The 106577-nt window shown below is 49.9% G+C and overlaps 4 protein-coding genes across 29 annotated transcripts; 3 read left to right on the top strand and 1 right to left on the bottom strand.

Moving 5' to 3' along the window:
• Window positions 1-260: 260 nt before the first annotated feature.
• On the top strand, window positions 261-55892 carry Ell (elongation factor for RNA polymerase II). Of its 2 annotated transcripts, none has more exons than XM_075987201.1 (12): window positions 261-425; window positions 30558-30605; window positions 46235-46356; window positions 46462-46625; window positions 48267-48536; window positions 50383-50503; window positions 51615-51702; window positions 52042-52522; window positions 53663-53723; window positions 53832-54003; window positions 54247-54291; window positions 54387-55892. In XM_075987201.1, exons 1-12 carry the CDS (start codon window positions 291-293, stop codon window positions 54501-54503), a joined length of 1824 nt encoding a protein of 607 aa, XP_075843316.1. In that variant the 5' UTR covers window positions 261-290; the 3' UTR covers window positions 54504-55892. The 2 variants fall into 2 exon arrangements, with proteins under 2 accessions (XP_075843316.1, XP_075843315.1); XM_075987200.1 differs by having other exon boundaries at window positions 52021-52522.
• A 1542-nt stretch (window positions 55893-57434) lies between these two features.
• Isyna1 (inositol-3-phosphate synthase 1) lies at window positions 57435-60348 on the top strand. The gene is made up of 11 exons (XM_075987181.1): window positions 57435-57611; window positions 57687-57815; window positions 57890-58051; window positions 58239-58371; window positions 58459-58652; window positions 58809-58958; window positions 59031-59246; window positions 59339-59503; window positions 59575-59688; window positions 59766-59983; window positions 60069-60348. The coding sequence occupies exons 2-11, from the start codon at window positions 57696-57698 to the stop codon at window positions 60271-60273; spliced, it is 1677 nt and encodes a 558-aa protein (XP_075843296.1). The 5' UTR covers window positions 57435-57611; window positions 57687-57695; the 3' UTR covers window positions 60274-60348.
• Window positions 60349-60599: 251 nt separating this feature from the next.
• Ssbp4 (single stranded DNA binding protein 4) lies at window positions 60600-70025 on the bottom strand. Of its 18 annotated transcripts, none has more exons than XM_075987195.1 (17): window positions 69833-70025; window positions 65640-65712; window positions 65479-65540; window positions 65311-65395; window positions 63496-63570; window positions 62930-62989; window positions 62786-62855; window positions 62598-62668; window positions 62444-62514; window positions 62205-62250; window positions 62081-62116; window positions 61945-61996; window positions 61796-61866; window positions 61633-61711; window positions 61314-61342; window positions 61127-61234; window positions 60600-60883 (listed from the first exon to the last, which is right to left on the bottom strand). In XM_075987195.1, exons 1-17 carry the CDS (start codon window positions 69886-69888, stop codon window positions 60854-60856), a joined length of 1074 nt encoding a protein of 357 aa, XP_075843310.1. In that variant the 5' UTR covers window positions 69889-70025; the 3' UTR covers window positions 60600-60853. The 18 variants fall into 18 exon arrangements, 17 of the variants coding, with proteins under 17 accessions (XP_075843310.1, XP_075843307.1, XP_075843308.1 ...); XM_075987192.1 differs by having other exon boundaries at window positions 60719-60883; window positions 61945-61999; window positions 62930-63034; XM_075987193.1 differs by having other exon boundaries at window positions 60719-60883; window positions 62930-63034.
• Window positions 70026-99498: 29473 nt separating this feature from the next.
• Window positions 99499-103601, top strand: Lrrc25 (leucine rich repeat containing 25). 8 transcript variants are annotated; one of them, XM_075987170.1, is made up of 5 exons: window positions 99499-99669; window positions 99883-99994; window positions 100073-100192; window positions 100765-101561; window positions 103009-103601. In XM_075987170.1, the coding sequence occupies exons 4-5, from the start codon at window positions 100774-100776 to the stop codon at window positions 103142-103144; spliced, it is 924 nt and encodes a 307-aa protein (XP_075843285.1). In that variant the 5' UTR covers window positions 99499-99669; window positions 99883-99994; window positions 100073-100192; window positions 100765-100773; the 3' UTR covers window positions 103145-103601. The 8 variants fall into 8 exon arrangements, with proteins under 8 accessions (XP_075843285.1, XP_075843286.1, XP_075843289.1 ...); XM_075987171.1 differs by having other exon boundaries at window positions 99833-99994; XM_075987174.1 differs by lacking the exon at window positions 99883-99994.
• Window positions 103602-106577: the final 2976 nt, after the last annotated feature.

Below are 106577 nucleotides of genomic sequence, written 5' to 3'. Positions count from 1 at the left end.
GGTTATCTCGCTGGCTACTGCTGACAAACAAGTTCGAAACCGCGGGCTGTTTGGGACGCAATCGTCGGGATGCGGAGCCAGCCTCTCCTCGTAAACAGCCCACCCCGCCTCGCGAGACCTCGGGGCGTGGCCTCAGTCTATCCGGTCCAACTGGGCGCCCTTCGGGGGGGGCGTGACCGAGCCGGCTCATGAATAATGTATCGCGGGGGAGGGCGGGCAGGGCAGCGGGGAGGGCGGGCCGGCGTGCGGGCGCAGCGGCCGAGGAGGGGGCGGGGAGTGATGGTTACAAGATGGCGGCGCTGAAGGAGGCTCGGAGCTACGGGCTGTCGTGCGGGCGCGTGAGCGACGGCAGCAGGGTGTCGGTGTTCCACGTGAAGCTCACCGACAGTGCCCTGAAGGCTTTCGAGAGCTACCGGGCTCATCAGGTGAGCGGCGCGGCGTTCTGGCGGGCGGACTGCGCCGTGGGCACAAGGCCGCGTCCACACCTGGCGACACTTGGCCAACCCCAGTGACATCCTTCAGGTTTATTTTCAATCTGCTCTTTCGCTTTTTATAAAGCATGTCCTTCCTATGTAGCTCAGGTTGGCCTTAGACTGACGACCATCCTCCTGCCTCAGCTTCTTCAGCGCTGGGATGACAGGCGTGCCTGGACCCACTCTTAGAAGGGGTAGTTACTGACCCCAGACCCTGTCTCCTCAGGTCACCTTGTGTCGCTGGAGGCTTTTGGACGAGGCCGTTGTGTTTTTTCATAGACTGAGGTGATGTTAGCTAGGCATGGTGGCTTCCTCTGGCTGGGCACTCGGGAGGAGGCAGCAGTTCCACCACATTTGGTCGTTCCCTCTCGTAGTCCACCCGTCATCTGGGAGAATTCGAAGCCTTTTGGTGCTTTCTCCTGGCTTGGGGGTGGGGCGGGGACCCCAGCAGTGTGCCTCCCTCCGTGTCTCACCTGGATGCTCCACCCAGGTCTTGGCACCACCCTGCGTCCACTGGGACAGAAGTTGCAGGTCCCCAGGGCAAGTGGTTTCAGGCTTCATCTTAAAGTGGCTGGGGTGTTGGGTCTGTTTCTGGGACGTGTGTTTGCCTGTGTTGGCGCAGGGGGTGTTGACGCGGACGAGTGAGCAGAGAGTAACTAGGAAGGAATGTGGTTTCCTTCCTGCCCGGGACACGCGCAGCATCATTGGCCAAGCTAGGAATTTCTTCCCCATTCAGCCTTCTGGGGAGCCTACCTCTTCCCACCTGTCTTCCCATTACTTCTTTTGAGCCACTTCCTCCCTGTGTCAGGGTCTCAGTTTCCTCCTTTCTAGAACAGGATCCGATTTCTTTGGGAAAAGATTAGTTCTTCCTTTGTCAGGTTCCACACCTTGGGGCAGAAAGCGCCCCTGCAGGTGAGGAGGAAGAGGTGTTGGGGATTTGGGTGGTAGCCTCTGGTTGACCAGCCCAGCCGCTCTTCCTGGTTGGAGTATTTCCCCTTGGGCCGTTCTGACTAGTACTGGAGGAGCAAGGCTTTTCCCAGAAACAGCTGGACCAGAGTGTGAGTCACCACTGTCAGGTGGACTTGGTACCTGGTGGCAGTGCTGCCAGCCCTTGCCCCGATGCCTCGGCAGCCTTCTCTCCAGCATCACCATCATACTGTTATTTTGAATTTTGGGTGTGCATTACATCCCCTAAGTAAGCTTGATCTTCCTCATGTGAGGGCGCTTATAGAACTAGGCCACATGCATGTGCCCCAAGGAAGCCAGCTGTGTGTGGCCGCAGCTGACAACGAGGGTGCCTCTGCAGTGTGGCTGGCAGCATTCAATTTTGGGGCAGTCTAACCCTGTGTTTATCTGAAAAGCTGACAGGGCATTTAACTGGCAAGGTGACTTTGAAGTTTAATCTCTTGTCAGCATAGGAGCCTCACGCTATCCTAGGTTGGTCTCAAACTCATGACTCTTAAGTGCCAAGACGGCAGACAGGTATCCACCACTGGCCCAGCTTCAGAGATACATTGCTTGTTTAGTTTTCCAAGACAGGGTTTCTCCGTGTAGTCCTGGCTGTCCCGGAGCTCTCTCTGTAGACCAGGCTGGCCTCGAACTCACAGAGATCCATCTGCCTCTGCCTCCCGAGTGCTGGGACTAAAGGTGTGTACCATGTCTGGCCCCTCTGAGCATGAGCATGAGCATGAGCAGGAGGGCAGGTTTGCCATGGTGGGCCTGGGAGGGGCTTGGAGACTCCGGTGACGACGTTCACGGAGCAGTGCCACGCGTGCTCTCCTGCCTGCTTCACCGTTGAGCTGGGCCACCTGTTCTTATTTTTTTCTTAAAGACATGGTCCTCTTCTGTAGTCCAAGCTGGTCGTGAACTCTCCTGCCTAGCTTCCCTACACTGCATTGGCAGGCATGCCCCAGTACAATCCTATATTTTATTTTGAATCTCCAGGAGATTTTTCTTAACTTCATGTGTAGCCAGAGCAGAAGCTTGAGAGGAACTGACTGGCATGGCCGTGTGTGGCCTAGGGAAGGAGCTGGGCATACCTTAGTAGAGGGTTGGAAATGTGTGGTGACCTATGCTGCAACAGGAGGCCATGCCAGTTCAAGGCACAGCCATAGAGATGACCGGAGCCCATCTCACTTGGGGCTTGGGTTTTTTCTCTTCTAATGTTGATAAAAAGAGAAAAGGCATACTGCCTAGGGTCCCGGGGCTGGGTAGGATGAGGAGCTCAAGACCAGCCTGAGCTAAACAACCTAATAAAATGTCCCCGAAACCGAACTGGTGCTGATGTGGCACTTCATCTTTGTGTTTTGGGGTTCAGTGGGTGTGGCATTTAGGAGAGCTAAAAAAATGTGGTCTTCTCATCCTTTCAGGACAGCCCGTTGCTGCTGAGAGGCATGCCCTGACAGCTATGAGATGGGGACCCTGCCTCCATCTATTCCACTCTTGTTCATCCTTGTTGTCTAGGTGGGCTCTGTGGCCACGTGTCCTCACATTGTCCTTGGCACAGAGAGGTCAGGGGAAATTGAGGGTTCAAGCAGAGTCCACGTCCAGAGCCTTGAGTGGCTGTGGGCTAGCAGAGGCCTGACATCTTGCAACTCCAGGTCTTCCTTAGGTCTGCAGAGGTCTGTTCCCACTAGAGTCCCAGCTTCTACCGAGATTCTGCTGTGGCCTCATGTTCCTGGAACTGTCACTTGGCTGTAGGAGGCTACCTTCTGGACCCATCCTGTACTGCCCTCCCAAGAAAGAAACACTCCTGTCAGCATAGGGCTGGCCTTTGGGCCCAGAGGCACTGATGTGCCTCTCATTACACCTGATGGTTTAGAATCCTCAAGAGTTGGCAGAGCTGGGCAAGGGAGATCCACCAGGGTAGATGTAATAAGGAGAGAAGTAGGGCTGTGCTGGTCATGTATGGCCTAGAAGGGCATTGGAGGCCCTGGCTCACTGTGATGCACCGTGGGGAAGACTGAGTATGGGGCAAGAGGAGCCCCAGTTGAGCCTGCATCCTCCTGGTGTGGCTCTGCATCCCTGGGGATTCCCGCCTTTTGGGATTGGACACTGCCCTGACAGTGGGCTGGTGGCTCCCACTTTGTCCAGAGGCTGATGAACCTTGAAGCACATCACCGACCCCCTGTCCCAGGCCTTCTCTCAGTGCTCATGAGTCTCAGGTCAGTCTGCTTGTGCCCTAGAGAGACTTGGTGACTGAGGGATCGTGCCACCTTACTGGCATGTCTGTGTTGTGCCCTGTTTTCAGAGAAAGCTGGAGTGTGACCAGATCACCTTCTCTTGTTCCCTGCTTGTCCTGTGTCATTCATCCCAGTCAGCCCCATCGGGGAGCAGTGTCCAGTCTTCAGGTGAAGTCATGGGTGGTGGCTGTAGACGTAGAATCACCTCTCAAGACCTTTAAGCAGGGAGGTAGCTCAGAAGCCAGGCATCAAGGCCTCAGAAGGGCTGTGGCTCTGCCAGGAAGGGTTGACCATACTGGTGTGGGCATCAGAAGTGTGGTGGCCTCATGCCTTTGGCCTGCTGGGGTGTGGGTTTCCATGTGTGTTGTAGGGTAGGTGCTGGATGGTGCTGAGGCCGAATTCCTCAGAGGACTAGAGAAAGAGGGAAACAGCCTGGCGCTGGAGTCTTTGGGGGTGATGGGTGTGTGCCAACAACTTGACTCCTCCCTGGCCACCGTGACCCTTGGCTTTGCTTCCGGCTGCCTGCCTGTGGCCACGGTGACTGTGTGTAAACAGCAGGCACTCAGAACCAACCCATCTGTTGACTCATCTGCAGGCCAGAGTTCATCACCCTGCAAGCAGTTTTGATAGCGCACCAGGATTGTGACATCCTGGCGGCCTTGAAGGAGGAACTACCCAGCATGGAAAACATGGCTTCTTTTCCCTACTCTGCTAGTCCCTATGCCCAAACCAGACCCACAGGAGACCCCAGGATGGGGCTAATGGGCACACACTGGAGTCCTGCTGATTGACCTGTGTGCTCTGAGTCACATATGTACATGTGTGCAGCTCATGGGAACATGAGGTTTCCATGGTGACCTCACACTAGTGTCTAGCAGGTGGATAGTTTGTCTGTTTTCATTTTTTTTTCTTAGACAGGTGTCATGTAGTACTAGCTGGCCCTCTCTTTGCTTCCCAAGTACTTGGATGACAGGTGTTTGCCACCACACCCATTGTTGTGTCACGGTTCAATAAAAAGAAAAGCTGGTGTCCAAATAGGCCATCCTGAGGAAACTGTCCCACACTTAGTGTCATAGCCCTGTGCTCTAATGACATCCTGCAGGCAGGAGTCTCCCTGGCCAAGGAGCAACCAGGCCCAAGGGTTTGGGGTGGGGGCTGGCATCCAGTGATCCCCAGAGTCCATGTATGTCTGTTGCAGCACACGGGAAGCTGTCACAGAGGGGAGGCCCACAGAAAACAGTGTGACTGTCCCTGAAGCCTGGGGTGCATTCCTGCCTCCCTTCCCCCAATCCCGAGACAGGGCTTTTCTGTGTAGCCCTGGCTGTCCTGCAACTTGATCTGTAGACCAGGCTGGCCTCGAACTCAGAGATCATCTGCCTCTGCCTCCAGAGTGCTGGGATTAAAGGGGTGTGCCACCACTGCCACATACTTTTGGTGGTCAGACATGCATGCGATTTTGTATCTTTCTTCCCTAATCATAGACAGTTTATTGTCCCTTAAACTGAAGCCTGAGTGGTTGGCCCCAATGAGCTGCACTGCAGCACAAGCTTTCCTGGCTGCTCTGTTTTAAATTTTATTTTGTGTGACTGGGTGTTTGTAGGAGGAGGGCCTGCTTGTTTGTTCCAGCCACCTGGCTAACTTAGACCCAAAATAATTACACAGAAACTGTATTAACAAAACACTGCTTGACCCATTAGCTCTAGCTTCTTATTGGCTAACACTTATATTAATTTAACTCATTTCTATTAATCCGTATATCGCCACGTAGCTGTGGCTTACCGGCTAAAGTTCCAATCTGCGTGTGTCTCTGGTGGCTCTATGGAGGCTCTCTGACTCCGCCTTTCTCCTCCCATGCTATAGGCCAAGCCAGTTCTTTATTCATTAACCAATAAAAGCAACATATAGACAGATGGACCTCTCATACCATGTGTTTCTATCTATATAACACTTTCATGCCTGGTGCCAGATGAGGGCATCAGATCTCCTGGAACTGGAGTTTCAGGTGGTTATGGCCACTGTGAGGGTGCTCGAAACTGAACCTGAATCCTCTGCAAGAGCAGCTGGTACTCTCAGCTGCTGAGCCATTTGCCCAGTCCCTCACTTTCTTCCTTGTAGCCTGGGGATAGAATCTAGGCTCTAGAGCATGCTAGGCAGATAGTGACCACTGAATACCCCAGCCTCTTGAGCTCTTCATTTTGATGTCTGCACCTTCCACCGCTGTGTATGCAGCAGGTCTCCCTATTCCTTGGTCAGACATGTATGCTAGATGTGGTGTGTGATCCTGGGGATACTGCTGTGGGAACCTTGAGTAGTGAGTGACTCTGGCTGACGGTGTCCTAGGAAGGTCCATGAAGTCATAGGTCTTGAGGAGGAGGCTCAGTGCTGGGAGCCACTGGTGTGGTCCCCACGAGAGGTACAGTGAGCTGGGAGAGCCAAGCTGGAGGCAGCGAGGCCCAGAGGAGGTTATAGGAAGAAGCTCTTGGGCCTGGGCTGGGACAGTACCCCAGGAGTGGGCCCGAGGACAAGTGCATGAGGCGTGTCTGAGAAGGTGGCTATCTCCCTTAGAGCCAGGCTGGCCCAGAGCTGCCTCCTCCTGGTTCTACCTCCTCGGTGCTAGGGTGACAGGTGTGTCCCATAGTGATCTGCCTTCTCTTTCTCCTTCCCTTCCTTCTTTCCCTTCTCTTCTCTTTTCGTTTTCCTTTTCTCTCTCTATCCCTGTTTCTCTTTGCTACTTTCATTCTTTTTCTTTTTTTGGTTTTTTTTTTGAGACAGGGTTTCTCTGTGGCTTTGGAGCCTGTCCTGGAACTAGCTCTGTAGACCAGGCTGGTCTCGAACTCACAGAGATCCGCCTACCTCTGGCTCCCGAGTGCTGGGATTAAAGGCGTGCGCCACCATCGCCCGGCCATTCTTTTTCTTTTTATGGAGCTGGAACCCAAGGCCTGGATTTCGCGAGTCAGGTACTTATCATGGAATAGAACCCTTGGCCACACGTGTGCAATTACAGAGTTTTTTTATTGTTGCATGTGAATGTGTGCCATGGTTTGTGTGTGTGTAAATCAGAGGACAACTTGTAAGTGTTCTCCTTCCACCACAGAGGTCCGAGGGAGTGAACTCAGGGTGACAGGCACCATTACGTACAGTCTTCTGGTGAGCACCATGTGTGCAGTTTGAAGGCGGTTTGAATGGGTGTGGCATTGTGAAATAGCCTGTCCTCCTGGTTGCCCCAGCCCAGGCCTCAGCACCTCTCACATCTGACTACCACAGGGCCAGTCACCACCAATACCATGTGCTGACCCCGACACCTGATGCTGAGTCCCTTGAAAACCATCACCTGGGCAAGTATGACTGGAAATGCAGAGAAGGTGGCTGGAAGGTCTCATCGATTCCTGGGCCACACCTCTAGTCATGTGTGGCAGCAGACTTTGTAGTAGCCCACCTAGGACTCAGGTGCGGGTGCAGTTCCTGGAGTTCTTCTGGCTGCCTTTTGCATGGAGGACTAAGCTCAGTGTGGGGATGCCACTCTTTTCTCTCTCTCTGTCTCTTTTTGTTGTTTGTTTTTTGAGGCAGGGTTTCTCTGTGTAGCCCTGTCTGTCCTGGAACTCACTCTGTAGACCAGGCTGGCCTTGACCTCAGAGATCTGCCTGCCTCTGCCTCCTGAGTGCTGAGATTAAAGGTGCGTACCACTACTGCCCAGCTGGGAATGCTACTCTTGATAAGTTCTGCTGAATTCTTCCCTAGCCACTATCCTGTGCTTGGAGAGGGTGTGGCAAAGTCCTTTCCCTCTTAAAAAGCTAAGGGACGGTTTCTGGTTATGGTTCCTCAAGGCCACTGTGCCACCCTGGGACCTTGGTGTCTGTGGGGACAGTAGATGGTGCCTGTCTATTAGACATCGCCCTGCTCTTATTACCACTGTGCCCTCTAAAAGCAGGGGCCCAGTGCTGTGCCTTCTGTGCCCATGCCACAGATCATTCAGGTAACAGGATGGTGGACCAGGATAGTGGACCTCCTTGGGTGCCTGCATGGCTCCCTCTGAACAGGCTGCAGGTCATAAGAGATCACCAGAAACTTCCAAGAAACCCTGTGTTGTTTTCACAGTGTGCGCAATCATCTCCTGGGCGTGTGAGATGCTTCAGTATCTACCTCCTGGGCAGCTTGCTGTATGTATTTTTATTTGTTGTGAGAAAGGGACTCTCTACAAAGCCCAAGCTGTCCTTGAACTCATAGAGAACCCCTTACTTTTGCCTCCTGAGTGCTAGACATGTGCTGCCATGCACAGCCCAGATTGTCCTCAAGTTTGCATGTGTTCCTCTCACTCCAGTGCCACTGTGATGTGTAGCACGAATAATAAAAATCCAGAGACAGAAATTGGCGTTCAACCTGAAAACCAGAAAAGCAAAGCAGCCAAGCCACTAGAGAAGTCTTACCTCTACCAAGGCTGGATGATCACAGACTAACAGACTAAACTTCTCCCATTTAATATTCCCACTAGTGCTGGGATTAAAGGCGCAAAACTCGCTAGTACTAGGATTAAAAGTGTGAACCATCACTATCTGGATTTGTTTTCAGCATTGGTCTTGTGTAGCCCAGAGTGGCCTTGAAATCACAGAGATCCATCTGCCTCTCCCAAATCCTGGGATTAAAGGTGTGTGTCCCCGCTGCCTGACCTCTAGTGGCTTAGCTTGCCCTTTTGATCTTTAGGCAAACTATTTATTAAAACATAAATAAAATATCACTATAGTTACAGCTATTCTTGCCATTTTTCCTTTATTTTATCTTGATTTATTTATTTGGGTATTTTTGAGATAGGGTTTCTCTGTATAGCTTTGTTGCCTGTCCTAGAACTCACTCTGTAAACAAGGCTGACCTGAAACTCACAGAGATCCACCTGCCTCTGCCTCCCGAGTGCTGGGATTAAAGGTGTGTGACACCATGGTTAGCTAGATTTATCTTTTCAGTAAGCAAGGGTTATTATGTGTGTGTCACACACATCTACAGGTGCCAGCCGAATGCAGACACTTCGGATCCCCTGGAACTGGAATTAGAGGTAGTTGTAAGCCACCTGCTATTGGTGGTGGGAAGTGAGCCCAGGTCCTCTGCAAGAGTAGCCAGTGCTCTTAACTGCTCTTACACATTTCCTGGGTTTTATTAGAAGTGGTGTGTGTGCATGAGTATGCATGTCCACAGCAATGTGGCAGTCAGGACAACACTGGAATCTCTTCTCCCATCTTCATGTAGATCTAGGAGCAGACTCAGATTGTCAGGCTTGAAGGCAAGTACCTTTACCACAGGAGATTGGCTTGGACTGTTGTTCTGGAGGGCTGAGTGAGAGGAAGAGCCGAGTGGCCTCACTGAGTTAGTGAGGTGGTGTGACCACTGCCTATTGCTGGAAAGACTGTCAAACCATTAATACCCTTGGGATACAAGATGAAGAGGGGAAGAGGGGGCTCAAGCCTCACAGCTCCCCAACCTTACAGCAGCAGGACTCTGATGGGCCACAGGCCCTGGCAGTGTCACCTGCTTGACGGCAGATTCAGCTCTGCCAGTCCCCTTGGCTAGAGGTTGGCAGTGGGCACTGTGAAAAGGAAAGGTGGCCTATGGGGAACTGTGATTTCTCCTGGTTGGAGCAGGCCCAAGGCTGTGAAGCCAGGAGCTTCAGGACTCTGGGGGGTCAGACGAGTGGGGCAGCCTTGGCTCCCAGGCCTGCTTGCCTCCTTTCCTGTGTGTCATCTCTCCCCGTTGCTGGCTGGAGGTGAGTGGGAAGTAGGGAAGGATGAGAGTTTCTGGAGTGGCCTCCATCTGGCGTGTCTCAGTATGCAGGTGCACATGGGTAGCATGACCGCTCTGCCCTGCAAACGCCAGCGCAGGCCTCAGTTCAGGCAGCAGACAGTCCTCACCTGCCCTTCCTAGTGCTGTGCCAAGTTTCAGGCCCAGTAACTCAAGGTCTCCTTGCCTTTCCCCGACAGGTGTCGTCCCCCCCCGCCCCCCCCCCCCATCTGTCTCTGTCTCTTTCATGCCCCCTACTTCTCTCTTACAAGTTTGTTTTTGGTTTTGTTTTTTTGAAGTAGGATCTCTTTTCTATGTAGTCTTGGCTCCCTGGAACTTGCTGCGTAGACCAGGCTGGCCTTGGAACTCAGAGAGATCCACCTGCCTCTGCCTCCTGGGTACTGGATTAAAGGAATGCACCACCAGAGCTGGCTCTCGCTAGTTTATTACCATGGTTTGAGAATGGGCAATACACATGTCGTGACACACATGTGGAACTCAAAGAACTGCTTTGTGAGTTGGGTCTTTTCCTTGCATCTTCATGGATTCCAAGAACTGAACACAGGTCACCAGGCCCCCCCTCCGGTTTTTTATTTTATTTATATTTTTTTTGCGAGACAGCATTTCTCTGTGTAACAGTCCTAGCTGTCCTGAAGCTTGCTTTGTAGACCAGGCTGGTCTCGAACTCACAGAGATCTACCTTCCTCTACTTCCCAAGTGTTGGGATTTAAAGGTGTGCACCACCACTGCCCAGCCCTTCTTTCTGTTTTTTTGTTTTTGTTTTTGTTTTTTAGGTAGGGTTTCTGTGTGTAGCTCAGGCTGCCCCAGAACTTGAGGTCCTTCTGCCACAGTGCTGGGTCACATCTGTGCCACCTCCGCCCCCACTCCTGACTCCTTCCTTCTTTTTCTTAAACAGTGGTTTTTCAAGGAAATTACGCTTCCTGCTATGGACCTCGTGGTCTCCCCACATCCTGGCATGACTTCAGGTCCCAGCAAGGGTCTGAGATGATGGAGGACACTGTCATATCTACAGTCAGTTCCCACCCTTGGGAGAGGACCCCGGGTATCTCCTGTGCTCTGCTTGTCTGCAGACTTGTCCCCGGGATCCTGATGGTCCTCTGACTGCCCTGTTTTTTAGAGGGTCTTTACAGCCTCTGCTGTCACAGCTGTGTGGGGAAACTCCTCCTGTGCTGCCCTTGGCTCAGTGGATGGAGAGGACCCTGACCATGTGATTGTTGCCCTAAACCAAGCCATGATCCAAGGGGTCATGCCACACTGCCCTGTCTTTGTAGATAAGTTTTAACATGACATCATGTATGGGGATAGGCTGTTAAGCTGGGAGTGTTGGCCCTGCCCTCCTCTATAGACCTCATTCCCCAAGCTGTGGTCTCAGGGTTGTACTGACTGGGGAGAGAGTCCCATGGTTCTGGTGTTGTCGTGTTAACAGTAGATACTTGGAGAGAGTGACCATCTACATCACATTGTCTACATGGATGACATCAGCTTCCCCAACATGCTTATAGAGGCGCCTCCACCCCAGGATACTCCACAGATGCTGCAGGACAGTGACACACCTATGCTGCTTGCAGAGGGACCTAGGGAACACCTGGGTATCTGAGCTGGGTCTAACTTCTGTTGTTTAAAAGCAGATGCATTCCCACCCTGGTCCCTGGTGGGCTGGAGCCTTGCAGTCTGGGTAAGGAAGCTTCGTCTCTTGTCTCTTGCCTCATTCTGGGCGCTGACTGCAGTCCCTACGCTTTGCCAGTGGCTGATGACTCCATAGGGGAGGTTTAGTGGTCTACAGGGTGGCTGTCCGGTGGTGGTTCCAGCAGCCTGGACAGCTGGGGTGTGTGTGTGAATGTCTGTGAGAGTTGAACTCCAGGAGTCTCCTGGTGGGTCTGCTTAGGGCTCCTGCTTTTCCATGTGTCCGAAGGTCTCCAGGTGGCCAGCACTTAGGATAGTGTGACTGGTGGAAACCTCCCTGGGAGCTGAGGGCAGGGGCAGGCTGCAGCTAGGAGAGTGTGTTCTTTTCCCGTGGCTCTATTTTTGGAGTTGGCATGAGGCATCCACCACTTGTTCCAGGGAAATGTGCTTGGCTCAGGACATTTGAGATGGGGAAGGGACAGTGGGGGCTTGTGATAGCCTGTCTGAGGATCCCAGCTTCCTTAGGGGAGGAACTGGACTCCTGGTCAAGGGCCCTCATCCCTCCCGCCCCAAATGACAAGGCTTCTCTGTTGGGCTGCCCATGGGTAGGAAGCCAGCTGTCCTGAGCAGACTGGGGCTGTGGTCTGGTCCTCCCTGCTGTCCTCTCCTGCTTTCTCTCTTTGTCACAGCACTTCCCCCAGGGAAGATGCCCTGTTTTCTTTCACCTAGGAAGGTCAGCCTCCATCCCTCCAGAGCAGGGGTCTGCAGAGCCTGATATAGTGGATAGGGCCCTGGCCACAACTGCTGTAGTTCCACGGGGCAGAGGCTGCTCTTGTCTTCATAGGAGGACTGCCCAGGGTTGTGGCTTTGATGACTATCTGTCCTGGGACCCCAAATGTTTCCACCCTCTCTTTTCCTTCCCATTCTCCTCTATTGTGTGAGTACATTGGAAACCTGGCTACCTTATGAGGTGACAGGGATGACCAGTGAGGATGGCTGTGGTCTCCTAGGACAGGGCCTGAAGCTCAGGAGAGCTGCAGGTGTGCCCATCCTCATCACATGTCTCTCCCCAGTTAGAGTGAGGTGGCCTGCAACTGGGAGCCTGAGGGTGCCTGCAGTAGGACTCTGCAGGCCAGGTACTTTATCTAAGGTGTGGCCACACCAGGGCAGCAGCCTGGCATGCACCAATAGAATCTGCCTACCCCCATGCATCTGTGATCCAGATTTGTGAGGTAGGCTAGGCTGAGGGCCAGCGCCAGGTCCCAGTCCTTCAGTTCCCATGCTAGTGTCACCTGTGGACCTTTGATGTCCTAGAAGCTGAAGGGTGGCTTAGTGAACATAGCTCAGTCACTAGGGGACCTTTGCGAGGTGGCAACAGGAGTCCTGTGTGTAGCTCTCCTGGACCTTAGCCCTGATCTGCTCTGTGGGGCTGTCCCTCTGCTGTGCTTGACAGGCAGCCAGGGATAGCCAGGTGCCTTTGCTCTGAAGCCCAGGTCCCTGGTCTCCCTTGGGAGGCAGATGAACACCATGGTTGACTCAGGACCGAGGTGATGAGGGGTGTGTAGCTGGCAAGGCTGCACTGTCTAGACCGGAGGAAGCGTGGCCATCACTTGGTTCAACAGTCCCACTCTCCACAGGAGGTGCTTCTGACCACTGCAGTCCCTGTCTCTACTGTCCTGGAACAACTGTGGCCCTTAGCCACTTGTGGTCAAGCAGGAGGCTAAAATGATGTGGTGTGTGCTAGTGAAGGTGACAAAGGTGTCATAGTACCCATTGGGAATGCCCACAGGCTTGCCCCACTGTCCTTAGGATGGGCGTCTGAATACAGGAAAACCCTATGTTAGGAGGGTGGGGTGTGTGGCTCCTGAGCCAGGTCAGGACTGACTTGTCCTTGGTCCCTGTATTACCTAGATGGCACACTTAACATTTGATGGGAAGTCAGTTCTTAAAATGGGAGGCACAGCTGTCACTCACGTCCTGGGAGAGTCAGTGGCACACCTTTTCTTCCAGCTGGAAGGTAACACACTTTTAATGCTCGTAGAGGCAATCTGTGAGTTCAAGCCAGCCTGGTCTATATAATGAGTTCCAGACCCGACAGGGTTTTATAATGAAAATGCATATGTATGTATATATGAGGGGGGCACACATGCTATAAGCATCTTTTCAGGCCAAAGGACTATGGAGTCACTTGGTTCCCTTCCACCGTTGTGTGGGGTCTGGGGGCTAAACTTAGTTTAGGGTCTGACTTGTGTAGCAAGCACTTTACATACTGAGCTATTTCCTGGACCTCTTTTTTGAGACTCGGTCTTACTTTACAGCCCAGGCTGCTATTTGTGGGATCCTTCTGTCTCAGTCTGTCCTGTGCTGGCATCCTGTGTATGGACCACTAAGCACATACAATGAATGGGCTTCCTTTGGCCTGGGTTAGGGTTTCCCTTTGGGGGCAGGAGAACTTTTTGAGTGGGCAGCAGGTTGCTGTTGTCACCATGGATCTGACCATCTAGACTGTCTCCTCTCTTTCTGGGTGCACCTCCAGGGCTTTCTTTCCTTCACCCCCTGGTTCCTCCTATGCCAGATACTGAATGGAATCTGTCGTAGCTCTGGTTTGCCTCCAGTGGCTTCTGTGCACTCCTCACTCATGCTGAATGCTTATGTTGCTTCCCACTGGTGTCTAGCTGATCATGGCTTGTGCTCCTGGCTCAGGTGACCCCCTTGCACCTGGCTTCTGTTGTGTCAGCTTGATGGGTGGTGGGAGAGCCGCTATTTTGGAAAGCTGGCTCTGTCTGCTCATGCTAGACAAGTGAGCCTCCCTGCCTTGAGTTTGGCTACTTGGTGTGTAGATTGTTAGGACATGCAGAGTTGACAGAGCAGGTGGAGTGTGCCTGCCGCCCTCCCCTGAGCTCTGTGTGCCTCTCAGATGTGCACTGATCTTCGGTCAGTGTCTGCTGCTTTGGGTGACATGAGGTCAGAGCCCAAGTAGCTTCCTTGATGGCCTTGCCCAGCACTTTGCACCTTGCTGGGTGATTTCTAGGTCATGAAACAGTTTTGGGAAAAGCCAGCCCACTCTTTCTTTCTTTGTTGAGGCAGCCAGTGGGCATTTTTAGTTTGCCCAGCACTTCTGGCCCTTGTCCCTTTGGTTACACTGTGACCTTGGCTGGAGAGCAACAGGGTGAGCAGCACATGGAATTTTTTTGTTTTGTTGGATTTTCTTTTCTTTTTTTTTAAATTTATTTTTATTTTATGTGCATTGGTGTTTTGCCTGAATGTATGTCTGTGTAAAGGTTCTAGATCCCCTGGAACTGGAGTTACAGACAGTTGTGAGTTGCTATGTGGGTGCTGGGAATTGAATTCAGGTCCTCTGGAAGAGTATAAACAGTGCTCTTAACCACTGAACCATCTCTCCAGCCCTCTTGGGTTTTTTGTTGTTGTTGTTGCTGCTGCTGTTGTTGTTTTTTTGGGGGGACAAGAGTTCTCTACACAACTTTGACTGTCCTTGAACTCATTATGTAGACTGGCATGCTGGCCTTGAACTCACAGAGATCATCTGCTTCTGCCTTCCAAGTGCTGTCTGTACACATGGGATTCTGAGGCTGCCGGAGGCAAGCCTGTCATCAAAGTCCCATGCCAGGCTGTGGGTTCTCTTCCTCACTTGGGCTATCTACAGGGCTGGCCTAGGTCCCTTTATCAAATTAGGTGTTTTGTTTGAGGATTTTATAGGAACATTCAGTAAAACAAATCAGGAGTTGAAGGGAACTAAGACTGTATGTGTTGTGTATGTGTGTTTTGTGTGTGTGTGTATGTTGGCATATGTATTGTTTTGTGTGCAGCTGGGGCTGTTACACACACTGTTTCCACAAGTGAGTTAGATTTCTACTTCTCTATGACAAAACACAGAGAAGCTGAGTGTGTGTGTGTGTGTGTGTGTGTGTGTGTGTGTGTGTGTGTGTATTTGTTGTTGTTTTGAGACAGGGTTTCTCTTTGTAACAGTCCTGGCTGTCCTGGAACATGAACCTGAGTATCTTATTGAGGTCACACATGTTGGACTAGGACATTCTAAGCTCAGCTACTTCTCGGGCCCATGTGTCGTTCCTACTTGGAAAGGTTGAGTGAGGCAGGGCTTCTGTGTGTGTGAAACTTGTTCTCCTGCAGCCCTTCTGCTGGTCCTGAACACCAGCACAGGGACCTCTTGGTTGCCTCATGCCCAAGGTGGGTAAAGAAACTCTGACCCATTAGAGCTGGTTGAAACCTGTCCTGGTCCTGGTGGGCTCTGCCTTCCCAACAGAGGTCCTTATATCACTCGGTGGTGTACAGTGTGGCGCACAGCTGCTGCTTGCCCAGGTTCTGCACACCCCAGACCTCATCTCTGAGAAACAACATGTAGTGGTTCTACTTGGTCATTCTCGTTGGTAGGAAGTTTGGAGGACACAATGTGTTTATATGGAGAATTAAGGTCTTTATTTATTTAAAAGCAGTCAGATAAAGGCCAGACTTGCCTTGGAGTCTCTGAGGCTACTGAGCCCCTGAGTGCTGAGTGAGGGGTGCAGTCCCTGTGTGTGTGGGAGCCGGAAGCCAGGGCTAGACATGTGCTTGATGAGCACTCTGCCCACCAAACTGCAGCCTCAGCACCCCCAACACATTAGAGCAGTTTTAATCTCACAGCAACATAGAGTGGGCTGTTAAGAGAGGCCTTTCTCTCGCCTCCATGGCACTACAGCAGGGCCCAGTTCACAGTACCGTCCTGTCACAACAAAACACCTTCCGACTTTCTCCTTAGGGCATACAGCCAGCATGCTGGGGAGCCCTAAAGCAGGTCACATGGTAGTAGCAGACAGGAAGCAGGGCTGGCCTGTACCCCTCAGAATCTCCCCTCAGTGACCCACTTCCTCCACCAGACTACTTCCTAAAGCACACCCCACTGAAAATACACACAAGCAACACCATTGGCTTGGGGAAGAGTGTGCCCACACATGAGCCTGTGGGAACCGTTCATGACAAACTGACCCGGGTCTCACAACCCAGATCCCTACAGTTACAAAGGTTTCAACATTGTTTAAAAGTCAGAATCTCTGCTGAGTCTCTGAGGCCCAAAACCAGACTCGGGTGTGTGTGTGGTGTGTGTGTGTGTGTGTGTGTGTGTGTGTGTGTGTGTGTGTGTGTGGTGTGTGTGTGTGCCCTGCCTATTGTTATAGAGGGTCAAGAGTTCAAGGTCACCTTCACCTACACAGTGAGTCTGGCCTGCAGGAGCCTTCTGGGCTTTGAAGACTTGAGCAGCCCATGACCTGTGGCAAGTGGAACCTTTCTTTTGAGCCTGCTCTGCTTTGTGCCTACAGCTTTCCTCGCTGGACATCTATGTGAGTTTGCTTTCTTTTGATTTGATAAAACTGACCAAAAGCCACTTGTAAAGGAAAGGGTTTATTCTAGCTTGTAATTGAAATCTGTTGTCAAGGGAAGTCAGGGCAGGAACTCAAGAAAGGAACAGGAACAAAGGCCTTGGAGGAATGCTGCTTACTGGTTTGCTCAGTCTGCTTTCTTGTACCACCCATGACCACCTGCTGGCATTGCCCACATGAATCATTAATCAAGAACCTGCTATGCCTCCAGACTTGCATACAGGTCAGTCTGATGGAGCTGACTCCTCATATGACATTTCCTTTTCCCAGATCACTATAGCTTTTGTCAAGTTGACAAAAGAAACCTAACCAGCCCAGTGTCCTATGTTCCTGACCATCCTGGCATCCCAGTGTCCCTGAGGCCTCACTTTCCCAGCCCTGTACCTCTCAGGGCCTCCCTGCTACATGCAAAGGGGTTCTTTGCTCTCTCCAGGAGTCTTTAGGTGTGGGGGTTGGCCTGCAAAGCACTTCTCTGTTGTGCTGGAGCCAAGTCCATGTCAACTCTCACTGAGCTCTGAGCAGTCGCAGCCCTGCTATGCTTTGTACAAAGCCCCCTTGTCCACTTTAAACCTGCCCTTTACCTCTCCACACTGCACATGTTCCACTCTCTCTGCTCTCTCCCTGAAGTCTGACTGAGAGCAGGTGAGGAGTGACCTATGCGCTCCTGAAATTTCCTCTTTCCAGTTTATTCTAGTTTGTTTGTTGGCTGAGTGTGGGTCTCACTGTACAGCTCTGACTGGCATGGAACTCACTATGTAGACCAGGCTGGGATTAAAGGCTGAACTGCTGTGCCCAGTTTATTTTGTTAGTTTTAGGTACACTCCTGAAAGCCGGTGTACAGGCAGAATGCAGCCAGGTTCATTGCCAGGACACAGCATGAACAGGCAATGGGAAATGCTCACTAGTTTTCTGGCACTCTGTTCCATGTACTTCCTTCTCTAGCCTTCCTACTGGTTTCTCACTGCAGTCCCACTCCTGGGCCGGCCCCTGCAGGAGTTACTCTTCTCATGGCTGAAGTGGTTTGGTGTGTGGTGGCAGGCACTGTAGTTGCTCACATTGTGACAACATAGAAAACACAGCTCAGGGGCTGGCGAGATGGCTCAGAGGTTAAGAGCACTGACTGCTCTTCCAGAGGTCCTGAGTTCAATTCCCAGCAACCACATGGTGGCTCACAACCATCTGTAATGAGATCTGGTGCCCTCTTCTGGCCTGCAAGTACACATGCAAGCAGAACACTGTATATGTAATAAATAAATAAATATTAAAAAAAAAACAACACAGCTCAGGCTGCGAGTGGGGCTGGGCTAGGGAAAGCCTGCCCCCCAGTTTCCCCGCTTCCCCGGCTAGGCCCCCCTCCTTAGTGACTCTGCTTTGAACACAGTGACACCAGCAGGGACTGGATGTACAAAAACACTGAGCCTGAAGGGACCTATCATGTTCAAACAAGCAAGCCCAAGTACGTTTGTTTCTATGAGATCTGATGAATGCAGAGTGTCGAAGCCACCAGTGCAGCGATGCGGATTTCCCCACCCTGTCCCTTCATTCAGTACTCGCCCATTGGAGCAGCAAGTTGCTTTTGAAGCGGCTCACATACCCAGACTAGTCCTGAACTCTGTTGTGGAGGATGCCATGAGCTCCCGTCTCTACCTCCTCTGAGTGCTGGAGCGACAGCTGTGTGTCTCCAGCTCTGCTTATCCTTTTTTCTTTTTTTAATGTTTATGTAATTTGATGCATATGTGCCCTGAGTTTGTGTCTGTCCACTAGTGCCCTCAGACCTCAGAAGAGGGGCTGGGGCTCCTAGGACTGGAGTTACAGATGGCCTCCAAGTGAATATAGAACCCGAGTCTTCTGCAAGAGCAGTAAATACCCTTAACCACCAAACCACCTCTCCAGCCCCTCGTTTTGGTAATTTTGAGATAGGGTCTTTGAACTCCTTTCCATGTACTGGGGATACTGGGTCAGTGTCATTATGGTCAGCCTACCCTGTTGTATTAGAATACAGTTTACTCATCTGCTCCATGACATGTCCCCCCAAAACCCACATACCCAAGGATATCTGTGCTTTCCACTTTTTGACATATGCCTTTAATCCCAGCACACATGAGGTTTGAGGCCCACCTGGTCAACATTACCCAGCGAGCCTTGTCTCAGAACAGAACAGAGGAAGACACCTTTTATGAGTGTCCACTATCCTGCAGAGGCAGGCACCCACCAGCTCCAAGGAAATTCTCCTGTCTGTGCTTTACCGGACATAGGGGTGCTGGGATTACTGATGTCTTCCATGTCTTCCAGGCTTGAACTCAGCTAGTCAGGCTTTGTAGTTCATGCTTTACCCAATGAGCCATCTCCCTGGCCTGGACTGTGCTTTTGTTTTGTTTGCTTGAGGCAGGGCTAGGGATAACATAGCCAGAGAGCTGCCCGCTAGCTTGCTGTATAGCCAAAGTCTTTGCCTTGAGTTCCTGATCCTTCTACCTCTGCCTCCTGACTGAAGGGACTGTAGGTGTGTGCCACCACAGCTCACATGACGGCTGCCGTGCTTCTGTGTGTGGGCACATGCACTCACAGGCAGTGTAGGGGAGTTGTCAGTGCCTGCTCCAACAGAGTCAGCTAGGGTACCTGGATGGGGGGACTGCCAGCGTACTCTGCACAGCCGTGAGTTTATCTCTGAGCCTGCTTCTGTACAAACATAGACAGTCAGTATCTAACCGCAAGGCCATTCCTGTCCTTGAGCAAGCACTATCTTCCATCTGTGTGCCCTCGGCTGGCATTCACCAGCCTGTGTCTTAGTAGATAATGTGTTCTTTCCCATGGGCTTAACCAGGACTTTGTCAAGGATATTTGGAGCAAGTAGAACAGGCAAGCTAAACTCAAATGACTTTTAAGCCAGAACGGACTCCAGAGGGAAACTGAGTCACTCGTGGGCCACCACAGGGACCTCAAAGTAGCACCTGCCATTTGTCTTAATGGGATGTTACCTGTGGCAGTGGCTGTGCCACATACGCATGGTGGTGCTGAGAGCTCCCTGTCACCACATCCTTGCTGGCTTTCTGCAGTGTCAGTAGCTTTGGCCATTATCTCAGTTATGTAGTGACTTCTCACCATCATGGGCAGAAACTTGGTGTCACAGACTACAGTAAAAGCCACCTCCTGCCTGTTGGCACCTGGTGTGCCCTCATGGGCAAGGGCACGGAGTACTCAGCAAAGCCAGGGAGAGGAGGAAATGTGCTTGGCTGTTGCAGGCCTGGTCTCTGCAGTTTTCACTGTTTTGGGCCCCCTGACGGGTGCTTTTGACTTGCTGAACTGTCTGAGCCTCAGTTCCCTCGAGGATGGAGCCTATGGAGTATTGATGAAGACTGCCTTCCCCTATAGACTTCACTCTGCCTTGCCGTTTGTCCTCACCCTTGGCAGATTCTCTTACTCAGCCTCCCTTGGGGGTCCTGTGACACCCAGGCATCTTCTGTGGTCCCAGGTACCATCCTGGAACTAGTGTTCTCACAAGGCCCTGCCCTCTCTGGCTAACACTGTCAGCATCTCCTTCACAGCCAGAATGACTGAGAAGTGCCCAGTTAGAGGCAGCCAAACCAGAGACTCAGTGCACTGGGCTGCTCCTTTCTGTCTCGGTGCTGGGAAACAGTGGGAAGTGAGCTGCAGTGTGGGCTCAGGCCAATACTGGATTCTGGAGCTTGTGGTCACCTCCTTCTTCAGAGACCCCAGTGTGTCTAGGTGGTGTACCAGAGTCCAGCTGTACCCCAGGGTTGGGAAAGCAAGTAGATGTGTCTGTGCACAGATAGTCTCTATGTGTATGTGCTTGCCTGTGCACCCATGTGTAGAGTGTATGTGGGTGGGAGGGCCTTGGGTGTTCTGGATGGCGGATTTGTGTCTGAGTTGGTTTCTAAAACATTCCTGGGACTGGGAAGACTGTTCTATGAGAACCAGCCAGCAGGTCATAGGACTGTGTCCTCCCTGGCCCAGCTGCTCCTGGTGACTAGGGCTCAGAGGACACCAGGGCTGCATGTGTGATCAATGTCATTGTGTGCCTCTGCTTAGCCACACCTAGGGATCCCCATGCCAGGCTGTTACCTCAGGGATCAAAAATGTTAGGATGGACTTCTGGCACTTGAGCCCACCATACTGTGATAGGGCAAAGTCACCCACAATCTGGGAGTCAGCCAGGTAGGTGGCTGCAAGAAACAATCTAAACAGGGACATGGGCCACCCGGCTGTGTCCCTGTATAGGCGCTTCAGGGCTGCAAGGCCAGGCTTTCCACTGTCCAGACATTTGGGCTGAGGACAGATGTGCTGCAAAGGCTTTCTTCTGAGGAGACTGGGGCCTGGTCGGTGGGGCCAGAATCTGAGATGTGAGGTGGTGGAGGCTTGAGTTACATAGAGGCTTGGGCACACAGGTTGACAGGCATGTATTCTTTCCTCACTTTCCTCGGTAATCTCCTGACCTGAAAGAATTGAGAAACTTCCCGAAAGTGACTATTTCCTGGGATTGTCAACTGGAGAGCTCTGTGCAGAGGAGCCCAGCTGGCTCCATCTCATGCTGATCTTGTTACCTTGAAGATCAGCCCATTTTTGTCTCAAGGCAGATGATAAACAGCTGCCAAGAGAAAACTGAGGGGTCCAGCCTGCAGTCCTCCCAGCCATCCCCATGGGCTGGAGACCCAGGGACAGGTGTCAACAGCATTACCTCATACCCTGCCTTAGCAAAGAACCTGCCTTTTTAAAAAAATATTTATTTATTTATTATGTATATGTTCTGTCTGTGTGTATGCCTGCAGGCCAGAAGAGGGCATCAGATCTCATTACAGATGGTTGTGAGCCATCATGCGGTTGCCAAGAATTGAGCTCAGAACCTTTGGAAGAGCAGGCAATGTTCTTAACCTCTGAGCCATCTCTCCAGCTCCCAAAGAACCTGCCTTTCTTCATTTTTAAGTTGGGCTTGCTTGCCCTAGTTGACTTTGGGTCTGATCATAGCCTGCTTTGTGAGGGGTTCTGGATGCAGCTGCCCGAGCATCTCTGCTCCCTTCCTGAGCTCCCACACCCACTCTGAGCAGACTCTGGCAGCATGACCTGCCACAGTGTGTCTCCTGCATTCAGGCTTCTCCATGGGCCCTTCTGTCAAATCAACTGAGGAACTGGTGTGGGGGTAGGGGCCTGATTGTGCTCCAGTGCTTGACTTCTGGGACATTTTATGTGGCTCTCTGTGCTTGGGTCAGTCATCTTCCTGAAGCAGAATGCTAGTAGGCAGATGCTTGGCATCAGCTTCTGCATAGACTGGCCAGAGATCAGGGTGTGTCACCCTGAGATAGGACACGGTACATGCAACCTGGGATAGTCCCTCTGATACACTTCCTCTCCCGACTGATGTCATTGCTCATGCAGGCTCTGCAGGCCACAGCATGGGTACAGTGAGCAAAGTCCCTTGCAAGGGATAGAGGCAGCACCTGAAGCTGAGCCTGTCAGACAGCACAGACCCATGAGTCTGAGAAGGTGGCTTGTGTGCATTTGTCATGACTTTATTTGACTGAGGAACTCAGTCTCAGGGAATTCTGTGCCTGAGGATCCCAAAGACCTAGGGTGGGTACTAGTACCTGCCATAGGTAGTCTCTTTGAACTCGCTTTTGAGGAGGGGCAGGTGCAGAAGGATGAAGCAAGGTGGGGCCTTGGGTTGGCCCAGGGACCCTAGCTCTCTGGAGATCAGTCTGGGAGGTGTCCTAGGGAGGTCAAGGGTTGTGGTTGAGTGTACAGGCCTGCTGGGAGGTGATATGTTGTTTAGCAAAGTTCTGAAGTTGCATGCAGGTCATGAGTGGGGTTGAGTTGCAACATCCGGGTGAGATCAAATGGTGTGGTGGCCAGGCTGGGGTTGTTTAGGGATAACAGAACTTGCTGTCCTGTGAGGCTGGATCCCCACACCCTCGTTCAATCCATGTCTTCTCTGGCTTGTTCTGTGGTCGAGATTGGGGGTGGACCTTTCAATTAAAGGGGGTGTGAAGTGACTGCTGATTGGTTGTGGTTTCCTCAGAGGGCTCATCGAGGCAGCACAGGAACTGTCCTGAAATCAGGCAGGAGTGGTAGGGCCCTATGAGTGAGACAGGCCAGTATCTGCTCTATGTGCTTAGCAACATTTTTGGAGGCAGATCTAGAAAATGTCCTGGCTATGACATTGTTGGGGTCAGTGGACTGGAAGTGAGGCTGTCTGAGAAAGCTGCTCTGGAGGTGGGCACAACCCCTGCAGGGAGTTTGGGAGATTGTTAGAAAACATGGCTTTTCAGCAGAGTGGTGGTGCATATAGGCAGATCTCTATGAGGACAGCCAGGGCCACATAGTGATACACTGTCTCAAAAAGAAAAAGAATTAAATAGTGACCACAAAATACTGATAAAACATAAATAAAACACAGCTTTTCAAAAAAATAGGAGTTTTTTTTTTTTTTAAAGTAACAGCTGGGGGGCTGGAGAGTTGGCTCAGAGCATTTCCTGCTCTTCCAAAAGTCCTGAGTTCAGTTTCCCAGCAACCACATGGTGGCTCACAACCATCTGTAATGGGGTCTGGTGCCCTCTTCTGGCCTGCAGGCATACACACAGACAGAATATTGTATACTAAATAAATAAATAAACAAATATTAAGAAAATAACAGCTGGGGAGGCCGGGCGTTGGTGGCGCATGCCTTTAATCCCAGCACTCGGGAGGCAGAGGCAGGTGGATCTCTGTGAGTTCGAGACCATCCTGGTCTACAAGAGCTAGTTCCAGGACTGTCTCCAAAGCTGCAGAGAAACCCTTTCTCAAAAAAATAAAGAAAAGAAAAAGAAACAGCTGGGGATGCTGGCACATGCCTGTCATCTCAGGGAGGTAGAGGCAAATGAATCAGGAGTTTGAGACCCTTTAAAATGAAACAAGGCTGGGCGATGGTGGCGCACGCCTTTAATCCCAGCACTCGGGAGGCAGAGGCAGGCGGATCTCTGTGAGTTCGAGACCAGCCTGGTCTACAGAGCTAGTTCCAGGACAGGCTCCAAAGCCACAGAGAAACCCTGTCTCGAAAAACCAAAAAATAAAAAAAATAAAAATGAAACAAGGAAAAAAAATAAACAAGAAAGTTAGGACATCCAGAGCAGGAGCCACCCACATGGGGTAACGGCGCCTAGAGCCAGAGCATAGGCCCCAGACTCACCGGGGCAGCAGGCCCAGCACTTAAGCTTGGTGCTGCCCCTGGGTTTTGTGTGTAATATATGTAAAGATGACTGAAGGTGGTGGACACACTGTCATCCAGGCAAGTGGGAGCTGATGCAGGAGGATCAAGGGATTGGGCCCACCATGATTAAATAGCAAAATTCTTGACTTTAAAAACAAAAAAGGAGAGCTGGGTGTGGTGGTGCACGCCTTTAATCCCAGCTCTCAGGAGGCAAAGGCGGGCAGATTTCTCTGGTCTACAGAGCAAGTTCCAGGACAGCCAGGACTACACAGAGATACCCTGTCTTGAAAAAACAAAACGAAAAAAGGAAAAAAAGAAAAACTAGGGTGTTCTTGGCACTCTAGACACAGGAGCAGGAGGACTGATGAACGCTAGAGGCTGCCCTGGTGTAGGTAGTGAGTTCCAGGTCAGCAAAGCCTTACAGAGCTACAGACTGCAGCACCACATACTCAGGCACAGGGGCAGAAGACCAACAGTTCTGAGTCATTCCAAGCTACATTGTAAATTGAGGCAGGCCAGAAATGTGTGAGACTGCTTACAAGAAAAAGAAATTCCAGCTGGGCAGTGGTGGTACACACTTTAATCCCAGCACCCAGAGGCAGAAGCAGGCGGATCTCTGAGGTCCAGGACAGCCAGAGTACACAGAAAAATACTGTCTCAAAAAAAGGGGGGGGGGAATCTAGTGTCCGTGTAGAGAGTGGCAGAAAGGAAGGATGCTAGAAGGGACTGCCTCTGCTTCAACCCAGTGACACTGACCAGGACAGGACAGGTTTTGGTGTTAGAGCTCCCAGATCAGAGGATTTGTTACACAACCACAGATCGCATGCACTGTGTGACTCCATGGACACTTCAGAAAAGACATATTCACAGGGACAGAAAAAGACTTTGAGGAGGCTTGACATCAGGACTGGGCTCTGGGTAGCCATAGTGCTTGAGCTTTTCTAGGAGGCTGCAGGAGGGTGGTGGTTACAGCCTTAAGAATCTTGCTCGAAGAGGCAGGTAGGACAGCTAGGGCTACACAGGGAAACCCTGTTTAGAAATAAAGAACAAAGAGTCTTCCTCAAGATGTTCTGCTGTGAGCTTGCTGGGTCCCTCCTTGAGTTAGACAAACGTACCTACCGAGAGTGAGGTCACTAAGCGCATCAGGCTTAGCAGTTTGCCTGCTCAGGTGACAGCGCCACAGCTGTGGGCCTGGCTCCCAAGCTCTAGTCATTCACACAGAGGCACAGTTTCCACCAGGGTCCACAGCCTTGGCGACTACACTCATCCTGCTAGGAAACCAAAGGAGAATTCCTTAGCAGCATTGCCCAACAGGCTGGGCTTTACTGGAAAGGGGAGGTCTCTGGCTAGAGCTCAGCCCCTTCAGCCTTCCCTCTGAGAGGACAGCCTGTGGCCCGGTGCCCCGAAGACTGCTAGAAGGGATCCACACCCTCCTTTCCCTGGTCTTCTGTCCTGGATGGAGTAGGATGTGGGTGGGTGCGGGGACAGTGCTCGGCAGGGTTGACTTAAAAGCTGTGAAGCTCCTGGCTCCAGGAAAGGGCACAGCATGCTCTGCCACCCTTACCCAGCCTTGTCCGGCTCTAGATATGACCCATCCGTCACATATCCGGTCTTCTAACTTGCTGCATAGGCAAGGATGACCTGATTGATCTCTTGCCTCCGCCTCTCAAATGCTGGGATTCCAGGCATGTGCCACCATAAGTAGTTTCTGGGGTGCTGAGGATGGAGTCCAGGGCCTCATGCCTGCTAGGTGTGTCCTCTACCAGTTGAACTCCAGCCCCTTGGTCTGTCCTTCCCCTTCACCCTCCTCCCTTATTTGTGAATCAGGGTCTTGTCTATGATCCACAATGACTTTCCTGTGGCAGCCACCAGGAAACCTGGACACTAACACTCTGTCCTTTGCTCGGTGAAAGGGTCACAGTCTTTCTTCCCCTAAAATTCCCAAGGTGGGTCAGGACGCTAGCTAGCTTCCCTCTGGACCTTCCCAGGTGCTGAGTGTTAGTACCTTCTCCCCACCCCCAGCTCTCAGTGGTCAGTTGAGCCTCAGCCACACTCTGTAAACTGTCCCCTGCCTTAGGGCATGCACAAACATTTCCTGTTGCCTCACCCTAGCTGTTCTCTAGAGATGGAGAGGATTCCAGGCCCTGTGTCCTGATGTTTGCCTTTGGGGTACAGGCGTGGAGCATGGGGGTGGGGTAAGGGTATCTTGGAACCAGCCTCACCTATTCCCACTACCATCCCCTGTCCAGGAATGGGTCAGTGCTTTGGGCATTCCAGGCCCAGTGCCCGGGGCACTCTTGCCACTGCCTATAGGATCTGAAGTCAACTAGCTCTCAGCCTCTTCTCGGTGTGGACCCTGCTGGTGCTATCAGCCAAATACAGTTGCCATGCCAATCCTCTGGCTCACAGCTGTGTCCTCTGTCCCCAAAGAATATGACCATTGCCCACAGCACATAGTCAAGCGTGTTAACCCGATAGGACCAGGGAGGGTGTCTCCTCCAACCAACCCTAGGGATAGTGACTCCTTAGCCACATAGCTTCTCCAGCACCCACCAGGGCCTTTAGACCACTAGTGACCTCCCACATGCACTGGGAGCCAGTCTAGAAGTTGCTAAGATCTCAGGAAGTGTCACACCTGCTATCACCTGGCCCATGGGACTTTATTTCTTGCTGTGGAGGTGGTACCACAAACTATGGGACTTTGAAGGCAGCAACCCTGGACTGCAGCGGGGCAGGTCCCTGCACTTGCAGTCACTGTCACTCCTGGAGGCGGAGCTGATGCAAAGGCTATGCTGCTTAACTTGCTCCCCATGGCTTGCTCAGCCTGCTTTCTCATAGAACCCAGGACCTCCATGGGCTGGGCCTTCCCAAACCAATCACTAATTAAGAAAATGCCCTATGGGTTTTTCTAAAGTCCAGTCTCATGGGACATTTTCTCAGTTGAGGCTCCCTCTTCAGATGACCCCAGCTTGTGTCAAATAGACATAAAACTAGCCAGCACTTGACCTTTGTCAGCTTGACACATCCAAACACATTACTGTTCAGTCATAACCTTTCCCCAAGTTCACATGTTAATGTAAACATTACAACATAAACGCTCAATTTTTAAAAGTCCCACATCTTTAAAAAGTTCAGTCTCTTAAAATAGACAGTCTGCGTTTAAAAATCTAAATTCTTTTAAAATTCAAAGTCCCTCAACTGTGGGCTTTTGTAAAATCAGAAATAAAGTCTTACTTCAGGAGGGAAGAACCTGGACACAGCCACAATTAAATCAAAGTCAAAGCAAACTCCTACTGTATAAATAACTCAGTATCTGGCCAGGCGGCAGCACACACCTTTAATCCCGGCACTCTGGAGGCAGAGGTTGGCTTTGTGAGTTCGAAACCAGCCTGGTTTAGAGAGTGAGTTCCAGGAACAGCCAGGGCTACAGAGCAACCTTGTCTTTGAAAAACAACAACAACAACAAAAAGTAACAACAGCAACAACAACTAAGGATCTAGTGTCTGGGCTCCTCCAAGGGTCTTGGGTCACTTCTCTGGCTCTGCCCTGTGGCTCCACTCCCCACTGCTGCTGACCTTGGTGGTCTTCCCATGGTACTGTCATCTCCACAGTGCTGGAGTCTCTGCTGCAACTGGGCTGCACTATCACCAACAAACTCTCCTGGGCTCTCTTCTGGGACTCCTGTCCTGCTACACAGCATCTGTTGAGCCTTGTCTGTTCTCCGTGACCTTCCAGACCAGCACCACTTGGTGACTCCTACACTATCAAGTCTGGATGCTAACAGGAGGTACAACATTGGCTACTTCTGGAACATAACTTCTGCATGCCGATCCATGGGAAACAGGCATGGCCTTCTCTTGCCACCAGCTAGCAACCGTCACTCACTGCCCATATTGGGATAGGATTGGTGCTGGAGCTGCCTAGGTACTCAGCAGCCTGAATCCCAGAGAGCTTTGTCCCTTCTGACTGAAAGCAGCCCAGGGGGCGGAGCTTCTACAGAATCCAGGTTGTCCCCCTCAGGACCAGGAGGGTTGATGGAATGTGGTAGGTGTTGTTAATTAATTTCTGGCTGCAAGGTAGAAGGCGAAGACGGTTACGCAAGGAAAAGACACAGACACGCGGCGGTCCCACGTGGGTGCACTTTAATGGGGGAGGGGCAACAGGCAGGTGAAGGTGTGCCGATACACTAGGAAAACGGAAGAGGGAAGAGGAACTCGTAAAGACCTTCGCTTTTAACGGGGAATGCAAAGGCTTCTGGGAAATGTCCGTATCCAGGAGAACGCTGGGAACTGTAGTTCGGCAAAAGAACAACAGTAGGAGTGGGTGGTTATAAACACAGGACACCCTTGGAGAAACCTAACTCCTCAGGCCTCTTAAGGCTTTTGAGCCTGTTCTTAGCTTTGATGTGAGGCACCTGCTGTCCTTCACGTGGCCTGGCTGCACTGTCCAGGACAGTGGACTCCAGCCTGGCCCCTAGGTTTCTACACAAGACCACCTGCTGGGCTAGTGACAGGCACTAGCAGGGTAGCTCAGCCTGGTCACCTGTCTTCTGATACTGACTCACCCAGTGGGCCTTCAGCTGCCAGACAAATGGGCCAAGGCCACTGTGAACAGCTGTGGTCCTCGGTTTGTTGTGGAACAACAGCAGCACCCCTCCTGATTTGGCTTTATTAACCTGCTTTTTCCCTGTGGGTCACTGTGACCTCATGACAGGTGTGGGTTGTGGCACTTTGCCCAGAGGCTGTTGGCTTTTGAGGCAAGGTTTTGCCCTGCCACCCAGGCTGATCTGGGACTCACCATCCTGCCTCAGCCTTCCTCACTGATGGTGCACCACCATGGCGTACCTTGTTCCATCCATGCCTGTCTAACCCTGTGGGAGCTGCAGTCAAATGATGGGTCTGAGTAGTGAATACTCCTTGTTGACATGAAAGCCCAGTCTGTATGGCTGGGAGCCCAGGTTTATGAAAACAGCCAGGTCACATGGGAACAGCCACTTGAGGTCAGCCTTCCCAGGTCTGAGGAAGGCTGAGCTCCTGGGCTACTCCAAGACAGCTGTAGGAGAATGAGCAGCCAGGAAGTTTACAGATCAAGGGGAGTGTCTGCATGGCCATAAGGCCACTCTCAGAGCTGGCCCCTTATGCTATCACCTACGACTCCATGCATGTCATGGAGGATGTGTTTTTTTTTTCTGTCTTGTCCTTTAGTAGATCCCTGTGTTCTGCTTCTGCACTGACCTCTAGAGAACTTGGCCCTTGGGGTGGATGTGGGCCAGGCTGTACCTGCTGTTCCTCCTCCTGGGCCCAGTGCCACAAGGCCACCTGACCTTTGCTCTGAGTGGCTCTTGTGTCTTTCAGAGGCTTCCTTTAACCTGTCTTTCCGTTTATGGTAAGATACGGCCCCAGTGACAGTCCAAGCATGTGTACAAATCCTGAAAAAAAAAAAGTGGGAGGATAATGAGTGGCACTTCCCCTTGCTCTATGGATCCCTAATCCAAAGAGACATCTACACAGGCAAGCAGTGCATTGCACAAAGGCGGCTCCCATACAGTGACTGGTGAGGGATTTTATTTTTTGATATTTTTTTTTCAATCAGGATATCACATAGCCCAGGCTGGCCTTAAACTTCCTATATAGCCAAAGATGACTCTAGGCTCTACCTCATTCTCCTGTAAGCTGGGACTCACTCACACAGCATGTGGCCATGGGAGCCGAGGTCACATCCAGGTCACATTCTGCTTTTGGGTGGCTTCACCAGTTGGCCCTTAAACCTCAAAAGTGTGAGCTTTGGCTGTAAGTTCTCCCACTGTCCTTGGTGTGGCACACCAAAGTGTGCGGTGGTGCCGAGGTTGACTCAGTGGCAGGTGTGCACTGGTGTGCCCAGCATCACACAAGATCAAAGAACCCTACCACCCTATACAGCGTGTGGGTGTGGTTCTGTCCTGGGAGAGGGTGTGGGTTGTCAGACTGGCTTTGTCTTCTCAGCACCTGTCATTGGCCCTGAGGACATGCCACCACTGGGTAGGAGATTGGTTGTGGTGTGGCCATGACCCCTCTGCAGGGATCCTCACCTGTGTCTTCAGCACAGCGCCCTCATGCATGCTGGGTGTTGTGTGACATGGCTGAGCAGCTGACATGGTTGTGAGCGACTGGCCCTGTGGGTCATCTCTGGAGAGCAAAGAGGGCCCAAGGCATGGGGTTCTGCAGACAAAGGGACCCTCACTGCCTCCACCCTGAAGGATAATTGTATGCTATTTTAGGACCACCGGCCACCTCTCCCCGCCCCACCTGCCCTTGACTGGCTGCTCCTGCCATGCCAGCTGGTAGCTCTGGTTCTGGCTCTGGCCCAGTGTGCAGTGCCCCCTCGGCCCCCAGGCCTGCCCTGTAGTGGAGTTATTGGCACTGCAGCTATGCATCATCTCCTTGCCTAGGGGAGAAATGGAGGGGGCAGGAGCCCGCAGACAACAGCATCCCTGAGAGAAGGTGGCCTGGACCCAGTGGGCTCTGGAGCAGAATGGAGACTGGGGTCATTCTGCTCTGGGCTGAAGCCATTCAGTGCAGGTTTCCTGTAGGAGCCACTACCCAGACATGGCTCTGAAGGGCTTGCCGGGTGTCCTCACCCCACAGCAGGATCCTGTAACTGTGATCTGCTCCACAAAGGCCACAGTGCGCTAAGCTCCGCCTGTTCTCCTCTCCCAGGGAGTCGGCCTTGGACAGCACCAAGGCTCCTGACCTGTTGCTGGCTGCCCATGTCTCAAGGCTCTGCTTCTGTGACTTTGTCTCTGGCAGTTGGAACTCCTACTGACCCTTCAAAACCCTTTGGGTCTCTGAATGCGCTTTGTGCTCTGGCCCTGTGTGGCTGGAAGGATGTGGATTTTATATCCATTGAAGCTTTCCCTTTTGTTCTCTTGTAGGATTCTGTGTCCCTGAGACCATCCATCCGGTTTGAAGGAAGCCAAGGAGTGAGTGTTTCCTGTCCTGACACACACATGGGCTGTGGAAGAGGGTGGCCCCAAACTGGTTCAGGGAAGACCATGTGTGAGAACAGGGTGACCATCTCACAGTGATCCTTGGGATGCCCTCTCATGAGTGTGTGGTGTTTTAGATAGGAATGCTTCCATGGAAATTCTTCCACCCCCAACCAACTTGCAGTTCTGGGGAGGGAGCCCAGGGCCACCTCCTTGCCAGCCCAGGCAAGTGTTTCACGGCTTAGCTACATCATCAGGCCTCTGTTGTGCTTACTGTCCTTTTGCAATGAGGTGACTCATGGCCCAGGCAGCTCTTAGAATGCATTTAACTGGGGACTGGCGTATAGTTTGAGAAGCTGAGTCCATTATCCTCATAGTCAAGAGCATGGTGGCACACAGGGAGGCACGGTGCTGGAGAAGTGGCTGAGAGTTCTACTTCCTGATCCATATGGAGAGAGAGAGAGAGGCTCTGAGTTTGGTATGGGCTTTTGAAACCTCACAGCTTACACTCCTCACCCCCGTGACACACTTTCTCCAACAAAGCCACACCCCCTAATCCTCCTAATCCTTTCAAACAGCTCCACTCCCTGGTGACTAAGCATTCAAATATATGAGCCTGTGGCACTGTTCTTATTCAGCCACCATGGCCTCTTTCTCTGTCCCACCAGCCTGCTCCCAAATAGCAACCCAGAGACTTATTAATTGTGAAGGCTTGGCCTTTAGTTCTTGGACTTGTTGTCAACAATAGTATAACTAACCCATGTTGTATTGATCTACCTTCTACTACATGGCTTTTACCTCTGTCCCATTCTTTGTGTCTTTCTTGCACCTAGATTAATGTCCTACTTCCTCTCCCCCTGCCCCCAAGTTCCGCCTATACCTCCTGCCTAGCTCTTGACCATTCAGTTCTTTATTAAACCAACCACAGAAATATATCTTAACACAGCATAAAATATCCCACAACATTTCCCCTTTTTGTCTTAAGTAAAAAGGGAAGATTTGAACTCTGACATAGTAAAAGTATATACAATAAGAACAATTATCAGATAAGAATTCCATTCACAGTAGTTGGCAAAATGTGGAGAAAGCACTGTATTTCTTTCCTGTCTTAGTCCAGAGTTTCAAACCATTCTCTATCATAACGTGTATTACCATCATAAAAATACCTTAGATAAACGACTTAAGCTTTTATGTTTCTGAACCTTATAAAGTTTACATCTCTAATATAAACTCCTTTTCTGAATTTGGTAACAAGGAAAATTGTAATTACAACGATCTAGTCTTGAGCCCCATCAAGGATTTGAAAAGGATACAATATTATCTGAGTAAACAGGAAGTGTTGCACAAACAACTTTCTAATATAAGAAACAACAGAGATATCTGGCTGCCTGGACAGTCACCCAAAGTTCTTCTCCAATGATGGGGCATCCATCTTGGACCTACAGGCCTAGAATATCTGACAGACATTTCCATGAAGCAGGTATTTTGAAGGACTGTCCTACCCTGTCTTGACAAAGTTCTGCAGTCAGAACTTTTATGTCCTGCTTGTTCAGTATGGACTGCATACTGTTAGCAGTTAAAGACAAGGACAGTTTCTTGCCCAGTGACTAACTATAGCACAATTAATAAAAACCCAGAGACAGAAATTGGGGTTCAACCTGAAGATCAGAAAAGCAAAGCAGCCAGCTACTGGCTCTTACCTCTACCTCAGTCTGAAATGGCAATCCTGCCTCCAGGAATCTCAAAATGAGACTATGTCTGAGAGCTGTCTCCTCCTGGTTTATAATCCTCTAGGGCTAGGATTAAAGACTTGCACCACCCGGTTTCTATGGCAAACTAGTGTGGCTACTGGGATTAAAGGTGAGTGTCACCAATGCCTGGTCTGTAAGGCTGACCAGGACGACTTCAGGCTGCCATTATTTATTAGAACAGCTAGCTTTGTCACAATAAAAGCAGACTCCATATGGAGGTTCTTCTATTTCCATCATTCTTTTTTTTTTTAAAGATTTATTTATCATATATATACAACATTCTGCCTCCATGTATGCCCGCATGCCAGAGTAGGGAGCCTGATCTCACTACAGATGGTTGTGAGCCACCATGTGGTTGCTGGGAATTGAACTCATGTCCTCTGGAAGAGCAGCCAGTGCTCTTAACCACTGAGCCATCTCTCCAGCCCCATCATTCTTTTTTGTAGTAGATTGATGCCACCAGGAGCAGATATGTCTTACTATCTTGAAAAGCCTTGTTATTAAAACATTTTAAATGCCATATTCTGTGGGTCTCTGAAATGCTTGAAGACTATTTGTCTATCTTAAATATATTTCTGTTTGACCTTGAAAACATACTTAACATGGCCACAAGTTTGATTGTGACTAACTACTAACCTGTATTTCTTAATTATCTTTAATACTTTGTAATAATAATTTTCAAGGACTAAAAATTTGCATTACATTGTTAAATGAGCTGCATAGGTACAATACCTTAACCAAGAATAGAAACATATAATACATTATAATGAAAATAACTTTAAATTTGTATCAGTATGCAAAAGTTCATGATAATATAAAATATTTGAGGTTAGTAGTTGCTTTTTAGTTTAAAGTAGATTCAGTAATCTACCCTTTTATCCTATCATTCCTGTATTTCCCTTTTTTCTAACCTTTCTTGCTTAGTTTTTTTCCCTTGCCTTGACCAGTAATAGCTTGAATAAAATGCCCTGAACCAATGAAAACATCCATAATACATTGAATGACCAAAAATCACCCATTCCACCTCTAGGGAATGTGGGTATTGTATTTTCTAGACTGCTTCCTATTGTCTGAGAATGAAGGCATCTTTAGGGAACTAGAGAAAACTGAGATAATGGTCAAGGCTGGGGAAGCTAGCTGTATCATTTGTTCAGTCTGTGTGTGATGGGAATATGCAGGACTTATCTGAAGTCCTGGCTGGAGTAGTGTGTGATTCTGGACCGTCTCGCCTAGCAGCTTTGAAGTTGTTCTGGATGCAGAATTTGGAGGAATCTGCAAACAGAGGCATTTTGAGAGACTGGATCACCTGTGTTTTGTTTTTTTGTTTTTTGTTTATTTTTTTTTGTCTTTATTGATGTCTTGTTCTTGTTCCGAAAACACTCAGAATTTTAAAGGTAATGTGTATATCAGCATTAACACAAGTATGGGATGTGCAGTGTGCACACGTCGGTTAAAGGTAACGTTTATATCTGCATTAACATAAATATGGGATATGCAGTGTGCACACATCAGTTAAAGTTGATTTTTTCATTTTATATTTGAGCAGATAAAAGGTCTCTTGACTGTATAACCAAATTTCTACCCATGCCGTGGACTCAACAGATTTACTATGTCTCACCCAGTCTCAGAGCTACTCCCATAGTAGAGGGATCCGCATATACATCATCTGTCCTGCAGTCTTTCTTGGTTTCTTTTCTCATGTGTGTAGCCAAGATTTTCAGGAGGTCCCCCAATCAAGTGAAGAGAACCATAACTTTCCGTTTCCTCTGGAGACAAAGGCAAAACCTCTTCCCCACTGCCACATATTTTCTGACTTTCATTCTGAAGTTAAAAGACATTCTCAAAATATATAGGTTAGTTTCATTTAGCAGTTTTCATAATCCAGTGTCTCTCAGCACTTGATGATTTATTCATTATCATTTAAAAATTCAGCATCAACAAAACACCATAGGGGATCCAGACACCTGTGTTCCCATCTTCACATGGCTTATTCTCTTTACTTTGTTCTCTCTTAAAGACTTTATTGTTTTTAAACTATTCTATCTTTTCCTTTTGTTTTGTTTTTATGAAACAGGATTTCTCTGACAGTCCTAGCTGTCTGGTAACTCACTCTGTAGGCCAGGCTCACCTCAAACTTAGAGATCCATCTGCCTCTGCCTCCAAGTGCCGGGAATAAAAAAGGCATGTGCCAACACCGCCTATCTTTTCTATGACTGTCTATACCCTCCAAAAAACATTTTATTTTTATATATTTTTTTGGTTTTTTCGAGACAGGGTTTCTCTGTGGTTTTGGTTCCTGTCCTGGAACTAGCTCTTGTAGACCAGGCTGGTCTCTAACTCACAGAGATCTGCCTGCCTCTGCCTCCCGAGTGCTGGGATTAAAGGCTGCACCACCACCGCCCGGCTGAACATTTTTTTTTTGTTTTTAATGAGCTATATATTTCTTCCTCCCTGTCCTTCTCTTCTCCCTCCCCCCCCCCCCCCAATTCTCTGGAGCTGTGGACTGTAGTCTGGTTGCCCTTTGCTTTACTTTACGTCTTCTATCCACTATGAGTGGGTCCGAGTTACCTCACTCAAGATTTTTTTTTGTTCCACCATTTGCATACAAATTTTATGATGTCATTGTTTTTTGCAGCTGAGTAGTACTCCATTGTGTAAATGTGCTGCATTTTCCTTATTCATTCTTCAGTTGAGGGGCATCTAGGTTGTTTCCAGTTTCTGGCTATTATGAATAATGCTGCTATGAACATTGTTGAGCAAGTGTGCTTGTGGTTTGATTTAGCATCCTTTGGTTATATGCCCATAGTGGTATTGCTGGGTCTTGAGGTAGATTGATTCCCAATTTTCTGAGAAATCACTATACTGATTTCCAAAGTGGCTGTACAAGTTTGCACTCCCAACAGCAATGCTGGAGTGTTCCCCTTACTCTATATCCTCTCCAGCATAAACTATCCTCAGTGTTTTTGATATTAACCATTCTGACATGTGTTAGATGATATTTCAGAATCGCTTTGATTTGCATTTCCCTGATGATTAAGGATATTGAGTCTTTTGGCCCTTGAGAGTCTTCTGTTGAGAATTCTGTTTAGCTCTTTACCCCATTTTTAAATTTGATTATTTGTATTTTGTTGTCTAGTTTCTTGAGTTCCCATTTTTTAATGTACCTATTTAGAGATTTTCTTAGTCACTTTACTGCACCCTTGTAGCCTATCTCTGACCGTGTGAGCCCAGCCTTAGTCCTGCTGCTTGTGTCTGCTCTGGCTCTGTACTGCTCAGTCTGAGAGCACCAGCCAGAGGCAACATTTACGAGCTTGGGGAATTTGCTGAGTCCGTGCTGTTTCTACTTAGCGCCTCTGTGAGCTGCAGTGGAAGTCTGTCCGATTTTTGTTGTTGTTATTGTTTTTAAGATTTCTCTGCAAATCAAAACAATTCTGTGATTCTATCTTAACACCTGTAAGAATGGCCAAAATCAAAAACACTGATGACAACTTATGCTGGAGAGGTTGTGGGAAAAGGGAACACATCTGCATTGCTGGTGGGAATGCAAGCTGGTATAACCCCTTTGGATGCCAGTGTGGTGATTTCTCAGAAAATTAGGAAACAACCTTCCTCAAGACCCTGTAATACCACTTTTGGGTATATATCCAAAGGATGCTCAATCGTGCCTCAAGGGCATGTGCTCAACTATGTTCAGAGCAGCTTTGTTTGTCATAGCCAGAACCAGGAAACAACCTAAATGCCCCTCAGTCGAAGAATGGATAAGGAAAGTGTGGTACATTTACACAATGGAATACTACACAGCAGAGAAAAATAATGACAACTTGAACTTTGCAGGCAAATGGATGGAACTAGAAAACATTATTTTGAGTGAGGTAACCCAGACCCAGAAAGACAATTGTCACATGTACTCACTAATAGGTGGTTCTTAAACATAAAGCAAAGAAAACCAGCCCACAAATCACAATCCCAGAGAATTTAGACAACAATATGGACACTAAGAGAGACTCACATAGATCTAATCTACATGGGAAGCAGAAAGTAGAAAAAGACAAGATCTCCTGAGTAAATTGGGAGCGTGGGGACCTTGGGAGAGGGTTGAAGGGGGAGGGGAGCAGAGAAAAATGTAGAGCTCAATAAAAATCAAATTAAAAAAAAAGATTTCTCAGGCCCTGCCAGGCGGTGGTATTACATACCTTTTTTGTTGTTGTTTTGTTTTTATTTATTATTAGGTATATAGTATTCTGCCTGCACGTATGCCTACAGGCCAGAAGAGAACACCAGATCTCATTACACATGGTTGTGAGCCACCATGTAGGTACTGGAAATTGAACTCAGGTCCTCTGGAAGAGCAGCAAGTGCACTTAACATTTGAGCCATCTCTCTAGCCCAGTGACGCATGCCTTTAATCCAAGCACTAGGGAGGCAGAGGCAGGCTACACAGAGAAACCCTGTCTCAAAAAGCCAAAAATAAACAAAACGATTTTTCAATTCCTATGTGGAAATACATACGTGGAGGTTGAGGGTCATATGTAATGAGTCTTGCTCTGTCCCACTGCCAACTCCCAAATAATGACACAGACTTATTATTAATCATGAAGGCTTGACCTTTAGCTCAGGCTTGTTGATAACTGGCTCTTAAAACTTAAATTAACCCATATTTTACATTATACCACATGGCTTTACCTCTGTCCCATCCTGTGTGTCTCTTATGCTTATTTCCTACTTCCTCTCTTCCTGCCCAGAAGTCCCTCCTATACTTACTCTTGCCTAGCTATTGGCCATTTAGCTCTTTATTAAACCAATCACAGCAATATATCTTCACACATTGTACAAATATCCCACATCTTTTTATTTTTTTCCCTAATTTTTTTATTGCATGTTTTGTCTGTATGCCCATTGCCTGCTGAGGTAGAAGAGAGCTTTGTGTGCCCTGGCCCTGGTAGTTGAGAGCTGCCATGTGGGTGTTGGATCTGAACCAGGTCCTCCCCAGTGCTCTTAACGCCAAGCCATCTCTCCAGCCCCTGCTTTTTACGTTTTGAGACATCATCTAGCTATATTACCCAGAATTGATCTTATACTCAGTATCCTCCTGCCTCAGCCTCCTGAGCAGCTGGTGTGGCCAGCCTGTGCCCCAGTCCTGACCTCATATCTTTTTATTTAAAGTTGCTGCCTTGTCACTGATCTGGTCAGTGTATGCAGTGAGATGACTGTAGTGGATTTCCTGTTACTTAGTGCTCTGGGCTAAGTGCTGTCTAAATGGGAAGAGGTCTTCCTGGCCACAGGCCCCTCACGGGTGTGGCTTTGGGGCTACAACCCAGGCAGACTGGACCATTTGAGTGTTCCTACTTCTCCCTCCAGCTACCCAGGCTCTGCAGGTTTGTTCATCTCACCTTTGGCTGTAACTGGTAACCAGGTATATGGCGTGCGTCAGCTGCCCCACATAGCCCACAGTTGCTGGCCTGTGGCTCCCTGGGGGGACACAGCCAGGAATGACAGCTTCACCCCTGAGTTAGTCAGGGTTCTCTAGAGAATCAGAATTGATGGATATATATATATATTGTATGTATATGTGTGTGTGTATTGTGTGTGTGTACATAACAATACATACATACACATACATACACAGATATATAAGGGGATTATTAGAGTGGCTCACAGGCTGTGGCCCAGCTACTCCAGCAATGGTAGTCGGCTAAGGGAAAAGTTGTTCAGTGCATGAGGCTGGGTGTCTCAGCTGGTCTCCGGTATATACTGCAGTCCTGAAGAAGCAGGCCCTAATGATAGTGAAGGAATGGACTGGCTTGTGAGAGCCAGAGCAAGCAGGCAAAGCCAAGTGTCCCTTCGTCCCTGTCATTTACATAGGCTGCCAGCAGAGGGAGTGGCGCAGATTGAAGGTGGCTCTTCCCACTTCGGAAGATCCAGATCTAGGTTGGGTTTTTCCAGTTGAAATGATTCAGTCAAGAAAACATTCCTTACAGGTATACCCAGCCACTTAGGCTTTAGTTAATTCCGGATGTAGTCAAGCTAACAACCAAGAACAACCGCCACAGTCCCATGTCCTTGGCCAGTGCGCCAAGGGCTCCTTCCACAAAAGTCGTGTCGGCCATTTCTTTCGCCACCTTTGTGCCTTGGTGTGTGAGGGGGAGGTGGGACCTCAGACATGTGCCCTTAGTGTGTTCCTGCCCCACTCATCGATCTGGGCTCCCATAGGAGCATGCTCCCTGTTGAAGGCCCTGACGTGGGACACACCTGTGAGGGGGTCCGTCTCCTGCCGTCTCACTGTCCCCACAGCAGTCTGCTCCTCCTGGCCTCTCCCGGCCTGCATGCGTTTGTCTGTGTGCCCTACTCCTTCATGGAATGGTCCTAACCCATTGAAGCTACAGCCTCTGAGGGGACAGAAACTGCCACCTGGTGATCCTGTGATAAACAGCACTGGTATCTATGATGTGTGCCACAGTCCATCTGAGCTCAGCCCTGTGTACAGCTGGCAAGGCAGCTGTGTGTCCCAATGGGGTCTAGAGAGCGGACTAGGATCGCCACTGGGTAAGCCTGTTGTCTTTCCTCTAGGCAGCTGGTTCTCAGCCTTAGTAATGCTGTATGCTGTGGTGACCCCAACCATAAAATTATTTTTGTTTTTACTTATAACTGTAATTTTGCTACTGGGAATCATAGCGTAAATATCTGTGTTTTCAACAGCTGTCTTAGAGCAGACAGGAACAGCACAGAAGGGGTCTGGAAAGGTCCACAATGTTCAGAACCAGTGTTAGCTCTGTGATGAGGGTGAACAGGTTGCCCAAGGGGACAGTGGTTCATACTAGTCAATCCCTGGGGTGAGGGGAAAGAAGACAGGCACCTGGGGATTCTCTGAGACCTGCTGAGGTGGGGCTGATACAGAAAGGGTCCCCGGAGCACTCTAGAGCCCAGAAGCTGGGCACGGTGCTTGGGTTCCTGGGTGTCCTGTAGACCACATAGCTGCACACTCTTTGTTTTTTTCAAGACAGGGTTTTTCTGTGCAACTGTAGCTATCCTGGAATTTGCTCTGTAGACCAGGCTGTCCTTGAATTCAGAGATCCTCTGCTTCTGCCTCCCAAGTGTTGGGATTATGGGTGTCTGCCACCACCGCCCGGCTGTTTTTGATTTGTAATTGTGTGTGTTTGTGTTGGGAGAAGTATATTGCACAGCTAGTGAAGGCCAGAAAAATGTGTAGGTCCCTGGAGCTAGAGTTAGTTGTGAACCTCGATGAGGGTTCTCAGAACTGAACTTGGGTCCTCTAGAAGATGCTGAGCCATCTGCACAACCTCTCTTTATCTGATTTAAACTGCAAAAACATTGCTTAAAACATTTCTTTTTATATATTTTTAATTTTTTTTTTATTGAGCTCTTCATTTTTCTCTGCTCCCCTCCTTGTCTCTCCCCTCCCTTTCAACCCTCTTCCAAGGTCCTCACGCTCCCAGTTTACTCAGGAGATCTTGTCTTTTTCTACTTCTCATGTAGATTAAATCCATGTATGTCTCTCTTAGGGACCTCATTGTTGTCTAGGTTCTCTGGGATTGTGATTTGTAGGCTGGTTTTCTTTGCTTTGTTTATAAACCACTTTTGAGTAAGTACATGTGACAGTTGTCTTTCTGGGTCTGGGTTACCTCACTCAAAATAATATTTTCTAGCTCCATCCATTTGCCTGCAATATTCAAGATGCCATTTTTTTCTGCTGTATAATATTCCATTGTGTAAATGTACCACATTTTCCTTATCCATTCTTCGGTTGAGGGGCATTTAAGTTGTTTCCTGGTTCTGGCTATGACAAACAAAGCTGCTCTGAACATAGTTGAGCATGTGTCCTTGTGGCACGATTGAGCATCCTTTGGATATATACCCAAAAGTGGTATTACTGGGTCTTGAGGAAGGTTGTTTCCTAATTTTCTGAGAAATCACTACACTGACATCCAAAGGGGCTGTACCAGCTTGCACTCCCACCAGCAATGCAGATGTGTTCCCTTTTCCCACAACCTCTCCAGCATAAGTTGTCATCAGTGTTTCTGATCTTGGCCATTCTTTCAGATGTAATCTCAGAGTTGTTTTGATTTGCATTTCTTTGAAGACTAAGGATGTTGAACATTTCCTTAAGTGTCTTTCAGCCATTTTAGATTCCTCTGTTGAGAGTTCTCTGTTTAGGTCTGTATTCCATTTTTTTTTAATTGGATTATGTGTTCTTTTGGTGTCCAATTTCTTTTTTTTCATTTTTTTTATTTATTATGTATACAGTGTTCTGTTTGCATGTATGCCTGCAGGCCAGAAGAGGGCACCAGATCTCATTACAGATGGTTGTGAGCCACCATGTGGTTGCTGGGAATTGAACTCAGGACGTCAGGAAGAGCAATCAGTGCTCTTAACCTCTGAGCCATCTCACCAACCCTGTGTCCAATTTCTTGAGTTCTTTGTATATTTTGGAGATCAGACCTCTGTCTGATGTGGGGTTGGTGAAGATCTTTTCCCATTCTGTAGGCTGTCATTTTGTCTTGTTGACCATGTCCTTTGCTTTACAGAGCTATTATTTCAGGAGGTCCCATTTATTAATTGTTTCTCTCAGTGCCTGTGCTGCGGGGGTTATATTTAGGAAGTTCTTTTATTGTACAGGATTGTTTTGGCTATTCTGGTTCATTTTTGCTTTTCCATATAAAGTTGAGTACCATTCTTTTGAGGTCTGTGAAAAATTTTGCTGGGATTTTGATGGACATTGCATTGAATCTGTAGATTGCTTTTGTTAAGATTGCCATTATTACTATGTTAGTTCTACCTACCCAAGAGCATGGGAGATCTTTCCATTTTTCTGGTGTCTTCTTCAATTTCTTTCTTCAAAGATTTAAAGTTCTTTTCATACAAGTCTTCCACTTGTTTGATTAGAGTTACTTTGAGATATTTTATGCTATTTGTGGCTGTTGTAAAGGGTGATGTTTCTCTGATTTCTTTCTCAATCCATTTATCATCTGTGTACAGTAGGGCTACTGATTTTTTTTTTTTTTTTGGATTTTTCGAGACAGGGTTTCTCCGTAGCTTTTGGTTCCTGTCCTGGAACTAGCTCTTGTAGACCAGGCTGGTCTCTAACTCACAGAGATCCGCCTGCCTCTGCCTCCCGAGTGCTGGGATTAAAGGCATGTGTCACCACCGCCCGGCAAGGGCTACTGATTTTTTTGAGTTAATCTTGTATACTACTATATTAAAGTGTTTACGAGTTGTAGAAGTTTCTTGGTAGAATTTTTGGGGTCACTTACGTAAACTATCATATCGTCAACAAATAATGAGAGTTTGACTTCTTTTCCAATTTGTATCCCCTTGATCCCCTTTTGGTGTCTTGTTGCTCTAGCTAGGACCTCAAGGACCGTATTGAATAGATATGGAGAGATTGGACAAACTTGTCTTATTCCTCCTGATTTCATTGGGATCGCTGTGAGTTTCTCTCCATTTAGTTTGATGTTGGCTGTTGGCTTGTTGTATGCTGTGTTTATTATGTTTAGGTCTGTTCCTTGTATCCCTGCCCTCTCCAAGACCTTTATCATGAAGGGATGTTGTATTTTGTTAAAAGCTTTTTCAGTATCTAATGAGATGATCATGTGGTTTTTATTCTTCAGTTTGTTTATATGGTAGTTTGCGTTGACAGATTTCTGTATGTTGAACCATCCCTGCATCTCTGGGATGAAGCTGACTTGATCATGGTGGATGATGGTTCTGATGTGTTCTTGGATTCAATTTTGCCAGTATTTTTGTATCAGTGTTCATGAGTGAGATTGGTCTGTAACTCTTTTTGTTAGTAATGTCTTTCTGTGGTTTGGGTATCAGTGTAATTGTAGCCTCATAAAAAGAGTTTGGTAATATTCCTTCTATTTCTATTGTGTGGAACAATTTGAGGAGTATTGATATTAGTCTTTCTTTGAAAATCTTGTAGAATTCTGAGGTGAAACCTCTTGGGCTTTTTTGGTTGAGAGACTTTTGATGACTGTTTCTATTTCTTCAGCAGTTATAGGTCTGTTTTATTTGCTTATCTGGTCTTAATTTAGTTTTGGTAAGTGATATTTATCCAGAAAGTTGTCCATTTCCTTTAAGCTTTCCAATTTTGTGGAGTACAGGTTTTTGGAATATGTCCTGATGATTCTCTGTATTTCTTCCATGTCTATTGTTATGTCCCCCTTTTCATTTCTGATTTTGTTAATTTGGATATTCTCTCTCTCTCTGACTTTTGGTTAGTTTGGATAAAGGTTTGTTTATTTTGTTGATTTTTCTCGAAGAACCAACTCTGTCTCATTGATTCGTTGTATTGCTTTCTTTGTTTCTATTTTGTTGATTTCAGCTCTCACTTTGATTATTTCCTGCCATCTAGTTCTCTTGGGTGAGTTTGCTTCTTTTTGTTCTAAAGTTTTCAAATGTTCCGTTAATTCACTAGTGTGGGATTTTTTTTTACAGCTTCTTTTTATAAGCATTTAGTGCTATGAAGTTTCCTCTTAACACTGCTTTCATTGTGTCCCATAAGTTTGGTTATGTTGTGTGGTCATTTTCATTGAATTTTAGGAAGCCTTTAATTTTCTCCCTTTATTTCTTCCTTGACCCATTCACGTGAGCATTGTTTAATTTCCATGTGTTTGTGGGTTTTCTGGAATTAGTGTTGCTGTTGAATTCTTATTTTAAGCCATGGTGATCTGATAAGATACATTGGGGTTATTTCAATTTTTTGGTGTCTGTTGAGGTTTGCTTTGTTACCTAATATGTGGTCAAATTTTGAGAAGGTTCCGTGAGGTGCTGAGAAGAAGGTATATTCTTTTTTGTTTGGATGGATTATTCTATAGATGTCTGTTAAATCCATTTGAGTCAGAACATCTGTCAGTTCCTCTTATTTCTCTGTTATTTTTTTTTCTGACAGACTTGTTCTGTGGTGAGAGTGGAGTGTTGAAGTCTCCCACTATTAGTGTGTGGGTTTAATGTATGATTTAAGCTTTAGAAGTGTTTCTTTTACATATGAGGGTGCCCTTGTGTTTGGGGCATAGATGTTCAGTATTGAGATTTTCTCTTGACGGATTTTTCCTGTGACTAATATGAAATGTCCTTCTTTGTCTCTTTTGATTGATTTTAGTTTGAAGTCTATTTTGTTAGATATTAGGATAGCTACACCCACTTGTTTCTTAGGTCCATTTAATTGGTATATTTTTTCCTAACTCTTTACTCTGAGATGATGTCTGTCTTTGAGGTTGAGGTTTGTTTCTTGTATGCAGCAGAAGGATGGATTCTGTTTTTGTATCCAATCTGTTAGCCTGTGCCTTTTTATAGGTGAGTTGAGTCCATTTATATTAAGGGATATTAATGACCAGGTATTGCTATCTCCTGTTAATTTAGTTTTTGTTGTTGGTGATGTTAATTTGTGTGTTTTCCTCTTCTTTTGGGATTTGCTGCTTTGAGATCATCAATTGTCTGTGTTTTGTTGGTGTAGCCAACTTCCTTGGGTTGGAGGTTTCCTTCTAGTATTTTGTTTAGGGCTGGGTTTGTGGCTAGGTATTGGTTAAATATCATTTTGTCCTAGAATATCTTGTTTTGTCCTTCTATGGTGATTGAAAGTTTTGCTGGGTATAGTAGTCTGGGCTAGCATCTGTGGTTTCTTCTTAATGTCTGCATAATGCTTGACCACGACCTTCTGGTTTTCATTGTCTCTAATGAGAAGTCAGGTGTAATTCTGATAGGTCTGCCTCGTGTTATTTGGCCTTTTTCCTTTGCGGCTCTTAATATTCTTTCTTTACTCTGTATGTTTAGTGTTTTGATTATTATGTGGTGAGGGGACTTTTTTGGATTTAGTCTATTAAGTGTTCTGTAAGCTTCTTATATCTTCATAGGCATATCTTTCTTTAGGTTGGGAATGTTTTCTTCTATGATTTTATTAAATATATTTTCTGTGCTTTTGAGTTGATCTTTTTCTTCTTCTATACCTATTATTCTTAGGTTTGGCCTTTTCGTTGTGTCCCATATTTCCTGGATATTTTGGGTTAAGCTTTTGTTAGATTCAATGTTTTCTTTAACTGATGAGTATATTTCCTCTATTGTATCTTCAGCACTTGAGATTCTCTCTTCCATGTCTTGTATTCTGCTGTTCATGCTGGCCTTTTTGGTTCCTGATTGTTTTTTTTCATGCTTTCTGTTTCTATAATTCCCTTGGCTTGTGTTTTCTTTATTTTGTCTATTTCAGATTTCAAGTCTTGAATAGTTTCTTTCATATGTTTAATTGCTTTTCTTGGTTTTCTTTGAGGAATTTGCTGATATCTTCCAATTTTTTTGTTTTTTCCTCCATTTCTTTGAGGGAATTTCTCATTTCCACAAACATTGTCCTGAAGTTATTTTGTAGGTCATTTTCTTCTGCTTCATCTATATTTGATTGTTCAAGTCTTGCTGTTGTAGAGTCTTTCCGTTTTACTGGTTTCATGTTGTTCTTTGTGGTATTGTATGTGATCTTACCTTGTCTACTCATCTTTTCCTGTAATAGGAAATGATGATATAGGAAAAAATGATATGGAGACTTATCTGGCATCTCTGCCTTCTTCCCAGCATTCTCTCTGTCTGAAATCCTGCATAGGTATAGTCTTTTTCTTTGCTAACTTTATTAATCTTTAGCTATTTTGATCAACTCTAACAATGATATTCTGTGGAGATGTGCTATGTAAGGACTCAGGAAATGAGACTTTTCATCTGTGTACTGCAGGACCCTGAACTCAGGCTGCCAGCCCTGTGTGATGTCATGTACAAAGAGCCCAACTCCTTGGCTGTGGCATCAGCCACATGCAACTCAGGGCTTGTGCCAAGGGAATGTCAGCTATTGCCTAAGCTGGGAGTATGTGTCAAGGACAGGTGGCGTAGAGGCCCTTGCAGTTCCCTGAGCCCACAGCCCGGAGGGACCTCAGCCGATGGCATGAGTCTGGGCAGGCTGCAGAAGAGAGTGCGCATATGTGTGGATATGTGTGAGCATTGTGTATGCACATTTGAGGCTGCATGCTTGTGTACTCCTCACAGCCTGGGTGAGTGGTAAGAGGCAGGCCAGGGTTTGACATTTCAGATGCTGGGATCCCTCTTTAGACAATCAGTGGGTGCAATACTTGTCTGCAGCATTCCTGAGGCTTTGTGTTCATCATGTGCCAAGCAAACCAGGTGTAGTACACACCTGTCTCCCCAGTCCTGAGGAGGTAGGGTCAGGACAGTCAGGAGTTCAAGGGCAGCCTAGACCAAATTGCAAATCTGAGATCGGGCTAGGCTCCTAAAACAAACACATTTGAGCTGGACAGTGGTGGTAACACATACCTGTAGTCCTAGCACTTGAAGAGTCAGAGGCAGGTGAATATCCTTGAGTTCAAGGCCAACCTGGTCTACATAGCAAGTTCCAGGATAACCAGAGGTGTCACACAGAGAAACCTTGTCTCCAAAAACCACACACAAAACAGAAATCCCATATTTGCATTAAGGCAGATGCAGGCAATGGGGCCTTTGAGATTTGGTTGCTGACATGCAGGGCCATAGGATGGCGTTTACACTGTGTCTGCAGTCATCCGCTGGTAGGAGCGCATGTTGTCCTGTTAGCTGTGGCAGCTGGGGCATTCTACCTTCATGGGGAATCCGAGGGACTGCTCAATGATTGGGGTGAGCTCCTGTGCTGCTAAGCCTGGCAAGAGGGTAAGGATGAGTGACCATCATGTCCCTTCATGCCAGGAGGTGCCACAGAGGAAGATGCCCACACGTTCTGTGCAGGTTGCACATTGACAGCCAGTGAATGGTCTCTGTGAGGAGTGAGTGCTGACTTGTGCTGCAGCCTCCCCATGCTAAGGACCACAGTAACCCTCCCTCTCCCCACAGCACATCTCCATACCCCAGCCTGACTGCCCCGAGGAGGTGCGGGCCTTCTCCTTCTACCTCTCCAACATTGGCCGAGACAGCCCTCAGGGCAGCTTTGACTGCATCCAACAATATGTCTCCAGGTAAGGCTACCTGCCCTCAGACTGCTGCCTGTTCCTGTGGTGCTGAGGCTGGCTCGGCGTGGCTCAGGTGGCACCCTAATGGTGACATTTCCTCTTGTTGTACAGCCATGGGGATGTTCACTTGGACTGTCTGGGCAGCATCCAGGATAAGGTCACAGTGTGTGCCACCGATGACTCCTACCAGAAGGCCCGGCAGAGCATGGCGCAGGCAGAGGAGGAGACTCGGAGCCGAAGTGCCATTGTCATTAAGGCTGGAGGCCGCTATATGGGTGAGTGGCAAGCAGGAGGCTGGGACATACCAAAGGGAGGTTCATATTGCAGGGTGTTGGAGTATGGGGCTGTGGCTACAGATGACATGTGAGCCTCAAGTAGGACAGGGACCTGGGCCGGCCGTCCTCTCCAAGTCTGAGAGGTACAGAGCTATGCATAGGTTCAGGTCCACTTAGTTCTCCAGTTATCCCCAGCCACTCCTCCAAAGGGTACTGTGGCCACAAGCTGCAGACTGGGAGGTGGGTGAATTTGGCCTCCTGAGAACAACCCATCAATGGGACAGCACCAGGCAGTCCCAGGGAGGAAGGAAGGGCCTTGTTTTGTCTGCGTGTTTTTTTATGTTTAAAGTAATGCATGTATTTCTAATGTGCAAGTGGAACCTGCTCGGCTATGTACTCATGTGCATGTTAGTTGGTGAATGCCTTTCTGGGGAGGCTATTTCTCAGGAGCTTAGCATTCTTAGTTGCCTTAGAGTTTCATGCAGAACTGCAGCCTTGTGTTTTTTCCCTGTTTGCTTAGCGTATGTAATGAGTCTGAGGCCAGCCTGGTCCACTGGAGACTCTGTCTTAGAACGAGGACCCAGGTTTGGTTTCCAGCACCCAAGTGTCAGCTCTCGGTGCCCTCTACTGGCCCCCTTGGCCATTGCACACATGTGCTCAAACATATAGGAATAAATAGGTGTCTATTTCATAATAGAATAAGAGTTGGAATTTCACATTGTTTCCCCCATACTCCACATGTTGTGGGGTGCAGCTTTGGGTGGGTCTTGAGTAGAGTGAGCATGGCTAGTCTTCTTCCTGTGTGCCTGTGGTATTGGAGTTCTGAGCTGTCCGTGATGACAGAGACCCCTCTTCAAGGTCAGGATGGGGTGTGCACCCATGTGAACGAAGCTGTGGTTCTGTGGATACAATTTGGTTAGCAACCTCACTTGTCACACCTTGTTAAGGTACCATGTTGATTTCTAAGACTGTTGCTGTTTAACTAGGGCACACTTAGGAGACTGAGGCAGGAGAATGATGAGTCAATTTAGCCTGGGCTGGGCCTTGAGAGATGGCTCAGCGGTTAAGAGCACTGGCTATTCTTCCAGAGATCCTAAGTTCAATTCCCAGCAACCACCTGGTTGCCTATAATGAGATGTGGCTCCCTCTTCTGGCCTACATGCACACATGCAGGCAGAGCACTATATAATAATAAATAAATACATCATTTGAAAAAAAAATAGCTGGGGCTACAGTGAGACTTTGTCTCATACCAGACTGAACCAGATTGTGAAGGGAGGGGCCTTCCAGGTGCTGGACTTGCTGTGTCCTGAAGGGCTGCTCAGGATGGCCTCCTGATGCGTTCACAGCCACAGAGCTCTGGCTGAGGCTGCAAAGCAGCCGCGGTACCTTTAAATCTGCAGAAGCAAGCAGAGCTGGTGCAGGGCACCTGTCAGCCCCGGTGCCTTCTGTCTTTGGGCTGTGGCAAGATGCCCACACATTCACAGTTGCTCAGCCTCTTTCCCCTCTCTCCTCTTGCCTTCTGCTTGCTTTGCTCTGCCATGGACACTGACACTGTTCATGAGTCCTAAACCTGGTGCACCCTCTGTGGCATGGTATTTGGCTGTCTGCTGCACCGAAACACGCAGGCTCTCATTGCAGGCAAGAAAGTTCAGTTCCGGAAGCCAGCGCCAGGGACAGCCGATGCGGTGCCCTCCCGGAAACGGGCCACCCCCATCAACCTGGCCAGTGCCATCAGAAAGAGTGGTGGGAGCGGAGCCAGCAGTGTGGTCCTGAGGCCCTTCCGAGATCGGGTGCTGCACCTCCTGGCCCTGAGGCCCTACAGGAAGGCTGAGCTGCTACTGAGGCTACAGAAGGACGGTCTGACGCAGGCGGACAAGGAAACCCTGGACAGCCTGCTGCAGCAGGTAGGTGCAGGCCAGCCTGACCACACAAGCTTCCTGACCCCACGGTGGTCTCAGGCCCAGCCTCCTGGGGTGGCAGAAATGTACTGGGTTCTTCCCTAGCAGTGCCCACAACAGGCAGTGCCCACAGACCTGTATGGTATGGTATGGTATGGTATGGTATGGTATGGTATGGTATGGTATGGTATGGTTGCACAGTTTCGGCTCAGAGCTGTGTCTGTGACTGCTGTTAACCCTGCACTATCCATGGGAACTTGGGTCATGCCTTCCTGCTGTCCCCACCCACAGTGTTTCCTGGGACACTGGATGGTGAGCATTCTTGCTGACTTTAAGCTACCAGCCAAGGTTGGTGAGATTGCTCACTTGGGAAAGGAGCTTGCTGTCCGGTGATGCCCAGTGGTTAGGATCAGTGTGCTCTTGCAGAGGATCCAGGTTCTGTTCACAGCACCAATGTTGTTGGTTCACAGCTGTCTGTACCTCCAGTTACAGAGGATCTTAATCCCTCTTCTGGTCCCTGTGGGCACTAGGTATGCACGTGGTGCAGACACAGAAATTCGGGCAAAACTCCCACACATGTGAAATTAAAAAAAAAAAATGACAGCACCAGCCAGACCTTGGGAACCAGCATAGAGGTGGATTGGGGTGGCCTCGCCCCTGTGCTCTGGGTGACAATATAATATCAAGAGTCTTACAGACAGCACTTGGGAGGCAGAGGCAGGTGGATCTCTGTGAGTTCGAGGCCAGCCTGGTGTACAAGAGCTAGTTCCAGGACAGGCTCCAAAGCTACAGAAAAACCTTGTCTTGAAAAAAAAAACAAATAAAATAAAAGACTCACAGAAAGCTCTGGAATCAGGAGAGGTGATGATCACCCTCTACCTCGGCCCATGGAGTTCACATAGATGCAACATGGGGCTCCCAGGGCCTCTGTGGTCAGCCATACCAGGCCTGACCATAACAAGCTCGACCAGCCTCACTCTGAATGTATGATGTATCTTGTGTGATAGTGGGACCCCACAGGTACAGAACAGGCCTGTCTTGTCACCCATTGGTCTGGTCCTTTACAGTCTCCACGGGTCTCCAGAGGCCCTGAGCACCTGCAATGAGGAGGACCAGGGGGTGGATTGACCAAAGGAACCAGGTCTGCCCCAGGGCAGTAATAGATGGTCAGTGAGACTACATGCATGGAAGAGCCTGTGTATGGGAATGTGTCCATGCTGTGCAGAAGCTGAGTGGCATGACAGTACAGCATCTAGATCTCAGTGCTATCATGAAGTAAGCAATTACTCAACCAGTAATAAGTCCCTGCCAGCTTAGCATACTGGCATACTCGTGATCCCAGCATCCCGAGGCAAGAAGTTGTAAGTTCAAGGCCAACCTGGGCTACAAGTCAAGGCTTTGTCTCCCAAACCCAGAAAATATAACCCATTCCTCTCAGATCCAGCACACCTCAAGAGTACTTCAGATTGGCACAGTTGAATGGCTGGTGTGTGCATATGCCTCACACTGGCGGCCAGCAAGGCCAGCACAGACATGGCCTTAGCCCCTTCAGGCTCCTCTGATGAGATGTTCTAAGCGTCAGCTGACAGATAGCCTGGAATGAGTGAGAGAGGACTTCCTGGCTGTCACCATCTGAAATAGGTAGGGGCCTGTGAGGGGCTGACGGCAGCACACCATGCTGGCCCTCATCCAAAAGACAGTCTCCACCTTCAGTGTGAGCCTGTCGCTCCAGTGCAGGGAAGCTGAGGTAGGATCATTGCTGCCCATGTCCCTGTAGAGTCCTGTGTTCCCTAAGCACTCACCACCCCAGAGACTATGCAGTGCCAGTCAGTGACAGCTGGATATCCTGCAGGTAGCCAGTGTAAACCCCAAAGACGGCACATGCACACTGCGGGACTGCATGTACAAGGACGTGCAGAAGGACTGGCCCGGCTACTCTGAGGGTGACCAGCAGCTGCTGAAGCGCGTGCTCATGCGGTAAGGTCCTGTGTAAACTTGGGTGGTAGCAGCCTCACTCCCACCCCTTTCAGCCCCAGCCTCAGAGGACCTTGGACAGGCTTCAGCCTGACAGATGGCTCACAATCATAGCTGTCCCCAACCAACTGCAGGTTCCTGCCGGCCAGGGTGTTCCATCCGTGTCCCCATGGCTTCTAATGAGCCTCTTGGGCCCATGGAGTGCAGGAGGCAGACTCCAGGAGAGCGGCACGATAATTAAATGCTTCCCCTGGTGCTGGTACTGGGAGGGGAATAGCTAATTGATTCTGGAGTGATTTCCCACTGAGAGATTCCTATTGATTCCTCAAGGTTAGGGACAGCAGCTCACTCTGGGCTGATCTCCTAGCCTGTGCCTTTGCTAGAGCCTGGGTTCCAAGTGCTTGGAGAGGCTGGGAGGGAACATCTTGACAGAAGCCCTAGGCTTGCCACTCGCCACATACTTTTTTTCTTCCTTTCCTCTTTCCTTTTCCCTCCCTCCTTCCCTCCCTCCTCCTCCTTCCTTCCTTCCTTCCTTTTTTTTTTTTTTTTTTTTTTTTGCCGCTTTTGAGACAGGGTTTCTCTGTGTAGCACTTGGTGTCCTGGAATGCACTCTGTAGGCTGGCCTCGAACTCAGAGATCCACCTACATCTGCTTCCTGAGTTTCTTTTCTCTCTTTTTTGAGTCAGGGTCTTACAGAGACAATTCGGGTCTTAACTGCTGACCCACCTCCTTGTCTCCGCCCTCCACCAGTGCTGGGCTCCCTGAGCCAAGTGCTCACCTGGTCTCTTACTGGCCCTCATATGAGTGTGCGGGCAGGACCAGCATACCTGGGACTAGTCACCACTGCTGATGACATTCCCTCTGATGAGTGCTGAGCCAGTCGGTGTGTGTGTGATACCATGTGCATAGCAGGACCACATACAGACTTAGAGCTGACACACAGGATTGGGGTTGTGCTAACTGTGGTCCCAGGTGCTGACCACCCACACCTCAGCCTGCAGAGCAGGAGTGCTCCCTGAGGACCCAGGAGTCCTCCGCCTGGCGAATGCCGTGCAGGCAGCCCCTCTGGGCGCAGTTGTAGTACTAACATAGTGCCTGTACCACTCTCCTGCAGAAAGCTGTGCCAGCCACAGAGTGCCAACTCAGACTCCACTGCCTCCAGCCCACCCCGGGAGCATGGCCGCTCCGCCTCACCCTCTCAGGTACCTGCCTTAGGATGGGTGAGTGTGGGGTCCTCATTGGTGCCCCACAGCCCTGTGTGGCCAACATCCACTGCCTGAGCCACATTCCCTTGGGGAACTTGCTTTCTTCGGGGGCGGGGGTTGTCTGTCTGGATGGCCATATGCTTCGGGACCTTGTCTTCATCCTCCAGTGCCCACAGTCAAGTACCTGCAGAGTGCCTGTCACTGACCAGTCGGGCAGGCACCTGATATGCAGGGATTGGTAAGCCCTGCCCAGCTGTGTGTAGGCACTCCCGTGTGGCCACAGCAGACCCTCAAGGTGGCTTCTGGTTCCCACAGGCTTCTCTGCTCACTTCTCAGAAACGACCTCAGTCCACAGACTTCATTGACCCCCTGGCCAGCAAGAAGCCCCGCATCTCACACTTCACACAGCGAGCACAGCCCACCCTCAATGGCAAGCTGGGTGCCCCCAATGGCCACGAGACCCTGCTGCCTACCCTGGGGTCCACCCCTACGGACACCCTCAGCTCTAGCCATTTGCCCCCACGGCTGGAGCCCCCACGGACCCATGACCCCTTAGCTGATGTCAGCAATGATCTAGGCCATAGTGCCCAGGACAAGCACCAAGAGGCTACCCCAGCCCCAGCCCCAGCCTCAGCCCCTCACCTCAGCCTGCCCCTGCTGACGGACTTTTCCCAGTCTGAGCGACCTGCTGGCTCCTCGCATACCCATAGCCGACCCAAGAAGAAGTCCAAGAAGCACAAAGACAAGGAACGGCCCCCTGAGGACAGGCTCTCCGCCCCACAGCCTGATGCCCCTGCGCTGCTCCCAGATACCCCAGGTCAGTACTATCTTGTTGTCTGAGTCACTAGGTGTGGGGTGTGAGAGCATCCCTGGGGTCAGGACCTGGGGGCTGCTGGCCACCAGCCTGCAGTCCCAGGCAGGGGTGCTATGGGAAGCACTGAGATGCCCTGGGACAGAGAGTCAGGGAGGGCCAAGGCACAGACGGGTGTACTGAGCCAGGGAGCAATGGCTGCTGGGACAGGAAGATATACCGTGAGGAGTGAGGCAGAGGCCTCCGGAGCCCTGTGTCCACAGTGTGGTGAACACATGGGTATGGCGTTACAGGGACTGTACTGGCTGTGTGCTCTGCTGGTGCTAGGAACTCACAGACACAAAGTAGCTGTAAGACCTTTAGGGACTACTGAGGCCGCTGTGGGCATGCAAACCATTGGCCACAGATAACCTCTGGCTTTGTCTGATGGAGGACAATTTCAAAGGGTTGTGATTACACATGGGGCACACTGCTCTAAGAGCCCTTGTCCACCTGGTCAGCTCCAGAGCGCAAGACCTGTGGTCCAGCACTGCGGGTCGGGGCCCTGAAGCCTATGTTGGTTAGGCTGAGAGCATTTGGTCAAAACAAGGTATGTGGGGACTTTGAGCTGTTAGTCCAGGGAAGCAGCAAGTGTACCCTATCAATCCCGCCATGGAGGGGAGCCCAGGCTACAGAGTCAAATAAATGAACTACATGGCTGGAACGTGGTGCTTTTCCTGGCAGGGCTGCACCTTGCCTCACCCCTTCGTAGGTTCCACCAGCTCCTGGTCATAGGCTTGGTTGGGGATGCCATGTGGAGGAACCCCTCCTGACTGGCCCAGTCTGCAGTGGTATCTGCAGAGGGCTAGGGCCCAGCGGTCTCAGTGTTGCTGTGTTTGCAGTTGCTGTGCTGCCAGAGACCGTACCTGCCTGGTCGTCTGCGCCGTCAGGGTTTGTCTCCAGCTCAGTGCAGACACTGAATATTCAGAGTTCTGTTTTGGCTTCAAGCCAACCTGTCTAGAGGCCAGTAGCCTGGACAGTGGGTCTCCACTGTGGCCAGCTGGCCTTGACACCTGGTCCACTGCTAGTGCCAACTTGTGGCCATCTAAGCATGGCTTGCAACCTCACACACACTGACCCTGGACTAAGGGTGCATTGCTCATGCAGGTCTGAATGGAGCCTGTGCCAGTGTCCCCACGTCTACTTCTGAGACCACGGACTATTTGCTGTGAGTATATTACCTGGGCTGTGTCCTACCCAGGCCCAGACACCTGCCTGAGCCAGGTGCTGCCAACCACTGTGCCCTTGAGCCCCAACAACCCTTATCGTCCCTCAGGAAATACCCTGCCATCTCGTCATCAGAGCAGCGTCAGAGCTACAAGAACGACTTCAATGCTGAGTACAGCGAGTATCGCAGCCTGCACGCACGCATTGAGCAGATCACGCGCAGGTTCACGCAGCTTGATGCACAGCTCAGGCAGCTGAGCCAGGGCTCCGAGGAGTATGAGGTACTGCTAACTACCCATGACCAGGGTTTGACCACAAGTCCCTGCAGTAGGGCCTGGGCAAGGTCAGGAGGTCTTGTAGCTCACACAGGTTTCTCTAGTGTGGCTACTTCACCATTTGTCTTCCCCCGCCATGTCCCCTGCACCCTTGAAAGAAGTGCAGGAAGGCTGTGCTCTGCCTGTCTAGGTGGTTGCTTCCTCAGCTTTCCAAGGTGGGATATAATTAGTTCTTACTGTTTCCCCCAGACAACCCGTGGGCAGATTCTTCAAGAATACCGGAAAATCAAAAAGGTGCGTGAGGCAGCGTGGGTGCTGAGTGGGGAAGCCTGCCTGGCCTAGGTTGCTGGGCAGATGTGTCTCACCGGTGGCCCTTGGTTCCCTCACAGACCAACACCAACTACAGCAGAGAGAAGCGACGCTGTGAGTACCTGCACCGCAAGCTGGCACACATCAAGCGGCTCATCGCAGAGTTTGACCAACGGCAGCTGCAGGCCTGGCCCTAGCGTGCTAGCGGGCAGTCCTGATGCTCCGCCTGCCTTTTCTAGTTTTCTATGAACTTGGCCCTTTCGCCGGCGCAGAGACCGTCTATTTTTGTATTTTTTCTACTCCGTGCCTCTCCATGGCCCACACCTCCAGGGTTAGACGCTCCAGGGAAAGTCAGCAGAGTACCAGGTCCTGGTCACTGTAGCTCCCGGCTATGCCCAAAACCCCCTGCAGTGCCCTCAGCAGCATATGGTCGTCAGCCCCCCACCCCCTGCATACACACCTTCATGTCACACCAAGGCTGTGTGGTCCTGTGCTGCTGGCCCCACTCTGTCCCTTCATCCATTTGTGGGTGATGGGGTCCTCTCTGCTGGGTTCCCACAGGGCGGGGGGGCCTGAAAGTGGTGCCTTGCTTGCCTTTTCCAGGGCGCAGGCCCCCAATTGCTGCTTTCTTACTGTGCCTCGTCTTCTCATACCCCAAATCCTAGGGGCCATTGGTGTGTGCGTGTGTCTATGTGTGAGAGTGGGTTCTGAACTGTGCACATTCAGAGAGAAGCTGTGTTGGAGATATGCTGGGGGCGGCAGGGGCACTGCTACCCATGGTTGCAGAACGGGGAGGGCAGAAACTCAAATACAGATGTCTATTTTTTGTTGTTGTTATTGTTGTTTTTTTTCGAGACAGGGTTTCTCTGTAGCTTTGGGCCTGTCCTGGAACTAGCTCTTGTAGACCAGGCTGGTCTTGAACTCACAGAGATCCGCCTGCCTTTGCCTCCTGAGAGCTGGTGTGCCACCACCGCCCGGCCCAGATGTCTTATTTTTCTAAACCTCAGGGGTGTCTCTGGATGGCTTCCAAAGAGCCTGGCAGCCAGGAAGCACCTGCCTGGTCCAGTTCTACCCCACACAGCTATTAGCTTTCCTATGGAATCCCTGGGGTCCCCAGACCCTAGAGGAAACCGATCCTTCAATGTTTGAATGACTGTTGGTTTCTAAATGGGGCTGGGCCAGATTCTGCACAGTGCGTTGTGCAGGCTCTGGGTACACCTAGCCCAGACTGCCCCTTTCCTGCCCTGGGAACTCCACCCAGGAACTATCAGTTGAATCGGTCTGATTTGTTGTTCTGTTGTCTGTCTGAGATTTATGAAGGGAGGGCAGGGCCAGGCTCTGGAACTGCTGGTGCTGGCAGGTTAAAGATGGTCTAACTTATTGGTGGTCTCTGCCTTTGGACTGTACAGTGGATAGTCTACTTTGAGCCATGGACTTGGTGTTTACAGTCTTCACTTTTGCCAAAACGTTACAATTGACAGGAGAGACGGTGCCTTTTTGGGACCCTTGTTCTGAACCCGTCTTTTGTACACTAAGCAGGTGAACCACCGACTTTTAAAGTCTATAATAAATTTGATGGACTCGCATCCCTGCTGTGCCTTGTGTACGTCACTGAAGGGTGTGGGGTGGTCCTAAGTGAGCTTAGACCAGAGCTCCCTGTGGTGAGGTGAGGGGTGAGGCCAGGCAGGCAGGCTGGGGTGGTAGGGTGCTCGGGCACACACAGAGTTGGCTCTCCTGCAGCACCAAGGCCCGCAGATGAGGAGTTAAGGCCTGGTGAGGAGGAGGTGTCTTAGCTCCAGCCACTGCGGATGGGGCAGGAAGACTTCCTGGGCCTGTTTTTAAAACAACAGTGCACACAGCAAAAAGTGATGCTGTGTTTTAAGCTGCACTCAGCTGAGGCCATGGAGCTGAGTGGTGGGCTTGGCCACCGTTGGCCACCTCCAAGCAGATAGCAGAGGCTGGGTCTGGGCCAGGGCAGAGTCTGAGCATGTTTGTTCTCAAGGGCTGGGGTCAGTCTGCCTCGAGACCTTGGCTGAACTTCTAAGAGTTCTGAGGCGGCTGAGGGGGTGGAAGGGAGAGCCAGGCGCCCTGCGGTCTGCTGTGTACCCACCACTTGGGAACAGCATGACCATTCTCTGCCATCTTCGGCCCTGGAGCGGCTGACCCTTGTCCCCCCACACCTGACACAATGGTTCCTGAACACACACACTGCCCCACATCCAGGCCAGAAGGGACTCTTGGGCCAAGTCCTCTCGTCAGCCTTGCTTGCTTTCAGCTCTGGGTCCCTTGCCCAATAAATGTCCCAACTGCAATCTTCTTGCCTCAGCCTCCCAAATACTGGATGACAAGTTGGCCAGCAGGCAGTATCATTACCTAAATCAGACTGATTAGATACCCTCCACTTCTATTGAAGTAAACCCCAAGACGAACGGGAAAAAAAAAAAAAACAACACAGCGATCTTTACAGCACAATCTGGATCCTCGGCCCCCGGGGAACAACCCCACTCGCATCTGAGCTTCTCCCTGGAGCTTTACTTTAGGGGATGCAGTGGGCTTTGCCTGTATTTCTTCCTTGACAATCTCTTCTTCAAACATCAAAACCCTCTCCAACAGTCCCTCCAGGAATCCTGCCAGGGTCTCTTCACCGGGATGTGCACAGTCCCCTTTCTGTTCCTTCATATTGGGATTGGTTCAGGTTATCTGGACCAACCAACAACAAATAATCTTGACGCCTACGAAGCGCAGCCCCCCTCCCTTTCGTGCAGACATTGTGGACGATCCTCCTTTTTGGCCCTGCTCCGGCAGGGGAAAGTTTCCACTAGGAGGAGGCCACTTGTTTTGGAAAATTCTGGAGTGCCTCCCCCGCCTGCCCGCTGGGTTCCCACGGTCCTTATCGCTATGCCTGCTGAGGGGGAGGCAGCGCTGGCCTGGCCACCCTGTCCCTTCCCGTTGGCCTGGTCACGCAGGACAGTGCCAAGGATTACGAGAGCGCAGTTTAGCTCAGCTCCAGGACCACCAAGAGCCCCTCGCCAAGCGGGGCCCCGCCTCCCTGACGGTGGCTGTCGCTCATTGGCTGCCGCGGTGTCCCGGTACAACGTGAGTGCGCAGCGAGCCAATGCGCACGGAGCTCGCGCCTAAGGCTGCTTCCGGCCACCTGGGTCCAGAGCGCCTCGAACCCTGGGCCGCTCGTTACGCCCAGCAGGGGCGTGGCCGGGGCGTGGCCTTGGTCCTTTTCTCCACTGCCCGCGCGCGCGCCCTGGTGTCCCGCGTTGTCCGCCTCCGTAGCCCGAGCCCACTCGGAGCCGGTGAGTGCGGTCCTGTCCTGGGGTGTAGGGTGTGCCCCGGGTGGAGGGCTCACGCTCACCGGCTTTCGCCCATAGCTCGCCGCGATGGAGCCCGCCGCCGAGATCCTGGTGGACAGCCCGGACGTAGTCTACAGCGCCGAGGCCATCGAGGCTCGCTATGAGTACCGGACGACACGCGTCAGCCGCGAGGGCGGCGTGCTGCGGGTGCGCGCGGGGCCCGGGGGGCGGTGGACACCAGGAGCCTGAGGTTCCGCCACTCATTCCCCACCCGTCCTTAGGTGCAGCCCACTGCTACTCGCTTCACCTTCCGCACAGCCCGGCAGGTGCCCCGGCTCGGGGTCATGCTTGTAGGCTGGGGTGGGAACAACGGTTCCACGCTCACCGCGGCCGTGCTGGCCAACCGGCTGCGTCTGACATGGCCCACGCGCACTGGTCGCAAGGTGGGGGCCCGTGCCGCTGCGAGAGGACGGGGAGGACCCTGAGGGGCGGAGCCGTGTGAGGTGTGGGTGGTGTCATCTTCGGTCTCGGGCAAGAGCGGGCGGGGGCGTGGCCTCTGGAGCTTGCGGTCCCAGCGCGCCGGACCCCTACCCCCTCAACACCCTACCTACTCCTCTTGCTACTCCCCAGGAAGCAAACTATTACGGCTCGTTGACCCAGGCGGGCACCGTGAACCTGGGTCTGGATGGGAATGGCCGGGAGGTGTTCGTGCCCTTCAGCGCGCTTCTACCCATGGTGGCCCCCAACGACCTGGTGTTTGACGGTGGGCGGAACCTCGGGGTGGGGTGGACGTACGTGTGGGAGGGCCCAGGGTACAGGATGGGTTCAGTGTGAGAGTCCCCACACCTAGGCTGGGATATCTCGTCACTAAACCTGGCCGAGGCGATGCGGCGCGCACAGGTCCTGAACTGCAGCCTGCAAGAGCAGCTGTGGCCCCACATGGAGAACCTGCGTCCCCGGCCCTCTGTCTACATTCCTGAGTTCATCGCTGCCAACCAGACAGCACGTGCAGACAACCTCATCCCTGGCACTCGTGCACAACAGGTGGGAGCCTCGACTGGCTTCCCCAGCTCAGTCACCTGTTAACTGGTCCTTTCCTTTGGCTACATCCCCACCGTCACCCACCCTGTCCCCAAGAGTAGCCCACATCCCTGGAGGGCTTGGACAGCTTCCTCCTCCTCTAGCCCCATCTTTTCCCAGTTGGAGCAGATCCGAAAGGACATTCGAGACTTCCGATCCAGTGCAGGATTGGACAAGGTCATCGTGCTGTGGACCGCCAATACGGAGCGTTTCTGCGAGGTGGTCCCAGGTCGTAATGACACAGCTGAAAACTTGCTGCGTACTATCCAGGTGGGTGCGCGCCCAGGATTCTTGGGGATCAAGGCCAGAGAGAGCCTGGGCTGACTGCCTGTCTGCCCTCAGCTTGGCCTGGAGGTGTCACCATCCACACTCTTTGCCGTGGCCAGCATCCTGGAGGGCTGCGCCTTTCTCAACGGGTCCCCACAGAACACGCTGGTACCTGGTGCCCTGGAGCTGGCTTTCCAGCGCCATGTGTTCGTGGGTGGGGATGATTTCAAGTCTGGTCAGACGAAGGTCAAGTCTGTTCTAGTGGACTTCCTCATCGGCTCTGGCCTGAAGGTACCTGGGGGCTTCATGAGGTGCCCGGAAGGAGGCCAGGACCTCGGGTTGGTGAGGGTCCCTACATCCACAGTATCTCTGTGACCACGCAGACCATGTCCATCGTGAGCTATAACCACTTGGGCAACAACGATGGGCAGAACCTGTCTGCACCACTGCAGTTCCGCTCCAAGGAGGTGACAAAGAGCAACGTGGTGGACGACATGGTTCAGAGCAACAGTGTCCTCTACGCACCAGGAGAGGAGCCAGATCATTGTGTGCGTGGGGTTGTGGGCAGGCAGGGGCCTGGTGTCGTATGATTGGGCTGTGACCTGATGCGCCTCCACAGGTGGTGATCAAGTATGTGCCCTATGTGGGGGACAGCAAGCGTGCCCTGGACGAGTACACCTCAGAGCTGATGCTGGGTGGAACCAACACCCTGGTGCTCCACAACACTTGTGAGGTACCGAGGGCGGTGGCAGGCGGGGGTGGGTGTGGATTTGCCAGACCCTTGTCATGCCTTTGCCAACCCCCACCCAGGACTCGCTCTTGGCGGCGCCCATCATGCTGGACCTAGTACTGCTCACAGAGCTCTGTCAGCGAGTGAGCTTCTGCACCGACTCGGACCCTGAGCCTCAGGGCTTCCACCCGGTGCTGTCGCTGCTCAGCTTCCTCTTTAAGGCCCCACTCGTGCCTCCTGGCAGCCCAGTGGTGAATGCACTCTTCCGCCAGCGCAGTTGTATCGAGAACATTCTCAGGTGCTCCTGGTGAAGGGTGGGACACAGGGCTGGCTGGGCAGAGCAGTCCCGGGGCAGCCCTGCTGAACCCACACTGTCCCCGCAGGGCCTGTGTGGGGCTCCCGCCCCAGAACCACATGCTTTTAGAGCACAAGATGGAGCGCTCAGGCCCAGGCATCAAGCCAGGAGAGATGGCGGCCACCAGCCCGCTGTCACATAAGAAAGAGTCCACACCTGCTGCCACCAATGGCTGTACCGGTGATGCCAATGGGCACACGCAGGCACCAACACCAGAGGTGTCCACTGCTTAAATCAAGTAATCCTTTCATTTAACCCTCTCATCATTGTCCCCAGGACCTTGCCAACAAAATAAAGGGTCCCCATCAGGCAAGCGTCTTTGTGGCCTTTTACCAAGTCTTAGTGTGTAGCCCTGGCTAGCCTGTGTATGTTAACCTTGCTGGCTTCAACTCAACCCATTCACTTGCATCTGCCCAAGTGCTGGGGTTAAAGGACTGTACCACCAGCCTGGTCCCTATGTTCTCCTTGTAGATGTGGTAGGCTCGCAACTTCACCCCACCCATCTCATCTGGGCAAGGATTGAGGCCATAACTGCTGGTCAAGTGAGAGACACCAGTGGTACCAAAAAGACAAAATCAAATGGTGTTTATTGGCTGTGCGCACCCCCCCCCCCTTCAGCCCCGTGACAGCACACAGTTCAGAAGGCCTGCCGTTCTCTGAGGTCCTTGCACTGTGTGCGTGCGTGTGTGTTTAGAAAATGATAAAGTCCTTCGTGGGGGGCCCTGCCGGCCATCCAGGCTGAGCTGGCCAGGAGTCCGGGTGGGGCGCGACCCCAGACCTTGCCAGCGGGACACTGGGCGCAGACCAGGGCTATCACACGCTCATGGTCACGCCGGGGGAGTACTGCGGAGAGAGGGCGGCGCGCGGGCGCGGCTCAGCTCTGGCCGAGGCTGGGGCCCGCCCTCCCGGGGACAGGGGAGAACCCGGGGAGGGTGGGGAGGAGGGGAAGGTGCCGCGCCGCCCCCCCCACCTGGCCCGCCGCGGTCATGGTCTTGCTCTGGCCCCGCGGCCGCCCCGCCGGGGCCTGCCCGCCAGGCCCCTCCGGCCCGCCGCGGCCGCGGGTGGGGAGTCGACGCAGGCGCTTACGCTTTCGCTCGGAAACGGATGCAGGAAGGTCCCGGCGGCCGCCATCTCGTTGTCGTCGCGCGGGGTCCCCGGGGCGTTGCTCAGGCCGCCCACGGCGCCAGGGGAGTTCTGGGGGCGGCGCCGATCAGCGCATGGGTCCCCTGTTCCAGGTCACCTGCCCCCACCCACCCAGCGTGCACAACCTCACCTTCGGCAGCCCGTCCATATCGCCCGAGCCTGCGGGGAGACAAGAAGCTCAGGTGCTGATACGGAGCTCAGGGACAGGGTATCCCAGGGGCTCTCGTTCCCGTAGCCTGGGGACAATGGAGGGTGCAGGCGTTGCGCTCAGGGGCCACCCGAGATCTTGGGGGCAGGGGTCTCTCAGAGCCACCCCTCCCGTGGCGTGGAGGTCAGGGCACTAGCGGATCTAGGCGCCGGCGACCAGGGACCCTCGTAGCCTCTTGTCCGGGCGCCTGGGGGTCGCGGTGCCCGCCGATGAAGCCGCTAGGTGGCGCCCGGCCACTCACCCAGGGATCCGTTCACGTGGTGCGGCTCCATCGCGCTCATAGAGGCCATTGGGCCCTCGGGGCCGGGGCCGAGCGGGAACTGCGGGCACAGGGCAGCGTGGGGCTCGGGCCGGCCGCCCCCTGCGGGGTCCCCGTCGGGTGAGGCGCACCGGCCCCCACTCACGTTAGCCCTGCCGGCGCCCGGCCCGATGGGGTTCATGATGGTATACATGTTCTCGCTGGAGTTGGTGGAGTCTGGGGGGACAGCAGGGGCTGCGTGGGTGGGTGGGTGGGATGGAAACCCCGGCCCACCCCAACCCGTGTGCTCCCTACCTCCAGGGCTGGGCATGATGGGTGTTCCGGGGGCGCCTCCTCCTGCGAGTCCCTGCTGGGAGACATGGGGACTGTGAGACGTGGCTTGTCTGGCCTGCACCCTTCAGGTCCCACCGCGCACCTGCAGGGAACTCACCGTGTAGCTGCCAGGAGATGAGGAAGCATAGGGGATCTGGGAATAGGCAGGGACAACTGTGAGCGTCAATAGCAGGCAGCTGGCCCGAACCCTCCTTCCCCAGCTCACCCTGCCTGCCACTCACCGAGTTACCGCTGGGACTGGCCCACGGGCCACGCACCCCCGGACCCCTGGAAGAGATGGGGGCGCTGCAGCAGCCCAGGCGCCCAGGGCCCAGCAACCTGTCATTCCCCAGGGCTAAGTGATCCTTTTGGCCTGTTTCCCCTCCAGACAGTGGAATAAACGTTGCCCAGGTTGTCCCTGAATACATGGCCTGCATCTAGGCTGGGTGACCACAAGCCTGAGAGTACCCTAGGGCCTTACATGTTCATGGATGGCAGGACCTGGCTGGATGCAAGGGAATTGGGTGGGGGCCTCATGCCAGTTCCATAGCCCTGTTGGGGCAAAAACGTTCTTTCGTCAGAGAGTACCTAGGGCGTGGCCTTCCCACCCCACAGTGGGTTGGGTCACCCCTTACCTGGGGCCCAACACTGGCCATGCTCCTCGGAGGTGTCCCTCTCTGCATGGAGCCTCCCAGGCTGGGGTGCCCTGGGCAGAGACATAAGGAAGAGGGCTTGGGCATTCCCAGATATGGACAGCACATCCAAAAGGGGGCTTCAAAAAAGAACGGGTCCCGAGGAACAGCAGCTGGAGTCTGTTACTCACCTTGTGCGCGTGGGGAGGGGTCCATGGCACCAGGGATGATGGGCTGGGACCCAGGGAGGCCCACAGGAGGCTGTGGGGTGGGCACGGTACTGAGTTGGAGGCGACACCCCTACCCAGCTCCTGTCCCACCCCGCACTCTCTCACCTGTCCTGGCATCCGTAGGGTGGGCCGGGCACCCCCTGGAAACCGTGATGACATGAAGGGCTGGAAGAGGGGGTGGGGGTCAGCAATCTTCATTCTGTGTTTCCCCTAAAGAAACCCTGTTTTTTCTTAAGCCTGGGGCACAATGGGAGCAGGGGCCTCCAACCTTGCTGGTCCCCTGCCTCAGAGACAAATTACAGACCACAGCCAGCTGGTACAGCTGCAGGAGGGAGCAGTGCGCGGTCCGGCATGTGTGAGGGCCCTTATTTGACTGTGGGGGTCACCACTAGAACTCTGGGAACAGCTACACATCTTGAGGGTGAATGGGCCTGACTGAGAGGGGAATGGGAGCACAGCCTGCAGGTAGCAGACAGTACGAAGAGACTTGAACAGGACGGTGGAACCAGCGGACACCGGTGCTCAGGGGTACAAACTCATGCCTGTCACTAGCGATGACAAGGTGCACACATGTTCACATCCACTGTGTCCACAGCCCTTCCACCGAATTCCAGCCTGCAGCTTACCCCTACCTCAACTGTGAGGACAAAGGAGGCCCCAGGCAGCCATACCTGGAAGAAGCCTGGTGCCCCCATCGTGTCGTTAGGGGCCATGGCGCCCATCACAGGGTTGGGGGCTGCGGCACTCTGCAATGAGACACCAGAGGATATGAGAGCCAGGACAGGTGACTTTCGGAACAGGGTTTCCCCTCATCTTTGCATGCAGCCTGGGGACAGCTATCACGTGGTCAAGCTGGGAGACCAGAGAAAGGGGTAAAGTGGTGTAGCAACACCCCCAGACTTCTATGGCTCCCCCTCATCTCACGTGGACTCTCTTCTGGTGGCATAGAGGCCCTCTCCCGACCCGCACCCCTAATGTCTAGGCCAGTCCTTGCCCCAAGGGCCCCTTCCTTGTCCTGCACTGTAAATGTACAGCCACCCATCCAGGACGGAGGAGCGGGAGTGTGGGGAGGGTCCCTAGACCACAACCCTCCTCAGATACACAACAACCAGGCTCGACAGGCTCAGAGCTGGGGTGGGGGGTGGGGGGTTGGCAGGCTCCTTCTGCTGTCCCTCTCTTCTCACTGCCTTCCCAGGAGGCTATGCTGGCTAGCACAGACATGCCTGGGACTCCGTAGGCTTCTGCTATGATCTCTGGAATGGGGACAGCCCCACCATAGCTCAGAGTCAGGTCCCTGGTGACCTGTTCCTGCAACTCTGAGGTTGCTGCAAGCATTCTGGTCTAGCCCTGGGGAATAAATGACAGTAGCCCACAGAGAAAGTGCACTCTCAAGGAAGCCCCAAAATCATTGTAACTCCGGCTGATTACGGGTTGTCATGGCCAAAGCGCCCCCCCGCCCCCACGCCTGGCCTATCCCCAAACGCAAACACCAGGTCCCTTGATGCAGACCAGCTGGGCACTGCGGGAGGGCGGTCTGAGCCGGAACCCCACCCCCCGCGCCCGTCAATCATCCCACAGCGGCGCCCCCGCGCCCGCCCGCATTACCATGACGACGGGCAGGGCTGCGCTAGCGTTTCCAGGAGACGCCAAGGTCGGGGCCGCAGCAGCAGGGCGCCGAGGACCAGTCTGCTCTGGCCCCGCCCTCCGACGCCCACGCTGCCATAGCAACCGGTGCCTAGGGACTGCTGTGAGGAGGCAAGGTCCGCCTACTGTGCCAAAGGGAAACTGAGGCCAGGGCGTTGGCCTTTAACTCCAACTCTACAGAGGCGGGAGGTAGCGGAATCTCTGAGCTACATAGGAGTTCCAGGATAACAGGACTACTTAGTGAGCCCCTATCTCAAATAAAAACAAAACAAAAAATTCCAGGAGACTCAAGAGACCACTTGCTGCTCTGGCAGAGGCCCCACGTTCAGGTCCCAGCACCCACATGGCGGCAGCTCATAATCTGTAATGATGCCCTCTTCTGGCCTTCACAGGCACCAAACATACACACGGTGTACAGACAGACTTGCAGGCAAAACATTCATACACATAAATTAAAAGTGTTAAAATTTTTTAAATAATAAAATAAAAAAAAACAATAAAGAGGGGCGTGGTGGTGCATGCCTTTAATCCCAGCACTCGGGAGACAGAGGCAGGAGGATCTACAGAGTGAGTTCCAGGACAGCCAGAGCTACACAGAGAAACCCTGTCACAAAATAAACACACAAACAGCCGGGTGATGGTGGCGCAGGCCTTTAATCCTAGTACTCAGGAGGCAGAAGCAGGAGGATTTCTGTGAGTTTGAGGCCTACAAGAGCTAGCTAGTTCCAGGACAGGCTCCAAAGCTACAGAGAAACCCTATCTCGGAAATAATAATAATATAAAAAAAATAAACAAACAAAAACAAAAGAAGTGGCCCAGATTCCAGAATCCTGGAGACTCACATAGTCCTGGAAGACTTTGGCCTCACTGGTGTGTTCACAGGCTTCTCTGCGGTCTGGTGCTGCGCAATAGAGATCCCAGAAGACACTGCGGGCAGTAGAAGGAACAAGGTGATCCACGTCCCCGCGAAGACCCCACTTCCTTCCGTTAGCTCACACACACGCACGTACCACCACCAGGAGTGCAGGAAGCCAGGGGGCTCGCCCAGGGTGATGTTCTTTTCCCAGCGGATCTATCGGGAAGAGGATGAGTGAGGGGCAGGCACCCAGGAGGGATCCGCCAACCCTGCCAGGGACAATGTGGTGTGTCTTGGCAGAGCGGACAGACTCACCTCGGACAGGAAGGTCTGAGCCGACTTCTGTGCGCCTACATGTAGCAGGTACTCATACACGTACAGCGCGAGCCTGCAGGCAAGGTGTGAAACGGTTCAGGTCGCTCGGCAGAAGGGCACCCAGGGGCCTGCCCAACACAAGGCCGTGAACAGGTTCCCCAGCCAATCCATCTAACTCGCAGAGCTTCTGCCCTATACTAGATCCACCATCTCCACCTGCTGAAAACAGCTTCTTCAACTCATCGACCTGGGGCAGCCAGCTCCCATCTATTCCCAACACGCTACATAAATGTCCCCCCCCTCAAGAGCCCCATCTTCATCTTCTGTATCCAGTGGTGGCTGTAACTTTTCCTTCCCTGTAGAGTACTAGAGGAGACAGTCATGGTGCTTCTGGGGAATGAGGAGTGGCAAGGCAGAGCCTCCAGTGCCACATGCCACCACCAGGCCACTACCCTGTTTGGCCAGAGTCTGCAGCCTGCTGGGACTCTCTTGCTCCATGGGCCATGGCCCACCATAGTGGGCTAGGCCATCCCACCCAGCCTTTCGTGCATGGCAGCTCTCATCCCAAGCTGGGCACTGGTTCCTCTCGCTCACATATGGGTCCTCTAAGTGCCAGCACCTCCCCGCTAGTCCCTATAGGGCATGAGAATAAAGGGACATGCTGGATGCTGGGGACCTGCGGGGCTCCAGGGGTCTCCCCAGCTGTCCTCGCCCCACCCTCTCTGGCTGAGGGCCTCAGCGACTCAGGCCGCCCATGCCAGCATCCTGCCGCTATCTCATTTCTGCCCTAGGATACACTTGGGAATGGATGCTGGGGCTTTGCACCCCCAGCCTAACCTCCATGGCGCTACCCTTCACCTTGATATTCTTTCTTTATCCATCCATCCATCCATCCATCAGCCCATTCACATGCCCACCCTTCTGTCCATTTGTCCGTCCATCCATCTACCCACCCTCTACTCATTCACCCACCTGCCCATCTATTTACCCATTCGTCCACCTGCCCACGCATTCATCCATTCCTCCATCCATTTGTTCACCCATCTGTCCACTGGTCTGTCCTCCTTATGCAATAGCACACCGGCCATCCTCCTAGGTCCAGGTGACTCCCTCAGACACAAACAAGTGGACCAAGAAGGGCTGAGCTAGCAGACAAGAAGTCCATGTCAGGATCATGGTAAGCTTGGTTTGGGATGGCAGCATGGCCAGGGTGGCATCCCAGCCCTGACACCCTCCAGATAGCCAAGAAGGAGCTGTGGCCACCAGAGCCCACCATTTGGTGGTCAGAGACTGAGCTGGGCATGATAGGGATGAGGTGACAACTGATGGTCACTCCCTACAGCCTGCCCACCAGTCGCGCTAGCCTTCCTCTCCCCTCTCCCTGCCCCTGCACACCTGCTCCCTGGCAGTCCCCCACCCCCATCCAAAGGAGGACTCAGGGACTAGATGTCACAGGGTGAGCCCCACTGGCCCAGTCACCAGGGAGGTTGAGGTGGGTAGCTAGAGGGACACACAAGGCCAGTCTCAAGTGTGCTCAACCATCCCCTCTCCTACCACATCTCAGCTCTGCACAGCTCCCCACAGCTGCTTCCTCCAGGCCTGCATGTCTGAACTGTTGCTCCATTGGCTCCGCCCTGCCTCCTGCCCCAGGGGCTCTGCCTTGGCTGTGCCTCCTGACTCCAGCACCAGCAGTCCAAGATGCCATACCCCACCTCTGTCCTATGCCCACCCTCCCCTTACTGTCTCAGGACATAGGTCCTGAGACCTGCACCCACTGGCTCACTGTCCTGGGTCTGCTGAGCCTCTCAGATCCCCCCAATTTCCCTGTGGCAGAAAGCAAGCAGACTGAGGGATCTTGAGAGCCAGGACAAGCTCAGCGCCCTTCCTGCTAGACGTGCTGAGTGTCCTGGAGAGCAGGACAGCTCTGTGTTAGCCGGCTGCCAAGGCCCAACACACCACCGCCACTGGCACCATGATTGTGGGGAATCACTGTAAAGGCCACCCCTACCAGCACCCCTCAGGCAGGTTAGCCAACCGAAACACCGCGGTCAACATCTAGCCTTCCTCGCTAGGTGTCACCAGTGTCCAAGGGAAGGTGTCCTGTGCCATCCTGAAGGTTTAAAGAAGCCACCTCAATTGCTGGGCAACACCACATAGACGCATGCCTGCCCACGGTCAGCACACACACATACTCCAACTTACACAAGGTCCATTCAGACCCCAGCCTCAACCTCGCGACCCAGGTAGACTTTCCCCAGCAGGTGGTGCACTGCTCTCCTGGAGCAGGCTCCCCGCTAGACATCAGGCCTGCAAGGCTCTAGTGCTGAGGGGACAGGCATGGTAGGTGGAGGCCACAAACAGGTGAGTCCAGGGTGAGAGAAAAACCAGGGCTGGGCCAACCAGTAATTGAGACACTGGACTTGGAAGTCCTGAACCCATAAAGGCTAGCCAACCACAATGCAGGGCCACCTGCCTACCCTCTGTGAAGACCCCACGGGACAGATGGAAGACCCTACACCAGTAGGCCGAGAAGAGTCCTGCTTCACGGGGCCTCATCTACAAGGATCGCCCAAACAGGCCTTGCGTCCACCCTAGCAGTCCCAAGCCTGGTTGGCCTCTTCCTGTTCTCTGTGAGCCCCACAGGCCAGACTCACTTCTTTCAGACACCCTTGATAAGCATTTGGCTCAGCCTCCGTGTGCAGTTCAAACACACAAGCCTCGCTGTGGCCCACAGCACATCCTCAACTCCCTGCCTACTCTTACCACAGGGCCTTTGCACCCCTCTGTCCCCTCCTGGCCTAACTTGAGGCTCCCGATGGTCACAATGGTACTTTGTGGGATGGCTGGGCCCTTGCTCTCTGGATCTGCACGTCCTCTCACAGAGGTCCCAGACTGTCAGACCCCGACCCCTGCCTCATCACCTCCCTAACTTAGCACAGGACTACTGACTATGTGAGCTATGTCCAGGCTGGGGACTCACCAGGTGTCGCACGAACGAGCCAGATGGTCCCTGCTTCCCACATGGGCATCAGCCTGATGCCAGGATGGGTCATTGAGGCCTAACCACAATACAACAAGGGTAGCCTGAGGGGCCAGCATCCATGGCATCCCCAGCAACCCAGACTCCTCTGTGGGTCATCTGTCTCATACCCAGGGCTGTGCTGGGCAGCTCAGCTTCTCGGTGGCCAGCCAAGTTTCCATGCAGGCTTGGCATGCTCACCACACCCCCAATGTATGTGCTGCCCCCAACATGCTTCAAATGTTCACACCTTCACCAACTCCCCTGCATGGGCACCCAGGGAAGGAAAGCCGGGCACCTCAGCTTGCCCACCTTGGCCACTCATCCTGCAACGCAGGGCAATGAGGGCCAGAACCAGTCTGGCCCACCTAGGGTCACTGGAGGTAGCCCAGGTAGCTCTACCTTCTTCCCTCCTGCCCTGTGTCCTCAACTTTGCCCACAAGCGACAGTTCAGTTCAGGTCACATGTGCCCACACAAATCTCATGACCTCCAGGCTCCCAACACCTAGAGCCCCTCAACCTCCTCAAATCTGCAGCTCTTGGGTTTGTGTGCATGGGACCCCCGCCCTGAGACCTGCAGCTCTCCATGAGCCCCATGGTCTCGAGGCCCAACCCAGGCCTGTGTGACCCCAGAACCATCGAGGTCTCGCAGCCCTCAGATGCTGTACCTGCCCCGGGCATCCTGCTCGCTGCTACAGCACGGACTCCTTAGAGCTCACAGTCCCTGATATGGCACCCCATCCACTTCTGTGTGACCCCAGCAACCCTTGGGGTCTTGTCTGACCCCTTGATCTTCTGTGCCCTCAACTGTCCTGAGACACCCGCCCCCAGGACCCCTGAATCTCCCACACTGCAGTCTCATGCCTTCTGTTTCTCAGTGACCCTGAACCCCTGGAACTCGAGTGCCTCCTATATATTCTGCCCTTTGTGTCTTCCGTGACCCCAAATGGGGCCTCAGGCCTCGCACACCCACAATCATACACCCTTGAGGTCTCGTGCGACCCCACAAGCCCTTTGACCTCGTGTGTACCCCTGAAATTCCCGCTCCATTCTGATCTCTGGTAATTCCACGAGCCCTCCGGATCTCGTGTATCCCCCTGAAATCCCGCACCCTTCTGGTCCCTCATGACCGCACAGTCCCCGGTCCCGCGTGGCCCCCGAGCCGCGCACTCACTTCTCGCGCGCCTGGCCGTCCGAGGGCGCGCAGCCCTTGCCCGCCTTGCCGTACATGCTCCGCACCTGTCAGGCGCGCATGGCCAACGCCGCCCGCTCCCCGGGTTCCGCAGCCATGTCCGCGCGGGAGCTGCGGCCGCGGGTGGGTTCTAGCCGTGCTGCCCTCCGCGGGCTGTTCCGGGAAGCGCGCCGCCGCCGCCGCGCGCTCCCGCCGCTCTTAAAGCGGCAACGGCGGGCGCGCACGCGTAGAGCCTGCGGGGGCGGCAGAGCCCACTAAACAAGCTGTGCGCGACTTAGCGCGTCTACCGTACCTCCCGCACCCACGCGGGAGACACGATCTAGCCACTGCCATGCCTCCAAATAGGGAAGCTGAGGCAGGAGGATGACTGCGAGTTCCAGGCCCACCTTGGCTGCGGAGCGAGACTCCCAGCTGCACAGATTCGCGGGGCTGTGGTTATCTGGCTTCGACTCCGAACATGTCTCCTGGCCTCAAAGTGCATGTGCCCACAACATTCTGCACCCAGAACACACATTGAGAGCCCACATGCAGCCCAGCCAGTTATGAGGAGTTCCATCCATCTTTTTCTTTTCTTTTCAGAGGGTTTCACATAGTCCAGGTTGGTTTCAAACTCAATAAGCAGCGGAGGACGACCTTGAACTTCAGATCCTGCCTCAGCATCCCTAACGCTGAGGTGACAGGCGTGCCCTGCTTAGCCTGGGTGGTATGCTGTAGATGGAGCCCAGGGCTTTGTGCATGCCAGCGTGGACCAACTGAGCCCCAGTTCACTATAATTTGTTTGTTTTTCTGAAAACGTGTCTTCACTCAAAGGTAGAGGCCAGCCTGGTCTACATAGCGAGTTCCTAGACAAAATACATAGTGAGGCCCTGTCTCAAAAGTAGAAGCTAAACAAAACAAAGTCTCAAGTATCCCAGGCTGTCCTCCAACTCCCTATGTCACTAAGGCTATCCTTGAACTGGTGATCCCCCTGCCTCCACCTCTGGAGTAGGGGAGTAACAGGCGTGCTCACTGGGCCGAGGGCATGCTACCCCCAGCCCCCACGTACACACACTTTCATAACACGCGGCCCCGTGAGCGCACGTGTGGTCGTGGCGCATGGGCGTGCAGGCGAATGCTCGCTGTCCCGCAAGTGTTCACAGTTGGACGGCGACGGTTTTTTGGGGGGGAAGGGGGACAGGCAGGAGATTGTCCCAGTAGGTCTTCAGCTACCGAAACGTCGCGTGGTGCAGTCACGGGCACAAGTTTCCTATGGGACGTGTGTGTGTGTGAGACAGTCTGCAGGTCACCGCGGTCCTGGATGGTGCGGGTGTTCCTGGTGCAGGCAGATCCCCCTTGCCCGGGCCTCCCCTCCCCCACCCTGCCGTCGGGCGGGAAGCCGAGACGAGGAGGTTCCAGGAGCGCAGGAAAGGCTGCTCTGGCGCGCCCCGCCTCCTCCCCCAGGACTCAGCTGGGCGGACGCCGGCCATTCCCATTTCCTGCCCGGCCCGCGCCCCCTCCCTTTTCCCCTCCCCCAGCTTCCTCTCCCCGCGGCGGGGCTGGCGAGTACTGGCTGCCCGAGAGGCCGTCGGGGAGCCTGGGCCATCGAGGACAGTACTTTTTGCAGCCTCTGCTCGTGGCAAGTGTACTCGCGATGCATAGGTTTCTTCCACCCTCATCTGTGTCCCCAAGGTCCAGCGCTGCCCAGGACGCCCGGTTTCCCCTTCCTCAGCCACAGATCTTTGATTAAGTATCTTCACCCACACTCGGTGCTATTTATTGAGCACCTGCTGTCTACCGGGCTCTGGGGACCCAGTGGAGACACTTTGCTATTACTCCTGGAGCTGTCCGCCGCGGAAAGCCGGCGACACATTCTGGACAGGGGGGAGTGGGGAACGGGCGGCGGCGAGGCAAGGTCGGCAGGGCTCCTGGAGGAGGGTGGAGGCGGGCGCAAGGAGGAGGGAGCAGGGGGCGCCCGCAACCCTGCAGGCTGCTCGGGGAGGATCTGCGGGCGGGAGCGACTGCGCCGTCGTCATGGCAACCGAGGCGCTCCCAAACACAGCTAGGAGAGTCAGAGGAGCTGAGCATGCAGGATACACACACCCAGTTTGGGCCTAGCCAGAGACTCGCCCAAACGAGAGAGAAGCAGGGTCGATACTGAAGGACGGGGAAGGGGTGCTCGGAGGCAGCAGAGAAGGGGTCAAGGATAGGCAAGGGCCGAGCAGCTTGCCTGGATGTCTGTACAAGCGCCACCTTGTGAGGCAGAGCTCTGAAAACCATTTCCTTGGGCCAGCGAGAGGGCTCAGCCGGTAAAAGCTCTTGCCACCAAGCTTGATGACCTGAGTTCAACCCCTAGAACTCACATGGTGGAGTATGTTGCCCAGTCCTGTGAGTTTCACACGCACAATGGCACCTGCGCTCACACACATATACACTGACACAGTAAGTAAATGTTCGTCAAATAAAAGCGACAAGCTGGAGGCGTTTGAAGCCTGATCCCTTTTCCGTTGGGTGTGGTAGGAACCAGATCGCCTGCTTTGTCAAGCGGATCTGCTTCCCAAAGCACGCGGAGGGCCTGGCCAGCGATCCTGGCTCACAGAAGACAAACCCAGAAGGGTAAATCTTGTTTCTTCCCTTGAGCCTCCTGCCCGAGACGGCCCCGTCCACCAGAAGAGCCGGCTCCGCCGCGCCCCCGTGTGGTCGGCAGCGGCACTGCAAGGCTGCTGCTCCTCCCTCCTCCCCTTCCCCCCTTCTCCGTGTCCCTCCTCTGCCCTGTCCCGCAGGCCTTCTCCACCCCCTCTAGATTTCCCCTAAAGCTTTGGCTGTCACTAAAATTGACAGCTGGTGCCCTCCTCCGCCAGGGGCCACAGCGCGGGTGAGCGGAGCCGCGTGGACCCTGCGCCCGCACCCAGCGGCCACAGCCCCGCCCAGCTGTGCGTAGGAGGCGGCACAGCTGGAGTGCGGCTGTGCTAGGAGACGGTTTCCTCTCCGCAGCTGTAATTATGGGTAATTTTCTAAGTGCAACACAAAAATTAAAACCCAAACACCACCGGGAAGGGAGCAACCGCAGCTGCTGCACGCGGCGTGTCGGGACTGCACTGGGGGCTGGGGCTTGGGGCCTGGGGTGGAGGGAGGACGAGAACCTGGGGCGATCTGTCCCTTAGCCTCTTGGGGTGCAGGGTTCCGAAATTCGAGGTATTGGGGACAGAAGTCTGTGTGTGGCCCGGTTCAGGAGCTCGGAGGCCCCGCTGTCCTCGCAGAGCCGCTGGGTCACGTCCCGGCCAGCGGACGGCGGGGGAGGAAGCCCAAGGGTCGCCCTTGCCGGACCGCAGCCTAGGGGGCAGGCTTCTTCTGTGGCTCCCGCCGCCCGCCCTCCGCCCTGCTCGTGAGGACTTCTGAGCCACACGGATCCTAGGACCACTGTGGGACAGGGAGACCCTTCTGGTGTGAGCCGCTCCCCTGCAGGACAGAGCCCTGTCGTTCCATTCCGCCTGACCTCGGGTCCTCAATTCAGCCACAAGCACGGGGCTTCATTTTTGGTTGAGTCCTTCCAGCAGGCGTTGGTACAGTTTGTTCTGCAGAGGAAAAAGCGGGCTCAGTGTGACAAAGCAACCTGCCTAAGGATGCACAGCAGGGACTAGAGACTGGAGGCTCATTTGAGGGTGCGTTGGTAATGCACGCCCCCCTCGCATACTCTCATTTCATATGAAAAACACTTGATAAGTATTTGCTGAGCAGACGAACCAGCAGCCGCTTTCTCTGGGACCCCTGGGGGTCTGGGTTTCTTCAAGGTTGTCGGGTTTCTTGCTCCCTCAAAGCAGCCAGGGGCTGTGGTTCCAGATGTGGCCACGCGATGGCAACAGAGAGGCCGCCAAAGAGCCTCTTGGCCTGGCGCATGCGCTCACTAGGGCCTCCAAATAGATAAGCAATCTGTAGGTCTCCCTAGGCGCCGGCTCCAGCCTCAGCCCTCTAGGGCTGGGGTCACAGGCCAGCGCCACTAATTTGGCTGCTAATTAGCAGCTTTCCAGTCACTGGAGGGATGGTTCAGTGGTTAAGAGCACTGGTTACAATTCCAGAGGACCTGGGTTCAATTCTCAGCACCCACACAATTGCTCATTTAACTGTTGAGGAGAAAGACCACTGAACTACATCATCATGGCCAAATTAGTTAAAGCAAACAATAATTAAAACAAGATTTTTATTCCTGAAGGCAAAGGTCAGCACTGGCTGCAGGGGTGGGGTCACTAAGTAGGGGAAACAGGTAGGGCTACAGAAACAGAACAGGACGGAAACAAAGATGTGGTTACAAGGTAACAAGGTAGTCAAAGCTTTTGAAACAGAGGTAGAGTCGCAAGATGGTTATCAACAACTTTTGAAACAAAGACGTAGTTGCCATTATTCCTGCATCAGGCAGCCCAGAACCATTTGTAGCTAAGGGTACAGCTGGGGCATAGCCCAATCCTTGAGAAACAGGTTTAATTACAAACAGGAATGAGCCTACTTCCCCTTTACCACAAATTGAATTTTAAGCCCAAAAAAGAGGCAGGCTGGTTCTTCACGCCTCCCTTGGTGCCCTGCCGAATCTTTAATAGGCTCTTAGCATTCTTTTGTTGTGGTTGTATTTGTTTTATTTTGTTTTTTGTTTTTTTGTTTTTTCCGAGACAGGCTTTCTCTGTAGCTTTGGAGCCTGTCCTGGAACATGCTCTGTACACCAGGCTGACTTCGAACTCAGAGATCCACTTGCTTCTGCCTCCCAAGTGCTGGGATTAAAGGTGTGCGCCACCACCGCCCGCAGGTTTTAGCATTCTTTATGGGGGAGTCACAACATTTGTAACTTCTCACCCATAGATTACACCTATGTGGTTAACAGACAGAACAAGCGTTTTAAGGCCATATCATCTTGGACTTACTATGGACTCTCTATGTAGCCATTTTGACTGTTTCATCAGGGAAGCCCTTGTTTGAGGACAAGGGTGACACGGCCTCCTTTGTAATGAGGAAGCTGTTGTCAGGGTCCAGGGAGGCTGAATGGCAGGATGGCAGTAGGACAATGGGCATTCATCAGAAGCATAGGTTACCAATCCTACTGAAGAAACAGGGACCGACCACATCAGCTGGACTGGTTCACGTCTGCTCTCAGCAAGGCCAGGAATTTGGGGTTCTGTAGGACACAGATCACCTTTGGAGCGGTTTGGAGTCCACAGCTGAGGTCAGGATTGTGTCTGCCAGCGAGGGGAATTCTGCAGGGATCAAAGTTAAAGCTAGGGAACTCTCACATGTGAAGGTTCCCGTTCAGGGGCAGGCAGAAGGCAGGGAAGCCCCTTCAGCCTGTGAGGGGTGGGCCCACATCTGAAGACTCTCCACGCCCTGAAATATACGCTACCATTGTTTGTACTTTGTGTTGAAATTCAAAGTATCTAGCAGCTGTCTGTAACATAGCCGGAGGAGATTTACACCCTGGGGTCATAGCAAAACCCATGGATTCAAAAGTATGAATACTTTTTCTTCTATCCAGAGGGCTGGATATAGATGGGACAGAGACATTTTAGCACGAAGAGAAGTAACTCTATGTGTAGGAGACGATCAGAGGAAATTTAAAATTGTGAGCTTGTGACTGATAGTAGCGTTAGTGTTACCAGTTTATAAGAACTGCACTGGGAACCTGGAGTTCACTACCAGGCTGGCCTCGCCCCATCCTCCTGTGCCACCATCACCCAGCTAAGTTTGAATTTTTTATGAATATTTATTGAGCTCTACATTTTTCTCTGCTCCCTCCCTGCCTCTCCCCTCCCCCCTTCAATCCTCTCCCAAGGTCCCCATGCTCCCAATTTACTCAGGAGATCTTGTCTTTTTCTACTTCCCACGTAGATTAGATCTATGTGAGTCTCTCTTAGTGTCCTCATTGTTGTCTAAGTTCTCTAGGATTGTGGTTTGTAAGATGGCTTTCTTTTCCCATTCTGTAGGCTGTCGTTTTGTCTTGAAGACCGTGCCCTTTGCTTTACAGAAGCTTTTCAGTTTCAGGAGGTCCCATTTAGTAATTGTTTCTCTCAGTGTCTGTGCTGCTGGGGTTATGTTTAGGAGGTGATTTCCGGTGCCAATGCATTCGAGTGTACTTCCCACTTTCTCTTCTAAAAGGTTCAGTGTGGGTGGCTTTATGTTGATCCATTTGGACTTGAGTTCTGTGCATGGTGATAGACATGGGTCTATTTTCATTCTTCTGCATGTTGAAATCCAATTATACCAGCACCACTTGTTAAATATGCTTTCTTTTTTCCATTTGATATTTTTTGCTTCTTTGTCAAAGAACCAGTGTTCGAAGTTGTGTGGACTGATATCTGGGTCTTCTATTTGGTTCCATTGGTCCTCATGTCTGTTCTTATGCTAATACCAGGCTGTTTTCAGTACTGTAGCTCTGTAGTAGAGTTTGAAGTCAGGGATTGTGATGCCAAGTTTGAATTTTTGAAATCTTAGCATAATAATGGCATAGAGTAACTTATATTTATATACCTAAAATCGTTTTAGAGCATCATACTTTATTTCTATTTTTATATCATCAGGTGTTTATAACTAAAATTATTTTTTTAAATAAAATTTTATAAATACAGTGTTCTGGATGCATATATGCCTGCATGGCCAGAAGAGGGCGCCAGATCTCATTATAAGTGGTTGTGAGCCACCATGTGGGTACTGGAAATTGAACTCAGGACCCCCGGAAGGGCAGCCAGTGCTCTTAACCTCTGAGCCATCTCTCCAGCCTCACCCCCTTTTTTATACTAACACTAACTCTTTCCATTTTTTTATTTTATTTATTTACTTATTTTATTATTGTTTTGGTTTTTTGGGACAGAGTTTCTCTGTGTAGCTTTGGAGACTGTCCTAGAACTTGTTCTGTAGACCAGGCTCAAACTCACAGAGCTCCACCTGCCTCTGCCTCCCAAGTGCTGGGATTAAAGGCCTGCACCACCACTGCCCAGCATCTTAAATTATTTTTAGACCTGTATAATTTATGTAAACTTTAACTCTCTCTTCTCAGTTATTTGCCAGCAGACAGATCTAAATGTTCCTGAGAACAGCCATTGCAAAGCCGGTTCCATCAAACAGCAGAAGTCACACCTGAGACCTGTTTTGTTTACCCCTTAGCATGAATGAAGCCTGTTAGTAGAAGATCCTGTGTGTGAGTTTACCTTTTTTATAAGGTGACCTGATAGACTGAGAAAGGCCAGGTCTGGTTTTTTATGTGGAGTGTTTTAACCAGGGAGCTGAACTCAGACACTAGAGCTGTAAGAAGGATAATAACAGCAGGAAATACTCCAAATGGCCTAAGCTTCAGTTCATATGTCACACATACCCAATCCTGAGATGGTCGCACTAGGCTCCGGTGGTCTCTGTGGCTTCCTTGGGGACAATGCTTGTGCGTCTTCGGCTCTCCTACAGGACAGCACGGGCCTTTCGCTGCCAGACCCAGGCCTAAGATGAGAAACTTGGGGGCTGACCTCTCTGGGCTGACCCAACAGGACCCTGGAGGCAGGCGAGGCATGGGGCAGTTCTGCCCAGTGGCTAGTGTCACTACACTCCAGGTGGAGTCATTGTACCTACCTGTGTTCTTTGGAGACCACAGGGTCACTGTTAGGAGCCTCTGTCACAGTAGGGCTTTTCCCACTAAACATTGTGAATGCCATATTCATCAGATCTTTGGAAACGTTTGTGGGCCATCTACTAAGTGTACCTGATTTTAAATAAACTCTGTTTTTAGTTACTTTAGGTTTGACCTCGAAAACATCTCTAGCAGGCTAAATAAAGCTTGTCTTCCTACCCCTCAGAAAGGAGTTACACTTTTAAAGAATTTGATCATTTCTACGGTGACTATCAATGTGTGCGTCTTAATCATCTTTAACCTTTCACAGCAAGCTGGTAGCTTTTATAAGACTAGGAATTTTATTCCAATTAAGCTTAACATTAAAAATACTGTAAGGCCTTTAATCCCAGCACTTGGGAGGCAGAGGCAGGTGGATTTCTGTGAATTTGAGACCAACCTGGCCTACAAGAGCTAGTTCCAGGACAGACTCCAAAGCTACAGAGAAACCCTGTCTCGAAAATGATTAATTAATTAATTAATTAATTAAATAATAAAAAGAAAAATACTATAAGTTGCCAGACCGTGGTGGCGCACACCTTTAATCCCAGCACTCGGGAGGCAGAAGCGGGTGGATCTCTGTGAGGTTGAGCCCAGCCTGGTCTACACAGTGAGTTCCAGAATAGAACCCTGTCTCGGAGGAAAAATAAACCGAACAAGTCTTTTTGTTGTTGTTGTTTTGCTTTGGTATTTTCAGACAGAGTTTCTCTGAGTGGCCCTGACTTACCTGAAACTAGCTCTGTAGACCAGGCTGGCCTCAAACTCACAGAGATCCGCCTGCTTCTGCTTCTGCCTCTCAAGTGCTGGGATTAAAAGTGTTTGCTGCCGTCACACAGCTGAAAATTACAACCCTTGAATTGAAGTTTTTTTAGGATCAAAATAAAACTTAAAATCTTAAATATAGCCCGTAGGGAGACTGGCAACTTTATTTCCTGAATCCTTACATAGCACATCTCCACAGAATATCATTGTTAGAGTTGATCAAAATAGCTAAAGATTAATAAAGTTAGCAAAGAAAAAGACTATACCTATGCAGGATTTCAGACAGAGAGAATGCTGGGAAGAAGGCAGAGATGGCAGATAAGTCTCCATATCATTTTTTTGTGAGCTGGTGTTTATGTTCAGTTACATCTGGCGCCCAGTATGGGGCACCAGAAAAAGGTTTATCTGATCACTCTTCATCCGAAGGTGCAGAGCAGACTTCTCCATTTTATACAGGACCTAACTAGGGGGTGAATGCAGTCCAGCAAAGTCATAAACATTCCCAAGAAACTGTGTTTGCCCTGGTCAAAGTGACCCACCAGGGTGTCCAAACAACATCTGTTTGCTTCAGATGTCCTTGTAGGTATCTGATTAACTGTTATTTTGAAATTCTTGTCTGCTGACAGTCACTGTTTTGAAATTCCCCTGTACCCCAACCAACAAATTCAAAAGTTGTTTATTTTTACCCAATCCTGAAACACCAAGGCTTGTGCCGCCTTGTTTGTGGGTTTTCCCTTTTAAAATCCCTCACCCTGAGGGCTTGAGGGTCATTCTCCCCCGCCTGCTGGGTCAGAGTTAGCTAACTTGTAATCAATAAACTCCAGTGCATTTGCATCAAATACCAGCTCTGTAGTGATCTTGTGTGGGGTCCCATGCCATGTGGGCACACTACATCAATAAGAACTCGGGAGTCAGATATCAAGTAAGAACCAGAATGATCAGAGAAGTGGCAGAGAAGCAACCAACAACCTCCTCTCTTTCTCCTTCCAGACTGGCTCCAAAGCTACATAAAAATCCTGTCTCAAAAAGAAAAAAAAGAAAGGGAGGAAGGAAGGAAGGGAAAAAGAGATGTATTCTCAGCTGCCTCTCTACATAACCCATGTGCAAGGAACCCCTCACTGCAGACTTCTTAAGTGTTGGGTTTACCTGGGAGTGGTAGGCCAGGCATTTCCAACTTCCCCCCACTCTTGGAATGCCTGACATGCCTGATGTCCCTTGCATGGCCTCTCCAAATCCTCAGCTTGGACCCCAGTGCCATGAACGTCCTTTTGGTTCTTTGACTCTGTTGTGTAGCCAAGGTGATGAAACCCTGCTAATGGATGGTTAGACTATGGGCTGCTCCAATTTTCTAGACCCCAGTGTCATCAAGAGCATCCTCAGGTGACAGATCTGACCTGTCACCAGGGGAGGTCAGAAAAAGAAGTGGTGGCTCTGGTTGAACTCCCACCTAGGCAGAAATAACCAGAGGAGTGTGGAACATCTCTCTGTGCCTTGGATGAGGAAATGCTAGGCATGCTAGACCCTCCTCGGATCCAACAGATCAGGATCCTACAGAACAAGAAACCAGATCTCACAGAAAAAAATAAAAGCTTCCAAGATGGGCAGTGATGACGCACGCCTTTAATCCCAGCACTCGGGAGGCAGAGGCAGGAGGATCTCTGTGAGTTCAAGGCCAGCCTGATCTACAGAGCAAATTCAAAGACAGCCAGGACTGCACAGAGAAACCCTCTCTCAAAAAATAAATAAATAAATAAGTAAGTAAGTAAGTAAATAAATCCTCCGTGATCTGCCAGCACAGGTCCCCAAAGAAAGGAGATGCTTGTGTTTTCCTGGTTTTGATGTGGCTGTTACTCAGGCGGCCTGACAAGCGGAAGGCATGTCTCAGACCTCGGAATAACTCCGTAGCACAACCCTCTGAACAGCAGCTCCTCAGTATCAGAGGCCCAGAGGGAAGGAGCCAGCTTCTGGCTTTCTGAATTTGGTTTGTCGTCTTGATCTCACTGGGGCTTCTAAATGCTAATCCCCAAAATGGGAGGAGAAAGGTCACTGAACCAGATCATCATGGCCAAATTAATTAACACTTGCTCTGTAGAGCAGATTGGCCTTAGACTCAGAGATCTGTCTACCTTGGCTTCCTAAGGGCTTGTATTAAAAGTATGCTACCACAGCCTGGCTTTAATGCAAGATATTTATTTGTGTACACAGGCTGCCTCCCCTTAACGCAGGTTCAAGATGTCCACACTGGATGTGTGGAGGAGAAGACTTCTAGACTGTAGTGCATGGGGTGGCAGGTTTCCAAATGGGGTACTTGGCAGGCAAAACAGGCAGGGTTAAAGGAGCAGAAACAAAGATGTGGTTGGTTACAGGGTAACAAGGTAGTTATGACAAGGCAGTAACAGCTGGTTGGACAACCTTTTGTAACAAAGGCAGGTTTACAAGATGGTTATAAACTGATATATTGTAGGCCCATATTTCTGTATGGCACAAGAGCCATTAGCCCGGTCTGAGCTGATCACATAACTCTGCAGACAAGCTGTCTCTGTTTAACAATAGTCAGGACGTGCTGCTCCTAGTTTCTTTTGTTATAAATGTAGATCACCTGAGAAAAGATGTTGGCTGAAGCTGATGACTTAAGAGTTAAGAGGTTTGGTGCTTCCTCCCTTTGTAATTGGGAGGATATCTTATAGAGATGCTAATTCATGGCCTACGTGACTGCTAGCAGACAGGTAGATGCGGACATGACTTGAGCCCATGCACCTGGTTGCCTAGGAGACACCCTACTGTGTTTTCCCGCTCAATGATGTGATGATATATAAGGTGTTTGGGTAATAAACGAGAGATCTTTGAGAGAGATCTTGCCCTTTCATGATGACCGTGTAAGCTGCGTCGGTTTATTCCTCGCAACTCCGTTCCAGTCCAGTTAGGGAATCTGTGTTGGACCCACATGGCCTCCAACAATATATAATATCCTTTTGTATATGTGATGCTTTAATTGGTTAAGGAAGAAAACTGTTTCAGCCAATGGTTTAGCAGAGTAATGCTAGGCAGGAAATCCAAACAGAGATATACAGAGAAAGTAGGTGGAGTTGGAGAGTGTCTGCCAAAGGAGAAGGACACCTACCAATTGGTCACAGCCTTGTGGTGATACATAAATGAATAGAAATGGGTTATTTAAGATGTAAGAGCTAGCTAGAAATACGCCTGAGACATTGGCCAAACAGTGTTGTAATTAAAATAGTTTCTGTGTGATTATTATGGTCTGGGTGATCAGGAAATGATTGCGCAATCTTTGCACAGAAAATGTCACGCCAACATGGGGCAACTATGTTCACATAAAACCTGAGAGAAGTTGGGAAGGAATTCTAGACACAAAAGAAGAGAGTTAAACACGGTTTCTTAGTAGCAGCGTTTTCTCAGGTGGGCCCTGTTTGCCAGCAGTGAGCAGAGGTGTGACTCCTTTTAAAGAAGGCTTTCTAGTTGGTCCTTGTTGCACAAACAACTCTGGCTCTTTTGGAAGATTCTGCACTTAAATGGGGTTTGTGAGCTGTAGCACAACTCCTGCTGTAAACACTACATGCTATGGTACAGTTCATGAGTCATGAGTTGGGCAAGGGCCTGGAGATTGAAACACACACACACACACACACACACACACACACACACACACACGGACATGGGTAAAGCCAAGAATTCCCCTTTCTTGTGTTCCAGGGCAGCTGATATAGGGTCTCATTGACTAAATAGCCACATCTTAACTCTCAGCTGCAAGCCCACCAGAAATCACTCCCCTGCCATCAGGAACTCCTGAGGGTCTCATGCTCAGAGCAGCTGCAAGCACAGGAAAACAAGTTGTTTACTCCAGCAGGCAGGGGTTCACAGGAAATTCAGGGTCTGGGGGCCCACAGTCCCCAACAGTGATCAGCGTGATATAGACCCACTGCATCCCTGGAACCGGGGCAGTGAGTGTGGCTTGCACAGCTGGTTGTGACATACCTCCACCATGTTGAATGAGGCGGAGCCAATTAGTCCTGGACATGCTGCTTAGCATTTTAAAAAGCGCTCCTCGTCAGAAAATGATTACAGAAACACAATAAAAACAGAGTCAAACAGAAATAAAACTCTGAACAGGTCAAAGGTGTGTTTCAAAAATGTACATAGGTTTGGGAGACAGAGGAAAAAAGAGTATAGACAGTTATAAAAAGAAGTAAAGTCTTTAAAGAGTCAGTAAAAGTAAAATAAAGGAGTGCAGACAGTCACAGATTAAAGGGGTAAAGAAAAATAAGCCATGTAAAGATGGGAAAGCCACGGAGAATCAGGATTATGCATATTATTATGTTTTCTTTGAATTTTTCATTGCAGAGATATATTTGTTCTGGAGGTTAAACAAACATAAGGATATCTTCATTTCAAAATTTTGCTCTAAAGATATGTTACTTTGGAAAAGAGGCTCTGCTTTTGTTCCCACAGAAGGGAACATGTGACCTTCTTCCAGACTAATGTGATTTGATGAACCAAGACTCCCTCAAAGGCCACCATGGACTCTAAAAATACTTTACCCAATAAACAGCAGGAAGCAGTTTGGAGAAAACTAATCCCAAATTCCGAAATATTGCTTATAAATATTTGTTTTCATTTAAAGGGGGTTGATTATAAGTGATTAATAGCCACAGTCAATTTCTGGAAAAAATAGGGAGGATATGATATAGAGACGAATACTTTGCATTGGTATAAATCTTGGTTATTGATACAAATTTAAGGTTGATTTTGTTACACTGTGTATATATATATTTCTGCTTTTGTATAAGTTATTCTGTTTGTGCAGCTCATTTAAAAATGTAATGTATAGGGGGCTGGAGAGACTGCTCAGAGGTTAAGAGCATTGCCTGCTCTTCCAAAGGTCCTGAGTTCAATTCCCAGCAACCACATGGTGGCTCACAACCATCTGTAATGGGGTCTTGTGTCCTCTTCTGGCCTGCAGGCATACACACAGAATATTGTATACATAATAAATAAATACATAAATATTTAAAAAATAAAAAAAAATTTAAAAATGTAATGTATAGTTAACAAATATATATTAGAAATCGAGTCCCAGAAGCCAACCCAGTCCCGGGACACTGGAGGATCAGGACTGAGCCAGGGACCAGATCCAGAGTCAGCCATCTCTATCAGAACAGGTCCAGCTCCAAGCCAGGGACTTCTGCAGGAGGGGATCCAGAGCAGGATTTAAAGATCAAAGCCAGCAGCCTAGGCCAAAGTAGGCCTGAGACAGCAAACTCCAAGGGAGCAGAGCAAAGCACAGGAGCACTGAGCTATCTCCAGGAACAGGAGTAGCCAACAGGGTAACTAGAACTGTGGCACTGACTGTACCACGAGGAACAACCATCTGAGCTTTGGATTCACTGGCACCTAGAAGATTAATTAACAGAATTCAGACAGCCCCAACCACACCTATTAGAGGAAAAGATGAGTAGAAAAGGTAAGATCACACGCAACATCACAAAGAGCAACACAACACCAGTAAAACCTAAAGACACTACAAAAGTAAGACCTGAACAACCAAATATAGATGAACCAGAAGAAAATGATCTAAAAAATAACCTCAAGAGAATGTTTGAAATTCTTAAAGATAAAATAAGAAATTTTCTTTAAAAATTGAGGCGAAAACAAACAAAGAATGGGAAGACATCAGGAAATCACTTAAAGAAAACTAAGAAAAAGAAATCAAACATATGAAAGAAACTATTCAGGACTTGAAAACTGAAATAGAGACAATAAACAAAACACAAGCCAAGGGAATTATAGAAGCTGGAATGTAGACATAAGTCACAAAACAATCCCACACCAGTTTGGAATTATGATTAATAAAAGGGTTATTTATTTAAAGGGGAAACTTACACAACAGCCCTCTGTGCCACCAGGAACAGAGTCTAGCAACCGGAAGCAGAGCCGGAAGCAAGAGAGCGAGAGCACGGCTACCACTGCTTTTTAAAGCAAAAGAAAACTGCTTTTTAAAAGCCCAAGGGGGCTGGTATCTTAAAGGCTATAGGCTGAAGGAGCAGAAGGAACTCTCATAGCACTTCCACCTTTTGTTTAAGTAAGAGAGTTCCAAACCTGATACAAAACAATATATACTATAAACAGATATCAAGTATAAGATTAGAATTACAATCAGCATAAACAATATTAAGCATGGAACATATGCTAAATGTTTTAATAAACATTCTATCCTATGGAGTCTAAGCCTTGTATAGGAAATGGTTTGACTAGATCATAGGAGTACAATAACTATGACTATCTAATCTTCATATCGAAGGCCTGAGAAGGGAGATAATATAACTTGAGCAGGCAGGAAGTACAATCAAGTAGCTTCCAAAGCAAGCAATATATGACAGAGACAATTAGCTACCTGAGCAATCACCCAAAGTCTCATTTGCAATGTTGAAGCAACCAACTTTGGCTAAGGCCTAGCATAACTGACAGACCATTTTCAGAGGCAGGAAAATTTTCAAAAACATCTTATCCTGTGTTGGCAAGATTTGACAGTCCTGCTTATCCATTTCTGGATATCATGTAACTTGTCAGTGGTAGAGGCATGGGCACTTCCTTGCCCAAAGGCCAGTTTTGCCAAGAAGAAACAAGCTCCAAGTGGAGTGTCTTTGGTGCTCAACATTCTCTCAGGAGGGGGCTGGAGAGATGGCTCAGTGGTTAAGAGCATTGCCTGCTCTTCCAAAGGTCCTGAGTTCAATTCCCTGCAACTACATGGTGGCTCACAACCATCTGTAATGGGGTCTGGTGCCCTCTTCTGGCCTGCAGGCATACACACAGACAGAATATTGTATACATAATAAATAAATAAATATTTAAAAAAAATTCTCTCAGGAATAGATTAGTGCTCTGAGGAGCAATCATGTCTCATGTCAACAGAACCCTAAGTTATTTAAATGCCATGTTCTATAGATCCTTAAAGTGGTTGAAGATTACCCATCTAGACAGAATACAATCTCTATATATCTAAAGAACCTAATTGATCTGACTGTATGTACAGCAAGCATGAACAACTATTGGCCTATAATAATTAATACCTGTATAACTTAAAGACTAAAACTTCATGTCAGATTATTAAATAACATGTAAACAAATGTGCAACAAATGAGGATAATGACCTCAAAATATCAACAATATATAAGTATCTTGATCAGAGGTAGGAGTAATATATAATGCAATATGAAAATATATCCTAAAAGTTGTATCAATATACAAAATGTCCTAAACAGAGAAAATAACATACATATATACAATCTGACAAAATAACTTTGTATAGGGGTACAAATAATGTAAAAAAAATAACAAATATAATTTGAACTTGTATCAATATACAAAAACTATACCAATGTAAATTATCCATGAATAATAGCTCACAAGTATTCACTTTATTACCCACTATTACTATCCCCCCATTTTCTTAACAAACAAAACCCTCTATCTAATACATTAGTAATCAACAACCCCTAAACAGTGTTCCCAACCCTATGGACAAACTATTTTTGGGATGGGGGCGTCATCTTCTAGAATTGCTTCCCACTGTCATGGGGGCAATGTTCTCTTTAATGGGGGCATGCGAAAATTTTTTTTTTTTTTGGTTTTTCGAGACAGGGTTTCTCTGTGGCTTTGGAGCCTGTCCTGGAACTAGCTCTGTAGACCAGGCTGGTCTCGAACTCACAGAGATCTGCCTGCCTCTGCCTCCCGAGTACTGGGATTAAAGGCGTGTGCTACCATCGCCCGGCCGGGGGGCATGCAAAATTAAAGTGATGGTTAAGTTTCCAAATTACTGTCTAGTATAGCTGCAAACAATTTCTGAGCAGTTGATAGATAGGTTTTTTTTTTCAAAGTTCTTATTTGGAGTTCTGGCCAAATGAAAGGTGCACCATTTCAGCAGCTGGTACCCAAAAAAAGAAGCAGTCTTATGTTAGCACTGTCAGCACCACGATGTCATCTCAACTAGGTGGAGATGTTGCCATGCCTCCCCCCCCAATCTTCTTCCTGGAAACTTCAAAGATTACTGCAGGAAAAGGATCTGTAGGAAAACCTATTGTTCATCATGGAAAACTTAAACATCATTCATATAAACATAATTCAGTAAAGAATATGATATAGACAAAGTTGGCATGGGGAAAGTAAAATTTTTCCTACAGTCTTTCTTCTGTACCATGTCAGATGGCTCCTGACTGTTTCTTTTAACAACATGCTTGGATTTAGACAAATACAGAGCCGTTGTCCAACTCCAAAACCAGGTTGTGTGGGTGTATGTGTAGGGGGGTGGGGAGGTGTAAATGTAAGTGTAAACAGTAGCTGCATTCATAAACCACATACTGTTTTCTAGATGATCCCTAGTGGATAGTTATTTTTCCTTCTGTCATCATTCAAACATCCAGGGTCTCTTGAATTTTTGATGATGTGTATTTTCCTGCAGAGATAAGAGCAGACCCTGCCCCAACCCTCCATGGCTTCCTTACCTCCTGTATGGTTGTCACCATATAGATGAGCTGTCGTTTCTCTGTTTCCAGGTTTCTCCTTTTCAAAGCAGAACTTTATTGATTTTGATGGTATCCAAATTTTTTCTTCTCCTGTGCAAACAAGAGTGAAACCCCTTCCCCAACGTAGCACATCACCTGGTTTGCATTGTGAGATCAACACACACTTGAAAAATCATGGTTGATTCAATTCAGCCTTCCTGCTGCTGTTGTTCCTTTCTCATTAGCGATAAGAAAATTCAAAGTTAATAAAACATTATGCAATCTATTTCTGGGGGTATTTTCTGTCCCTTTCTGTTTGTTCAGCATATCCTTTATAGTACAATTTGACCTTTCTATAACTGCCTAACCTGTAGGATTATTTGGTATGCCTGGAATGTGCCTTTTTTAGTATAATAAGCAAAGATCCATTTTATTTTTTTAGATACATATGCTGGACCATTATCTATTTTTATTCATGCAGGTATACCCATGATGGCCATAACTTCCAATAAATGCATGATTACTGAATCAGCCTTTACTGAGCTCAAGGCAGTTGCCCATTGAAAACCTGAATACGTGTCTATGGTGTGGTGTACATATTTTGATTTAGCCAGGTGGTGGTGGCACACGCCTTTAATCTCAGCACTCGGGAGGCAGAGGCAGGCGGATCTCTGTGAGTTCGAGACCAGCCTGGTCTACAAGAGCTAGTTCCAGGACAGGCTCCAAAGCCACAGAGAAACCCTGTCTCAAAATAAAAAAAACCATATATATATATATATATATATATATATATATATATATATATATATATCATTTTAATTTACCAAATTCTGTAAAGTGGAACACATCTATCTGCCAGATTTCATTCCTTTGAGTACCCTTAGGGTTATTCCCTGCAGGCAACAGTGTTTGATTATAGAAAGAGCAAGTAGGACATCTCTTTATAATCTCCTTAGCTTGTTGCCACACAATAGAAAACTCTTTCTTTAAACCTTTGCTATTGACGTGATTTTTAAAAGAAATTCTGAGGCCTGCAACATGCTTCCAATCAATAATTGATCAATTTCTGCATTACCTTGTGCTAGAGGACCTGATAGACCTGTATAGGATCGGATGTGTGTTATGTATGTAGGACAAAGCCTGTTCCTGATTATGTCTTGCACCTGGATAAACAATGAAGCCAATTCTGTATCATCTGGTATAAATTCAGTGGCTTCAATATGCAAGATAACTCTTTCTGCATGTTGTGAATCAGTAACTGCATTGAGAGGTTCTTTAAAATCTCTTAGCACCATAAGGATGACATATAATTCTGCCTTCTGGACAGAATTATAAGGGCTTTGTTGCACCTTACTCAATTCTTCTAATTTGTAACCTGCCTTCCTTGATTTATTTGTATCAGTATAAAATGTACAGGCTCCAGTTATTGGAGCATCATGTACAATTCGAGGAAATATCCAAGAAGTTCTCTTTATGAGGTTAAGTCTACTGCATTTGGGATAATTGCTATTAATTTTTCCCAAAAAATTAGCACAAGCTCTTTGCCATGGTTCATTGTTTTTCCATAACTTTTTTATCTCATCAGTAATGAAAGGCACTATTATCTCTGCTGGGTCTATACCTGCTAGTTGACAAAGTCTCAGTTTACCTTTTGTAATTAATTCAGAGACTTTTTTCACGTAAGTTTTTGATTTTTTTAAAGATTTATTTATTTATTAAGCATACAATGTACTGCTGGAAAGGAACGCACCAGGTCTCATTACAGATGGCTGTGAGCCACCATGTGGTTGCTGGCAATTGAACTCAGGACCTCTGGAAGAGCAGCCAGTGCTCTTACCCTCTGAGCCATCTCTCCAGCCCCAAGTTTTTAATTTTTTACTTGGTTTATGTGGTAAAAAAAAGATTCATTCTAAAATAATATCTTCCCTCTGCATTAAAATTCCCATAGGAGAAATTCTCGAAGGCAATATCACTAAAATACAACTAAGATTTGGATTCGTTCTATCCACATGTGCCTCCTGTAATTTTTTTCTCAACCATTGTCAGTTCCTTTTCTGCTTCAGCTGTTAATTCCCAGGAACTATTCAAATCTTTGTCACCATCTAAGGTTTTGTTTAAATGAATTATTAGATCAAGTGTTATCCCAACAGCTGGTCATAGACTGGAAATCTCTTTGAAAGTCATTAAGAGACTGTAACCAGTCTCTCCTAATTTGTGCCCTTTGTGTTCTAATTTTCTGTAAACCTATTCTGTAACCTAGATAATTAACAGAATCTCCTCTTTGAATCTTTTCAGGAGCAATTTTTAATCCCCATTTAGTCAAGACTTTCTTTACTTCTTCAAACATCCTTTCTAAAGTATCTATATTTGAATCAGATAACAAAATGTCATCGTATAATGGTAAATTATAGACTTAGGAAATTGCTTATGAATTATTTCCAATGGCTGACTGACAAAGTATTGGCACAGGATGGGGCTATTGAGCATTCCCTGGGGAGGATGGTCCATTGATGTCTCCTAGTAGGCTGAGAATTATTATAAGTAGGCACTTATAAGTAAGCAAACTTTTCTCTATCTTTTTCTTGTAAAGGTATGGTGAAGAAACAATCTTTTAAATCAACAACTATGAGAGGCCATACCTTTGGTAACAGAGAAGGCAGTGGAATTCCAGATTGCAGAGGGCCCATAGGTTGAATAACCTTGTTGATAGCCCTTATATCTGTCACTATTCTCCATTTTCCAGATTTATTTTTAACAACAAATACGGGAGAATTCCAAAGGCTGGTAGATTCTTCTATATGTCAAGCATCTAGTTGCTCTTGTACCAACTGTTCTAAAGCCTGCAACTGTTCCTCAGCTAGAGGCCACTGTTTAACCCATATTGGTTTCTCAGTTAACCATTTTAAAGGTAGGGCTATTGGTACCTCTGAAGATTTATCAATTGCTTTGTGCTCATGTATAGCCTGAATGACTGGTGTCCATCGCCTATAATATCTTCTAATATTTTCCTCAGAAACATAATTTTTGGGGCTACATGAATGTTAATCTGGGTGCTTTGTTTTTACCCGAGATAGGGATCCAATTCCCAGGAACTGAATATCTACCTCTTGTAAAGCCAATTTAGATGCCAAGATTCTGGAGTAATGATACTTACATCTGTACCTGTGTCTAATAAGCCTTCAATAAAAATGCCATTTATAAAAACTTTTAGCTTTGGTATTGATTGTTTATAGAAGTCTTCCAGAATATACGTTTCCTCTGTCCTACTGGAGTTTTTGACTCATCCTCCACATTTGACATTCAGACCAACATTTTTTTTTTCCAGCAGGCATTGGATTTTTTAATTTTCTTGGTGAGACACGCTCTCCACTGTAATTGGGAATGATAGGGCCACTTTTGGCTTGGGGTCCTGCGAGAGGCCCCTCAAGGATTTTGCTGATGGTATCGGCTGCCTTGTCTGTCTGTTGTTGACCTGCGTTCATTGGTCCAATGTTGCTTTTACTACACCTCCTACATATACCTGAAGGCTAAAGTCTCCTATGTTTGCCATTCCCAGAGGAGACATTATTATAGAATATTATCCATTGTCTACAATCCCTTCTCTGATGTTCTATTCTACCACAATTAAAATATTTGGCAGTTTGATGTCTCCTCATTAGTTTGGAAATTGCTTCTCCTACCCAAGAGTCATCATTAAAGTCAAATATCTCAACATTCATAGTATGCTGAATCCATTCATCTATAGGTGCTGATCTAAACCTTAAAGGCCCAAGTATCTTTTTGCATTCTAAGTTTGCATTTTCAAAAGTCAGAGATTCAAGAATTATTCGTCTAGCTTCTAGGTCTGTTACTCCTATTTGTAGAGCCTTAATTAATCTTTGCAAAAAGTCAGTAAAGGGTTCTCTCTGTCCCTGCCTAACCCTGGTATACGATTCAATCCTTTTCCCTAGTTCTTGAATCCAATCCTGTCCCAAGCATTCACAGCTTCTTTGTGGCATAGGGACAATACTTCTTCGTGGTAAAGAGCTTGGGCCTGTGGGTCAGCATATGGTCCTTTGCCAAAAATTTTATCTTGGGAAACCTCACGACCTTTAGCTTTTCCCTGTTGTTCTGTACATTTAGATTCTTCTCTGAAATAAATCCCAAACATCAGTGAAGGTCCATCATCCAGGACTGCTGAAACTAACTAAAAATGTCATGGGGGGTGCCCTGACATTAGAAGCCAGGTCTTTATCATCTCCTTAACAAATGTAGAATGCGGGGGCTGGTGAGATGGCTCAGTGGTTAAGAGCACTGACTGCTCTTCCAGAAGACCTGGGTTCAGTTCCCAGCACCCACATGACAGCTCACAGCTGTCTGTAACTCCAGTGCACATTAAATAAAGTTTAAACAAAAAAACAAATGTAGAATGCAAGCCATAAGTTACAACAGCTTGCTTACTTTATTTTATTTTTTTGGATTTTTCGAGACAGGGTTTCTCCGTAGCTTTTTGGTTCCTGTCCTGGAACTAGCTCTTGTAGACCAGGCTGGCCTCGAACTCACAGGGATTCTCCTGCCTCTGCCTCCCGAGTGCTGGGATTTAAGGTGTGCACCACCACCGTCCGGCGCTTACTTTCTTTTATACCATTCATTCCTATAGGTGTCCATCTTCCTTCTTTGGCTCTCTTCCAGCCTTTAGAAGTTGGTTCTTTGTTAGAGTAAATTACAGGGTAGGATGCTAAAACCCTGGGGAATCCAATTCTGACAGCACTGATGATGTTGCATCCTGTCCTTGTGCCATCTTCCCTGTTCATCAGCTCCAATAATTTCCTCAATCATTTCAAACCTTTTATCATTGTTTTTTGTAAAGCCTGAATCTACTTGCCTGTATATATTTCTAGTGATTTCACGGAGGCATCAAGTCTTGGGTCCTCATTCTGCACTCGTGATTCAAAGGTTTTAATGTTCTCCTTTAAAGTTAACATCTTCTTTTGGACTTTTCTTGAATATCATGTAGAGTGCCATCCTGGAGGTACATTCTGACTGTTAATTTATCAAAACTTTTTGATAACTTTTAATGTCAAATTCAACAATATGAATTCTTTCAGATAACTTTATGTACCCTTAGATATGGAGTCAATTCTGTCTATTAGAAAGTGGAAAGATCTCCCATGCTCTTGGGTAGGCAGAATTAACACAGTTAATGGCAATCTTACCAAAAGCAATCTACAGATTCAATGCAATGCCCATCAAAATCCCAGCAAAATTCTTCAAAGACCTCGAAAGAATGGTATTCAATTTCACGAGGAAAAGCAAAAAACCCAGGATAGCCAAAACAATCCTGTACAATAAAAGAACTTCTGGAGGCATCAGAATCCCTGACTTCAAACTCTACTACAAAGCTACAGTACTAAAAACAGCCTGGTATTAGCATAAGAACAGACAGGAGGACCAATGGAACCGAATAGAAGACCTGGATATCAATCCACACATCTTACGACACCTGATCTTTGACAAAGAACCAAAAGGTATCAAATGGAAAAAAGAAAGCATATTTATTTATTTTTATTTTTTATTTTATTTTATTTTATTTTTCAAGACAGGGTTTCTCCGTAGCTTTTGGTTCCTGTCCTGGAACTAGCTCTTGTAGACCAGGCTGGCCTCGAACTCACAGAGATCTGCCTGCCTCTGCCTCCCAAGTGCTGGGATTAAAGGCGTGCGACACCACCGCCCGGCAAGAAAGCATATTTAACAAGTGGTGCTGGCATAACTGGATTTCAACATTTAGAAGAATAAAAATAGACCCATATCTATCACCACGCACAAAACTCAAGTCCAAATGGATCAAAGACCTCAACATAAAGCCAGCCACACTGAACTTTATAGAAGAGAAAGTGGGAAATACACTTGAATGCATTGGCACAGGGACCCACTTCCTAAATATAAGCCCAGCAGACACTGAGAGAAACAATTAATAAGTGGGACCTCCTGAAACTGAAAAGCTTCTGTAAAGCAAAGGACACAGTCAACAAGACAAAACAACAACCTTCAGAATGGAAAAAGATGTTCACTAACTCCACATCAGACAGAGATCTAATCTCCAAAATATACAAAGAACTCAAGAAATTGGACACCAAAAGATACGTAATCCATTAAAAAATGGAGTACAGACCTAAACAGAGAACTCTCAACAGAGGAATCTAAAATGGCTGAAAGACACTTAAGGAAATGTTCAACATCCTTAGTCATCAGAGAAATGCAAATCAAAACAACTCTGAGATTCCATCTTACACCTGTAAGAATAGCCAAGATCAAAAACATAGATGACAGCTCATGCTGGAAAGGTTGTGGGGGAAAAGGGAACACTTCTGCATTGCTGGTGGGAATGCAAGCTGGTACAGCCCCTTTGGATGTCAGTGTGGTGAATTCTCAGAAAATTAGAAAACAACCTTCCTCAGGACCCAGTAATACCACTTTTGGGTATATATCCAAAGGATGCTCAATCACGCTACAAAGACATAGCAGCTTTGTTTGTCATAGCCAGAACCTGGAAACAATCTAAATGCCCCTCTATTGAAGAATGGATAAGGAAAATGTGGTACATTTACACAATGAGTACTACACAGCAGAGAAAATAACGACAGCTTGAATTTTGCAGGAAAATGGATGGAGCTAGAAAACATTATTTTGAGTGAGGTAACCCAGACCCAGAAAGACAATTATCACATGTACTCACTCATAGGTGTTTTTTAAACATAAAGCAAAGAAAGCCATCTTACAAACCTGATGTAGGAGGGTCTTCTATCTATCTGTTGCTTTCATTGGTTAATTAATAAAGAAAACTGTTTGGCCTGATAGGTCAGAACATAGGTAGGCGGGGAAGATAGAACAGAATGCTGGGAGAAAGAAAGCCGAGTTAGGCAGATACAATGAAGCTCTGGCCCGAGATGGATGTGGGCTGGAATCTTCCTGAATAGCCACCACCTTGTGGTGCTATATACATTAATAGAAATGGGTTAATCAAGATGTGAGAGTTAGCCAGTAAGAGGCTAGATATAATGGGCCAAGCAGTGTTTAAAAGAATACAGTTTTCGTGTAATTATTTCGGGTAAAGCTAGCTGGTGGCTGAGAGCTGGGAGGTGGGAAGTGGCCCGAAGCTCCTCACTACACAAACCACAATCCCAGAGAACTTAGACAACTAAGAGAGACTTACATAGATTTAATCTACATGGGAAGTAGAAAGTAGAAAAACACATGATCTCCTGAGTCAACTGGGAGCATGAGTACTTTTGGGGAGGGTTGAAGAGGGGAGGGGACAGACAGGGAGGGGAGCAGAGAAAAATGTAGAGCTTAATAAATATCAATAAAAAAAGAAATATAGATTATTAAATATTCATCTATAATAGTCAAACTGTAGTCAAGTAGTTAGGTTTTTTAGATGGACAGAGATATATTTCAGATGGATAGGTATTCTTCAACCCTTCTAAAGACCTACAAAATATGCTATTTAAAATGTCTTAAGAACTTAGTCTTTTCTTGACAATGAGACATGCCTGCTTCTGGCAGCACCAATTACTTCAGAGAGGTTGATGGGCATTGAAGAAACTTTGTATGCAATTTGCTTCAATGTGACAAGGCTAACCATTTGGGCAAGAAACTGCTCTTGGCTGGACTGCTTGATGGTATGTTGTATGAACTGGACACTCAGGACCCACAGAAAAGTAACTACTAAGATTGTCAAAAAGATGAGACAGTCCTTCAGGGTTCCTGCTTCATGAAAGAAATTGCCAGGCATTCTGTAGGTCACAGAAGAAAGCAACTGATGAACTTTGCCAGTACAAAACACGGAAAAGTCTGCTGGATATTATAGGCCTGTAGACTGAAAATGGATGCTCTGACATTACAGAAGAACTTTGGGTGACTGTCCAGGCAGTGAGATGTCTCAGTCATTTCTAGAGCTTTAGAGTTGCATACGATGCACTTCCTGTTTACTTAGGTAATGTTATATCCTTCTAATCTTTGAAGGAGTTGAAGACAGATAGCTATAGTTATAGTTTTCCTTAGTTATGATAAAAGATAAATTAGAAGCCGGGCGGTGGTGGCGCACGCCTTTAATCCCAGCACTCGGGAGGCAGAGGCAGGCGGATCTCTGTGAGCTCGAGGCCAGCCTGGTCTACAGAGCTAGTTCCAGAACATGCTCCAAAACCACAGAGAAACCCTGTCTCGAAAAACCAAAAAAAAAAAAAAGATAAATTAGATATGAAACTTGAGACTCACAAAGAAATATTGTAACTGTAATTCTTGCTTGGTACCTGTTCTGTTATATGTAATTTTACTATGTTGAAGTTAAAAACCTTCCTTTTTATTTAGACAGAAAAGGGGAGACAATGTCTGATGTCTTTCTGTATATGTGATGCTTTTATTGGTTAATGAATAAAGCTGTTTCAGTCAATGTCTTCGCAGAGAAATCCAGGTGGGAATCCCAAACAGATCGAGAGAGTAGGCAGAGTCAAGAAGACAACATGTAGCTGTCAAAGGAGAAAGACACCTACTAGTAGGGCACAGCTAGATCGACAGAAATGGGTTAATTTAAGATGTAAGAACTGTCTAGGAATACTCCTAAGACACTGGCCAAACAGTGCTGTAATTAATATGGTTTCTGTGTGATTATCGGGTCTGGCAGCTGGGAAATGAATGGGCCCTCTCTGCCTACAGTAAACAACTTCTTGAAACAAAGGCTTGGCTGCCGTTCCTGGAACAGGCAGAGCCATTTGTAAAGGTTACAGGGGGCGTAGGGCAATCCTTGAGAATCAGCTTTAATTATAAACAAGAACCAGCCATTTCTGTCTTTACTGTAAGATGGATTTTAAACCCAAAATGTCCATAACTCCAGTTCCAGGGGATCAAACAGTTTCACAGACTTACATCCAAGCAAAATACCAATGCACATAAAATAAAACAAAATATCATAATCAACCAAATGATGGAGATTTTGCTGCATCCAGTAGGTGCTCAATAAATGTTGGTTCTAGCCGGGCGATGGTGGCGCACGCCTTTAATCCCAGCACTCGGGAGGCAGAGGCAGGCGGATCTCTGTGAGTTTGAGACCAGCCTGGTCTACAGAGCTAGTTCCAGGACAGGCTCCAAAGCCACAGAGAAACCCTGTCTCTAAAAACCAAAATAAATAAATAAATAAATAAATAAATAAATAAATAAATAAACAAATAAATAAATGTTGGTTCTTTCCAGACACAGCAAAAAATCTAGAGCCGTGCATGGCCTAGGTTAATTGCTTGCCCAGCATGCACCAGACTCGGGGTCCCATGCCCGCCTGTCAACTGAAGTTGTGGAGGGGCCCTTGTGTCCCCCATTCTGTTGACTGATGGGTGAGAATCCAGTGGTTGCTGAGAGCTGGGACACTGCAGCTCTCAAGTCTGATTATCGTAAGCTACGTGCCCCTAAATAATGAGTCGTTGTCCCCTCCTGTGTGTAACTGCACACACAGGGCCTTGATGTCCACCATCCCAAAGGCTCAGGCGCCACATGTGTCTGGAGAGATAGTTCAGCCATTAAAAGAAGTTGCTGATCTTGAGAGGAACCACGTTCTGTTACCAACCCCCAATGACTTGCCACAGTCAGATACACTAGCACCTGGGGGTTGGGATTGTTCTTCAGGGGTTCCTGGGCTTCACACATTCACCACACATATAAATTTTTTAAAAAAATCTTTTTGAAAAGGCTGAGGCTCACTGGAGCCTGAGAATAATAACAAGAAAAGGACTCACTTCGCGGATACAGAACATGCTGCAAACTTCTGGGTTCACACAAACTATCCCCTGATAATCCAGGCAGCATCACGGCATCCACTCGGTATGGTCAGACCCTCTCTTTAGTTACAGGAACTAAGAAGCCCGTCAACCAGCCTGGTCTTCAGTTTCTCAGACCACCAAGGCCAAACCATGACATGGAGACTTATTATTAACTATGAGTGCCCAACCTAATTTATGCTTGTTTCTGACTAGGTTTTTTGTTTGTTTGTTTGTTTTTTTGTATTGTTTTGTTTTTGGTTTTTCGAGACAGGGTTTCTCTGTGGCTTTGGGGCCTGTCCTGGAACTAGCTCTTGTAGACCAGGCTGGTCTCGAACTCACAGAGATCCGCCTGCCTCTGCCTCCCGAGTGCTGGGATTAAAGGCGTGTGCCACCATCGCCCGGCCTAACTAGTTTTTTTTTTTACTTAAATTAACCAATTTTTATTAATCTGTGTGTTGCCAGAGGATTGTTTCCCCATCTGCACATTTCTGTGCTGCCTCCTGCTTCCTCTGTCTGTCTGCCAGGCTCCCTTCTCTCTACCCCCCCAGCCCAGCCTGTCTTTCTCTGCCTAACTATTGGCCCTTCAGCTTTTATTAGACCAATCAGGTGCCTCAGTCAGGCAAGGTGAAACAGCAGCTCATCTTTTTTTGTTTGTTTGTTTTTTGGTTGTTTTTTTTTTCGAGACAGGGTTTCTCTGTGGCTTTGGGGCCTGTCCTGGAACTAGCTCTTGTAGACCAGGCTGGTCTCGAACTCACAGAGATCCGCCTGCCTCTGCCTCCCAAGTGCTCAGCAGCTCATCTTTGCATAGTTAACCAAACTCAACACAACAAAGGCAACACTGTTTACATAGCTAAACAAATATTCTATTCCACACGTTTCCGCACCTATGAAATGGACATAATCTCTAGGATCCTATGCAGGACCTGCACCCAGAGCCATGCCCCCCCCTCACTGGGGACCCTAGTCACCTTGTATAGCCCAGGCTGGCCCGTCAAGCATGGGCAGCAGAGACCAGACAGAAGGTCCTGCTGTCCTACGTCCTCAGTGGTAGGTGTGGCCATGTTCTTGTGGTTCATGGGCCCCATGGAGATGCAGTCCAGGGCTATGCTACATTAGCCGCTCTGGCTTGGTCATGCCTATTTCTCTAAAGCAGCTTCTATAACTCCGTGGGGTCTCTGCAGACAGCAGGGTTGGCAGAGGAAAATGCTCAACACAACTCAGGAACTGGTTTCTGGAGTCTGACTACAGGAAGGTGACGTAGTTATTCTGAAGCACAGTGCAATGCTGGGGAAAAGAGTCCTGAAGCGATTAACTTGATCGTGTGTGGTTAAGACAAATTCACGCGGAATCCCTTTACAAAGTCCATATGGCCTCTTCTGTAAAGATGGGTCTGTTGACTCAGAAACAAAGTGCGCAGGAGAGGGCGTAGGGAGAAGCAGTGTAGTTGGCAGTGACCGGCGCTGCAGATGGCGCAGGTTCCTAGGACTTTAACTCCCCCATTCCCAGCTTTCTGTGGAAACTGGCATGCATCCTTCTCTGTGGGCACAAGACCCTCCTGCCCTCTACACAATACTACCACGGCAGCCCACAGGCCTGCTAACCCAACACTGGGGTGGGGAAGCAGAGGCAGGAGGATGACAGTTCTGGGGCGATCTAAGCTACACTGGCTGAACAGGCGAAAGTCACAGTTCAGAATCTTTACCTTTAAATTCCTTGAGAACCAGAAACTGGGTTTGCGGAACACAGAGTGAGAGCCTTTTAGGCGGGATCCAGCCAGGGTTGGCGTGTCCCTGGGCACTTAGCATGTCACCTGTCACCTACTGTGGTCTGGTCCTCGCCAGCAGCCCTTCCCCTTCCTGTGGGCAAGCTGGATTGTGCCCATTGCAGAGAGTCCTCAGCGGTCCCTGTGGCCATCACAGGGAAGATGGGCAGATCTGCAGTTGAGAGAGGCTGGAGCTACCGTGGGGGAGCAGGGGAGGCAGCTGGGGTGTTAGACCTCGGTGCTGAGAGGTCTGTGTCTGTGTCGCTGTCTCTAGGGATCTTGGCGGTTTCATGAATGTGTCACTGGCATTTGGAGAGGCCGAGGGTCTCACTATCTCTGCAGGTTTCAAGGTTTCAATATTTTGGGGGTATCTCTGAGCATATATGGTTATTGGGCTACCTCTAGGTCTGGGGATTGCTGTGATCTCTGCAGTGACCTTGGAGAGTCTGGTGGCCTGGCCCCCCTGTGCACACCCAGTCTTCTTGGGATCAGCTGCACCCCTCTTCCTTGTCTAGCTTTACTTTTTATTGTGCTCAGCACAAAGAAAAGATGGACATGCCACCAGACTTACCTCGTTCCCCAGGACTGAGAAGCCAGAGGACGCGGGAGAGATGGACTGCAGGAGAGACGCTGTCTTAGAGAGAGAGAGTCCCCACTGCTGACAGCTGGGCCCACGTGGTGGAGGGGAGAACAGGTAGATTCCTGCAGGCTGAGGCCCTCACAACCCACACATCCCAAGGAAATGGAATAGGGAGATAACAATGAGGAAACCAGCACATTTACACGTTCGCTGTGTGTCTGTCCTCCACGTCCCCAAGAGCCCTGACGGCATGAGCAGACCTGAGGCTGCTAGGGCCCGGGTGGGGTGGGGTGCTCAAGCCGCTGTGTCTGACATTGGTCACTCGGTGTCATGAGTTCATCCTCAAGGGATGTCACTGTACAGCAAGATCTCCACCAGGCTACTACCTCTAGGCCAGCCCCTCACCCGCGACTCTGCCAGCGCCTTGCTTCTGTGTGGGGAGAGTCCATGGCCGGACTCCTCCACGACCCTGCTTTCTCTTCCTGTCAGTGTCCTTCTGGGTCGGGTTCCTTCAAACAGACCTTGTCACACTCAGACAGGCTCCCCTCCCCTGTGCCCTGTGAGAGGCCAGCTCCTCTGCCCCCGCCCTTCCTCCACTTCCTCCTCTCCACTTCCTCCTTGCCATCTGCTCCTCAGGCCCCAGGACCTTAGCTCCTGACAACTTGCAGGGGAACTGCTCCTGATTTCTTGTCAGGTTTATTTATCAGTGATGCCTGCTCCCCTCACAGGCCCTGCAGCCTCTCTTCAACAGCTAAGAAGACTTCCTCTGAGCCTCTGTGGGACCGCAGAAAATTAAGGACAGGTTTTAAGACTCTTTGGCAAATTCCTAGCCATGTGTTAAAGCCCCAGCCTTCATGCCTCCTTCTATAGAATGCCTTGCAAAATCCTATCCTGTCCCCTTTTCTGGGCCTGTCTTGTCTCCATTGCGTGTGGAGGTCACTGTCCAACTCCGTCCTTTCCCCCAGCCCAGGGCCGCGGCATTTGTACTGATTGTTCGTTGACTGAATATTTGCAGAGCCCAGCAGAAGTCAGGAAGCGGGTGGGGGAAGCTGCGGACTGAGGAGCGCAGGGTGAGGTCACCGACTTCCAGCAAGAGAGAAGTGGGAAAGGGCGGCCCCTCCCCCTCGGTGAGCGAGCTTGAGACTTGCAGAGGGCGGGTCTCCGCGCCGCCCCTCCACTCCGACACTTTCATTCCTGTCTTCCAGATGCTGGGCGCAGAGGTGGAGAACGCCAGGTTGGTGGCTGGGCTGCGGTGAACCCCAACCCAGACCCTAGGCACCCCGAGGCTTGCGACACCACAAGGGCCGGAAGGTTAACAGCAGGAGGTGAGACCAGGCCACAGGGCTCTCAGAAGAGTTGTATCCGCCTCTGCACTCAGGGTTTACGGTACTGAGTAGCGGGGTCTGCAGGAAAGAGGTTGCCAAGACCCGCGGTGGCGGTTTCCAGGACAACCACTCATCTGCATATGGCCACGCCTTGGCCAACAAGAGTGCGGCAGATGATCTTGAAGATGGGCAGGTGTGTGGGAGAGTGGTCTAGTTGGCTAGCAGGTGCCACATTGCACCCATTTCACAGATAAGAAGATGGAGGCTTGGGGACCAGGGAGGTGAAGGGACAGTGGCCAACCAAGGGCGGTGTGCTTCCACGTCAGAAGAGTCTGAGTGCTTTATTTGGGTTTGAGACAGGGCCTCACTATGTAGACCAGGCTGACCACAAACTCACAGAGATCCACCTGCCTCTGCCTCCCTAGTGCTGGGATTAAAGGCGTGCACCACCACTTCTAGCCTGAACTATTAATTTTTTTTTTAAACCCACAACATTTAATCCCGGTAGAGAGAGAGCAAGAGATCACAGGGTAAGGTCACCACCTGACACTTGTGTTCCCCCTCCCCCACAGGTTGCTAGAATGGGGGCCACCGGAGCCAGGTTGCTGAGGTCCTGTGTCCTGCTGCTGCTGACCATGCAGCTCCAGTCGGGAAGTCAAGATCTCACCTGCATGGTGTTCTCAAGCAATGTGGACTGGACCCAGACATTCAATGACACCTGCCTCAATTTCAGTGGCCTTGGCCTCTCCCTGCCGAGGACCCAGCCCCTGCAGGCCAGTCACTTGCAGGTTCTGGACCTCTCTAGGAATGGGCTGCAGGCTCTCCCCAGGGTCTTCTTTGCCAAGCTGGAGAAGCTACAAACCTTGATTGTCACCCACAACCGGCTGGTCAGTGTGGAGCCGTTGCTGGCCCTGCGCTGTGAGCTGGAGCTCAGGGTGGACTGTAGCTGCGGACTGGTCTCCTGGCACGGCATTCGCCAGAGCAACTGCTCGGAAGAGCTGCTGTGTTTACACCCGGACACGGGAGCACCAGGGAACCTCTCCACCTTCCTCCAGGTCAGCTGTCCCCCCAGCTTGGCCCCGGAGACCATCGGTGCCCTTGTAGCAGGGACTGTCTTCCTGGCTCTGGCTGTCAGTGGATCTGTGTTGGCCTGGAGACTTCGACAACACCGAGGAGCCAGTGGCCAGCGTCTCAGCAAAGCCCAGAGTTCGCACAATACCCCTAAACCTGTGACAGGCTTCCTACCAAGGTACAGCAGCCAGCGACCGGGCCCCAAGACCCCGGACACACCACCAGGCGGGTCCTCACTGGACTATGAGAATGTCTTCATAGGCCAACTGTCTGAGGACGGTTCGGAGTCCGCACCCAGGTGAGTGACCCCAGATACCATCCACCATAAGCAATTCCTAGGCTTCAGCTTAGCATGGAGGTGTGTACCTGTCATCGCAGTCCTAAGGAGTCAGAGGCAGGAGGATTACCACGAGTTTGAAGTCAGCCTGAGAATTTCAAGTGGGCATCTGCAGGCTGTAGCTTCACATCTCTGTTTATGTGAGGACCGTGGGCCTCCCTCACCCCCAGGGCTCAGAGTGAGGTTCCTGCAGGGCTCCTCCCTGTAACCTGCAAACCCAGTTCATAGCTCTGGAGGAGAAAGGGGAAAATGGGCTGTAAACAGCCCAGACTTGTGACTGAGTGCTGTCTGTGTCCCTGTGTCACGGGGACATCTTCTGCATCTCCCTATGCGTACCTACCTGGGATACTCAGCCGTTAAGGCTGAATGAAGGAGCAAAGATGCTGGTGGTGTTCCTGTGTTCCCAGCACTGTGAGGGTGGAGGCAGGAGGATCCGAGTTTGAGGCCAGCAGCCTAGACCACATGAGACACTATCTCAACAAGCAAAACAGAGAAAGAGAGAAAGAGAGAGAGAGAGGTAGAGAAAGAAAGAAAGAAAGAAAGGGAAAGAGAGGAAGAGAGAGAAAAAAAGTGGGGGAAGTTTGTGGGTCATCAGACCGGCCAGGAACAGGGAAGGAAGAGAGAGGCCCTGCTGGAAGCTGAGGCTGGGGATTTGGGTAACCCAGTTGCTGAGAACGAGGGTATGCAAATGTTGAGGAGGATGGGGAGGTCATTGACCTAAGCTAGTCACTCTATCACCACCCCAGCGGGGTGAAGACGGCCCCACCCTGGGCCTGTTGAGCCTCCAAGTACCCAGGGTCGGCTCCTCTCTCACACATGGGGTTCCCAGAGTTTCACAGCCTCTTCTGCCCCCACAGGCAATTGATAGTAAGGAAATACTGTCAGAAAGTGAAGTCTGTGGGGCTGAGCCCAGATGGAGCCATCACCCAGACACACATGGGCGCCATGACCTGCACCACACAGACCAGTTCTAGGAGGCTAGCACACACTAAACAGGCAGATATAAAAATCAAATCCAGCGTGTCTTTTCCACCTTGTGTTTTGATGGTGCAGAAATAGAGGCTTTCCACAGCTTGGGAGTGATTTGCCCACCCACTGGGGGCTGAGGGTTCAAATCTCTGCCCAAGAGGGATGATCTTATCCAAATCACCCCGGCCACAGCGGGTTTCCTGTAATGTCAGATAAGTTAGTAACCAATGACAACAGAAGAAACGAGGACCACGGGTTCCTTCTCATCCTTTGACTTACTTAAGAGCTCTAAGCCTGAGTGTGTGTGTGTGTGTGTGTGTGTGTGTGTGAGAGAGAGAGAGAGAGAGAGAGAGAGAGAGAGAGAGAGAGAGAGAGAGAGAGAGAGAGAGAACGTGCAAATCGTGCTGCATTCCTCTCTGAAGCCCATCTGCCCCCTCAGGAGCCCTTCCGAGGACACCGACTTCTACATGAATTACAAGGGTGCCGACCTGGACCCTCAGCCGGTCTACTGCAACCTGGAGTCCCTGGGAAGGGTCCCAGCATACAACCAGGAGTATGTGGCCCCGGGGCGCTGAGTCGTCGCCTTCCCTACCCCACCCCCCACCCCTGCCTCCCCTTGTGAGGACAAAACAAGAGCCTGGAGTCTCTGCCCCTGCAGCCCCCACGCTCCCCAGGACTCTCAAAGTCAGAGGTGGCGCGAGGACCCCCAAAGCAGGAGGGTCACGGACACGGACTGAACCCTCCGGTCAGTGTGCAGGTGCTGCTCAGTAAATGCTGGGGCCACGTGGGGCTCAGCGCGTGACTGACAGAGGTGATTCTCCGTCTGGGATTCTGCACCCATCCAGGCTCCGGGGCTCCAGCCTACCTGCGCCCCTCCCCTGCCCTCCCGCCCTCCCTCCCCTGCCCGTTGCTCTCCCCTGCCTCTCCATGTGTCCTTTTTCTTTCCTTCCATCCTTCCCACCCGGGCTCAATGCTCACCAAATAGACATACAAACAAATTAAAAACAAAATAAATTCAAAGAACTGACCAAGGCTGCCGTGTTTGCTCATGGTTGTCAACTTGACTGCATCAGAATTGATTAAAACCCAAATGAAGGGGACACCTGTGAGGGATTGCTGCGTAATTCTAAGTGGGAAGACCCACTTCTTTTTCTTCTTTCTTTTCTTTCTTTCTTTCTTTCTTTCTTTCTTTTTGTTTGTTTGTTTGTTTTGTTTTGTCCTTCAAGGCGAGGTTTCTCTGTGTAGTCCAGGTTGTCCTGGAACTCGCTCGCTCGATAGATCAGAGATCCTCCTGCCTCTGCCTCGGGAGTGCTGGGATAAAAGGCTTGCGCCACCACACCCGCCTGGAAGATCTGCTTCTCAGCCGAACCTTAGAGATGGCAGAGGCTTTAGATCTGGATATTGCGGTGGGAAGACACACCTGTAATCTGGGCCACCACTTCTGGAAGTCTGACAGGACATAAAAGAAGGGAACTTTTGCTCTCTGTCTACTTCTTTTACCAGCATTGGAACTCACTTCTTCAAGACTCTGACACCTGTGAAAAACCATCTGAGATATCCAGTCTTGTAGACTGAACAACTACTGGATGCTTTCTGTTCGCAGCCACTGTTGGATTGCCTGGACTGCAGCCTGTAAATCATTCCAATAGACCCTTTTCCCTATACACAGAGAGATTCATTCTGTAAGATCTGTTACTCTAGAGAACCCTGACTAACGCAGAGGCCCAGGTGCCGCGTGCCACGCCCAGAAACCTTCCAGGGCTCCTCAGACACGGCAGAGCTCCCCAGAGCTCCCCAGAGCTCGGTGTGTTGTCAACTTACGACACTCTGTGCTGGCCCGGGGCCTGTTGAAGCACGACGTGGTCAGAGGCGCTCCCAATTCTGGGTGTTTGGAGGAGAGATGGGAGGAAGGTCCCCAAAGGGAACAACTGGAATAGCTTGAACAGGGTTTCATGTAACAGGAGGATCTCCAGTGTGTCCCGCAGGAGGCCTAGGAGCTGAAGAAGTGAAGGGGAAGAAAGACATTGGAAGCAGCTGATGCAGGCCGGCACCGGTATGGACAGAAGGGACCGTTGCTGGCTTGGTGTTTAACGTCCCATTGGGTTCCTGTTGCAGCGATGGACACCCAAGCCAGAGCCAGGAGAGGAAAGGCCATGGCTGTGGGCTGACTTGCTCCTCCAGGCTGCGCACACAGACCCAGCCACCAACCCACAGCTGGAAATGACTGCTCCCTCCCACATCACTGTCCATCAAGAAAATTCCCTGTTGCTGCTGCACGCCTTTAATCCCAACACTCGGGAGGCAGAGACAGGAGGATCTCTGTGAGCTCAAGACCAGCCTGGTCTACAGAGCTAGTTCCAAGAGAGCCAGGGCTACACAGAGAAACCCTGTCTTCAAACAAAATATACAAACAAGAAAATCCCCCACAAGCCAGTCTGATTGGCCTGCTCTCTGCTAAGAGTCCTCTTCCCCAGGGACCCACCATCGCCCTGCCCTCCCCACCTCAGGACCTTCTGCACCAGCCTGGCTTCACCTCACACATCCCCCCTCAGGTGGCTTCCGTACCAGACCATCTAAACCTAAATGGTGTGGGAGGGGGCATTTCCGCCCATCTCAGATAGGTGGGAATAGGTGCGAGGGCCTGGACTCAGCAATTCTGAAACACACAGAAGAAATGTTTCTCCTGGGAGATAAGGTGTGGGTGAAATTTCCTCATAACTTATTGTTTACTCCTTGCTCTTTTCATATGAAGGTATCATAAAGGTGTCCTACGAAGGTGTCCTATGACGGTGTCCTATGAAGGTGTCCTATGAAGGTGTCCTATGAAGGTGTCCTATGAAGGTGTCCTATGAAGGTGTCCTATGACGGTGTCCTATGAAGGTGTCCTATGACGGTGTCCTACGAAGGTGTCCTACGAAGGTGTCCTACGAAGGTGTCCTATGACGGTGTCCTATGAAGGTGTCCTATGAAGGTGTCCTATGACGGTGTCCTATGAAGGTGTCCTATGAAGGTGTCCTATGAAGGTGTCCTATGAAGGTGTCCTATGAAGGTATCATAAAGGTGTCCTACGAAGGTGTCCTACGAAGGTGTCCTACGAAGGTGTCCTACGAAGGTGTCCTACGAAGGTGTCCTATGAAGGTGTCCTATGACGGTGTCCTATTAAGGTGTCCTATGACGGTGTCCTACGAAGGTGTCCTATGAAGGTGTCCTATGAAGGTGTCCTATGACGGTGTCCTATGAAGGTGTCCTATGACGGTGTCCTATGACGGTGTCCTATGAAGGTGTCCTATGAAGGTGTCCTATGACGGTGTCCTATGAAGGTGTCCTATGAAGGTGTCCTATGACGGTGTCCTATGACGGTGTCCTATGATGGTGTCCTATGACGGTGTCCTATGATGGTGTCCTACGAAGGTGTCCTACGACGGTGTGCTATGACGGTGTCCTATGACGGTGTCCTATGATGGTGTCCTATGACGGTGTCCTATGATGGTGTCCTACGAAGGTGTCCTACGACGGTGTCCTATGACGGTGTCCTATGACGGTGTCCTATGATGGTGTCCTATGACGGTGTCCTATGATGGTGTCCTACGAAGGTGTCCTATGAAGGTGTCATGAAAGCAATGGCTGGAAACTAGAAGGGCAAATACCTCTTCCCTACTGGGGTCAGCATAATTTTGTAAAGTCACAGACTTGATGACCTGGGGCTGCCTATGTTTGAAAAGGTGACCCCCATACTGGGAGGGCCATAGAAGAGTGACTGGGGTGAAGCCAAGCGCTGTTCCTGTGACAAAAAACAGAGTTACAGGGTACTGTCCAGACAAATCAGTTAACTGTTGTCATTACATTGTGTGTTTGTGTGCACAAGCATGTGTGAGTGTGAATGTGTGCGCGCGAGTGTGGATGTGTGTGCGCGAGTGTGGATGTGTGCGCGCGAGTGTGAATGTGTGCGCGCGAGTGTGGATGTGTGTGCGCGAGTGTGGATGTGTGTGCGCGAGTGTGAATGTGTGT

This window comes from Microtus pennsylvanicus, chromosome 9 (genome assembly GCF_037038515.1).
Source record: "Microtus pennsylvanicus isolate mMicPen1 chromosome 9, mMicPen1.hap1, whole genome shotgun sequence".
NCBI classification, from domain to species: Eukaryota; Metazoa; Chordata; class Mammalia; order Rodentia; family Cricetidae; genus Microtus; species Microtus pennsylvanicus.
This window is presented reverse-complemented; position numbering and strand designations above follow the sequence as displayed.

Bases quoted from the DNA above. Each gene is read 5' to 3' on its own strand.
- Ell (XM_075987200.1), top strand. From the start codon at position 291: ATGGCGGCGCTGAAGGAGGCTCGGAGCTACGGGCTGTCGTGCGGGCGC. The intron at 30,606-46,234 runs GTGAGTGTTTCC...CTCTCCCCACAG, and splicing joins GGTTTGAAGGAAGCCAAGGA to CACATCTCCATACCCCAGCC. The intron at 46,357-46,461 runs GTAAGGCTACCT...CTTGTTGTACAG, and splicing joins ATCCAACAATATGTCTCCAG to CCATGGGGATGTTCACTTGG.
- Isyna1 (XM_075987181.1), top strand. From the start codon at position 57,696: ATGGAGCCCGCCGCCGAGATCCTGGTGGACAGCCCGGACGTAGTCTAC. The intron at 57,816-57,889 runs GTGCGCGCGGGG...ACCCGTCCTTAG, and splicing joins GCGAGGGCGGCGTGCTGCGG to GTGCAGCCCACTGCTACTCG. The intron at 58,653-58,808 runs GTGGGAGCCTCG...ATCTTTTCCCAG, and splicing joins CTGGCACTCGTGCACAACAG to TTGGAGCAGATCCGAAAGGA.
- Ssbp4 (XM_075987182.1), bottom strand. From the start codon at position 69,888: ATGTACGGCAAGGCGGGCAAGGGCTGCGCGCCCTCGGACGGCCAGGCG. The intron at 62,669-62,785 runs GTGAGTAACAGA...GTCTCTGCCCAG, and splicing joins CCCCTCCCCACGCGCACAAG to GGCACCCCAGCCTGGGAGGC. The intron at 61,867-61,944 runs GTAGGGAGCACA...CTGTCCCCCCAG, and splicing joins CATCATGCCCAGCCCTGGAG to ACTCCACCAACTCCAGCGAG.
- Lrrc25 (XM_075987174.1), top strand. From the start codon at position 100,774: ATGGGGGCCACCGGAGCCAGGTTGCTGAGGTCCTGTGTCCTGCTGCTG. The intron at 101,562-103,008 runs GTGAGTGACCCC...CTGCCCCCTCAG, and splicing joins GGTTCGGAGTCCGCACCCAG to GAGCCCTTCCGAGGACACCG.